The sequence below is a fragment of the Prinia subflava genome, chromosome 16, assembly GCF_021018805.1.
Source record: "Prinia subflava isolate CZ2003 ecotype Zambia chromosome 16, Cam_Psub_1.2, whole genome shotgun sequence".
Taxonomy (NCBI): domain Eukaryota; kingdom Metazoa; phylum Chordata; class Aves; order Passeriformes; family Cisticolidae; genus Prinia; species Prinia subflava.
Window position 1 is genome coordinate 8,940,150 of NC_086262.1, and position 141,179 is coordinate 9,081,328.

General features: G+C 42.7%; 7 protein-coding genes across 10 annotated transcripts; 6 read left to right on the top strand and 1 right to left on the bottom strand.

Annotated features, from left to right (window-relative positions):
* Positions 1-3,166: 3,166 nt before the first annotated feature.
* Positions 3,167-17,643, bottom strand: SAR1B (secretion associated Ras related GTPase 1B). 2 transcript variants are annotated; one of them, XM_063413774.1, is made up of 7 exons: positions 17,417-17,643; positions 12,961-13,031; positions 9,997-10,116; positions 9,136-9,201; positions 8,489-8,592; positions 8,208-8,339; positions 3,167-6,665 (listed from the first exon to the last, which is right to left on the bottom strand). In XM_063413774.1, the coding sequence occupies exons 2-7, from the start codon at positions 13,013-13,015 to the stop codon at positions 6,549-6,551; spliced, it is 594 nt and encodes a 197-aa protein (XP_063269844.1). In that variant the 5' UTR covers positions 13,016-13,031; positions 17,417-17,643; the 3' UTR covers positions 3,167-6,548. The 2 variants fall into 2 exon arrangements, with proteins under 2 accessions (XP_063269844.1, XP_063269845.1); XM_063413775.1 differs by having other exon boundaries at positions 17,299-17,432.
* A 63-nt stretch (positions 17,644-17,706) lies between these two features.
* On the top strand, positions 17,707-38,733 carry SEC24A (SEC24 homolog A, COPII coat complex component). The gene is made up of 23 exons (XM_063413773.1): positions 17,707-17,860; positions 22,569-23,090; positions 24,490-24,645; positions 26,356-26,433; positions 26,743-26,909; positions 27,509-27,681; positions 28,644-28,746; positions 29,514-29,640; positions 29,964-30,073; positions 30,448-30,560; positions 31,214-31,332; positions 31,974-32,029; positions 32,352-32,558; positions 32,865-32,985; positions 33,526-33,684; positions 34,188-34,361; positions 34,445-34,555; positions 34,946-35,121; positions 36,107-36,244; positions 36,911-37,015; positions 37,158-37,250; positions 37,768-37,871; positions 38,271-38,733. The coding sequence occupies exons 1-23, from the start codon at positions 17,812-17,814 to the stop codon at positions 38,383-38,385; spliced, it is 3,276 nt and encodes a 1,091-aa protein (XP_063269843.1). The 5' UTR covers positions 17,707-17,811; the 3' UTR covers positions 38,386-38,733.
* A 3,592-nt stretch (positions 38,734-42,325) lies between these two features.
* On the top strand, positions 42,326-48,792 carry CAMLG (calcium modulating ligand). 2 transcript variants are annotated; one of them, XM_063413105.1, is made up of 4 exons: positions 42,328-42,540; positions 43,658-44,112; positions 45,029-45,094; positions 46,833-48,792. In XM_063413105.1, the coding sequence occupies exons 1-4, from the start codon at positions 42,378-42,380 to the stop codon at positions 47,022-47,024; spliced, it is 876 nt and encodes a 291-aa protein (XP_063269175.1). In that variant the 5' UTR covers positions 42,328-42,377; the 3' UTR covers positions 47,025-48,792. The 2 variants fall into 2 exon arrangements, with proteins under 2 accessions (XP_063269176.1, XP_063269175.1); XM_063413106.1 differs by lacking the exon at positions 45,029-45,094 and having other exon boundaries at positions 42,326-42,540.
* Positions 48,793-48,861: 69 nt separating this feature from the next.
* Positions 48,862-66,749, top strand: DDX46 (DEAD-box helicase 46). Its single transcript, XM_063413104.1, has 23 exons — positions 48,862-48,979; positions 50,947-51,129; positions 51,399-51,539; positions 52,394-52,511; positions 52,680-52,845; positions 53,147-53,298; positions 53,625-53,738; positions 54,351-54,516; positions 54,887-55,007; positions 55,358-55,533; positions 55,967-56,088; positions 56,904-56,982; positions 58,780-58,862; positions 59,711-59,875; positions 60,225-60,387; positions 61,233-61,426; positions 61,961-62,098; positions 62,315-62,464; positions 63,072-63,269; positions 63,839-64,057; positions 64,573-64,717; positions 65,349-65,422; positions 65,892-66,749. The coding sequence occupies exons 1-23, from the start codon at positions 48,963-48,965 to the stop codon at positions 65,937-65,939; spliced, it is 3,132 nt and encodes a 1,043-aa protein (XP_063269174.1). The 5' UTR covers positions 48,862-48,962; the 3' UTR covers positions 65,940-66,749.
* Positions 66,750-72,331: 5,582 nt separating this feature from the next.
* C16H5orf24 (chromosome 16 C5orf24 homolog) lies at positions 72,332-84,538 on the top strand. 2 transcript variants are annotated; one of them, XM_063413399.1, is made up of 4 exons: positions 72,335-72,505; positions 79,866-80,295; positions 82,188-82,266; positions 83,843-84,538. In XM_063413399.1, the coding sequence occupies exons 2-3, from the start codon at positions 79,869-79,871 to the stop codon at positions 82,226-82,228; spliced, it is 468 nt and encodes a 155-aa protein (XP_063269469.1). In that variant the 5' UTR covers positions 72,335-72,505; positions 79,866-79,868; the 3' UTR covers positions 82,229-82,266; positions 83,843-84,538. The 2 variants fall into 2 exon arrangements, with proteins under 2 accessions (XP_063269468.1, XP_063269469.1); XM_063413398.1 differs by having other exon boundaries at positions 72,332-72,505; positions 79,866-84,538.
* A 3,044-nt stretch (positions 84,539-87,582) lies between these two features.
* Positions 87,583-90,714, top strand: TXNDC15 (thioredoxin domain containing 15). Its single transcript, XM_063413643.1, has 5 exons — positions 87,583-87,709; positions 87,795-88,165; positions 88,694-88,857; positions 89,053-89,183; positions 89,865-90,714. Exons 1-5 carry the CDS (start codon positions 87,658-87,660, stop codon positions 90,059-90,061), a joined length of 915 nt encoding a protein of 304 aa, XP_063269713.1. The 5' UTR covers positions 87,583-87,657; the 3' UTR covers positions 90,062-90,714.
* A 1,195-nt stretch (positions 90,715-91,909) lies between these two features.
* On the top strand, positions 91,910-117,100 carry PCBD2 (pterin-4 alpha-carbinolamine dehydratase 2). The gene is made up of 4 exons (XM_063413522.1): positions 91,910-92,066; positions 94,952-95,083; positions 113,563-113,643; positions 115,102-117,100. The coding sequence occupies exons 1-4, from the start codon at positions 91,983-91,985 to the stop codon at positions 115,195-115,197; spliced, it is 393 nt and encodes a 130-aa protein (XP_063269592.1). The 5' UTR covers positions 91,910-91,982; the 3' UTR covers positions 115,198-117,100.
* The last annotated feature ends 24,079 nt before the right edge of the window (positions 117,101-141,179 follow it).

Below are 141,179 nucleotides of genomic sequence, written 5' to 3' on the forward strand. Positions count from 1 at the left end.
GATAGGAGGGCTAGAGGGGAAATGCAAAAATTAAAAAATACTATAAATCAATAAGAAGGACTCTTTACGAACAGATCTTCAGGTCCAAGTGTCAAATCATCATAACCTTCTTTTGGAGATGTTCAGCAGAGCTCCCCAGAGACAGCTGTCACTGACAGGGCAGTGAGTTGGAGCAAGTGGATTGGATACACTTCCAAAAACATGCTCAAATAAATATCTTATTTTGAAGGAACACCCATCCTTCTTTAAACCAATGCCAAAAGCTTCTCTAACGCCAGCAACAAAACATAAGCTCAAAAAAGGGAAAACTACATAACTAGCTCTGCCTAACCACTGTTTCTCCAGACAGCACCCAGAGCTCCAGCTGCTGTCCCTACCACAGCTGCACATCTCAATTTTTCCCCCACTATCTCCTGTAATTATTTATTTGCAAGTAAAGCAAAAGCTCTTAATTTTCTCTCCTGCAGACTTCTGGTTTTTTTATCCTTTAAAATGAGTGCATACTTGTAGTAAATGTCTTCTGCAACTTCATGCTAATGCATCTCAGTAACAATATTTTGCACATTTATATTAAACCTCTTATGTGTGTATATACATGTATACATATACACAAACATAGATATATTACATAGAAAGCAAGGAATAGAAGAGTTAAGTGGCATGTACAGGAGTTTTCCTTTTACAGTTTCAATGTACTTGAACCTAAAGCAAAGTCCTGTTCTAAGAGAGCAGCATTTGGTTCCTGGGGCTGGAACCCAGAGCCTGGGCTGAACTCAGAACCCATCTCTGAGTGCCAATGGGCCATGAGAGGGCTTTAAGTATGGTTTAAGTTTTGCTGCTCGTGCTTTTATCTGGTCACAAGTTAAGTGCATTAAACAAGTGACCTCAGCTTTATTTTTGGGGAAAGTGGCCCAAGAAGCAGCAGTTTTCAGCGACTTAGTGAATCCCAGCTTACTTACGGGATAGATTTTGAAATAACCTGGCAAACGCTGGCATCACCACAGCGTGCACAGACTGACTGAAATTCAGCTCCTCTCACTCCCTAGGTTCTGTCTCCCTTTTGCTTCACAAGTGCCAGAGTTCCCAAACACCCGCCCTGCGGTCAGCCCACACACGAGCTGCAGCAGGGCAGCATTAGGAGCCCTGTCCATAATTGCTCTCCCTTTTACCTCACTGGCAAAAGGACATCTTTCAACCCAGCTAATTCTTCCCTTCCTCCATTACACAGGGGGAACTTGGTCAAGTATTTCCTAGAGATGCTCACAACGACCTGCAGGGCAGGTCCCATGCCCCCAGCACTGACCCATCCTCCAGCCTCCTTAATGCCCACTAGCAACGCTTTTAGCTTTCACCAAAATTTGAGTTTGTTCAAACTTAAGTTCTGCCCTCTTTCAAGAGCCACATTCACACTGAGAACCAAATCCCTCTGCTCAGAACCCCTGTGTGCTACAAAAGCTGAGCTACTCCAGACCTCTCAGCTCAGCTTCTCCCAACCCTTGTCACACCTGAGCCCTTGTCCCCAAAGCTGCTGCACCTCCCCTGGGTTGGATACTCAAATATCACCAAGTAGCCAATATCAGGTCTCCAACACCTCATCCCTCCCCCAAGCTACTGCCAAGGGTTTGCTCCAGCAAGTGCTGCTCCTGGGAGTTCATCAAACCTCTCTTAAAGGACCACTTTGTGGGGGGAAAACCTAACCAAACAATATAAATTCTTACTTGCCTGTGCCAAAACCAGGCATTTGGACCCAATAGTAAAAGTATGCCTTTACATTCTCCTTTTATGAAAATGTTTGTTTAGATTTAGGAAGGAGAATTAGAAATTTTAAGTAGATCCAAGCTTTGTAGAGTACACATTGCAAGTTTTTCTGCTGTTCTTTTACCTTGTATTCTACAGAACCTTGCCATGGTTGGTGCAACAGGAACTGTGTGGCTGCTGTGCTGTGAGCACCGAGGACAGGACCCAAGGCGCCCCTAATTTACACAAGGTTTGTGCAGTATCTCCAGTAGCTTCCATGTGAGGGAGGCTTCTCTCATCCTGTCACAGACATGGGCAAATGGTGCCTATGTTAAGGAGGCACCACTTCCTTCGAAGCTGCTGTGAGAGCTCTTCTTGTTCAGGCAGAGACCAAGCATGACCCAATCCCTGCAGCCAGCAGAGGTAAAACAAGGACAAGAGTCCTTCCACCCACAGGGATGATGAGGCAGCATTAGCAGACTGAAAGCTCTGAGGCCCTGAAATAAAAGGCATCAAAGGCTCCAAAATATGTAAGAATTCTTACTATGATGCAGCGTGCAGTAAGAAACGGTCATAAGAAAAATAAATTATATCTTTTTAAAATTATTATTTTACCATACTTGCTCATCAAATTTTTAATTATAATTCAAAAGCAGACAAAAATAATTTGAAAATGTAAACTAAGGAGAATGTATGCCTAGGGTTGGAAAATAGTTCTCTAACACATTCCCCTGTGGGCTACACTCAATTTGATAAATTTGAACTCAGAGGCAATACCCATTCCACTGTCCCACCCACAGGGCCAATCCTAGAGTGCAGCTGGATTCTGAGGAAGCATCAGTCACCTCTAAGATCGTCTTTCCATTGTATTTTAGAACTGCAACAAAGGAAATGCAATTTTTTCCATGTTCAAAGAGTTTTCAAGATAGAGGATTTTTTCCATACACCCATGAACAGAAGTTGAGCAAAAATGAGACAGAGCTACTACTACATCCACCCAAGAAAACCCAAACTCACTCCTAGACCATGTACTGAGCCCTTTTTTCCTGATTTTGATAATGTGACAAGAACTATCTGTTTAAAACTTCTTCAAATTTCAAGCAAAATTTTATTTTCTTGTATTTCCAGCATAGGATAGGACAATATAATAACAAACGCATTGACAACATGTTAAAGAACACTTCCATCTTTAGCTTTTCTTCTGCAGTTTATTATATAAATTACGCTATTCAACATTTAGAGCACTCACACTTCAGAACAGAAACACCAGTGCAAGGAGTGGTTTGTCCAAGTGCAAGGAAGTTACACGTCGCCACTGACACCAGTGGATGAGGCTCAAATGTAACTCCTAAGTCCACAATTAACAATAGTGTGACCTAAATGTGAGCACACTGCAGTCAACAGAAACTCTGAGCTTTGGTTGGTAACAACCAAATACTTGGACAGGACAAACAAGAGAAGAACAATTTGACCTCCAGCTGACCTGTGAATTCACTGGGATTGGAGACCACCTCCATCATTTTTCTGAACTGACATTATTATAAATAAGTGAATGCCAAATATTCCATTTGATGCTCAAAACCAATTATCAAAACACAGTAATACTCCCATGCATGCAGGTATTGCAATCCAGTGAATGCCACAGGTCACCTTTGGCACATCATAGTCAGGACCTGAACACAGAAATAATCCTGATCTGGCAGAGGACAAATGAAAAGCTTGGAGAGCTCTCCCATCTCCAATGCCAATAATTGTTGCTAAAAAATGTATTAAACCACGACTGAAATACAGCAATCACCTCTCAGTTATACAATACGTACCAGACCCCAATTTTAATTACATCCAAGCAAAAGAAATCTTATTCAACCCAGAGATGCTCGCAACTGGGGTCACTGCTGTGAAATACAGGCCACTGTCAGAAGTTGTTATTAGGACTTTAGAAATCTGCATTCATTTCTCTTAAGGAACTGTTGCAATGTAACAACAAAATGAGACAATTCATAAATAACATCTTTATTAATGAGTTTTCTTTTTCACATTCTTTAAAGTGATGTTCAATTAAAATCTGCATAGTCAAGAGTGCAAAAAAAAATCATGTAAGTCAGACCCAAATGTGAACACTACTTTTTTTGAAGCAAGACTGGTCACAGTCATAAGAATAAAATAGAAATAACTGGCTAGGGAGATATGGAGGGGGTGGGGATGAGAATCACCAAGAAAATTCTCATCAGTATATTTGTCTATTAATGAACTCTTCACACAAAGACACACAACACATTCATGTGCACAACAGAATGTAAACTACAGAAGAAAGGTCCTTTCTCTGCTGGATGAAATGAAACAGAGCAAGATTATTTATGTATTTCACTGAGCATTGATCACCTATTCCAACAACATACCCAGGTGGATAACACAAGGTCCAGGTTTCTTCATGCCCTTTTTACATTCACATTTCAGCCACCGTCCCACAGCAGGAACCAGGAGATCCAGAGTTTCCGTAACACTGGGAATTATTCTTAACACACACTTTTAAGCACCATCACCTCCCTTCCTTTTTAATTTTTAATAGGATTACCCCTTTCTTGAGTGCTGTTGTTCACGGTTGGTTGGAAGAGCAGGTGAAGAGGACCCCTCCAAGCCTATGCAATGGCTCAGCCTGTGGAAGTGCAGCAGAACATCTCCACCTCCAGCTTCATTTCCATAAGCATAGGCAACACCACAGTCCCAAATCTCTCACATCAACACCACAATGTGACTCTGCAAGTAGTACTTTTAATATTTACACCATCTAGTGATTTAGCTGTGGTTCTCTGCATTATAACCACCATCAGAAAAAGCTAGAGGAAAAAAACCAAAAGGCATATCCCCTACATAATGGCTGTAGGTAGTAAAGACACACACTGTCCACACAGTGGTGAGAGGCCACTTTTTGCCTCCAGTTTGGATTTATGCAGCAGAGACAGCACTCTACAGCTGAGCACAAGTTTAAATGCAGAATTCTCTATGTTGGTCATTTGGAAAAGCCATCCACGCCCTCACTCTGAACTGCACCACACACAAACTGGGCTTAATGTTTTGCATGTGATTCTACAGTAATAAACTTCATTTACAATTTATATTAGTTATGTTCTGAATTATTCAGATGCACAATTTAGGACTGTGGGGAACTGATCATCAATATTCAATCATACCAGTTCAGGTTTGGGCAAGGAATAAGTCTCATTTATCTTCTTTGTGCCTACAGCCTTTAAATCTGAGATTCAAGCCCAGAGGTCAAGAGAAAGTTATTTGTGAAATCAAACCAGTCTGAAATACATTTGCTGCCATAGTTATTGGAAACATAAGGCCTAAAGTATTTTGGAGAAGATGTACAACGGGAAGTAAAAGGGATTCAGTACAACTTGCAGCATTTTGTATTTGTACAAGGACAAAACAAACTACACAGTGAAACTCAAACCCATCCTAGTGAAATGGTGACTCCAGGACTAAAACCCCACCTTCATTTGGCAAATTAGGAGTAAAACATGCCCAGCACAAGAAAGCAGCAACCACAGCTCCCAGCCAGCATCATTAAAACATGCTGCAACACACTTTCTTCAAATACAACCTGCTTTCTCCTTGGGGAACAAACACTCAAAAGCAGGGAAAAGCCGTCAGAAACTGGAAAGAGCGACTGAATTTTACCCCAGAAATAAGTGTCCTGGGCAGGCAGCAGCTGCCACACTGGCCAGGTTTCAGGGCAAAACCACGTAAAAGAATAATTCTCGTCCCAGTTCAAAATACCAAAAGTAAAACTGGCCACTAGGTGTGAGCTGGTAAATTTTCAAAAGCAGCAATGGCAATCCATTTTTTTCCTGCAAATTTCATGGGCAAGTCTTCTGGCAGACCCAAAAATGAATGAAATTGGAAACAGGATATTTAGTGCAGTGGTAGTCTTAATTTCTTCAGAAAGAAACTGTATTTCTTGTGTCACATCAGGGGTTTAGTTCAGAGATCAGTAGATTAAGACCATTTTTGTCATTAGTTCAAGATTTACTTTGGCATGGCTAATTTACACTGTTTGTATTTGTGGTAATTTTAAGGGCATCACAGTAGATTTTTCCTTTATTATGGAAAATCCTAAAATAAATACAATTTAGTAGTCTGAAAAAACCCACCTTACTTTAACCTGCAACGAAACTACTTTGTGGCCTGCTTGTGTTTCAGGAAAATATCCCACTTATTAGATCAGCCTCACTAGTTAAGACACATTAAAATGAAACATTTCCCATTAAAGATGCCAAAAACTGGATTTAAATTTATTGCATGACGTTGCATAAGAAAGTGTATTATTGAAAACTGTAAGGCATCATGCAATTATCCATCAGCTAATTATTTATTATTCCTTGAAAGATGGTTATATACTCTAAAGTTATAAAACCAGTTTCAAAAAAGTACATAAAAAATTTAACATAAGCATTAAATATTTTTCACATGTTCATCATTTTCAGCTGTTAAAAAGTGCATTCAAACATACTGTACTGGAAAGTTGCTCTGACCAAAAATGGTGCTGGAGACTCATTAAATTAAAAGCTGCAAAAGGATGTTGCACGGGATTAGAAAGCTCACAGGTTGTGGTATTTAAACTTACAAACTTGCTTGAAATAATTTTGCAATCCTCACACTGACAATTTAGCATCAATGATATAATTAGCTAAAAATGTGTATTTTTAAAATTGAACAGTCAGATGAATTCAAGTTACGTACACTGAGTGATCAAATAAGGAGCAGCCAGCGCTGAGGCCGGGCAGGGCGTGCTGCTGTGGCAGGGGTCAGTTGATGTACTGGGCCATCCAGCGGAAGCCCTCCCCATAGCCTTGTCTCTTCAGCACGCTGCACATGAACACCTCCAGGGGCCTGGCATTCAGGTCTTTCAGTGGTGTGCTGCCCTGCAGAAAAACACAAACATTCCCTTACAGTTCACTTAGAAACATCTAGTCCACGGGGACATTTGCTTCTATGGAGTGCCCGTATTTAACTTGTGTTTGACACTGGAATTTTGGAAAATAAATTGATCTGAAATCATAGAATGGGTTGGGTTGGAAGGGACCTTAAAGCTCATCTCATTCCAAACCCCTGCCATGGGCAGGGATACCTTCCACTAGACCAGGCTGCTCCAAGGCCTGTCCAAAGTGGCATAACACTCTCAGGAATGGGGCATTCCCAGCTTCTCTGGGCCTGACACCTCCACAGAGAAACCAGAACACAGGACCTGAACCTCAGTAACTGTGTACAAGAAATACATCATGTGTGTTCTCATGTGCATCCACACTGGAGAGGGGGAAGTATGTGAAACCACAATGGAACAGCAAACATGTAAAGAGAACTTTAGAGCTTATATCTGGTGTTCAGTCACAGTTCCCTGCTCTGTTTGCAACAGTTTTCCAAACAGATAAAAAAAAAATTGCTACAAATCTTAGGACTGAACAAAGCAAGAGTGCAAGGTGCTTGCTTGCCAAGATCAGCACAGAACAATAAAGCTGTTCAACTGGAGATTCACAGTGGTGTCCATGCTTCATCATATCCATGCAGTGTAAAGGCCAGAAAACAAGAGGGCAAAATGCAGCAAACAAGAAAGTAAACATTTGTTCCTGCCTGACCTAAACTCTGACTGGCACTGAACTTTAAGGGAGGCACCTAAGAGTGAATAAGCAAAGAAGAATTGAAAGGCAGGTGCCCTCAGCAGAGCTGCTCAGCCAATGAAAGCTGTGACTGGAAGCCACTGTGGAATGACTCTGTCAGCTGCAGGGAGGTTTCTTTCCAAGGGCCAAGGACATCGAGCATCATTTCTAATTCTCACAAGCAGAGCACTGCATTAACTTTACATTAGGAGGAGTTGAAGGATCACAAAGATCCTTACTGAAAACCTGCCTTGTTGCTACGGATGCCAGTAAGAACTTTTTCCTTCCCACAACCTACAAACTTAAGACTTCTACAATGGTGTAAATCTATCTCTAAGCTTTAGGCAAATATGTCAGGTGGAAAATTATTAAACCTTGCACTTGAAATGAGGAAAGTCACTTACTGAAAGATTCTATTCAGTTTTCTCTTATAATTCACTCTGTAACTATAGCCTTTGAAAACTGTTTAAAACTAGTGCATAAGAAAGTTGAAGTACTAAAAATTATTCTAGATACAAATAATTTTTCTCTAAAAAACCATAGCATTAAATAGGATGTAAAAAGTTGTAGCAGACATACATCTAACACTCACACACAAAGAGACTCTGGGATTCATTCTATATACTGTTATTATGTACTAAATACTTTATAAATTAGAAAAACATTTATTTTGTATAGCTGGAGAAAACCAGAGTCACCATACAAATAAGGCAAACGAACTCCCTAAGTAAAAACGTCACCTAACAAACAAACCCAAAACAAAACAACAACAAAAACCCCAAACCAAAACAACAACAAAAGGATCAGTACCTTTCCTGTTGTCTGGCCATACAGACCAAATGTTTCTCGTAACCTCTCTTCACTGATGGCTTCAGGTCTGTCAATCTTGTTACCAAGAATTAGGATAGGCACATTAGCAATAGTTTCATCTGTCATTAGTGACTGCAAAGGAATGGAGAAATGAGGACTGATTAATTAGAACACAGAAGGTCAAATCACTACTACTCATTTGCAGGTGACAGCAGAGGTCTGTTGAGTATTTGAGCTTAGTTCTTAGAAGTTGAAACTTTCAAAAGCTTATTTAAACTTACATCAAGTTCTTCTTTTGATTCAAGCAATCTTTCATGATCTGCACAGTCCACCAAGAACACAACACCATTAATTGCAGGCAAGTAGTTTTTCCAAACTCTGCGAGCTACAGGGAAAATAAGAAATAAAGATTAAAAAAAAATTATCCTCAAATACAGAGTGATGTGCACTGGTAATTAAGAAGCAACAGGTGTGTGTGGGTTGACTGATTTGATTTTTTTTTTAATTCTTAGCTTATGCTGCCAGTCTTTGGGATGCAATTTCATATTTTACAAAGCTTGAAATAACAGAGCAAAATTATCATTCTCTCTAATGTTATCACTGTTCTATCCCACATGAATGCTGATGTATGGAAATGGTTTTTGTTTCCCCAAGACTTATGTCAACAACGGCAGGTTTGAAGGTAAAGAATTCAAAGTACAGAACTCCTCACAGTATTAGTCAGACGTTTCTCCTCTACTACAGCTCTTGCCAAATCACATTTGTGATTTATGATAAATGGTGGAGATGGGCAAAAGAGCAGCCAATGTCTTTTATGCTGTCATGGAAGAGTGTGGGAGGTCAGTCTCTGCAGCACGGCTGTGTTTCTGATTGGAAGCAAACTCCAGCCCAGTTCAGTGAGCTTAAGTGAGTCAGTAGACACTCTTACCTTGAGCATGTCCACCCAGATCGAAGGTAGTGAAAGTCATGCCAGCAATTGTCAGCTCTTCTGAAGCTGGAAATACACAGAATTATGTTCTAGGTGAAGATTATGCAGTGCTTTGGAAAAGTCTAGCCTTCTAGCATGTAGATTTTACTTTCTTTTGGTTCTTTCCAGTATTTTGTAATTCAAGAAGAAAATGAGAGTAATACATTCTCTCACATGCACATTCGTGTATCACCAAAATGTTATTAACCATTAAAGCATGTGTGAAATATCTACAATGCTAAGAACAGCAGAGTATTCCTACATTATTTATCCCTACATATTACACAAACAACAGTTGGCTCTGGCATCTGGTTTGCAAAAAAGATTCTGCATTTGGCATTTTGTTTTCAATACTGTTCAAGGCTTTTCCTCTTCACATCCTTTCCCAATTTCTCACCTCCTTACTGGACTTCCCCAGTCCACATTTTCAACCTGTGTTGAATTTTTTTTCTCCTGCAAGGTTACCAGGATAACAACTGCACAGCAACCTCTGAGACACAAACACTGATTTTCCAATTATACAAGGAAGTTGTTCCCAAAAATTGCAAGTCCCTATTTCTTGCAGCTTCTATAGTACAAACTCTCTGCTTTGGTTATCAATGTTCTGGTTGTCATTCACCTCTTAATTTTAAATATAACACACTGAACTATCCTACACACAAAGTTGTCTTAAGATTATTTGAGCCATCCATGGATTGCCATCCCAAAAATTCCTTTCTGTCTTCCCAGTTACACTGGTGGTCTTATGATGTATGATTGGATCTTGCTTTTCTTGCAATCCTTCAAATGCTTTCTAGCCAAGGAACAGCACTATTAACTTACTGGGGTGTAACGTGGGGACGTGCTGTCCCAGTCTGTCATCTTTGAGCATGTGCAGCAGCGTAGTTTTTCCAGCATTGTCCAGTCCAAGAAACACTAGTTTGCCTGATTTCTTGTACAGTCCTAGAACAAAAAAGGACCCAGTGATTAATCAGTTCAACCAGCATGAGTTAGTTTCCAGCACTCGAGATTATTTTACTCCTAGGAACAAAGTGTTACAGTCACGGTACAAAATACAGACCAGGCAAACTCTGCCACACCTTTATCAGTGTCCTTTATCCACGTCATACAAATGACATTCCCACTTAGCACAAGCCTGCTGGACCAGGTTAACATGCAGCTTACAGGATGCTTGGCAGGAGCAGGAGAGGCACACAATTAGTGTGAATGCGTCAATCATTGCATCCTCTTGGGAAAAGCATGGCAGAACAGGACTAAATGCTAAGTGTGGTTTACTCTGCCCCAGCAAAAGGACAGTTCTGCTCACAGGTGGTGGAGAGGTGAGCACAGCCCACAGCACTAACAGCAAGCTCTGGACCATGGACCATCCTGAACTTGAACTCTGTTCAGCTACCTCCAATTACACCAAAACACTCATCCGAGACAAAAAGAAAATTCAGACCTCAATCAGGGTAATACCAAGAAATTGGATTCAACATCAATAATCATAACTTGTGTATGAATTCTTTAATATTGGTTAACACATTATTTGGATAAAAAGTAACTTTCACCCATACCCCCAGGAAAAACTGTTGGCTACATCCTGAATGGCATTTTCAGGGCACTTCTGACATACTTTGTCTCATATGACAATGCTTTCCTAATGGGAATAAGAAATTTTATTTCTATTGGTTGTCATCTTTATAAAAATGCCTTCTGCCCTTCTTCTCTCCCTCCACTTGTAACCCCCATGCAACAGTTGCTGTGAAGGAGAGGAAAGATGTTTAAAACACAAACACCATATTTTCTTAAATTGGAGATTATCAAAGGGCAATTCTCTTCCAACTTGTCAACACTGTATCCTCTGCCAGAATTAGTTTGCATTGCTTCAAACTCATTGATATTCAAAGTAAAACATTAAGATAAATTAAATTTAAAAACAAAAAATCAATCCTGTTCTGTACTGAAAACCCCCCTATCTTCTGTAACGTGCTATTCTCATGTGTTGGGATGTTCAGCCAGCCCCGCTGATGCTGCGGCATTCCAGGGGCAGAGGTTCCTCTGCCCAGCAGACCTTTACACCACTGCTGTTTGCTCACCTCTCCCTCTCCCTTAAGCTAATCTCAGGGATCACATTCCAGCTGCACATGGTTTGTAACCTGCAGGAATGAATATTCTCTCCTATTCCTCATCTTATTTCATTAATGATCTTTATTACTCCAGGTCCTGTAGAGTGTCTTCACTGTTCTTTCAAATACAACAACTCTTACTTCCTGAACTCACCTTCTCACACGCCCATATATATAAAAACTATTAAAGTACAGAGTGGAGGAGAAAGTATTAATGTTTACAGAGAAAAATGTGGACAAATACTTTCATATAGTAACTTACATCACAGGAGAAACTGCAGTTCACACTCATCTTGTGAGTTAAACAAAACTCTACTAACCTATAGGAAAACAATAATATTTTGCCACTCCCAGCCTGCACATCCCAGTGCCTTTGCTTCCCAGACAGATGTTGCTGGTTTCACCAAAACATTTCAAGCTTCCCAAGTATCTTTCAGAGAAACACAAGACTAACAAGCAGCCATACTTCAGCCATTGGCTACACCAAGACTCAAGATTTTATATATACATATAAATTAAAAAATGGTTTTGTGGATTCCAGAAGTATCCTTGTGCAAAGATTTTCTTCATGAAGTGATCCCATTAGCCTTCTAACAGGACAGTACAGGGAACTGTGGGGAGTTTTCCAAATGTTATGCTCTGCCTTGTTTGAGAATGCAAAGAGAAAGTGTTTCTTTTGGAAAAAGAGGGACATAAAAGAGGGAGTTACTTCCAGCTCCTCTATCTTTCAGCAGAATTAGCTTTGCTTACACAGGAATGGAAGAGCAGGCCAGTGTGCAGTAACCACTGTGCAGCTAAGGAAGAGGAGATAAGAAAGATTAGTCAACTTAGTTAAAATTTCACTGGCTAACATTTTGATAGCAGGCCAAGGGTCTGACATTCAGTGCAAAACTTTAAACTTTCAACTGATAAAAGGTAGGTGGCACAGCTTGCTCTGACTTAGCAAGCTTGCTACGTCTCAGCCTCAAATGCTTTTTGACCACTTCAATAAAATCCTTTGAACTTGGAAATTGCCTTTTACCCATGTGATCTGCAACTTCTGATCCTTTTTTTAGTATCTTAACATTAATTTTCCTCATGGTTGTGGGTTTTTTTTCACCTTGAACTGATATGGATTGCAGACTTTTTAGCCAGGGAGTAATTTTCTGAAGCTCTTGAGTGGATGTCAATGAAGCTTCACACTAATTTCTGTGGCACAGAACAAAAAATCACAGAATAATGCACTGCTGAATGTGAGAAAGGGCTTCAATATCTGACACTAATTTTTTTTAGACAGTCCCTCCTATTTGGATTCATAAATTATATCCTCATGTGCCAAAGAACTGAATTAAAATAACTGAGTTCAGTTCTTTACAGCAGAGAAAAATTAGAAGAAGACCCATGAAAGCAAACTGAATCACACCAGCTTAAATGTAGTATGATTAAAGAAGTCCAACCTATTATGATCATGAAATAAAATCTAATTTTTTCCCAAGAAGGATTAATGTAAGACAGAGTGGAGAGCACACTATGGAAATGCTCAGTATTGATAAGTGAAACTTTTGTTTGAGTGTTACTGAATGTACACCAAACCAAATATTATTATTTACCCAGCAGTCTTATTTGAAGATAACAGAGCTGAGCAGATATTTTACACAAGAACAGCAGAAAGGAAAAGCCCCAAACAATAATGACTTACCTAAAAACTGCAATACGCTACTGAAACCACTGTAAATCCAATCAAATAGGAACATATCTGAATCTTATAGTCTGAAATAAAGAGGAAACATAATGCATTAAAGTTCTGTCAGCACAGCACATTAAGCATTGTAAAATATTTATAGGTAACAAAAGTAATTTAAAATCCTGTCTTGAAAATAAAAAAAACATTTTAGTTTTGGTAAACTGTATCATAGACCAGTTAAGTGACAACAGCAAAGATTCTGCCTCTCTTGGGAAAACACTGAAGATTTTAAACAGGATTTTCACTTTTCAACTGGGAAAAGGTGGCACTTCAGAGAGGGCACGAGAGGGATATCAGTGCACTTAGGGATATCAGGGACTTAGTGCTCCAGCCACCCCTGGGAGCTGCTGGGGTTCAAAGTGGAGGCAGTAAGAGGTGAAGAAGTTTTGCAGAGTTGAATCTAGAGAAGTTTGATGCCAAATAAATCCTTGTCCATACAGAACCTGTGTGTTTACCCTCCAAAGACAGTGACCTCCTGTATTGTCCTGCACAGGCTGCCACAATTCAAACCCTAAATCCAAAAGCTTTGTTTAAAAAAACCCACCAGACCCCCATATTTTCCCACTGAGTTCCTTCAGCTTAGATTCAAGAACAGAAGAATAAGCTCAGAGCCAGTACTCAGTTCACTGTGTAGCCATGAGCGATTAATTTCCTAGCTTTCATCCTAATTTCCTCATTATCTAAAGTGAGGATAATCGTAGAATCATTGAGGTTGAAAAAGACCTCTAAGATCATTGAATCCAACTGTTAGCCCACCACCACCATGTTCAGCACTTAAACTAAGTCCCCAAGGGCCACATCCACGGGACTGCTGAACGCTTCCAGAGCTGGTGAATCCACCACTGCCTGGGGCAGCCTGTGCCAGGGCTTGGCCACCCTTTCAGTGAAGAATTTTTTCCTAATATCTAATCTGAATCTTCGCTGGCATGACTTGAAGCTGTTTCCTCTTGTCTTGTCGCTTGTCAGCTGAGAGAAAACACCAAGCCTGACCTGGCTACAACCTGTCAGGGAGCTGTAGAGAGCGATGAGGTTTCCCCCGAGCCTCCTGTCTCCAGGCTGAGCCTGCCCAGCTCTTTCAGCTGCTCCTCATCAAACTTGTGCTCTAAATCACACTGAAAGCCCCAGTTTGACACAGTGAACTGTACTTTAGTTTTCTTGGAGACTAAAGGGCAGCATCCTGAGAAGCCTTTAGCCAGCTAATTCCTACTGGAATGCACGACCCTGTGGACACTGGAGTCTGACTGCCCTGGGAACACTGGACTGCACTGGTACACAACTGAACACAGCTGGTAGAGGCAGCCACGCTGCTACAGAGTCTCACCACACATGTTTGGAAGCTGCAGGGCTGCCTTGGGGCATCACAAAAGGCCTTCAGGGCAGCTCTGAGCCTGGAGTACAGCACACAGGAGTCAAAACACACTTGTGAACCAGCCCAAAATCCAGGCATCTGTCATAGCAACTACACTCATGACAAGGAGTTTCTTTGCTATGCAACAACAGGTACATCATACAGAGATAATGTGGAAAGAGGAGTGAATATTTAAATGACCTTTGCTTGCACTGGAACAAAATCTGTTCAGATGACTAAGCACCAGGTGTCTTGGTTTCGCCACAACTAACCCTTAAACCTTGAACCACATCTACATTACTCTGAACAACACAGCAGCTGCAACAGGCACAATTTTTAAGAATACAAATCAAATATGCTTGTCCATGCATAAACACCCAGTTACACAATGTCATGACTGAAACTGTCCCTTGCATGGCTAAAAATCAAAGGTCAAGAATAAGCAAACATGGCAGAACACACACGTCAGCAGATTTATTTATTGCTTGAGCAAAATACCAATCGAGAAAAGCCTCTGTGGGGCTTAGGGAAACGATCGACTCAAATAACCTGCAAATCAGGGCAAATAGTGTGATGTAAGAGAAGTGCTCAGATTACTGAGGTGAGAATAACTTCAGTGTTCAGTTGTATTAACCTGTTCCATCTACTACACTTAGGTTTACAAAAAACATCGACCAAAACAGTCTTCATGCATTACAGGAAGAACTTTAAGGGGTGAGAGATTCTAGCAATTAACCTGAGAACAGGATTACTCTACAAACACAGCTGGAGTGGCATTAATATTGGTTCAATTTCCACCACTGTAAGAAAAGTGCTGCTGGAAACAGAGCTACACAAATCCTCCCACAACAACCTCCATATCAGCTGGCAGCGGTTAAAGGAAAACACTTTCAAAATGGGAAAAAAATGCACAGCTAATTGTAAAGGTACACAGGTAATATTTGAATAGAGATATTAAATCTACTCTTATCACACAGGAAAAGTAACTATATAATTTAGAGCTGTGTCAAATCAAAGCATTACAAAACCTGAGTGGCTCTGCTCTGGTTTTGAGAGTTGTTACGCTGAGAGCAAACTCAGGGAAGAGCTGAGCCTGTTGAATATATACAGACTCAAACTCTCAGGCTCACATAAACACCATAAAAGCAGAACAACAACAAATTCAGCAGTGTTCACAAGCCATGATGGAGACAAAGATACTATTTTTATGTTATTTCAAGGGTTGATTTGAAAATAATCCACTGGAAGCAGACAAAAGCTTTGAGTGAAAAGCTGTGCTGGACCACGACAGTCTTGATACCAACTACTTTTATAGATATCATCATACTTTTAGAGACATCACTATGTCTCTACTACAAAGATACCAAACCTAACTTTCTAGTAACACTTCTGTGACACATGTCTACTACTGAAAAACATCCCCATCAGCCCTGGTCGATGTTATTTCATCAGCACAGCATCACCCAGTAACTCCTGTGGAGCCAGGTCACCATTCCATAGACCAAGGATGTGGGTTCACTTACTGAAGACTGTGGAGAATGAGGAATTCCCACACAGTGCCTCTGGTAACCAAGCCAGCCTCCTGAAGGGAAAGCTGCTGACAGCATGGACTAGCAAACAAACTCACTCACACCTCTTTCATCTTCTGAAAACTAGGAAATTTTTTCCTCCTACATTCAACTTGCGACTTTTCTAGCTAGAAAGTCATCATTTCACTTCCAAACCTTAGGGCAGTGCTTACTTCTGAAGCCTCTGGAAGTTAAGGTAAGAGGCAGTATCTGGCTTTTAAAGAGAGTTTTAAATGCCTTTATGGAACAATGAGGAAACAGAAACCAGTGACACCCAAGTGAACAGCACTTGCAGGAACTGGGAACACACTGTGCAACATCTGTGTGGGGACTGTCAGCAAGAGACGGAAGAAATCTCAGTCCAGCCTGAGAGCACCAAACCTGCACCTCAGCCACAGCTCAGTCTGAAACCACAAGCAGCTTAAAGCCTATTGCTAAGGGTAGGCTTTTCAAGTAGGATATAAACATGATCACTTAAAAGTTATAATTTCACACATGATCACCATAACATTATAAAACATTACCACAGGCAACAAAAGTCAAAATCCCTAGGAAACTCAGTGGATAACTGAGATTCTATAACACAGTTTATTCTTTGATTTGGAACTGCTCTTGGATGTTTTATTTTAAAAGCTGAGGAAAGGCACAGTTAGAAAATGAGGTAACAGCACAGACTTTAAGTATTTTAGTAATTTTTAGACAGCAACTCATTTTTGAGACAGCAGAGTACCTGTGAAGACAGCTCTACAACACACGAGTTCCTAAGGGCCCCTGACGCAGAGGTTTAGCCAGCCCTGGTTCACAAAGCCCAGCTGTCAGAGCACATCCTCACTGCAAGGCTGCTGCACCATTCTCTGACTTATGAGCAAAACCCTTAAAAGTAGTAACTTCTGAAGATATAACAATACTTCAGACAAATATCGCCAGGTCGGTACAACGCGGCAGACGGGTGCCCAGGGAGGCTGCAGGGCATCTGTGGCTTATGGGGTCACTTAGCGCACCTCACCATCGCAGACCCACTGAGGCAGCGCTGCTCGGCACCTGCGAGCAACCGTGACAGCCCCACCGACCGGCCGGTGGCCCTGGCGGCCCGAGCAGCCCCAGGGCTGTGCCGGGGGGATAAAAAGACGGAGACTGTAGAGGGGATAGGAGGGAAGGGAGGGGAGCGCCCGCCCCCAACCCCTCGCGGCGCGCTGCCCGCGGCCCCGCGCAGGCCGCAGCTTGTCGGGGCGCGCAGGGACCCCCGGCCAGGCCCGGCCGCGGCCCGGAGGCGGCTGCCAGCAGGACACGGGAACGGCCCAGAGCCCTGCGGGGCTCGCCCGGCTTCCCCGCAGGCCAGTGAGAACAGACCCCTCACCGCCCGCCCCGCTCACCCACCGCCGAGCCTGAGGCACTCCGAGACTCGGGCAGCACCGACACCAACACCGATACCGACACCAACACCGATACCGACACCAACACCGATACCGACACCAACACCGATACCGACACTCACCCGGGGCTGCGCCCGCTCCGCCCCCCGCCGCTCCTTCCGGCACCGGCGCCAGCGGCGCACGCACTCGGGTGGGCTCGGCTGTGTTCGGATAGACTCGACTGTGTTCGGATGAGCGGGCGCCGTCTCGGCTGGGTTGCCTCCGGCTAGGCTCGGCTGGGTTCGGCTGTGTTCGGCGTCGCTCGGTTGGGTTCGGTTCAGCTTCGCTCGTCTCCGCCCCTCCGCGTGCCCGCTCAGCCCCGCCCCCGGCCCCGCCCCTTAAGCCGCAGCGCCGCTCCCGGAAGTGCCACGTGTCCGCAGTGCGGCTGCGCGCGCCGCCCGGCAGTTCCGGTGGGTCCGTCCCCCCCGCCCGGGCCGGCGCCGCCACACGGGCGGCTCCGAGCGCAGCCGGCCGAGCCATGGCCCAGCCCGCCGGGGCCCCCGCCGGCCAGCACCCCTACAGCAACGGTGAGTGCGGGCCAGGCCCGCGGGGCTTGGCGCGGGATGGGGCCCGGCGAGGACGGCTCTCGCCCCGCGGCGCTTCCCCCGGACCCAGGCCTCCCTTCGCTCCGGGGCAGCGGGGGCAGGGGCCGGTGCCCGCGGGGAGGGGTTCCGGGGACCCCCGCTCGCTGGCCGGGTCCCTGGGTTACACCCGGCTGAGCTCGGCGGTGCTCTGCCGGCAGCCCGGACAGCCGCGGCCCGGGGCGAAGCGCAGCTGAAGTGGGGAGGAAAGCGGGAGAGCAGCGGCAGCAGAGCGGGCCCTGGTGGGACCCGGGAGCGGCGGGCGGCGGTGGGAGCGGGGCTGAGGGGCTGTCGGACTGGTCCCTGCCCCAAGTGTAGCTGAGGAAAACACAGAGCGCCTCATTAGGCAAAATAAATCTTCATTCTGATTTATTTTCATGGCAGAAGTACCCCAGAGTACATTTGTCTGTCGGTATGAGCGACAGCCTCTTTCAGAGAGTCCGTGTCTGTGCTGCCGGGGTAACGCGCACGGTTCGAGCTGCCCAGACCGCCCCTTAGCCCGGGTGGGTCCCTGTCGGTGACACGGGTGACACAGCCGAGTTTGACCCTTTGGAACAGAGCTGTACATGTGGCACTGTGGTTATCGCTGAGCTCAGCCTGCGGCGCTGCGGGGCTTTCTTATCTTGTCGTTCTCGTAAAGCCGACGTTATCTGGTTCTGTGTGCTGCAAACTGTGAAAATCTTGATTATTCCCCTCAAAATGTAATCGAAACGAGATATTAAAGGTGAAACTGAGCTTACTAGCTAGTGTTTTAATATAGGAATAAGAAATTCAAGGCCAGTCTTGTCTCTGCGTCTGTTTTTGTTGCATGTGTGCAAATCTGTGCTGATGGAAGTGTCTCTTGATTTCACATACACATCCTCTGCACTTGCTTCCTTAATTATACACTTGTGTGTTTCAGTAGCTGTGCTGCATCATAAGCAGTTCAGTTATAATGAGATCTTTTGATTTTTCTTCCCCCTCCTCCTGCACAGTGTGTTTATTGCAGTTCTTCAAAGTCATCAGCAAAACGACAATTTGCAATTAACTGTGTAGCTGCTTCTAGGGTCAAGAGAGTGGGAAGAGTATGAATATAGTGTGGAGAGACAGGCTGTGTCCTGGAGAACTTGTGGTCTGAGCAGAGACTGTACAAAGAGATTGTTAGCTAATGGAGTAACTGAGTGGGATGATTTACAGACTGGCATTGCTTTATGTTTGCTGATTTCCCTAGTGTCAGATTAAGCACATAATGGAAGTTATAGAGAGGCAGTTGAGAAAGAGGAATTTCAGGCTACTCAGCTGTCAGGTGTATGAAAAATAAAGAACTGAAATGTATAGTTATGCAAATACTAGGTAATAAGGTTTAACAGTTTTTACAGTATATTAGAGATAAGGTTTGGGTTGCTGGCCTTTGAAATAAATCAAATTGTTCAAGCATGGACTGTTCAAGGCATTGTTTAAAATAGATTTTGAGAGGGTGCTGTGATCCTTGACCTTTATACTAACACCAAAGCTTTATAAAACAGTTTTGGGGGTACTTAGTATGTAGTGGTGCTTGCAGTGGTCTGTGAGGAAAGAAAACTGTCAGTAGGATGATAAATTGTTCTGTAGCTGTTAGCCCTTCCTTGCAACTTGTTGCTTGCTGAAGTGTTTGCAGGTAACTCCCTGAGTTTGCATGTCCACTAAGGCAGTAAATTGTCACAGCAGCACCGTGTGCTGCCTGGCAAATTGTTTAGCACAGAGCTTTGGGTTGCTTAGCAACAACCTTCCTTTCCTTCATTTCTGTTTGTCTTTTAATAGGACCAGTATTCTGTACTCATTTAATTCCAGGTGTCTAATTTGTTTTCCAGTTGATAGAACTGAAGTGCAAATAAAGAGGAGAAACATTCTTTTAGAAACATTTTGCTCTTCTCAGGTGATACCTTAGCATGGATGACATGAGGTGCTTTAGGAGCTGTTGGGTTTGGAATCCAGAGGGTCAGAGTCAGATGAAGTGGGCACTGGTGGTGACTGATTCCACAGCATCTGTTAGGATGTAACTTTTCAGAGTGTTTATCTTTGCATCTCCCTGGAGCTTGGAGAGCTTGTGGCTGGCAAAAGCAATGGGCTGAGTAGCTGGCTTCAAGTAGGGGACAGTGAAATTCTGTGTGGTGGAAAGTATTACTTGGATCCTGGCTGTCCACATTAGTACTTTGATCATTTTATAAAACCATCAAGTGGCCTTCATATATATTCTGGTGCTGTTCCTGATCTCTTAGAAACATTAAATGACTTTGTGTTGTTTAGAGGAGACTTTTGCTCTTAAATAGGTAGCCATTTTTCTATTACTAATTCATTTCTGTGGTCTCTGAGTGTTGGCTGATCTGCTGCTGTGCAGGTGAAGTAGTTCTTCAGTCCACACAGGATTCCTTGTTTGTTTCTGGCTTCAGAGAAAACCAGCAGCATTTGGGGAAAGCTGGACAGCCTAAATACTCTTTGATGGGCCTCGTAAAGAGGTCAGGTCAGGATGGGTATCTGGCAACAACCAAACAGTGAGTCCTGAAAAGTTTTTGTGCACTGTGAAACTCTGGGTAAAGGAGTTTTGTCCCTTAGAGCTATTTCTATAGCTTTTTTGGCAGCTTTGTGCAGACTTGTCTTGGAAACATGAACTGTTTGTTACATGAGGGTGACAAGACTTTTCATTGTACTTCCGACTTTAAAAATAGAAACTGAAATTGGAACAGTGTTCTGTGATGAACTTGATTTATATTTTTGCATAAAGTGCCATAGAAAATATCAAGTAGATCAGTTTCTGATATCACCTCACTTCCACTGTTTTATCCTCAGGCAGGGAAAACAGTGCATAAGAGAGCAATCCAAATACTCTGATTTCTGTCTGGGATAGAGAGACATGCCCTAAGGTGAAAAATTAAGTTATCAAATCAATTTGTATTTGTTCTGTAATTTTTCCTAGTTTATGGTGATGTTGTTATATCAATGTTTGTGTGGATGCAGTCAGAAGGTTTGATAAGAACTCATGATTTTTAAAGTTAGCAAGTTTAATTGCCAGTGGGGTTTGTAAAGTGATTGTTGAAAACCCACCTGATACCCTGCAGGGTAGTTTTTGAAGGTTACACGTAACTGTAAGCATTTTTGTCTTTGTGAGCTTTTTCTTTAAACACCCTTGATTTTAGAGAATTATTAATTGCAAATATCTAAGAGTAGCATTGTAAGGACTGTAGGGTATAACTGGATTTCCTAACTGAATGATAAATTGCATATTGACATTAATGGTTGGAGGATAATGTTGTGTGTACCTTTTATGCACAAATAAGAGACAGTGAGGATGAGATCACTGGCACTATAGTAGTTATATGGACCTGTGCAGTATTCATTGAATTAACAGCTGAGTATGACCCACAGCCTAAGGTTTTCTAGGGAATGAGGAGCTGAGTGATCAGTGCAGTATTTGTCCTAACTAATAATTTCAATGTATTCTGCATTTAGCTTAATTTATTGTCAGAAATGTGCGAGTTACTCTAACTTGGAAATGTGAACTTCCTCTTCGTTCAGAATTTAGCCATTACTTTTCAATAGGAAACCAGCCATTTTTTTTAATGTGTAACTGTGTGTGGAATCTTTCCAGTATCTTAGCTGTGTTTTTAGGGACAGTGTGACTGGCTGAACTGAATGATACAACACTGGAAAGTGTTTTGGTAGTTGTGAAGGAGTCATAGCTGCCTGCAGTATCTAGTGTATTCTGCTCAGAAGGATTTCACTTGAAAACTGATGGTCTCTCTTCAGCATGTCCATTTTGTGGCAATGGTATGAACAATCTGTAGTAGTACCCTTCTGGGTGGAGCTCTTATTAAGCTGGAAATCCCATGGGATTGTCAACCTGTTCCTCTGTAAAGCAGGAATCTGATGCTGCTCTTGCCCGTGTTGTTTACTCTTTGGAGAGTTCCTAACCTTTTTTTCAACTTTTTTCTTCAAATGAGTAAAACTCAGTTCATGTCTACCAACCAACAAATGCATAATGAGCATCAACCTGTCAAGTTTCTTTTTCCTGACTGGTGAGTTATTTTACAATAAACTTACCCTTCATTCTGTGTTGGTGACCAGTTGGCCACTCATATGAGCAGTATGTGTATGAATAGTTCTCTTACTAAAATTAACTGCAGAAACTTGACTAGATTAACTCAGTCACTTGAGAAGTGGCGTGGTGACCTATGCTGGCACTTGGCTGGCGCTGTCGTGGTAAGCTGACGTGTAGGTTGGTGTCAGCCATCATGTGAAATGGAGTTCTTACGCAATGGATATTCTGCTTTCAGTCTGCTCGTGTGTGCTACTGCCAGTGCCGTGGGACAGTGCTCGTCTGGGCAGCTTGCTTTTGTGTGTTTCTGAAGATTGGGTGGGATGCTGTGTGAGTTTCAATCCAGGAGCATTGATGGTACTGGAATGCTTAGTGGTTTCAAGGTTACTGTAAAACAAAACAAAGATGTAAGTGTCGATAGTGAACTACTGCCAAATTCATGTCCCTTGCAGTAGTACTTCTGTCACACCTAATGGTTTAAATTAAAAATGGCTTGGGGACTAATAAAATCCTCAGGAAAGACATTCACAGGAACATCTTTTATTTTCAGAAGTGATACACAACACTGACTTCCTAAAGAGTGTAGTTTTTTTGTCTTTCCAGGCCCTGTTCAAAATCAGCTGATGCATTCTCCAGATGGCCAGGGGTACAGCCCTGCAGTTCCAGGATCGTACTCCCATCAGATGCCGGCAAAGGTTCCTCCACACCAGTCTCCTGGACAGTATAGCTATAGTGGCTCTCAGAATGTTTCTCAATTAAACAATTACCAAGGACCTGGCCAGACTCTCAACAGACCACCAGTGGCAGCTTTCTCTGGGTCACCAGTACAACAGCCAGGTCCTGTTCCACAAGTGCTGCCGCCTGCATTACTGAACTCAGCTGCTGTATCATCTGCTGGGAGTTTTGCTCCCGGAGCCAGCCCAGCGGTGCTCTCAAACTGGCAGTACAGCCAGACTCCTGTGAGTCAGCCTCTTGGGGCTCAACCAAGCCATTTGGCTCCTGTGCCTGGGACAGGGTCAGCTCAGCCGCCGTCGTCGCTATCAGGAAGTACAAATCCTGCAGGGAGTTATCAGTATGCTGCTTCTCCGGGGGGTCCTCCACTGCAGAACAGCTACATGAAGCCAGGTAACCAGAACTTCTTGATATTTTACCACTGTCCATTTTTCAATGACCCTTTAAAATAATGAGTATAGAGTTGACTCTGCAGTGACATTTTGCTTGTGGAAGATTGTTAAAGCAGATACACCCATAAGAAGTACCCCGATGCTTTCTTTGGGTTAGAAATGGAAGTTCTGTGCCCAGGTGGGTGTTTCAGGTGGCTGAAGCAGGTAACTCCTGAATGGTGCCCTGTTGTTTTGGGACGCTGTGTGGGATGATGCTGTTTCTGTAACCTTCACCATTTCCTGGGGTAACTGCTGGAGCATTACCATGTTTCAATCCAGGACTTCACCATTGAAAACTAGTTCTATTAAGTGAGCATGATCAGTAACCACTTGCTTCAGGTGATTTTCTGAATAGCCTGTCAGCTTGATGCAAATAACTGGAGCACAGCCTGAAAAGAAAACTGAAAAGCATTCTGTGCTGTTGAAATAGAGGTCAGTTCAATGGAAAGCTTCCTTTCCCCAAATTTGTAATTTTCACATTTAATGGTAATTGTCAGTCTTCAGAAAGTACTCTAAAAGTAGGAGACTTTGCTCCTGCTGCTTTTTTTTGCTGGTATATGCAGTGGTAAAAGCTTCTCTAACATGAAATAGTTCTATTGTACAACTTGTGATTATTATGGAAGCACAGTTAATACTCAAGTTTCTCTTTGCCAAACTTCTGTATGTTATTAGTTTTTTCTCACTAAGCATGTGAACAGGACTTGTGTACAGAAATATTTTCCATGTAAAAGCAAATAATTTTTCTTGTTAAGTGCTTTTAGCCTCATTAGAGATTCTTATGATGCCAATTTTTTTGTTATATGCCTACCTAATTTTCTTATGCTGTTCAAAATGTCTTAAGCTCGCAGAATTTATGAAACTATTTCTGGCACTTAATTGGAATAAACAGTTAGTACTTTGGAATTAGTGAGAAAAATGCAGAGAAATTTTGGAAAGTGGCATATGAAATGAGTGTAAGTGTTTGGAATAAGTAATTTTTATATCCATTCAATCCTCCTGAGCCATTTCCCTGGTATTTTTTTGTATAACAGTGATCACTTTTAAAATTAATTAAACTTGTTTGGTGATCACTCCAAACTTGGTTATAGAGTTGGGATATTTTCTGTACATCTTGAAATTCTTGCCAACAATAGCAACAAAAAGCTGAAAGAGATCAGTAGCTAAAGGAACCCAGAATCAGAAAAGCATGACTGAAACCTTAAGTTGAGACCTTCTACCCACATTTTAGGATTTATGCTAACATGCTCTTCATCTCTGAATAACAGGAGTATTTAGAATTCAATCTGTGTGTTTCTGTAACAAAACTTTAGTGACTTTTTTCAGCTGGGTTAACCTCCTCCTAACAGTTAATCTCTTTATAGGATCTGCACCTCCACCAGTGACTCAGCCTTTAACTCCACTCCACCCTCCAAGGCCACCTTTAGGACCTCCACCTGTTGGTGGGCCTAGGCCACCACCAGCAGTAGCAGGACCCCCTAGTGCACAGTCTCTGCTACAATCACCTGCAAACCAGGAAGGTAAGAAACAATTTGCTCTTTATGTTGAATTCAAACATTGCAACTTGTTGTAATATGCAACCTTTAAAGTCAAGCCCATAGTTCTATTAGAGACTCAAATTGTAAAATTGTTACTAATACAGCTAAAAATTTAATCTGAAAAGAACTGGTAAGGACCTGGAAAGAAGAAGAATTCTTGTAAACAGACATTAATAAAATCTTAAGAAATTAACAGTTGAAAATAGATTTTAATTAGATATAGATTTTAATAGAAATTAATAGTTAAAGATTTCTAAGTGCTATTTTACATGGCCATCTCTCCTGTAGTTGGCATCGCTTTTTTCTTTTTTGTGTTAAAAAGTGATAGGGAAATTCTCATTTCTCTGCATCCCTGACTACTGTGAGGTCAGAAATCCATGCATGACTCCCTGTATTGTTCATTCTACAGGGAGAGACAAAATGTAGACCTTGCAATTCCTTGCTGTTTATGTAGCTGTACCTTATTCTTTGTGTAAAATCACTGAAACACGCATCTTGCATTTGTTAGTTTTCTAAAGAAAGTTACCAGAGGCTGTGAAGTGTCAGCTGTTGAGGACAGATACCTGGCTTTGTGTCTCCTGTGGGCCCTGCACAAGTATGCCATTGTTTAAGAACTCCTCAGGGCTCTGTATCAGACAGACTCCAGTTGTTTGGCATTTAGTGCCCATGCTAGATAGGGCCATGTGCGAGTCAGCAGCTTTATTTTTACATACTTAGTTCTGTCAAAGCTGTTGGGTCCTTGCATGTTCAGATTGACAATTTCTCATGTGTGATAGCTCTGTGAGCACAAGAATAAATATATTCAGATTTAGCTTAGTTTGTAATATATTAAATGTGTTAGAAACAGCTTTTGGTTAGAAAATATTTTCTTCATCATGAAGAAGAACATTTTCAGAGCCCTGGAGATAAAATAAATGTTTAGTCTCTGAAGCAGGTTGACTGTTGCTAACAAGATTCAGTGTGTAATATAATTCCTTTTATTGGGTCATCTTTGAAGATTTTAATAAAAAATGGTAATAAAAATAGAGTACCTACTTGTCCTTAGCAATATATAGTTGTGTTAGTATATTTAGACATAGTTGGCTTACCAAAAACTGTCCTTTGGGAACACTCTCTGAGATTCAAGGTTTTTCCTATCTTAGATTGAATTTCTATCTTGACTGGTATGTGACTTTTTCAGAGCTATTGCTGTTTTGTGAGCAGTAGTGGACAAAGTGTGTAAGTGTAGGAAATTTGGTGTTTCTGTGAATTATCAGTGGAAAAAATTCTTGAGGGAACTCTAAGGTACAGGTTACTTGGAAGACTGCAGCCAGCCTAAAGAGACCTCCTCTGCTGAGGAGGGAGTGTCTGCTGACCCTTTAGTGCATGTTGGCTTGGAAGCTATGGCAAATCCCTAATCTGAAGGAGTCATAAAAGATTATTCAACCAGAAGTGTAGGGACTTTTGTTTTCCTTAAAAAAAAATGATTGGGATGTTTTATCAATGTCTTTTGTTGAGGTCACATCTGCAGGGGACATGTGTGTGAGAAAGAGGACAAAGTGTATATTTAATTCAGTTTCGTCGTGGGTCTAAACCAAAGTAGATTCAAACTATGCTTGTCTTATAAGCAATGGGATATTTTTTGCAGTTACCTCATTAAAACTTCCTCATAACTTGTGCATTTTTTTTTCCTGTGGTTGTTTTTCTTTGAAGGTGATGCCAGATCTGCTGCCAGTGATGTGTCTGTAGTGCAGAACAGCTATGACACAATTGAAGGTGGTGGCCTCATGGGTAAGGCTTTGGGAGTAAAAATGGTTGTTATTGTTATGGAACTTTTAAGAGTCTGGGAAAGATAGAAGTTTAAGCATTTGTGTACAAACATGTGCCTGATTCAATGCCTATCTTGAAGCTAAATGCAAAATTTGAAGCATTGACAATTAGCATGTCTGCCTGTGATACGTAAAGTAGGTGAGAGCTCTTTGCAAAGTTGACAGCAGCTGTATTTTTCACACTTAAAACTAAACAGGCAGATCTCCTGTTGTACTAATGCCTCAAGATAGAGCTCTTCAGCAATTAAATATCTGTCTACTCTGCTTCCAGCAACTCCACATCAGTCTCCTGCAGCCCCGAATCTTAAGATGAACAGAAGTGTTGGGTATTCTTACCCTGCCTTACCTCCAGGCTACCAACATACTTCTCCACCTGGAGCACCAGGGATGAATGCATCTGCTTTGCAATATCCAGATGGATCAAAACATTTCCACCAGGTGAAGATTGTCTGGTTTCTATCTCAGTACTGTCTCCAGTGGGGGTGTGTAGGTAAAGAAAAATTGTGGTTGGTAGGTGTTGTGCATCCTTAGGATGATGCTTCATTTCTTCCCTGTTTGGGCACCATTTGTTCAAGAGGACAGACATAGCCCCCAGTTAATGCTTTTGCCTGTGCCTTGTACCAGTTTGGAAAAGCTGTGTGCCAGCTCTTTGTGAAATGTTCCACCCTCAAATTTCAGGATGTTTTTTGGAAACTTTCAGCTGCTTTTGGCATGCTTCTCTTCTGTGGCATTGTTATTGTTAGCTGAAGTATTTGGTTATTCTTTCCCTGAACTTTCAAAGTGAACTGACCAATACTTTCACCAGCTGAGCCTCTGTATTTCAAGAGCTTTATAGGCAATTTATGCTACTTTTTCCTCTGTTATGGTAGATGCATAAGTCAAGTTAATGTGACAGCCACTATTTCTAAATATATTGATACCATGGCAGTTTGTACATGAGCAAAACAAACTGAAAGGGATAAATATGTGTTTTTAAATGGACTGTGGGTTTGATCCAAGTAATTGGTGCTAATTTGAGAAATTTTATTTGACTCTAGCCTGTCCTAGGCACTAATCACTTAACTGCATCAATGGGTGGCCTGAGTCTACAGCAGGAAGGGTTGAGACCTGTGAATCTTCTTCAAGAAAGAAATATTCTTCCTACCACCCTTTTGAAGGCTCCTGTCCCCAACTTGCATGAAGACATCCAAAAGCTCAACTGCAATCCTGAGTAAGATTATTCATTTGCTATAATACGTCAAAATGGATAGAAGTATTAATTCCTACTCATAACTTCACAAAATATTTTCTTAATTTTATGAGTAGAAAATACTGAAAATGGGCTTCACTGTGTTACGATAAAGGCAGTAAATGGGCTTAACTGAAGAGGGGAAATCATCTTTGTAGAAAGTATGAGGAAAAACTTGTTAACAAGGCAGCTATAGATAGGTAAAGTACAAAAATTTGACACCTGGCAGTGAGTATGGATGAGAAGATATAGGAGTTAATTCAGTAACGTGAGGTACCCCAAAGAGATTGTGCATGAGGAAACATAGATGACCTCTGTATTGAAAAGTAACCATTTAAAACAATGGAGTAAATGAAATTTCAGACAAGAGGCTGGCAGTTGGCTAATCGATTATTCTCTCTGAGGAGACCAATCAAACTGTGTATAGCCAGGGGCTCCTGCTTTGCAAATATTTTTATGGTAGATAAAGGAAATAACAATGCCTTTGTGACGTTGTTCATGCAAACAAGCTGGACAGGATTTGCAGAACTGCCACGTACATCTGCACTTTGTGGAAGGGGCTGAGTGCTCAAGACTCAGAAAATGATTGTGGGATTGTTTATAGTTACTAAGTTTTTAAAACTGCCTTTTAAACATTACTGGTTCTGATTTATTCCAAAATAACATTTGGTATACAAAGATTTGGTGCAACTTCGAATATTGTTAGGCTTAACTTTGACTTGAGTGACTAAAATGACACTCAGTTCTGTGTAAAGAGCATTTGTATAAAATAAGAACTCGTGTGTCAAGCTCAGACAGAAACAAAATGATTTGAACAGAGATGGAGATGATGTTTCATCTGGAAATGGAAATTCACCATTAAGAGCTCTAGAAAAATATGCTGTACTACTGAAATCATAATTTATTTGAAAGCCTCTGAAAATAACCCTTTGTCCTTCATGTAGGTTGTTCCGCTGTACCCTGACTAACATTCCTCAAACTCAGGCCTTATTGAATAAAGCCAAACTTCCTTTGGGGCTCCTGCTTCATCCTTTCAAAGACTTATCGGTATGAGAAATATTCAAAACTTTACATGCTGAAATATCAACTATGCCTTTACTAGAGTCCAGAGAATGGACAATGAATTATAAAACAAGGGCATGTACCTTGGCCCAGAAAAACTACCGTAGTAACTGACATTTCCTTGTTCCATACAGATTGTTGTAATTTTTCTCAATTATTTCTCCCTATCATTTTTGAACTTTCAGGCCTCAGTTCTTAATAAAAAAGAGAGCCTCTCAAACCTCAAAAAACCAAAATCCTAAAGGCAGTGTGGAATTCGGACTGTGATAGAAGGCAACATCTAAATTGCAGGTTGTCACATACCAGTTGTAGCTATTCATTTCAAACCTAGTACTAATTCTAAACTCAAGACTTGACAAAGTTGAAGGGATTTGGATGTCATGAGATAACCAGAAGACTTTGGATTTAGCAATGTCTCTCTAAAGCTTTTTTTTTCTCAGTTTAATTGATTTTTCAAAGATTTGGGCATTTTTTCCCTGCTTTTTGATCTGTATTGGGTGCAGGACTTGATCTTAAACCATCAGTGTAAAATTCAAGAATTTAGAGGCTTGGAAAGAGAATCCACACAGTGAAATATGTCAGAGCTCAGTTCCTACCTGTCATATCAAGGAGTTGCAGGGATGCTGTGAGTGTGCAGAAGTACTCCTTGCAACAAGGATGCTTTGCCTCACTAGCCAGCACAGTGTAGGTGGTGTTTTTACCACGGATGAACAGATGAGGATGCTTTAAAGCAGTCAGCTTTTCCTTTCCAGCAACTGCCAGTGGTCACTTCCAGTATTATTGTGAGATGCCGTTCCTGCCGGACGTACATCAACCCTTTTGTCAGCTTCCTAGACCAAAGGAGATGGAAATGCAATTTGTGCTATAGAGTCAATGATGGTAAGTTTTAAATGTGCTTTAAAGTGTTGCAATTAACCCTTCCCACCTTGGCCTTTGAGACTGGAGTGTTGTTGGCCGCATCAGAGGGGGGATTTTTGTCAGTCACACTGGGAGTCATGAGAAATGTTTCCCAGTGACACTGGTGTCCCTAAAAGCCCAAGCAGCCCCTCAGGGTACCCTTGCACAAGTGTAAGTGAGCTCCACCGACTAATGTAGTTCTCCATGTGTTGCCCAACAGCCACAAAAGAGTTAATATATTTGTTGTAAAAGGCAGCACAGCCAATACTAGTGTGAAATACTAATATATAAACTTATTTGCATAGTTCCTGAAGAATTCCTGTATAATCCTGTGACAAGAGTTTATGGAGAACCTCATAAAAGACCTGAAGTCCAGAATGCTACTATTGAGTTTATGGCTCCATCTGAATACATGGTAAGGCTTTATTTACTTATTCTCTCCCTTAGTTTTATTTTCAGAGGCAAGTCAGAGAAAGCTTTGTTTCAAAGGATGCTTTCCAGTTCAGCAGAACAGCTGTTGCCTTAAGGAATGTATATGAGAACTCATGAAGAGAACTTCAGAGTTCACTTCTAAACATTTATGATGTCAAAGTTCTTCTGTATTTAGAATATATAGGTATCTTTGGACGAAAACTAGAATTCTGATATTACCAAATAAGAGGCAAATGCACTCAAAAATTTTAGCTATCATCTACATGCTGTTTTAACAGCTTAAACTTGCAGTGGAATGAATAAACTAAATCTAACAAATACTGTTTGAAAATTAAAGGTAATCTTTTCTTTGCTCAGCTGCGTCCACCTCAGCCACCTGTGTACCTCTTTGTGTTTGATGTCTCTCACAATGCAATAGAGACAGGATACTTGAATACAGTCTGCCAGACCTTGTTAGACAATCTTGACTCGTAAGTACTTTTTTATTAAAATATCCGATTTTCATTCCTCTTAAGAAACTTGTGACAGACCTGCCAGTCCTTTCTGTTTGGAAGACAAGTTTCCTAGTGTGGGCAAACAATGGCCACTGTTGTATCAAAATGTACCACAAAGCTGTAGTCTTTTTCCCATCACAGCTTCACCAGTATAACAGGTAATTGTGAGGCTTGATTTTCAGTCTGACTCTTTCCTGTATGTTTCATCAATCCCCAGAAGAATATAAGCATCATGTTTATGATATCTTTTGAACAGTATTTTTTAAAAGCTGAAATTTAGATAAGTATTTGCTGAAAGAGTGATACATCTAGCAAACTTCTCATAAAATGCATACTGTTTGAACTTACATAAACACTGCTTGGTATTTTGCAGTGTATTTCTTCCTTTTCTTCCACTTCTGATTACCCTCTTAAAAGGTTTTCACCTGCCTGCCAGGTGACTCTACCATGAGCTCCTTTTTTGTTGGGGTTTTTGTTCTTTTCAAAATAACTTAGTGAAGCTCTTGTAGTCTAGCTGTTAAACTAACTGCTTGGTAACAACCATGGAGAGATGCAGTGAATGTTAAAAAAAAAAAAAGCCTGCAGAAATGAAATTTCATCTCATTGAACACCATATGTCTCATTTTCAGGCTTCCTGGGAACACTAGAACAAAAATAGGCTTCATAACATTTGACAGCACAATCCATTTCTACAGTCTTCAGGAAGGTCTTTCTCAGCCTCAGATGCTTATAGTTTCAGATATTGAAGGTATGCAAAAATAATTGTTGTGATCAGTACCTATTAATGACTTCTGGTTGTGACAGCCTGTAAAAATGTGTCTGGTGGGAGTTTCTAGATCGCACCATTAGTCTCTCTCGTAAGGACTTTGGAAGTGCCATATGTGTGAGTTTGTTTATGAAGATCTCCCTGATGTCTGAGCAATGCTGTGGCTGCTCATGACTTCAGACATGAAGACAGCCTTCCTAACATCTAGTTTAATTTGTACAGTTCTCTAGATTCCTCTTGAAATCCTAAATACTGATGCTGGATACCTTTTTGTAGATTTTCTTGTGGTTGGTGCTTAGTGCTTGTCCTTCTGCCTTTGGTTTCAAATCACCTTTCACTGGATGTTATTGGGCGGAGTAGAATGAACACTGGAAATATTTGCTATGTGATTTTATTTCATAGTCTTGATTATCCTCCAGCCCTGTTGATTGCTACTCTAACATGGGATTCTAGCCAAAGGAATGCGTATGAAAAAAAAAGAAGTCCATATAATTATGTTTGCATGGGTTAATACACTGATACTGTGTATTGTTTTCCAATACGTATGATGGTTGGCAAATAAAGTCAGGGAAAGCTTGATGTGTTTTTAAAAGATAACTCAAATATTTTTTTTTCCCTTTCAGATGTATTTATACCAATGCCAGAAAATTTATTAGTAAATTTAAATGAAAATAAAGAGGTAAGAAGCAAGGACTTTCTTACATAACTAGTGTCATTTACATAATTGAGGATATGTTTGGTAATTTTTTTATTAATTAATGCTCATTAACATCTGCTGTTCAGATGCCAGGTTTGAGGCAAAAAAATAAAGAAGTCTCTTATCTGTGTCACTGTAAATTCTTGCCAACCTGAAGGAAGGCAGTACTTGAATTTTTCTAGGACTTCCTGTTTACTACCTTAATATTGGAAGTGTTAATACTTGATTATGTTCAGCAATCAGCTCTACATAAAGTAGAAAACCATGAAGACTCATAGGGCTAATTCTGTTTTCTCACTTGTAGCTAATCCAAGATCTGCTGAAGACGTTGCCACAGATGTTCACCAAGTCCCTGGAAACTCACAGTGCTCTGGGGCCTGCGTTGCAGGCTGCCTTCAAGCTGATGTCCCCCACTGGAGGTAGAATCACTGTCTTCCAGACACAGCTCCCGTCTCTGGGAATGGGAGCGCTGAAGTCACGAGAAGAGCCAAACCAAAGAGCAACAGCAAAGGTCAGGAAAGCAAAGGGGTTGAGAGCACTGACAACTCTGTTCTGTGCATGTGGGTGATTCTGAGATTTCCTCTTCTGGGTTAATTTTGTGCTTGTTCCTCCTTTGTTAAAGTAGCAGAAAAAAACCAAAAGAAAACCAAGCAATATAAACATAAATTAATTACCTTTTTAAATAAATAAAATATTTTTTAAAATAAAATATTTTTAATCAATGATGGAGAATTGAAGTGTCCCTGAAAGTAGGCAATAAATGTATGAACAAATTTGAATTCTCTTTGTATTTTGTAATACTCCACTGTATTCACAGGATATACATCTGACACCATCGACAGATTTTTACAAGAAGTTGGCCTTGGACTGCTCAGGGCAACAGGTTGCAGTGGATTTATTTCTTCTTAGTGGGCAATATTCTGACTTGGCTTCTCTAGGTAAGACATATAAAGCTGTTTTGGGGCACGTAACTCTTGTATTTTTAGGAAATCTATGTTAATACTTTGTAGATTAACCTGATTTGAATTAATCTAGTGTGTCAAGATACAAACTTGTCCTTGCTGAGCAGTGACAGTGAATAGAATGTAATCTTTCAGTCCTGATTTAACCTACTTACTTTCATGCTTCCCTTAATGAGTCAGGATTCTTGTGCTACTGATATTAGTGGAAATACTTTCTTCCTTTTAATGCTTTTTAACCATCAGTGTCATTGCCTTTAGAGCAAGTTTTATTAGCATTTTAATTTTTTTTTTCGTATTTAACCAAACTTTCAAGTGACAGGAATTTCAGGCCAATGCAAAATTATTTCACACCTGAAACTTATCAAATACTAGAACATACAATTGACTACATTTCTGTCTCTGTAGGCAGCTCTGTAACTGTGTATCTGAGTGATTTGCAGGTGTGAACAATTTAATAGTTTAAAGACTCCAGCAGCAACTGTCTGCACTCTCCAATGTATCCTGGTTTTGTTTCAGGTTGTATATCAAGGTATTCTGCAGGTAGTGTCTACTACTACCAGTCTTACCATCATAAACACAACCCTGTCCAGGTGGAGAAATTGCAAAAGGAACTGAAGCGATATTTAACTAGAAAAATTGGATTTGAGGCTGTCATGAGGATAAGATGCACCAAAGGTCTGAATTCACCTTCTTAGATTTTTGGGAGGTGGAGGAGAGGGAAGTGGGTGTTTGCTGGTCTTTGGGAATGTTTTCGTTGGTATTCTAGCTGGTTTGAAACCAAAAGGCAAAGATTAGAAAAGTAAAATTCAGGACCAGGGATGAGACAATTTTTTAAAGACTGTATTTGCAATGTGTTTTCACACATTGCCATCCAAGTTCCACTTTATAATGATCAAAACTGGAAATTTTCCTGGACTATTTCAACCAGGGATTGTTTTTGTAATCTAGATACTTTCTACTACTCTGCATTGATTTCCCTTGCTAATTATCACTTTCTGTTAGGCTTTGTGGATTGTTTGGATGAGTTGTCAGTTTGCAATATTTACCTTTTCTGAAGACAATGTCATTGAGAGGGAACATTCCAGTACAGTCATATATATTGATGGAAGATCTGTATATGGTGTCGTGTCTGTACTTCACAGCTATAAAACCCAAACTGATTCATTATTATCTTTTAGGTCTTTCCATTCATACTTTCCACGGGAACTTCTTCGTACGATCCACAGACTTGTTGTCATTACCCAACGTAAACCCAGATGCGGGATACGCTGTGCAAATGTCAGTGGAAGAGAGTCTTACAGACATGCAGGTTGTTTCTTTTCAGTCAGCTCTCCTGTACACCTCCAGCAAAGGTAAGGTTAGATTGAGCCAACAGTGGCATTTGTACTGTTGCTTCATAAAACAAGTTGGAGGTTACAGTTTTCTTTTCTTGCAGGTGAAAGACGAATTCGTGTCCACACAATGTGCTTACCTGTTGTCACAACACTGAGTGATGTGTACCTAGGGGCAGATGTGCAGGCCATCACAGGGCTCTTAGCCAATATGGGTGAGTGTGCTAAGAGTTTGTTTGGATATGTGTGGATCGTATCCTTAAAGATCTGAGCAATAATCCTCTGGGAGGTGACATTAGAAGAAAACGTTCTCCCTTGTTCTAAGAGTGCTTTCAAAGTTGCAAACCTAAGAAAGCTTTGGTTTTAATGCTTGGCTTAGGTGAAGGATCAGTTGAGCTGTGTGTAATCACCTGGGCTTAGACTAGTGCATCATCGTGGGCCCCAGCTTTTTTCTGAAGCACTTGACTTCCCCTAGCATGTAGTAAAAGCTTAAACTGCATCGACATATATGATCAAGTGAGAGAAGTTAATGTATGTGACTGTGTTCCTGCCGAGGGAGGGAGGGAGGGAACCCCTCTCAGCTGAACCCTGTGCTCTGTGTGCAGCTGTGGACCGCTCGGTCTCCGCCACGCTGAGCGATGCCCGCGATGCCCTGGTGAATGCAGTGATCGATTCCCTGGCTGCTTATCGCTCCTCCGTGCTCAGCATCCAGCAGCCCGGGCTCACAGCTCCCCACTCCCTGCGCCTCTTCCCACTCTACATACTGGCACTCTTAAAGCAGGTAAGAGGGCAAGGGAAGCCAGGCAAGACGATGATTGTTTGGCAGGTCAGCCTGAAGTAAAAGGACAATTCTTGATGGAGAATGATTTAGTTCAAAAACAGGAATTTAGAAGTGTGTGCGTGAAACCAAAAGTATAAATGTTTTAAGCAATGGAAGGGAAAAATAATAAAGACCCTGACTGTTGAAGAGCATGTGTCAGGGTACTGATAGTGTTTTCTCAGGAATCTCAATTTTGTGCGTTTCTGGAAATGTAGACCCACACAGCAGTACAGTGTGGATTAGAAGAGAGCTGTGTGCATGGCAGAGAGGGAGTTGGCTCGCTGTTCTTGCAAGAGCTTTAAAGCATTTCACTGTATTTGCTCAATGTAAGTATTTTTAATTGAATTTCCCTGAACTGATACTAGAGATCATTTAAGTGTTGGACGAACTGGTTTCTTGGTTCAAAAAGAAGTTTTGGATTCATACATCTTGATTAGGAATTAACCAGCATGTTCATATTGAGCTTTCTTATATGAAAGGCTTGATAAGCATTTGGTGCAGTCAGGTGGGAGGAGTGAGCCATACTTCGATTTATAGCTTTTTTTTGGTCCCAACAAGCCAGGACTACCTCTTCTTGTAAATACAGACCTAAGATTTTGTATATTGAAGCCAATTGTAAATTGCTCCAATATTCTTTTAAATGTCATTAAGTAGCATTTTTGAGGTGTAGGTTAGAGAGTATTTCAGGGTGCTTTCACTCAGCTGTAGTGCTCACTAGAAAGAATTGGTGGTGCTAGGTTGAGCTTAATTCTGAAATCCAGAAATGGGAACGAGATTTGTATGGTTAATTGGTGAAACACTGTAGAGAGCTATGGAAAAGTAACATACAATGAGAAAAGACTTCGGGTACATTTCTAAAACTCAAGTTAGTAATAAGCAGTAGGTGATGTGTGAAATTCAGTTTATCTTGCTTTAATGGCTAAACTAAATGCTTGATTGTTTGCAGAAAGCATTTCAAACTGGGACAAACACACGTCTGGATGAACGCATCTTTACCATGTGTCAGGTGAAAAACCAGCCCCTTGTTTACCTCATGCTCATGACACATCCCAGTCTGTACAGAGTCGATAACCTCACAGATGAGGTGAGTCTGCCTTGCTACATAATCTATTTGATCCCAAAGATCTGTGTGTGATATGAAAGTAAATGTGTTAAAAATCTCCCAAGTTTTCCATATTAAAGTGCCACAGCTAAAATGTAATGTTTCATATTCTCCCACTTGTTGCATTTATGCATTTGTTATTTGGAACTGGTTTGATGAATTCTGCAGAGAAGCTGTGCTTTGCTGTGGATGGATGGGGGAATGTTTTTTCCTAACTTTTTCACCTTTGCCTTGTGTCATTATCTTGTGCTATAAATCACATATACATAAAGACATAATTTTTTTGTCCCTTTGTAGCTTCCTTTATTTTAAAATATCAAGCAGTTTTGAGAACAGGGAATGTTTATGTAAAACCCTGAATAATTTTAGAAATCACATCTTTGGTACATAACAAATCAGATATTCCAGTTCTAGAACTAATTAACTAAGATACATTTGATGAAATTCACTCTCTCTAAATAAAACATTAAGATTTATTAGTAAATTATTAATGAATAAATTAAATTATCACTTGAGGTATGACTTGAGCTGAACTGAGAAAAACAGTCCAGCTCCAGTGTTCAGTGTAATAGATCCTACTCTTATTTAACGTTCTGTTCTGGTTTTTTGCACTGAGATGTGAACCACTGTTTTTCATCCTTCTTTTAGGGGGCTCTTAACATAAATGACAGAACTATACCTCAGCCACCCCTTCTCCAGCTGTCAGTGGAGAAGCTGAGTAGGGATGGTGCTTATCTTATGGATGCTGGCTCTGTAAGTTGTGTGGTGAGGGGGGGAGATTTTAAAAATTATCCAAGTTTACTTGATGTGTTCTTTCTAAGAACCCAAAATATGTACGAGTCTGCTGAGGTGTGTTTTGGGTTGGATTAATGATGTTATGATGGGTGTCTTTCAGGTGATGTTTCTGTGGGTCGGGAAGAACTGTGGCCAGGGCTTCATCAACCAAGTCCTTGGAGTTCCAAATTATGGCTCAGTACCACAGAATATGGTATGTGCTTGCTCTGCACAGCAGTCTTACACACAGTGCTGCCAGAATATCATTTGCATGAGAATTAAAATGCACTACTCAGATATTAGCCCTCTAGTGGTATAGATCCAGATCCAAGGAAAGAAATCATTTCTGTTACCTCTTGGAGTTTCTTCCCATGAAGACACAGTAGGAAGAGGCTGACAATGATCGAGTTTCTCAGACCTGTGGGAGCAGACTAAGAACACTTGCAAATAGTGAGCACAGTGGGTTTGTGGGAACTCCTTTAGTTTCTGCAGCAAAACAGGAGTCAGTCACAGCTCAGTCATCACCGTTCTGATAGCTAATTGCTGGTAGCAGTTAAGTCCTATTGACTGTTTCAAGCCCCTTCAAAGAAGACAAGACTGAAACTATACATCACAAAACATTCCTGTCTGAGTTTTCTTTATACCTAATGAGTTGGGCTAATTTAAATGTTCCTTTTACTGTTTTTCTTGAGAATACCCTGTTTGTCTTAATGAAACCCTTTGGCTTTCAGACACATCTCCCAGAACTTGAAACGGCAGAATCCATCAGAACACGAGCGTTCGTTTCTTGGCTGAGAGAACAGAGACCTTTCTTTCCTATACTATATATAATAAAGTAAGTGATTTTTAGGAATCTTTTTGCTTCTTCAGCAACCTGTTAACAATACATACTTGGATATCATATACTGAATTTTCTTAATGGAATTCTTAGCAATAGTGTGTGCTGTGCCCGACAGATTTGACTACAGATATGAGTTGTCTCCAATTAGAATTTCAAAAGACTAAAAAAAGACTAAATGTCACAGAAGAATCTTTAGGTAATGTCAGATAAATGAAGTAAGTACTGGTAAGAGCACTTACTAGGATTAATCACTACTAAGGCTATCTGAGATCCTCTTTTCATATGTCCTTAAGCTCTTGAAGCGTCTTGCCACTTGACCTATAACTTTATTAATGCACTGTAGCCCATAGCAAATGTTTATTCCACTCAAACACTTATATTTTTGTTTTTAAGGGATGAGAGTCCATTGAAATCAAGTTTTCTGCAAAATATGATTGAAGACAGAACAGAATCAGCCTTATCATACTATGAATTCCTCCTTCATATACAACAGCAAGTGAATAAATGAAATGCTGGCCTTTGGCTTACTTCTTTAAGGAAAGATTTTGCAGTAAAGAATGATTGTGCTTGTAATACCTTCATTAAATCTGTGGCCTGAGGCAGTTGATGAGAAGTTCTCACTGTGATTTCAACGAACTAAAGCAAATAAAGGACCACATCTGAGAATCAAATGTGCAACTACGTAATATTGTACCTTAAAAAAATCAAACTGTTGGAACCGGTTGAGCACCTTTAATTTGCTGCAAATCGTGTTTTTACTGTAAGTAGTTGCAGCATGAACTACATTTACAAGGGCAATACTGAGAAGGTGAAATACATTTTGTAAAATAAAGAGTTCTTTGTTGTTCAAAATGTATATTTCTGTAACTTTTTTCTTTTTTTTTCCTTTTTTTCTTTTTTTTTTTCTTTTTTTGCTGCTAGATATAAAACCTCACAATACTGATCATGATTTGCAGGGAAATTCTTTATAAGTGCATCCAGTGATTACAGAAGGAGCATCTCAATGTTCAACTTAATGCTTAAAGTAGCAATGAAAGGAGTGTTCATTGTGAAATGAACAAATGCTTATGAAGTGTAGAATCCAGTGCTTGGATTGGATTATGGCTAATAGGACTAAAGGTAAGATTAACCTGGATAAGGTGGCTGCATTTGTTGAAGCTTTTAATAAGTCATTATTCTAATTTTAAAAGCAGTGGGGAAGAGTGGGCCCTACATGAGACAGATTTTAAAAAGTCATTGGTTAAGTTGGCAGCAAAAATAGACTTAGGGAGATGGTAAACTTTGCTTTTATTCAGTAAAAGGAATTGTTTTAATTTCAATTTATGAATGGTGTGGGAGGGGAAGAGCAAGAAAGGTTATCTCAGATTTTGTTTGGTTTATGTTCAGTAGACTTCTGGCTCTTGTTTACATTAAGTGAATGTTGGACCCCTCAGATCTGAAGCAAGTTTGTTGGCAGCTTTTCAGACCAAATGTTGGTCTGCAACACTGAATATTCTGACGTTAAAATTGGAAATTATTTTTCCAAGAACAAAATTATTATATTGCATTTGAAGATTTGTATATGGTTGCAGACATGTCTGAAGTTTTTAAAAACAAGGGTTTTTTTGCTGCAGTTGTGTAATGAGCCCAGGTCCAAGGGCAGTGTGCACCAAATAAAAGCTTTAAATACACTCTCAAATCCTGCCAGAGATACAGATCAAAGCTGACATCGGACTTGAAGTAAAAACTTATATACAAAAAAATATTTAAATAATTTAATAGCAGTGTATTGATGATTCTTCTGTTTTCAAGATTAAGCTATCATTGATAGCTACCAGTGTAAAGAGTATATAAGTTACTGTATTCCAATGCCCATGGAAATGTTGCATATGGAAAAATCTTGGTTTGCTTTTTTTATTTAATAGTGGTAAACTTAAAGGTCTTGCAGAACCTACTTTCTGGGGCAAGTAACTTGAAGAGGTAAAATACTTGTGACTGGTCAAATGTACTGTGCTTAGGACATTTGGAGATACAAATGTCAGTAGGGTCAACATTTGGGTAAACATTTGCTCCCATTTCAGGCTGTAGCTGCTCATGATTGTCAGGAGTTGCCTTAATTTAGGGGAGGAGTTCCTTGGGAGAAATTGTTCTTCTTGCTGAGCACAAGAAACTAAAGTTCAGAACAATGGCTAAAACAGCATGAAAAGATTATTACAGAACAAATTTAAGCTTCCCTGTCTGCTGCCTCTGTAGCAAACAGGAATATATTTACTTGAACTGCTTTTCAGAGAATTGCACAGTTTCTAGTAATAGTGAAGAGGTGTCTTTTAAGTTTTAACAGTCTGATTTTTTTCCCAGGGAGGGGAAAGGGGTCTCTTCATCTAAATCATAAATGGAACCTCTGCACTTGCATAGGTTCTGCCCTAAACCTTGTGGGTTTGGGTATGTTATCACTCAGATGTTGGATTGAAAACCATCCTTGCATCAAATAGCCCACCCAAAGTCTGTTTCTTACTGTGACTGTATTTTGCTACTATATCCCTTTTTTAAAGAAACATAAATATTGGAGGTGGCCTCGTTGCTTTATGTACACCAGACTAATGGCTGAAGATGTCAGTCTTCGTGGCAGTTAACAAGTTTGAATTTGAGTCCCTAAGTTTTACAGAACAAAACATGATAAATGAGTCAGATGAAGCCTCTTGGAGTTCTCTTCACTTTGGAAGAAATTCTTGTTGAACTTTGTTAGTTTATTCCCTCGCAGTGGGGAAGGCCTGCTGGTTACTTGTACCGCTGTAATGGCAGTACAGGGAACGTGAACACACACACTACCTGTGATTGCATTTTTACATACAATTAAAACATGAGGACACTGAAGATGGACTGCAAAAGTAGGCAAGAGTGGCTCTGGTACTTAGATCTCAGCATGACAACTCTACCACTGTAAATGTGTGGTAGAGGTGTGTCTCTAGTAGAACCCTTTTTTTAAAACTGTTTCTGTATTTGACACATTAGTGTTCAGCTGACATTGTTACCATCCATTTTACTTTGCTTTCATTATTGTTTTTAAATTAATATATTTGAGTCTAAGTTCACATAGACTGTGTTGCAATAACTAGAATGATTCACTTTTATTTAGAATTAATTTCTTAACAGAATTTAATCAAAGATACAGAATGGCTGTTAAGTTAAGGGACCATTAAATGTGATTTTAAGGTTCTGTTTACTATTATGGATGTAATCCTTATAGTAAATTTAATTTTGTAAAGTAGTGTATAATATTGTAATATTAAATCTTTGTTCTCTGAACTCAAAGATTTGATCTTCATTATGAAGTTATAACTCTTCCCCCTTCTGAATTTGAGACAGGATTTACTTGTCCTCCTTTTTACAGTTTGTAATTTTCACTGTTTTATTCCTGTAAAAAGTCATTTATAACACATGCAAATGCTTATTTTATCTGTGCTAATTTATCAGATTTGGCTACTCAATAAAATTAATTGAAAGAACTCATGCCAGTCCATCACTCCTTTCTTATAAATAAAAGTAGAATAACATATTTAATCCAGTGAGATAAATACCATGTTGGTCACAGGAGCCAGCTGACAGTGATGGTTGGAATTTAGCCTTCAGCAGCATTCCAAGATGGTGATCAATTTTATTTTAGGTAATCTTGTATTTTCATTTAACATCCCATTATTTCAGCAGCTTTTTTTGTAAAACCCATTCCATCTTAATGCTTGCAAATTTTTTTGAGATGTTTTCACTGCTGCCTCTGGCCCATCATAGACTAGTTAATACATGAGCTTGGTAGTCTGACTTCTGTATTTAACTGGTTTTAAATACAGAATTATTTCATTCAATAGGGTAGAAATATTAACTGAACTTTGTCAGCTGTTTTTTCCCAATGCATATATTACATGTCCTGCTGCTGCTGGCCTGCAGCACTGCTGTTGTGTCCTGGGGCTCAGCCGGCGCTGACGGAACCTCTGTGCCATTGGGTTGGGTTGGGCTTTGCCATGGGGCTCTTCAGGTAAGGGAAGAGTAATGTAGTAGTTTATCATGGCACACAGGGAGACGTGTAACGGACTTTTAGCGTACATAAAGATGAATATTATGCCAACTGTATCTTATTGGAAAGAAGCCAATATGCTCCCTGTTCTACAACGGTGGTCGCTTTGGCGTCCTCGAGAGGTGCTTGTCTGCTGGTGTTTCCTCAGTGGAGCGGTGCCAGGGTCGGAGGCTGTCCTGTGTGTGCTGCGGGGACAGCCCCTGCCCTGGCTCGGGGTGTCACTGTCACCCAGGTGCCCTCAGCGCCACCATCGCCCCTTGCCGGCCTTATTATGACGTCACTTCCGAGGGCGGGGCGGCCATCTTGAGTGCGGGCTCCGCGCCGTCAGAGAGGGACGTCCTTCTGCCCCTAAGCAAAATGGCGGCGCCCGCTTCAGCGGCCGGAGGCGGGCGGTGCCGGCGCCTGCGCGCTGGGCGGGGCGGGCCCGTGGTGCCGGGCCTGCGGTGCCGGGGATGGCGGACGGCGGCGCGGGAGCGGCGCCCACACCGCCGGGGCCCCCCGCGGGGCTCTCGGCGTCCCAGCGCCGCGCCGAGCTGCGCCGCAGGAAGCTGCTCATGAACTCGGAGGAGCGGATCAACCGCATCATGGGCTTCCACCGGCCCGCGGCGGGCAAGGGTGAGCCCCGTGACGGGTGCGGCGGGGCTGTGTGAGGGCTCCGGGGCTGCGGTGACGCCTCGGCCTCTCCGGCCGTGACCGCTGCCCGCGATCCCTGGTGAGCAGGAGCGGCTGGTTCCCCGCAGGGGCAGGGCCGGCTGCCTCCCCGCTCCTTCAGTGCCGCCCTTCGTTCGTAGGGATGCTTCAAGCAGCACGACCTGCCCTGCTCCGTGAGGGACCCGCCCATAAAATCCCTGTACCGTCAGAACGCCGCCACTTGGGCCCGGCACTGTCCCTAGATAGCGAGCATACAAGCTGTCATTTCACTGCAAGTAGTTTTTTTTAGTTGGAGAAACGATGAGCTTCCCCCATGTTTTTAGTCAGTAGCTGCTGGTTTTCATAGCTGGCTTTTTATAGCAAAGTTATCTCACATTTGGATAGTGACATAGATGTTTCTGGTTGGCATGCAGAATTTTCTTGCAGAACCATATCCTAGGTGGCACTCAGTTATATCTCTGTACATTCTTTAAGTGGGCTTTCTTGTCAGTAAGGAGTTCTCAGATTTCGGTTTACAGTGATGCCCAGAAGCCATGAATCAGTCTGATGTAACACTGAGAAGTACTCCTGAAGTGTTAGTTCTTGCTCTCTGGTAGGATCAGGCACATTCTTGATTTGGCTTTTGTTCTCTGCCATCACCTCCCTCTCTGTAAGATGGGTCTTTGGGCTTGATAAAGAACAGGTTAACACTGCCCTGTCTCTGACAGCAGACAGCAAGCTAAAGTGCACTTCTGTTGTCTGCTTATTTGTCAAGAATTAGTGTTCTTCTAGTTGATTCACTTTCTGCAAATCTTTGTCTTTTTTTAATGTTGGTCCATATATTTCCATCTTTCTGCTTGTGCGTGCAGTGCTGTTGCTTAAGGAAGTTCTGTATTTTCATTTCTCCATTGCAGACTGACAGCTTCAACTTCTGACCTGCATTGCACAGTTTTATGCCTTGTGTCTGCTCTGTGAAGAGTGCCCTCTTTAATCACAAATCTGTCTTTTCTCTTGGGAAACAGAGACCCAGGATTCTGATCCAGTATAGCTGAAGTGTTCCACATACCCAGCATAACTCTGTGTTTTTATTTTTCTTCCTTAGATGACGAAAGTCACCCAGAATTAAAGCTTCAGCACGAGCAAGATAAATCAAACTCCCTTCCCATTCCTTCAGTGTCTAAGCGGATTGTGCTTGGTGATTCTGTGTGTAACGTGACAGGCTCGGCTGACCACGCAGGCAGCGTGGCAGAGCTCAGGGGGGACAAGGACTTGTTTGGGAAAGGCCCAGAGCTGGTCAGCGAGGGGACAGGAGAGCTCCGTCACCGCCAGAGGGGAGAGCTGCCCGCTGAGGCTGCGGCACGGCCACCGAGACACGGCCTGGAGCAGTACCTGTCCAGGTTTGATGAGGCTCTGAAGCTGAGGAACCAGCTGATGAGCGAGAAGCCAAGCCAGGAGAACGGGAATGCTGCGGAGGAGTTTGACTCTTTCCGCATTTTCCGACTGGTGGGATGTGCTCTGCTCGCCATCGGGGTCAGGGCTTTTGTGTGCAAGTACCTGGTGAGTTCAGGGACACAGTCCTGCTGGGCTTGGCTGGTTGGTGCAAATTACTGGGGAATATCTGGGGCTGAATTCTATTGTAATGACCAAGCTAGGAACTTCAGGTGCTCTTTACATTTCCAAAAATTGTATAAAACCTAAAAAAAATTGCTGAATTGTATGAGATTAATCTGCTGCCAACACACAGCCACTGTGTAACCACTGAGAGCAGCACGTTTGGTCTGTTATATTTCAGGAGCAGATGCACTGGAATAGTTGTTGCACCTTAAGTCTCCTGCAAGCTTATCCCCATCTTGGTGAGCATATAAGTCAGCTGCTCCTCTAGTTTGGGGTCTAGAAAAGAATAATAGAGTAGAAATAGAGTTCCCATCTGCGGAAGTGTCCAAGGCCAGGTTAGATGGAGCTTGAAGCAACCTGGTCTTGTGGAAAGTATCCCTACCCATGGAAGGGGTTTGGAATGAGGTGGCTTTTTAGGTCACTTTCAGTCCAAACCATTCTGTGATTCTAGGAATAATAGTTGTACCAAGATAAGTAGATCCTACTCATTTATCAGCCTGGGAAAAGGAGTTCCTCAACTTTCCTAGTGCCTGTCAGAACAACGGCACAGAGATGTGAGGCGGGTACAGCCGTCCAGCTCCTGGATCCCTGGGTTTAGTTTTCCACACTGGGCTCAGTTTTACACTCTGCTGCTCTCTTCTGCCATTTCAGGTCTTTATGCTCAAAGAATATAGGGCAGAACCTTATTTTTGACATGTAACTTGTCTGCTTAGATTTGTAGTGTTCAAGAACAACGTTGCTCTGTTCCACAAATTAATTTTTACCTACTAATTTAATTTTATTACTTAGGAAGCATTAAATCTTTGTGTTTCTTTGGTATTCCAAGTTAATTTTTATATCTTCTTTTCTGCTCCTTCAGTCAATATTTGCACCATTTCTTACTCTACAACTTGCTTACATGGGACTGTCCAAGTACTTTCCAAAGGTAATTTTTTTTCAGAATTAGATTATTTGAAGTGTTTTCAATTTAAACTTGTGTTTAGATTATATTGTTTTAGGACCAGTGCATGTGAAGTATTCGTCCCTTGTTTTAAACGGTAGAGTTGAATGACCAATGCTGATAGTTTATACTAGTTTTTAATCTTTCCAGATATAGTCTAGAATCTTTTTTAAAGTTGCAGTGAAAACATGGACTAGCAGCTTGTGTAGCTTTAGCCTAATTAAAAGCATCTGACCAGGAAATCCAGGTAGTTCTTTCATGTCTTCAGGGAACTTGCTTTTCTTCTAGACCATGCTCTTCCCTGGTTATACTTGTTTTGCTGAGTAGCTGTTTTGCATGTAATATCTGGATGAAATTTGGGAGAGTGTTTGCTAAAAAATGAGGCAGAACATTGAGTTTTAAGGGCTCTGCATTCCACTGAGAATTGGTTTGAAAGGCAGCTTGGAACGAGACATTTATTTGTGTGTGCAACTTGCTGCTTACTAGCAAGATTTGCTGTACCACTTGCTTTCTGTATTTACAACAGGTAATTGTGCTGAAGCATTTGTTAGGCTGATGATTTTGTCAGGTCTGTGGTGCAGAGTGGGATTGAATGATGTTCAATCCATAGTTAAAAGGGGAAATTTGCATTTTAAAAGGAATAGTAGATTTCTTGTAGAAAATCGGACTAAATCAGTAGTTGTTTTGTAGTTAAGTATATCATAATAGTCATTCTAAACTGATGTGTCACAACACAAAACAGTAAAATTAGCCTTGGATTTGCATCAGCTCATCTGCTACATCATCTTGATCTTGTTTGTGGTCTACTTATAATCAGCTCTTCAGTTTCAGAATTCAAAGAGGTGGTTCCTTTACACAACTTGCTTTTACTGCAGTTAGACCTGGGTAAGGTCAGTCCCTTTGTTAACCTTCATTTTTCTCCCATGAAACACAGAAATATTTTTGAAATCTTAATTTAGAATGGATTAAATTAAAATATCCAGCAAAGTATGATCAAATTATTAGAATTTTCAGCCACTGTCACCTTTTCTTGCCTGTCAGAATTGCATCCTTGGGATTCCTTATCTTAAGGATGGAACAGCTTTCAAAAGGTTTTGGAGCATTTCAGAGTTCAGAGGATAAAAGTGCCGAATTAAGTTGTTCTAAACCAGAAACAGTTGGTTTTCAACTCTAAATAATTTTTCTATTAGAAAACTTAACAGTATTTATGGGGGTTTGAGTGACCTGGTCTGGTGGAAGGTGTCTCTGCCCATAGCAGGGGGTTGGAATGAGATGAGCATTAAGATCCTTTCCAACTCAAACCGTTCTGGGATCCTGTTTTTTTGCTGAATAGTGTGATGAGATTAATCCAGATCTTACCGTGGAGATGCCAGACTTGGCTTCTTACACCTAGATTTCCCTAGATTTCCCTGGGAATGTTGCCCCTCATGAAGGAGCAGCTGCCCAGCATCACGTCCTAGCCTGCTGGGAGCAGCAGTGTGAAGGAGGCAGAATATCCAGGGTGTGTTTTGTCTGCTGTTAACCAGCCTCTCACTGGCTCTGCTGGATCCAGCACAGCAGGGAAAGTGCTGTGACTCCTGGAGCCTATCTGGACACAATCAATCCAAACCTGCTACTCCTGCCAAAGAATTTGGAAAGTGTAACATTGGCACAACATTGGTGACATGTAAAGCAGAACTGGATTAGAAGAAGTAACATGATACTGGTTTTTCTTCCCTTTTAGTGTGAGAAGAAGGTGAAAACAACAGTATTGACTGCTGCCCTTCTCCTGTCTGGAATCCCTGCAGAAGTGATCAGTCGCTCCATGGACACCTACAGCAAAATGGGAGATGTTTTCACAGACCTTTGTGTCTATTTCTTTACTTTTATCTTTTGCCATGAACTTACTTTAGTTTTTGGCTCTGAAGTGCCATGATGGCTGTAGAATTCCACACAGTAGCTACACTAAAACTTTCTGGACTGTGTTCCTTTACCATCTGACTGTACAGGCAGGTCTAAATATTCATTAAATTTGTTACCTGTTGGAATGCTTGAAAGGGGCCTTAAATCCAGTAATTTTGGGAAAGGGAGAGCAGGGTCCCTGACTGCCAGTTGTGTTGGTTCTGTTTATTTAAATTCTGTGTCTATGTATTACAAATGTGAAGGCTAGGATGCAAGTGTCAGTGGATGATTTATTTGCTTTAGTTAGATGATGCCCTTCTCAGCCTCCTTCCTAAACATTTACAAAGCTGCCTTTGTTCTTTTCAGTGAGAACAAGAAGAGAATTCCCTTCAGCAGAGGCGTATATATGTGTATATCCTGTATAACTAACAAGACCTGCTCATTTTTTGGTGTTTCCATTTTTTAAAGAAAAATCCCTGTATTCTCTTCAAATGTTCAAGTTCAGAATGTTGAACCAAGTAGCTGCTTCTGGAGAATGTTGGTGAAACTTGCCACTTCGATGTCCTTATCCTTGGCTTGCTATACATTACTTGTGATTGTAATTAATTTAATTTGATGATTATTGTGGAAAAGAGCTAAGCAAAACCAACAAGAAGAAGGTTCTGGTGCTTATAAAGGTCAATAATCAAAACGTAAGAAGAAAGAACTAATTGCATCTGTTTATGAGTTTCCAGCAACCTAATCCTAGTGCAGCTCACACCTGTGCTTTCTGATACCTTTTTTTTTTTATGTTAACAGTTCATCTCATGAGAAATTTTATATATAGGTACCCCACCTGCAGTATCAAATCTTTGCTCTAGTGTTAGTAAAACTTACAAGGGAAATGGTTTTGTTTTCAATCTCTTAGGAATTTTGCACAGTGAGAGGGAGGGTCATTCCAAATAGCCAATTTAAATGCTGATAATCTCTGAAAATCTCTATTGAAGCTAAATTTGGTAATGTTTTCTGCTTGTTTTCTGTTTAAAATGTGGGCTTTCAGGTAGTATAGGCTGATGCCTATTTTTAGCATGATAAACCACATATTTAACATGGTATTTGACTGCAGAGGTTTTTTTAGGGAGCAGATGTGTTTGACTGTACCTCTCTAAATGGCCCAGCTTTCAGCTGATTATTCTCTGTTAAAGCTTCCTCCTGTAATTTTAGTGATGCATTTCTGACTTTTAAATTAGATACATTTGTGCCCTGAATACAAGAACCTTATGTTTTGATTTGACCATTTTCACGGAGTTTTTTTAACTGGTTCTGTTACAGTGAATGTTACATTACAGATGTACAGGGCTGAGCTGCACAAAATTCTTAGGTCTGTTAGCACAGATATTAATTCAGCAGCTTTAAATTTATTTATTATGATAGTAATTTCAGAAAATTGAAATTACAGTAATTTAAGTTTGAGATATGTAAATAATGAATTTGCTCAAAAATTTCTTGTTCTGATTATTTATATGCCCAAATGCAATACAAATACATTGGAAAAATCCCTATACCAGTACCTGCAAAAAGCAGCGGATTTTTAATCCTCACCGTAAAAACTTTAATCAGGTAAATACTTGTGCATGGGAAGAGCAAGGAGGGGCTTGTGCTTAATTAAGAAATCCCGATGAAGAAACGGCGATCAAGAAACGACCTTTGACCAAGAAACCAATCTCCTTTATTCCGTTTTTACCTTACCTCTGTTGGTGTACATGATTCTATTTAATGTTTATTGCCAGACCGATTGTTTTCTATTAAAAGCCTATTTGTTACCCGCCTCCTTGGCGCTGCGTGCGGCCGGCGCGGGGCGGGCTGGGGTTCGTGTGCCGGGGCTGCGCTGCGCCCTCCGCCCGCCGGGGGCGCTGGCGGGCCGGCGCTGCCGGCGGGCTCTGGCCGTGCGGGCGCGGAATGGCCGCCGCCGTGTAGCGGGAGCGCCGCCGCCATGGGCCGCGAGTCCAGGTGAGGGAGCGGCGCCGCCGCCCGCCCGGGGGCCGCGGCGCGCTCGGGGATGGCGGCTCGCTCGGGGGTGGTGGCGCGGTGAGGCGGCCGTGACGGGACAAAGGGTGGCGCGGGCTCTCCCGGCCGGCGGGTGCGTTGAGGCCGCCGCGGCAGGGCCTGGGCCTGGAGCCGGCCCTGAGGGGCAGGGCCGGGGCCTCGGGGCTCCGGGCGGGGGCTGAGGGGCCGCAGGTGGGTCGGAGTTGTCGGGGTTCACCGGCACCGACCTCGCGGCTCCCGGAGCACCTCCGGCCTTCGCGGGTTGTTCCAAAATGCCATCATTAGCCACGTAGGGGGGTTAACTTGGTTTAGACGTTTTTGCTTGTGCCTTTTGTGTTTATGCAGGATTACGTATCTTTTGCCCTCTCCCAGCTGATATAAAGACCTGATTAGGGTTGTGAGCAGCTCGGCAGTAGTGTGCTCCTGTGCTGCGTGTGTCGGGCCAAGCCTGTGTTCCAGATGATGGGGAACTGCTCACACCTACCAGGCTTTAAACCGATTCCACAATTTGCAAGTGCTGCCGGGCATACGCCTCTGTCTCGTAGCTTTATCAGATTTTAACACTAAAACTGACGCGACAGTCCCCACGTGCAGTTGTACTACAATGTAACAGCTCCCAGGTCCATAACCGAGTTTTACACCGAGAGAGTCAGATGACTTGAAATTTTAACAACCACCTTAGGCTCAAATTAGTGATCTAGTCCGGGGCTGGGGACTCCCACAGATCTATCTAAATCAGCTGCAGATGAGCTGGGACAGCAGTGGGCAGTACGGGGCACCGTTAGTACCTCCTGCATTGAAAGCCAAGCTCTGGCACTCCAGCCAGCACGACTCCATTGCTTGTTACAGTATAGCTTTTCAGTATACCTGAAAAGACAAGATTCTTCTATTTGGGCTAAAAATAATGTTAAAAGTGGGTTTAAACTTGTATTATTTTTCTCTTTTAATATACGAAAAGTTTTAAAACTGAACAAATGGTAAGAGGGGGAGAGTGAATGGTGGGTGGAGAGGGATGGGGGACTCTTATGTGCTGGGGTTGGTGTGAATAAATGTTCCTCATTCTGGGGCTTCTGCAACCTGAAATCATCTTATTGGCTTTATTGCACAGTATAGAGGGAAAAAAATAATAATGAAAATAGTTCTCTAAAACAAATTTATTAGAAAGAGAGAAGTGTAGAGCAGATCCCATGGCATTTTGTGATGGAGATGGAAAAGAAATTAGAAATCTCAATGCTGATGGATGTTCTTTCCACTCATCCGTTAAATATTCACAGTCAAGGTCCCTCTGTGACTTCTACACTCAGCTGAAGAGTTTCCTAGATAATTCCTAGCCCTGCTCTGCCCCACAGTGTGGTTGGGATAAGAGCATTAATGAGGGGAGGAAAGGAGTCACCCATCCCATCACACACCCCTCAAGCGTTGCTGACTTCTGACAGTTTCTGGTGTGATGTTTGATATTACAGAATGTCCACTGATGTCAGCTTTAAAGGCATTGACCACAGCTGAGTGACATCCTCAGGGGTTTATATTCCTTTAATTCCAGTCTGACAGCTTTCCCACTGAGCAGGGGTATAGTTTACCTACCTTATGTGGGTAAACATTTATTGTATAAAAAGCAACCAAGAGCAGTTTTGTTCGCTTGATAGATTTTGGGATAGCTTCAAAGAGCCTTCAGCTTTTCCTTTATATAAAATGGAAATCAGTGGATTCTGAAACCAAAGTTGTTCTTGATGTTCTGGTGTTTTCTCATGATGTGCTTATAATAGTACTCTAAAACTAAAAGAAAATCATGACCAAATAATCCTTCTAATTTCAGCATCATTAAGAGACATTTAAAAAGTCCAAGGAATTCAGATAATTTTTTGCTTGCTTGACCCCCTGACAAACACCCTTTCATTGGTTGTGGTGCTCACGCTGGCTGTGTCACGCAGGCATTACCGGAAGCGCTCGGCGTCCCGGGGCCGCTCCGGGAGCCGCTCCCGCAGCCGCTCCCCGTCGGACAAGAGGAAGCGCGAGGACCGGCGCTCCCGGAGCCGGGACCGCGACCGCCGGCGCGAGAGGTCGCGCAGCAGGGACAAGAGACGGTCTCGCTCGCGGGACAGAAAGCGTCAAAGGTGAGACAGCAGCTCCGGTCAAAGTATCTAAAAGGGCCTGTCTGCTGAATATTGATGTTCTCCCTCCCCAGCTGGTTCCTTTGCTGATGTCTGTGATGGATTTCTCTATGCTTAAGGCTTTTTGTTTATTAAATGCGTTCTGGCTTGCTGGTGCTGGAGTTTAAGTTCTTAGTGGTCTTGATTGATTCCTTTTACACCTGTTCCTTAATGGAAAACTAAAGTCATACTATGAGCATGTCCTAAGTAAAGATGATTTTGTTGCACGTCAGGCGTTCAAGGAGTAGAGAAAGGGAACGGAGCCGAGAGAGAAGACGATCCCGGAGCCGAGAGAGGAGGCGCTCAAGAAGCAGGAGTAGAGGGAGGCGCTCTCGATCCTCCAGTCCAAGCAAGAACAGGAAAACAGAAAACAGGTATTCTTGTGTTCTTGGCTTTAGAAATGTGTAAAAGCTTACTGCAGGTCATTGTCTTTTGAATATATCTTGATGAGGTTTTCAGATATAATTGCAAACGGCGTATGTTAAGGCTCTGCTGTAAAATGAGTGGGAAGTCTGTAAATGGTAACAACAGTCTATATACAGCATAAGTAGTGATGGCACTCTAGAAATCATGACAAGCTGGAATCACAAAGGCTTTGCGAATAAGTGTATGTTTTGTAAATTAGCTAAAGGCAATTTTATATTTATTGTCATAAGCTAGCACAAATTTGGTTTAGATGCTTTCTTTTAAATTGGAAGCAAGTAAGGATAATAAAACCTGTGATAAATGGGTTTTGTATTCAGTGCAGTTCTGCCTCTTACATTTGCATTACATGAGTAGCTTTTCCCAGGGAGAAGGATTTTTGTCTGTCAGCCAGGACATTGTGTTTGGGGGGTGCTCACATTTCCATGGCAAGATGCTACATCACTTTACCTTTCTCTAGAAATTCCGCAAACAGGAAATTTGTTCTCTTTTTTCTAAATGCTGACTTCAAGGAGGTGTAAAACAAAGCACAGAACAACTGGAGTATCAATTGTAAGAGCTCTCAAAATGAAGTCTGCAAAGAAATGAGAAAAGCATGTGAATTGGTGGATTGGGTTAGAGTCTACATTACTAGTAGTTAGAGGAAGTAATTCCATGACATGGAAAGATTGTCTGGGAAGCAGTGTGTTTTGTGAGGTGTTTGAAAACATAGTAGGGTGATGATAGCTCTGTTTCTGTCCAGAATATATGTATCCTTCCCCTGAGAAAATCTGTAATCTAAGAAACCTTTGATATTACCTTTCAGATCAAGGTCTAAAGAAAAGACAGAAGGTGTGGAAGTTTCCAAAGAAAAGAAAAAAGACAAAGATGACAAAGAGGAAGAGAAGGATAAAGATGCTACCACAAATGCTGTGGCCACTGAGGTAGAGACTTCTAACATTTGTAAATTTAAAAGATAAAGAATTTAAACCAGGTTGTTTGTGGACGTCTAGTCTTCTACAGCTTGCTCACTCAATAGTTACATTTGTTTAAAGAAGTATAGGCTAAAGCCAGTGGCCATTATTTTTCACTTTTTGGTTGTTTTTTGTCAGAATTTTGATCAGAACAAACTAGAAGAAGAAATGAGAAAACGAAAAGAAAGAGTGGAGAAATGGAGGGAAGAACAACGCAAGAAGGCAATGGAAAACATTGGAGAGCTAAAAAAAGAAATTGAAGAGATGAAACAGGGGAAAAAATGGAGTTTAGAAGATGATGATGGTATTTAACCGCTTCGTATATAACAGAATACGTTCATGCCTAGTAATATTTTTATTACAATATCTTTAAAGTATCTAGTTACTCTTGAGAATGTGAACCTTAAAATAACAGAGCCTAAATCTGGTCATGGTGTCAAATGTTTAAGATACATTTTTGATAAACCAACTGGAGAGATTTGTATGAGGAAAAATTATATAGTAATAACACCGGGCTGTAATTATTTGGGTGGACAATAATTTGACACATGCAAGGACTTCTGTCTTTACCTGTCTTTTATCCCCATCTTTTTCACTCTTATTAGATGATGAAGAGGAAACTGCAGAAGGAGAAAAAGAAGGCAATGAGGTTGAAGATGAGGAGTTAGATCCTTTAGATGCTTATATGGAAGAAGTAAAAGAAGAGGTCAAGAAGTTCAATATGAGAAGTGTGAAAGGTGGAGGTGGGAGTGAAAAGGTAAAATCACTTGGTAAAGATTACTTGCTTTTAAAAGACAAAGATTACTTTGTGTTTTAGTAGCAAAATGGCTTGGGAAGAAACGGGAGCAAGTGCAAAAAAGTGAGAAGGTATATGCACTCAGTGCATGTGTGCTTTAACCTTCATTTCCTGGTGTTTTTATGAAAATGTTTATGTGCATTTTTCTGATAAAATTTCACTGAGGGAAGTGGGAAATAAAAACGCTTAGCATAATGTATCCAGAAGTACAAATACTCTGTATGTTTTTTACAGGGTGGGTTTTGTTTAATACAGTAGTCCATTATTTCTTTAAACATTTTTTACAGAAAACTGGACCAACTGTTACCAAGGTGGTAACTGTGGTAACAACCAAAAAGGCAGCTGCTGAGTCAGAAAAGAAGAAAGGGGAACTCATGGAGAATGACCAAGATGCAATGGAGGTAATGGAAATGCTTTGTATTTCTCTTGTGAACAGTCCAAGTGCCTGTCCTTGCTTGCTGTGTTTGTGTGTGGTGTTGGCCTGAAGGGCTGTGAAGGGTGTGGGGTTTTTGCTGCTTGGGAGGCTGTGGAGGGACAGCCTTGTCTGAGCCACAGCCTCAACACCCTACAGGCCCTGGAGCTCAGCCACTTCAGGTCACACTCTACCAGCATTAGTGGTGCTCCTTCAAAGCTGAGGTGGGCACATCTGTCAGAGCTGTGACTGCAGTGCAACACCAGTCTGCTGGCTGATTGCTTTCTCTTAAGCTCCTCTTACTGTTTCTTTTGTATGGCAGTGATTATTTCTAAATGACAGGGCTGGTAGTTGGCATTGGTGAAGGTGAAAGTGACACAGAACATGGTGAGAGTTAAGGTTTGGGAGAAACATGGAAGAATTAGGGGTAGGAACAATTGGGACTCTTTTGTCCTTGAACAATTGAGAGCACATCTTCATTTTCATGTCAAATACAGTAAGAAGTACCTGTTGCTTCTGAATAGTTTTGGTATAAATGAAAAAGCCAAAGATCTTCATAATTCATTAATTCTAATGTACACAAAAATTGTGATCTCTACAGTATTCCTCAGAAGAGGAGGAAGTTGATCTTCAGACTGCCTTGACTGGCTATCAGACCAAGCAGAGAAAGCTGCTAGAACCAGTGGATCATGGAAAGATAGAATATGAACCTTTCAGGAAAAACTTCTATGTTGAAGTACCAGAACTGGCTAAAATGACTCAAGAAGGTAAAGATAAATATAACCAGAACACCTTGGGTGCTATTCAAGAAAAGAATGGTGGATTTCAGTGTGCTAAGGAACAGCAAATGCTTTGGAATATAAAAAGCATTTGGAGCAACTTGCTGTAGAAAAGTGTTAAATCAGGTGCATCCCTATTGTTGCTAACTTACTATAATTATATATGAGGCTTTGATTGGAAAATTAACCTGAGTCCTTTCAACCTAAATCCTCTCTTTATGTGTAACAAGCAAAAGCTGTTTTTCTGGTAATGATAAAATGAGTCTTTCCTGTTAAGGGACAAAGCAAGAATTTTCTGATCAGGGTATGATAGAGATATGTCAAGTTTGACTCTGTTAAAAGGTAATCTCTATTTCAGAGGTAAATGTGTACAGGCTGGAGCTGGAGGGAATTACAGTCAAGGGAAAAGGCTGTCCCAAACCAATAAAAACCTGGGTACAATGTGGTATTTCCATGAAGATTCTCACTGCCCTCAAAAAGTAAGTAAGCACTCTATGAACTGTATTATCCTTGATTTTTCTCACTGTGTTCTGTCCTATGTCCATGAGAAGGACCTTTTACTCTGCTGCAGAATGCCACATGTCCATGTCTGTAAATGTTACACGTATCAGAGTCATCAGAGTATTTATCACTCAGTGTTGAATTATTGTTATTAACTATTCTCTGCCATTTGTATCATGCTTTTGCTGCTCATTTTGATCTGGATTTTTTGAATGGCACCGATATGTATATGTAAATGTGAATATATAAAAAAAAAATTAGCAAAACCTTGTGATTCACATCTGTCAAGTTCTATTTTGTTTTTTAAATATTTTTTTCCTTCTTTAAGGCATGGCTATGAAAAGCCCACTCCGATTCAAACCCAGGCTATCCCAGCAATTATGAACGGACGAGATTTGATTGGCATTGCTAAAACAGGAAGTGGAAAAACTATTGCATTTCTGTTGCCTATGTTCAGACACATTATGGATCAGAGAGCATTAGAAGAAGGAGAAGGTCCCATAGGTAAAAAGATTTTATTTTCAAGGTTACTATTTCAATAAATATAACCTTAAGTATTTGCTTTAGATGGGATTTAAGTTCTTCACTTGGTTATAGGGAGAAGTGCTTACTAATGTCCATTGATAAATAGCTTCTTCTTTTAGTTAAAGATCACTGTGCTCTCTAATGTTGTTTTGTGATCACTGTGCTGTTTCAGGTTGTTTCAGTAGCACTCCCATGTCCACGTATCTGGCAGAGCTTACTCCTTTGATTTTCACTCTTGGACAAGATTTTTCTCTCCTTCCTCATAATGTCTCAATTACCTTTTCCTTGAAATTACATTCATAAAAATAGGAAGTAAATTGCTGTAAACATCATTACAAAAGATTAATTTCTATTGTGGAAATTACAACATATCTTATATTGCATTGTGTGATGAGAATGTTTTGCTTTTCAGCTGTCATTATGACACCTACACGTGAGTTGGCTTTGCAGATTACCAAGGAGTGCAAGAAATTCTCAAAGACACTTGGGCTTCGAGTTGTTTGTGTTTATGGAGGAACAGGAATCAGTGAACAGGTACACAAAACACATGCCTGCCTTGTCAAAGAATGCTTGGGCATTTTTAGTCAGTGTTTCTTTTGTAGCAAAATTAGTTGCTTTTTCCTTTTCCATTAATTCAGTACATTTGAAGTCTTCATTATGGATTTTCTCTGTGGGAATGGTAGTAATGCAAAAAGCTTTACATGTCATTTAGCCTTAAAAAGTAATGATCCTGTAAAGTCTCAGATACGATTTTTAAAAATTTCAGACTGTTTCTCTTTATGTATGTACTGAGCATTAAATTAAAACTGAATTATTAGTGGGATATAATATTTTGAAAGTTACTAAGAAACTGCATTTTTCTGAGAGTTGTCCTTAAGATAACTGAAGCCAGAAAACTATAACATTGGTTTATTGCATTATCAAATGTTGCATCTTGAAGTAACTTAGAGATTGATTTCAGCAATTTTCCACATCTCCACCCCACCCATTTATGGAAACATCAGGAGTAACCATCTGTGGTGGAACATGGTGTGTCTACTATCACTCATTCCTGATGTAATGCTGACATTTCTTACAGGCTCTTAATTGTATTGAAGTCTCATCCTCATTAAAACTACTTCAGTCAGGGTAGTAACCCTGACTGTCAGGGGTTACTCTTTTTGGAAGCAAAGTTTTCCAAAGACTTGAAGAAATTGCTAATTAAAATCTTTATATAATTCACATCAGTAGAACAGCAGTATTACAGTGTAGCTGGTTTTCTTTTTTGGAAGGTGATACATGTTTTAAAAAAACCTGAAAGAAATCACAAAGCAAAAGCTAATAGATTGTTTACTGTGTTTTGAAATCAGATAGCTGAACTCAAAAGAGGTGCTGAAATTATTGTTTGCACACCTGGACGTATGATTGACATGTTAGCAGCTAACAATGGTGAGTAGAAAACCTTTTCCTTTGGAGAATTTTTTTACATTTGTTGTGTAATTCTAACAAATTCAAAAGATCATGTATTTTGATAAATGGTCTTATGGAATTTTCTTATATCTCTTCAGGCTGCACTATATAGCTGTTGAGAATATATAGCACTAATAATAGGTTTAAGCATATACTGATTTGACTGTTTCTGGGGAGGACAGGAAATACAACATTCTTAAAGAGCTTTTGAGAATGTTTATCGTCGCTAAACTTGAAATGTGCTGCTTCAAATTTTGTGACTTGGAGTCATTTAGATAAAGGTTATGTAACAGTTGCTTATTTCATCTGCCCCTTGGTCTGTTATCCATGTTAGAGTAGCTCAGCAGTTCCCTACTTTACAAGAGCACCTGAGTCTGCCTTTATCTGCTGGCTTTAAAAACCAGTCAAAGAAGCCCTCCCTAAATACCTGCTCAGAAGTAAAAGAACTGACCTTGTATCAGATATTCAGATTGATTAAACTGAGCCACTGCAGCTTTAAGAGGTTTTGTCCTAGTGTAACCATTGCATGCTTATTAGATAAAGTTTTATTATTAAATTATTCCACATCAAAACCTCTACTAAACTGTTGACATTATTTAACTTCTGTGAAAAAAGTACCTTCAAGACATATAGAACTGGGCTTCCAAGACTTAAATCGTCAAAGGTAGGTACATTAATGCTGTTCCCAAGTAATTTTACAAAGTTACTATTTGGGGATGAAAGTGTTAAGATGTTAAATAGATACGTAGATATAAGGAATACTTGCTTTGTTCCTTAAGTATGAATTCCATATCTCTAAAAATGCAGCGCGTAATGTCTTAAATAATTTGAGGATTCAGCTACAATTTGCTGAAGATGAAAGGACCAAATTCTTCTGTAGTTTGGTAGGCACGAGTCTGAGTGATAGTTGTAGCAAATGTGAGAATCTGTTCCATTCAGAGAGCATTTGGCAGTGTCACTCCACAGTTGTGTGGAACTGAAAGCATTTATATTGTTAGAGAGTATGATTCAAAAATCCTTGAGTTAAATCCTTCTCATGAAAGGGAATCTCTTCACTGTTTGGGAAGGGTGCTAGTTATCCTGTCCATGATAATTTCAGAGTGTTCACGGAAACACAACTTGCTTATTTTATTTCAACCTGTCCCAGAGTTTGGGGTGGTTCTTGATTTTAAATTCAGTAGTGTTACTGGGTAGGTTTTAATCTTTATGTAGTCATTTTGAAAAGACTGCTTACTCTGTTTTATGCCTATTATTAGCAGTGATCTAGAACTAGTATGGTTATCCTCAAATAGTTATTCTTAGTTCCAAGGAAGAGTTACAGATTGTGTATAAAGGAAATTTCTGAGGCTGCAGCAGTTAGCACTGGGCTTTGCCTTCCACACATGCGCTGTAATCTCTAATATGTTCTTTTCTAGGTGCCGCTGTCAGATACTGGCTGATGTGGCTCCTTGCTTCAGCTCAGTCTTAGTTTTATGATGTGTTTTGGCGAGGGCAGTTTTCTGAATTTTACAGGTTCTTCTGGCCCTATGATGGTATGCAAGAGAAGAGTTTGACAAACTAAAAGGGCCTTGTGCATACTTACACATTTCCCAGAATGTATGTGTGATTAAAGTGTGAACATTAAAATTCACATTTAGTGAATTTTTAAAAAAATTAATTAATGTTTTTGTTAGATGATAGTGAGATTATATAACATTTTTAAAAAATATATTCCTAAGGGAATCTAGATTTCCATTTGATTTTGTTTCCCATGTGTTTTCTCCTCTCCTTTCACAGGTCGGGTGACAAACCTCCGTAGAGTCACGTATGTTGTACTTGATGAAGCTGACAGAATGTTTGACATGGGGTTTGAGCCTCAGGTAATTCATGACATCAGGGATGGTGCCAGAAGATGCTGTTTTTCAGTCATGGATTTTGCAATGTTACCTTATTACTGCACTGCCAGTGGGTGTTCAAGAGGATGTGCTGCCTATGGACAGCAGTTCAAACTGACTAGCATTTCTGTTACTCTCAGATCTATTATCACATTATTGTAACATCACATTATCCTCACATCTAGTGGACAGTATCCCTGCCCATGGCAAGGGGTTGGAACTGGATGATCTTTATGGTCCCTTCCAACCCAAACGATTCTGAGATTCTATGTTTTGTTTTCAATAAATTCATATGTAGCTTAGATTTTTCTTAATATGTGGGGTGTTATACACACTCATTTTGAATACTTGTGGCCATGTTGTATCCCTCTGTAATTCCTTGATACAGTTGTAGTCTATTTATAAAGTCTTTGATGTCTCTTGATGGCAAGATGACAAGAGATAAGAACAAAATGTTGGGAATACTGCTGACTAATTACTTGCTGAGTGCTTTGGACATCCAGGGCTCTTTCAGTTGTCGAGGGCTATACTGCTCTCCAAAACTAGGAAAATTCCTTTTATTTCTCTTTTGAGCTGTAGAGTTTCTGCTACATTTCCCAGGATTTTTGCTGAGCTGCTGCCAGATTGCATATTGCCATGCCACTTCCTTCTGAATCCAGCAAGTTTTGCCTGTCTCCTAATGCCAGCAGCTTGGTGCCAAGAGGAAATCTGTAAAGAATGTTTTGTAGTATCTGAGGTGCAGCCACCGCCTGACCTTCAAGATGCCAGCTTTGCGGAGTGTGGGATTGAGTTCCAGCACTTGGATACTAACAGGGAGTGTTCTCTCACCACAGGTCATGCGCATTGTAGACAACGTCAGGCCTGACCGTCAGACTGTCATGTTCTCTGCTACTTTTCCCAGAGCTATGGAGGCCCTGGCTCGCAGGATCCTCAGTAAACCCATCGAGGTGCAGGTTGGAGGCAGAAGTGTTGTCTGTTCTGATGTGGAGCAACACGTGGTGAGCATGATACATCTGCCTCGCTTAGCTTCTCATTTGTGTGCAAAAGATTGTTCTCAGCAATGTTGAATATAGACCAGTATACCCACAGAGCTTTTATTTTAGAAGTTTAGTGGCCTTATTAAAAATGAACTTAGGATAAATCAACACCCTGATCTGCAAATGAGTGTGATTTTCCAAAGTTGGTTTGTAGCACTAAGCTGAACAGCTGTTTTACCACTAGCTGTGGGAACAGCCTGGAAAAGTAATCTCGTGTTTCTGATTTTACTTTTGTACATTCTGGATTTCTTTAATGACTCAAGATACAAATTCTATTCTTTCTACTTGGCTTTCATATGTCTTTTTCCAGATTGTCATAGAAGAGGAGAACAAGTTTCTGAAGTTACTGGAGCTACTGGGACATTATCAGGAGAAAGGATCCGTTATCATATTTGTAGATAAGCAAGAACATGCTGATGGGTTGTTGAAAGATTTAATGAGGGCTTCTTATCCTTGCTTGTCTCTTCATGGAGGTAATCTGCAAATTTAAGGATTTGTATCAACTATTCCCAGCTAGGATGTTGGTATCCAGTAGTTAAAAATCACTTAGTTCCTGTATAGTACCAGGCATTACTCATTCATAAGCACATTTTGCTTTGTTATTGGGGAGGATAATTGTCTCTTAAATAGACATGATAGTTTTGTGTAATTACTCTGCATTGTTCTCTGTGAGATGTCATCAGGTGCCAAATCTTGTGTCTGTGCAAGAGGACTGTTACTGAGAGTTAACCCCTCTCAGGGAATATTGCAAACTGCTTGTTACTGCAGAGTTGTGAGTGCCATTGGGGAGTATCGCATGATATTTTCATTTGAGATTCCACAGTAACAGCAGTTGTCACTTTGCTTTTCTTCTATCAAGTAGTAATAGAATGGAAGTGGCAAGAGGAGAAAAATCTCTTTACAATTCTGTCCACCCCAGTGTATTTTAAAACTTACAATATTTTTTAGGGTATTTTATATAAAACCACTAAGTACAAAATCAGTGTTCAGCAGGAATGCAGCAATGGAAGAGGGAAAAATATTCTTCTTCTGAGATTTCGGTTGCCTTTACAGAACTGACAAAGTCTCAGCTCAAGTTCAAAATAGAAAATAATATTAAAAATGTTTTGAGGGTCTTGGTATGGGGAAAATATCTTCTAATAGTGGAAAAAGTAAGTTCATCTCAATAATAGAAGTTAGTTTGGCTAATGTATTTTGCCTTCAAAAATGTGAAAGTATTGAAGGTTTTTTTGCTTGTTTGAAGTTGAGGGCTGTTTTGGCCTGTGTACAAATTCTCGTGACTTAATGCAGTTTTACAATTAACTGATGTGTCTTGCAGGTATTGATCAGTATGACAGGGACAGCATCATTAATGACTTCAAGAATGGAACCTGCAAACTTCTGGTGGCCACGTCTGTTGCAGCGAGGGGCCTGGATGTGAAGCAGCTGATGCTGGTGGTGAATTACAGCTGTCCCAACCACTACGAGGACTACGTGCACCGAGCAGGCCGCACTGGGCGAGCTGGCAATAAAGTATGTACACTCACTGTCTGCATTGGTTAGTACTGGCATTTTTCCCTTCTTTATTGGTTGTTCCAAGGGATAGCTACAGAGGGAGTAGTTTGTGTTGTTGTTGGGAAGAGTGGTTTTAATATGTTCTGAACTTTAGCAATCTGAAATTTGGAACTTACATGTTCTGCTGTCTGAGTGTTCTTTTAAATCCCATTTGTGGCTGAAAGTTTGGGTGTTCTTCACTGTTGGAAATGTGCCCTACTAAATTGATAAGATTTTTATTTTTCAAACTTTTAATCATGACAACACTGGTTGGAAGGAGAGATTTCGGTGTTTACTCTCTTACCCCTGTGTATCACCTTCCTGGGAAATCACATTATTCATTCTACACTTCCACTAAAAAAGAATTATTGCATGACTGTCATGGTTACTTTCATTGACCAGAAATCAGCATCTGTGCAAGGGTGCTGCAATAAATTTAGAGATAGTGTCTTTATTTAAAGATGGTGTCTTTAGAGCTTTTTCCTAATTGTCTCTTAATTTAATTTTGACCAGGGGTATGCATATACATTCATTACTGAGGATCAGGCACGTTATGCTGGTGATATCATTAAGGCTTTGGAATTGTCTGGGAATCCAATTCCTGCTGATTTGGAGAAGCTCTGGGCTGATTTCAAAGACCAGCAGAAGGCTGTAAGTAGTTCTTTCTTCTGTAGGGGGCATTTCATTGTGAAATGCAGCTTTTAAATTTGAAGCATTTTATGAATGTGTTAGGATTTGCTTTTTAAAGAACTTCTAAGTTATTTGTCTAATCCTACAATAATTTGTATAATCTTACAATAATTTTATGCCTGTCAGAACTAGGATTTGAAACTCCTAATGTATGATCATACATGTTTTTGTTTTCAGGAAGGAAAGTTGATTAAAAAAAGTAGTGGATTCTCTGGCAAAGGTTTTAAATTTGATGAAACAGAACAGGCTTTGGCTAACGAAAGAAAGAAGCTACAAAAAGCAGCTCTTGGCTTGCAAGATTCAGATGATGAAGATACAGCTGTTGATGTAAGCACTTGGGAACAGGATTTAAGTTGCTTATGGATTTTCTCAATTTTCTTCCCCAGAAGGTTATATAATACATTGCAGAGTGCATGGATTTCTGTAACTCTGTGACTTTTGTTACTGACTGCATGTATTCTTCCAATATAGCGATATAGCTATGAAGATCAAGATATACAAAGATCTTCAGTGTCTCTTTTTTACTTACTGGTATTTTACACTTAATGTGTGTGGTTATGTAAATGTCACATAAATTATTTGGGATACTAATCTTGCATAAATGAAATAGAACGATGGTCCTCAATTGTGACTATGTTTTAATTTGTTTTAAAGACATATAGTAGCATTTTCTATTTCTAAATCTTACTAGATTCCTTTCTTAATGTTGGATAGATTCCTTTTTGTGATCTTGCAAGTAAACACTGTGTTCAGACTTTTTCCTGATTAGATCATCCTTTTGTTCAACTATAGTTTTGGGCAGGCTTCTACCATTTATACAATATTAATTTCTTTAAGAACATGTAAACTAAATGCCCCTTAGTGTTTCTTTCCTTTTGATGACAAGATTATATAGTGGTAAATGCAGTGATCATATAATTGTTATTTTCTTCAGATTGATGAACAAATTGAAAGCATGTTCAATTCAAAGAAAAGGGTAAAAGACATGGCAGCACCAGGAACATCAAATGCTCCTACACCATCAGCTGGAAATGCAGAAAAATTGGAAATTGCTAAAAGATTGGCTTTGAGAATCAATGCCCAGAAGAATCTTGGAGCAGAGGCACAAGTCATGGTTCCCTTCCACTTTAAGGTCAGGCTCTTTACAGACCAATTTTATTCTTTTTTAATACAGGTTGTTCAGTTCTTTGTTCTGTGGCTGCCATTTGATTTAGTGTTTCTGCACACTAGTAACATACAGAATTGTTTACCTCATTTAGGCTGGGCTAACTCACTTATATAGGATTTGTAAGTGAGCTGATATAAGACTTACTACAGACCATAAATGCTTTGTCTGCCCTGGCAAAGAGTTAATTCATTACTGATAACATTACACAATTAGTTTTGTCAGCTTTGGCAGAGTTGCACAACATCTTTCTCTGCTGAAGCATGAGATGGACATGTGATGTGCAATGTGTTTACACTGAGCTTAATTGTTCTGGAATATCCAAAAATATTTAAGGTGAAAATACAACAGAGCACTAAGATCTTTTCTTTACAGGTGTGAAGGGAGTTGTTGAGAGGAAGGAAGAGCAAAAATCTGGAGAATGTATTTGTTATGTAGACAATTACCTTACATAGAGAGCTTTAATGAAACCCTTACTGGTTTATATAGGACTTTTTTTGGCTACCTTGTTCTCAAATGGACCTGTGCTTTTACAGGATGTGATGCAGCAGGCTACAAATGCTATACTGAGGGGAGGCACAATTCAAGCTCCTACTGTGTCTGCCAAGACCATTGCAGAGCAACTGGCTGAAAAAATCAATGCCAAGCTCAATTATGTACCTATAGAGAAGCAGGAGGAAGAGAAGCAGGATGGAGGACAGAATGAATCTTTCAAGAGATATGAAGAAGAATTAGAGATCAATGACTTCCCACAGGCAAGTAACCATTTTGCTATAATCAAGTTTAAATTACCATTATTTAACAAAACCTCTCTTCATACTTACACCAGTAAAATACTATGTCTCTATTTCTGATCATACCTAATTGACATTACTACATTAACTGTGATTACTTCTCAGGTTATATAAATGCAATGCTTTGGACTTACTCCAGAGAGTATCAGAAAAACAAGTATTCGTTATCAGACAAAAATCTCTTCATCCTCTACCCAGTTCTCCAATACCCAAATCTCTGACCCTGGTGTTTTTTGGAAGGGCTTTACTGCCATGACTGATGCAGCACTTTGTCCTTTTTTAGTACCTGAGTATTTCTGCCATTCAGAATATTGCTGCTCTGATCTACCTCATGTGTTACTTTGAGGATTTATGTATCAAGTCCAAAGTCCCTGTATTTATCTGTGCGGTTCTGTGCACGCTGGCAGAACTAATGGATTGCCATTCTGTGTGATGCCATTCTCCTTGTTGATCCTCTCATACCCTTCACCTTGCAGACTGCCAGGTGGAAGGTCACCTCCAAAGAAGCGCTGCAGAGAATCAGTGAATATTCTGAAGCTGCCATTACAATCAGAGGAACTTACTTCCCTCCAGGCAAAGAACCCAAGGAAGGAGAACGAAAGATTTATTTGGCTATAGAAAGTAAGTATTCTTTTTATGAATGTTTCTATTAAAGCTGTGAGTCTAGTTTTGTAATTAGACATGGAACTTCTGTAGTCGGTGTTTGGACACTCGGGTTACACACTCACTGCAGTTACTTTGCAATTACTGAAAACACTTGTTAATCTTTATATACTTACCAAATGATCCACTGAGATCACAGAGAGGCTTCTCTTCACCTGCCACAGAACTGCAGCTAATGTATGAAATCAGTCTGGAGGAGAGGAAAAGAACAGAGGAAAAGAATTAGCACAAAGAGGTCTGTGCCAGTGAAATAAGGAAGAAAATAGGATTCTGTTTAGGCTGTTAAAGGTATAAGAAATTACATCAACTACTACAACAAAAAACTTGGCAAATGTCATGATGGTTGAGTTTTTCTCAAGAAACCTTTAATCCTCCATATTTCTGAACAATATCATTTATGACTGAAGTATCTTCCTTAGAAGAGAACACAGTCAAGCTTTGGCATTCAGTGCAATAGAGTGTTCTTCACCAAATAGCTGAGGATATTCAACGAATTTTATTGTGCTACTGAAAGTAGACAGCAGTGTTTATTCTGTAGGCTTCATATACAGAAAGTGTTTAGGATTATAATACATATTTTTATCTTCAGGTGCCAATGAACTGGCTGTACAGAAAGCAAAGGCAGAAATCACACGACTTATAAAAGAGGAGCTCATCAGATTGGTGAGTGCAATATCCAGAATGCAGAGGGAAAAGTGCCTTAATAAATGCTGTGTGAGATTGACTTCTGCAAATGTTAATGCTCTGGCATAAGGTTTTAGGAATATCAGGGACTGGGACCTACAGATCTCAAAAACACTGTTTTACTGAACAGCCTAAAAATCCATGGCACTGGTTAATCAGCCAGAACAGGGCTGCTATCAGCCAGCAGATGGAGATGACACATTGACAGAGCTTTTTGAACTAAGACCCCTCAAAGAGTTGGGTCCCAATGAATTTCCTAATTTCAACACCATCAGCTAGGGGAGAGGAGAATTATTCCCCCTCATTTTGATACTTTATATGTATTGAGAGATCTGGTTTGCTGTAGCTTTACAACATACCCAGCTAATAACCTAGTGGGGTTTTATTGCATTTTATTCATTTATCCATCTTCACTTTTAACTGTGATTATCCTGTTCTTTATTTGCAGCAAAATTCTTACCAACCAACCAACAAAGGAAGATACAAAGTTCTATGAGCATTTGGAGTTACCTGTCTGCTACCAGCTGGTGCGTGAAACTTTGTGGCTTCTGTTGTTTTTGCTGTTTACACTGCTTATTGTAAATTAAGAAATTTTTTTATTTCATCTTGCGGACATTTTTTAAACAGAAAATTGATACTTGCTGAAGCATCTTAATTCTCTCCACTGAAGTTATCAGTCTTAAAGCAGACCAGTTTTGGCAGAACATGATTTAATTTAAAAGTGCAGTTTATATACTTTTCATCATAAAGAATATGAAATAAACATTTTGATTTTTTTGACAGTATACTGTTAAGTAAATGAAAGTGTTGGGATTTGTGTTGGAAATTGCTAGAATGTACCTGCTTCATATTGTTGAAATGGTTCACACATAAGTTTATACTGGAAAAATTATAAAACACCCAAATAAAGGCAGGATTTTTCTCCTGATCCATAGCATCTCTCTGGCTGGTTCCACACACATTTATTTCCTGTACAAAAGTCCCCCTAAGGTCAGAGAGTCTTGCATTGATCAGAGTAGAGAATTTTATCCAAAAATACTCAAGGTCTCATTTTAAGATTTTACCTTCATGTCCCGATTTTTCTTTATCATCCAGGTAATAGATAATTCTTCGGGGTCGTTGTAAAGTGAAATGTTTTGTAGCATGACAATAGTTTTCGTTTTTTTCTAAACATCAGAATTTTAGGATTTGATTTTTTTCTTCATTTGGTGACATAAGAATGAAACTCTGTTTTAGTTTAAAAAGGAATTCACAGAAAAAAAAGGAGAAACCTCTTTTGTAATAAAATACAACTTTGTCACTCTTTTATAGTGTTCTTATATATACATTTAATGTGATTATTCCCCCAGGATTGTCATCTTTATTACTGTTGGGCCATGACTTTAAGTAAAAATGTACAGTGATATTTATGAAAGAATTCCACAAATACTATCATTGCAGTCAATAAACTACTGGGACAGGCAAGACCAGTGTTTCTGAGGTCTTACCCCATAACCAGTAGGATTCACCATGGACTCTACTAAGCATTTAACTCCTCTGCTTGTCTGGAGCTGAGGCAGTAGCAATTTGAATTGTCTCATTCTAGCAGCTGCAAGACTTTCAAGATGATGACTTTCAAAAGGACTTTCATAGAAAGCTTTTCTTACCTGACACATTGAGAAAGAAATGTGTCATTTTAAACCAGCTGTGTATATACTGCTTTAACCCTGGTGGAGACAAATCATACAATCTGCATCATGGCTGTATAAATTCACGGCTTTTATTTCCAAACTTCAGGTATTTTAAGTGACTCTTTGTGTTTGCATCCCACTGTGTGTTACCCTGTCAGTGTACCTTATTTGCAGTACAGGGAAGAATCAAAGGAATGACAATGCCAGCTTAACAGTCTCCTTTTGGGGTAAGAACACTCCTGAATACTTGCCAGTATTAATACACGGGGCTGAGAGAAGCAGCACACTAACACTTCTCAAAACAGAAATCCTAAACGAAAGCTCTGTGATTACATTTAAATACATTGGTTTTCCTTCCCTTAAGAACTGGGAACTTGATGTCTTTCCTAGGAATTCTTTGTTGAAATGTCTAACTTCTGGACAGTGTCCCTTCCCAGAAGAGTGACACATTTTGTGTATTTAATGAAGAGCACTGTGGAGTTTGGACAGCCTGACATGTCTTTAAAAATCTTCGTTCAAAATATTTATACATTGATAGATCCTAAAAAAGGCATGATGGAGATACTTTTATTGGATTTCAGAGATGCAAAAATGTATAATCTTGAACTTCCTGGGGGTTTTAAATGCATTGTCAATATTCTTATGTTTTTTTAATTCCAGCAAAAATAAAATCAATTTCAATGTATATTTTTCAGAAACTGTCTTTCTGAACAGCTCCTCTGTTTTCTGCATTTGCACTGCTTCTATGTTCTTTCCTATGACAGTTAACCTCACGCTCTTTGGACAAGGGTGATGTGAACAACAGTTTGTACTTTTGTTTTTGTGCTGGAATTCAATGCAACACAGCTCAGACTCAGTTAAGAAAGTCACAGTGAAGGTGTTTGGATATGCGATAACAGGAGCAAAATGCATAAAAGCTGGGGAAAAGAAGCTCCCAAATTAACAAATACACAGGGAAATAAACACTAGAAACAAGATGAGAATAAAAGTGTGGAGAAGATACAATTCAATAATGAAAACTGCTATATGTAGTTCTTCACAAGTGTGTCCATGGCTGTAGACAAGATCTTTATAAATGTGATTTGGCTGCTTTCCAGGCAATCTGCCCTGGTCAGATTCATGTTGCCAGTTGTGGGAAGAGCGCAGGGATGCTGTGGTTTTATTTTTTTTTTTAATACACATAAGCAGAGCTTGTTCTGTTACCTGCCCAGGTGATAATGCTACCAGCTTCAAGGTTGCCTTTATGCTCTCAGTACTTAAATGAACAGTGATGTTTTGGGTGGATAAGTGATAAAGTATTTGGCACTGGATATGAATGAGCTTTTTCTTGCATGTTACATAATGTGGTAGCAAGCAGGCTCACAGCAGGGAGGGGAGGCAGAATGAGACCCCTGCTCCCAGCCCAGCTCCCTCACTCTCTGTGCAAGTGACCCACCAGAGATTCAAACAGCAATAACCCCCCACCACCACCACGAGGGATTAATGCCCTATGCAAGAAAACAGGAGAGACTAAATCCAGTATTTTGTGTGGGGGAAAAAAATTCACAGCAAGATAAAAGACGTGTGCTCTCACAGTTCAGAATGGTATACCCCTGAACTATATGGTACATGGTTGCCACCTTTTGTTTCAAACAGGCAGCTGAAGGCCTATTTTGCATGGTGACTTTATGCTATAAACATAAACCCAGACAATTACTGTAGATCACAGCCAGCATGTTCTGTAGCTGTTCCTTGTGCTGGCTGCTTGAGATTTTACTTGTACAATTAAAGCAATTTAACTAACTGCAATTTAGTTAATGTGCATTTGGCTGCTAATTAAATAAAATATTCAGAGGCTCAAAGTACCATCTGTAGGGGCTTTTCCTACTCAAGTCTTCCAAGTGGAAGAAAAAAAATTTTGTTAAGCAAAGTTTTCCTGAAATTCTGCAGTTGTGGCACTGAATATAAAACAAACACCAAAGGCTGGATTTGGGATCTTCCTAAAATAAGAAAAAGAATGCTGGAATTTCAGGAAATGAGAGAATCCTTTGGTGTTTCAGTCCTCCAGGCATGTTTACAGTTGTAAGAAATAGTGGTTCCTTAGCCAGAATAGTGGCAGAGTTACACAGAGGTACCTGTGGCTGTGAGGCTGGAGCCTGTGGAGCTGGCCTGGATTAGTTTTTAGCTTTCTGCCATGGTCATGATACTGTTGAAGGTGTGCTGCTCATTTACAGGGGCCTGGCTTTGCCTCAGTTTGCTGCTGAGGTGGTTCTCGGGGTGAACATCAGTGGCAGGGAGGTACTGAGGGTCATCCCTGAGCATTAGTGCCAGGCCCTGTGTGCACACTCTGCCTCCTCACGTGATGCTCCAGGAATGCACTTTCCTTTGATTATTTTCCTTGACCCAGATCTCTTCCAAATATGGTCTCAGCTTAAACAAGTTTGTGTTCTTAGAGCTTGGGCATTTGCAGAATAAATTCTGGCTTCCAGCTAACTGTGACTGGCTGTATGAGAGAGTGAAGGCAGAGAGAACCTAAAAATGCAAAAATAAAAGGGGCACAGCTGGACTCAAATTTGTCCCAAAATGTACATTTTGTACAGTGTTTATACAATGCTAGGCAGGAACATTTGTTTTCATAGTTCTAGCTACAGTGGAAACAATTGTTTTTAAATAAATGACCATTAGTTTGAGTGATTGCCACCCAAACATTACTTCTCTGAGACTTTTCATCTGAAACAGATTTAAATATTTCTCTTTAGTCAAACTGAGAGATACAAGATTGTTAAGATGACCAGCATAAGCAGAGGTAAATTAATTAACATCTCAGATCTAAGTTTTTCTAGTGAGCTAAGAAATTATTAATAACTTACTGCAGCATGAGCATTTGCTTAAGTTATTTTGTACTTTGGCCATTCTAAGTATGAAGTTCATCATCACAAACATTTCTCAAAATAATAAATACCCCGTGACAACTCGTCTGAAATGAATGGCCAAGCAAGGAAAATGTTACACTCAGAGTTAAGATTAAGGATTTTTGTTAAAACCTAAATTTCCTCTGCTTGTGCATGTTAGCAAGGAAGTGACTTTGTAGGAATTATCAGTTCAGATAATTCACAATTAAATAGACAGGAGGTCGTGACAGTTCCCATACTGAATTCTCCTTGTTTGCTCAGCATGCTCTGGAGCTCAGGACAGGCGAGAAGCTCCTGTAATGGCAGAGGAAGGAACTTGTGCTTTGAGGCCCTTCCTCTCTGTTAAACTGTGGATCTTTGGTGAGATCTCCAGTCAGAGAGGAGGAGAACGACACTTTGTGGTTTGGATGTGGGAAGGGTCAATATTTCATCATTTATCTTACAGATATCACTTACAGCATCACTTATCTTACAGATAATTAATATAATTATTTAGTATTGCTAATGAGTCAGTTCTTTAGAGGGACAAAAGGAGGAAACAGATTCACAACTGGATGAACACCTGTGCTTCAGGCTCTGGGAGCTGTGACAAAAGAAGACAGTGGCAGAGCAGATTATCAGTGTTTGGTCCCTGTTTTTATTAGCACAGTTTCACATGAGGGGACTGGGCCCTGTTGCTCCCAGATGACAATTTGAGCTGTGTGGGTTTGCCTGGAGTTTGGTGCAGGGCAGTGACACCAGCCTGGCCATCACAGAGCCATGGCCAGTTCCAGGTCAGACATTTAGATCTTGCTCTGCTCTGCCAGCAACAGCCTCAGCAACAGCTGGGTTCCAGCCTCACAGCTCGGGATGGAGCCTTTCACTGCTCCACACTGCACTTCCACTCCTCTAGGGGCTGATGGCTTCTGTGTTCTGTTGAGACCACAATTTCTGCAGAAATCAGGAGACTGAGCCCAGCCTGACTTCATCACCTTCCAGATTAAAATACTGAAAATAACAGGACACTGAAAAGGTATTGAACCATTTTTCATTGGCATTTCCAACAGACGTTTGAACAGCAGAAAGATGAGCTTTGTAAATAAACTGAATCATTTGGTAAATTAAGTTAAATAAATGCTGCTTTTCCCTGCTGCTTTCTTGTATTACAAGTGAGGATTCCTGCATGAATTAGGAAGAAATGGCAAGAATATGAATCATCATCTTGGCAGGATGTTTCACAGCCATTTTCGGCCTCAAGAGCTCCAAGTATTGTAGAAATGGAATATTTTAGTGTTGGAGTACAGCAGTCTGCTCCTCAAACAACAGCAGGAGAGGAAAATATTTTTAAAAGTAGAATTAACCATTTGTGAAAGCTGCAGGTTCTCGCTTCCTGGTCTTTTTTGCTTTTGTTTTCTAAAATCTCATCTGAATAGTACACCATGTTTTTCAGGCTCTTCTGTGCGTCAGCCATTTAAGGACCAATATGGTCATTCAGACCCCAGACCAAGGGTGCTAATGAAGGGCAGGAATCTTATTAACAAATGTGGATTAAAAAATATGTTGGTCACAGCCCTCCACCAAGTGGGCAAAAGGTTGGATAATGAAATTTGCTCAAAATTTATCTCATGTATAGGATGTTTTTGGAAACAGTTGGAAGTTGCAATTCCTGCAGTTGCTGTTCTTGCTTGCAGGTATGAAGTTGTGTTTATAAGGAAGTGCTACTGCAATACTGAACTCTTCAGAACACAGATGGATGAAACAAAGCAAAATATTTAATAACCAGCAGTCCCACACTGGTGCTACAAGACACCGATGGTCCATGCCCGGACGCAACCCTGTGTGAGCTGCACTGGAAATGGCAGCTGTTGCCACTGCAGAGTCAGCAGGGAGAGAGAACTACCATAATACATCATTCTAATAGCCCCGAAGCGGGACTGTTCCCTAATGGACTGCAGCGTATGGTGCAGTGGAGGTGATGGAGTCACCGCCCTGGAGGTGTTTGAGTAAAGACTGGATGTGGCACTCAGTGCCACGGTCTGTTTGACAGGGTGGCGTTGGTCACACGTTGGGCTCGGTGAGCCCAGAGGTCTTTTCCAACCTATGTGAGCCTGTGACTCTGTGTGTACTTTTGACACAGAAGATACCCCACTCCTCCATCCGAACGGCAGTGCTGGAAGCACCAGTAACGATACCCGCTCCCCGGGATGTGCGCGGCCATGCCCAGTCCCTCACGAGTTCGGGACGTGTCTCCCCTCCCGAGCGTCCCCACTTCTCGCCCGCCCCACAAAATGGCGCCGGCCGCGCGGCCCCGACCCTCGGCGGCAGGAGGGGCCTCACGCGCCCCGCCCCGCGCGCGCCCCCGCGGCGCGGCCCCGCTCGGGAGCGCGCCCCGCTCGCCCCGCCGCCCGCGCCCGCCGCAGCGCCGCTCCCTCCCCTGCGCCCGTCCCCTCCCTGCAGCCGCCCGGCGCGGTGTGGGGAGGCGGCCGCTCCACCCGCCGCCGCCGCCGCCCCGAGCTGCTTAGGTAGGTGCGGGTCGGGCCCGCGGGCCCCGGCCCCTGCTCCGCGCGGTGGGAGGCGGCGGGCGGGCAAGATGGAGCCGCGGCCGACGGGGGAGGGGAGCGGAGCAGGGCTCTCCTCTCCTCCCTCCGCTCCCTCCCCGCCGCTGAGGGCGATCCCGCGGTCTCCTCGCCCCGGGGTGCGGTGCCTGGCCCCGCGGGGCCGCGCCAGGGGAGCTGCGCCATCGCCGCCTGCCCCGCTGCCCCCGCCCGGCCGGGCCGAGGGCCGGGCCCCGGCCGTGCCCCCCGCACGGGACACGCGAGGCCGCTCCCGGCGCGCTGTCCCCGGCTGCGGCCGAGCCGGGGGGAGCCGTGCCGCCCCTTTGTCCCCTCAGCCGGCCCTTGGCCGCTCCAGGTGGGGCTGGGCCCTCCTGCTGTCCAGCTTGCGGCCGGGAATTGTTCCTTCCCTTCAGCACCCGCAGCTCCGTGCGTGGGGCTGGTGCGTGTGCAGGGCTGTTTACTTAGAGCGTATTCCCATTGGCGTGGGGCATCTGGATGTGTGCGTACAGCCCATGGATGTATTTCCCCACACACCTGAGCAGTGGATGCCTTCGCTCACCTGCACATCGGGGTACCTGGAGAGCCTTACTGTGTCCCTGCTGTGCCCCTTTGCGCTCTGACATAACGCGGGTCGCTGCTGTGTATTCTCGTGGACAGTTATGGATAGTTTTGTGCATAGCCCTTCTGGGGTAATTAATTAGTGAATAGTTGCACCTTAAATTAGTGTGCTGTTCTCCCTGGATTAATAGTTATTTTGATCCATGTGGTTTTTATTTGTGTAAAATGAAAGGGTAGGAGGGGCACTCTGTTAAAATATTTCTTAAATTATGGTTTATTTCTATTTCAGTCTTCAGATGCCACAGTTTCTCTTAGAATTTTGTGTGTGTGTGTGTCTGTACCTGTATCCCCCATATTTTAGATGCAGCCTTAAATTTAAAAAGTCCAGCGTGTTTTTCCATTGGCCATTGTTGAACAGATTCAACAAGTGGACTTTGTCTTTCTGCTGTCTCACACAAGGACGCTGCTGTGGCTGGGGTTGGGTGTGTGGACAGGTGTCCAGAGCCTTCTGCATGGTCCTGTCACAGACAAACACTGTGATGCTTCATCCATCTCTTCGGCTTGAAAGTCCTTTTGTGGTAGCAGGCTAGGGAAAGGAGAGGGTAGGTGAGAACACCCACTGAGATAAATGAGCACCTCTTACCTCTTGAGCTATTGTTCGAGACTGCAGCCCTGGGGAGAAGAGCGGGTGGGCGAGAACACCCACAGAGATGAATAAGAATCTCCAGCTCCTCAAAGACCTTGTTCTAGGCTATGGCAAGGACTGCACCTTTTTTTTGTTGGTAATAGCCCCTTGAGGTGAATGGACAATTCACAAACTCTAATAATCCTTTCTTTATAGAGTTCCACCTCTACCTGCTCCATCATTCGTATGCATATTTTATTTGCCTTGAAGTTTGGTAATTGCAGAACCACAGAATAATGAGGCTGCAGTTTCAGGGTATTCTCCTAAGCCAGTCTGTCTGGCTTGATGGCTGCTCGATTCTGTGCCGCTCCATCCCCAGCTCGGGTTTTTCTCCAACCTCCGTTCCCCGTGCTGTGTTTGGGACTTGTCATGCCTTTCATCCAGATCTTTGAAGTCCAGTAAGACCATCTTTTTGGGATCTTGTTATGTTTTTATGTAACGTTACCAGGGAGTGGGATCAGTGGCAGCCAGTGGGTAATGTGGCTTAGACTGACCTGGGAGTGTCTCTGTGCTAATGGAAATGCGGGTTTCTGTTACTTTCTTGTCCCCCATGCCTACTCACTGTTGCTTTTGCTTTCTTGTTGGATTAGTTTTCACCTGGATCAGATCCCTGGTGTTAATTTGTCCCGCTCTTTCACAATAGTTAGTGTTGGCAGAAGGAGTGGGAATGTGGGAGAAGAGGAAAAGGCAAGATTGTCCCGTTCAGAAAAAGGGTGGATTCAGAGTGGTTTCTGTGATTATGAAACCAAACTGTCAGTTGTGTCAGTGTGACTGGGGGTGCACAGGTAATTAAATCATTGATGCCATCTTCCTTAATTTCTGTGAAGCTGTCTTAAGCCTTTCAAGGTGTCTTGTTCATCATCATCGTCATAATCATATATGATCTTAATTTTGGGGTGGGAAGAAGTCAGCTGACATCCTTGCAGATGTTAGCATCTAGTGAAACTCTGCCTTTGAATGTGGCTTTTTTGGTTTTTAGGGTTAGAAAGTGTAACAATAGCTTGTTTGCCTAGTTTCGCAATCAAATAATGAGTGAACCCTAAAAGTTCAGTTTACTTGACACTTAGCCTAGTGTGCTTGCCAACATCAACTCTTTGTGAGAGCAGCTGAGCTTTGTCTGTAATACAAAGCTGGTGCTTGGACTTTGGAGAGCTTTGTTTCTCCCAGGGTGTCTGAGTCAAAAGACTTGAACTTCCGAGGGCACAGAGACCCAGCCCAGGTTGCAGTTCTCTACTTAGGAGCAGGAGGCACAGATACTGGGGAGGGAAAGCTCCTGCTCTGCCTGGCACATCTGGGGAAGGGGAATTTGAAGGGATTGGGTGTTTCAGCTCCAAATAACTCTTAACTTCTGTCATAGAAGAAAATTATTCTGGGTCACCAGGGGAAGGATCATACTTGTAAATTGTATTGCTTGGGGAACTCTTAATTTCTAAGAATAATTGAGAAAGAAACTGTTTCCAAAATTATGTTGTCTCTTGATTTGCAGCCTTATGTTGTCATGTAGTAACTCTAGCAAGTCACTGCTGTAAAGAAATTATTTCTTATATTTTGGCAGTTTTTGATATGTTTTACCTGGTGTCAATTGGTGAGAAAAATCATACTGTGCACCAACTGCAAAAAAGGCTTCATAGGCACAGTTTGGAAAAGTTGGTTATCGAGCTTCACAGGTAGATATGGTTTCAATTGTAGGTTCAGGTGTTACAGCGTATGTTGTGCCATTGATAGAATTTCATACTTAGTATTTTTAGAATATTTACATTTATGTGAATACTCCAGGTAAGGTGCATCTTTGTGAAAGCAAGCAGTTACAGGGTTTTAAAAACCGGGTAAGGCCCTACTTCAGCAAGAGTTAATGTGTAGAAAAAAGAGCTGACAGTAAAAGGGACATGTGAAAAACATTTAAATTGATAGAATTAATTCTTCTCAGTGAGTGATGAAAGGATTTCTCACACATGCTGTCCTAAGAGAGAAGAACAGAACTGACACCATATTTCTGTTGTGATCTTGAAAGGGAAAATATTCCTTCTGCTGCTGTTGCTGCTCAACCCCCCTGCAAAGCACAGGAGCCCTGTGGTGCTCCCCAGAGCCGTGGAAGTCAGCACAGAGGGTCCTTTATGAGGGATCCTGAACAGAGCCCAGCCTGTGCTGCGCTCCTGGCGTTCACTGCCAGCACTGACCTTCAGAGAGCTGTGCACAAATGATGCTTGTGGGCTGCTGGTGTTGTTAAGTCACATACTTTGTATGTGTTGGGTGATGATGAGAATGTGCTGCTACAGCCTCCCACAGCCCCATCGATACTGTGGAAACTATTGCAAGCTCAGCGGTGAAAAACCTCAGAAAAATGAGTGGGTGTTGTATACTAACCCTCATTAAAGCAAAACTGTCCCTGTGGCTGTGAGGAGTTTACCCTTCATCATTAGAAAAGCTGTAATATAGATAGACTTCGAGTTTTGTGCAGTTCTGCTATGATTCAGGAGTGTTTTAGCAGAAGTCAGAGGCACTTGCTGAGTCAGGTCTGTCCTGGTGCTCGCCAGGCCACAGAAGGCAGGCTGGGGTGGGTGGGAGCAGAGCAGTTGCCTGCTGCTTGTGCTAGGACTGATAATTCTGCTCAGTGCAGATAATGGGTTTCAGGTCCAGCATTCAGTATAAAATAACTACTGCAAGTGCCTGTTTTGGGGCGTCTTGTGAACTTCTCTGGTTATCAAAGGTTTCACCTTGTCTACACTAGCAGCTAAATCATGCCCATGAACAAGGCAAGGTGTGATGTTTGAAAGACGAAGATGGCATCACATCGCAGGCCAAGAGGATGTTTTTATGTAATGTAATTTGAGTAGCTTTAACATTACAGTTTTGTGTAGTGAACAGGTCTTGAATGGGAATTTCCTGCAGGAGGAAAGCCTGGACAGAGAGATAGACCATAACAATACCAGGAGCCTTAGCTGCTGAGAGTTAGAGCTGTATGTTAAGCTGTATTTTAGGGATACAAGGAGGGGTCATGACCATGTCCAGACATTCCCCTGTAGCAAAGCTTTGTGGGTCCCAGCTGGACTGTCCTGCTTCTTTCTAGCAGTGGTGGAACTTCTGTGCTTTGTTGCATGAGAAGCTGCCTCTCTTTTCTCAGAGCCAGCTTATCCAGTGCCTCCTCCCTTCCTCAGCATTTGAATAGATATAAATTACCAGGCACTAAAAGATCCATAGAGAAATTCGTCCACAGTTACTTTCCAGCGATTCTTTTTGAAATACAACTAAATTTCCTTGTTGCAGTGCCCTATCTTAATTGTTTGATGATACAGAAATATTCAGCCAGACAGTTCAATCAGTTTAAAAACTGATTTAAGTAAACTGTCTCAAATATTTTTACATGTCTATTTACAGGTTTAAAACGAGAAAGTTCTATCTTGTTGGAAACTTTTTGGAGGGTTTTACTGAAGAATGATTGCACACAAACTTCTATGTGTTTAGCTATACAGTTTAGCTAGAGTGTAATTTTTAAATTGGCATAGCTTTGCATTTTATACCAATTCTCTTTTATACTGTGTATCTCCCTGCCAAGAAACCTGCTTCCACTCTACAGATAGACTCTCTACATTCTTTTATTCCCCACTGTAATGTGAATGAAGGAAAATTATGCTGGAGATTCCATGTTAGGGTAATTAAGCTTGATTACAGATTTCCTTTTAAAAACTTTTCAAAAAAAAGTCTTAAATCAAAGAAGATAGAAGAGGAACCTTGGCTACTACTTGAAATTTGCATGGTTTGATGAAAAATGGTGTGTGTGTGGGGAAATGCATTAAAAAAAACCCTGTTGGCAGTCTTCCACTGAGATTGGGGGTTTTGTAAAGCTTCCTCTAGAAAGAAATTTTAAACAGTTACTGATTTGTACTGTCTTTCTTCATTCATCCATTCCAGTGGTGCTGGCTGTTGCCAGATGGAAGATAAAGGTGCCATCAGCCAGGGCTTGTGTTTGAAGTCAGCGTTTGTCGGTGCTGTTGCAGTAGACACAAAGCACATGCAGATGGTGATGAAGTTCCAGCACTGTCAGCTGCAGCAGAATATATTCTCTGTCTAGGAGTACTTATGATGGTTCTCCCTCAGAAAGATGGATGGAAAAATCCCCCCAGGTGTAATGAGGAGAAGAAGCAGAGATAATGTAACACAGGAGTGAGTGTGAGCCTGGTTGGTCTCATGAGAAATACCAGGGGCCCCTGCTTTTATTCAGTGCCTTCTCCCAGCTCTGGTGTGTTCCTTGGATACTGGGCAGCTCAACTGATCCTTCTTTGTGGCAGCTGAGCTTGGAGCAGTTTTTTGGGGCCAAAGCCAGTACTGCTGTGTTTAAAAGAGTACCGAGACAAGAATGCTGCTCACCCCTCCAAGTGTCTCTAGTGGATCAACAAACAGCTGAACAGCCTTTCAGAGCTGCTGGGCATTACTTTCTCCACAGCAAGAGGAGACTATAGAACCCTCATGTTTGCAGTTACATATCATGAAAAATCTCAGGTATTTTTGTGATATTGCAGGCACTTCTCTAGTGGGGTTAAAGAAAGGTACCATTTTTTGACTGCTAATTGTAGAAAACCTTAAGCTTCCTTCTGTATGGCTGCACAGAAAAGTCTGTCTGGTCTCTTGACCTGAGCTTATTTCCTTTGTCCTTTGCTAAGTGCAGGCTTGCAGACTATTCTTAGTTGTTTTGTTTGGATGTTAACAGCTGCAATGACAGTGGTTTCACTTTTGTTCTACTGTACCCCATGCAGTGCATCAGGATTGTAGCACTTGGATTATCTCTGCTAGAATATCTATTATTTAAATTATATTACTATCATCATTTCACTATTTGACATTAACCCATATTCATATATTTGCACAAGAGTAATGTACACTGTAATGCCTTTGACAAGCCAGAGTAGATTGAGTGTTCCAACAGGGAATGTATCCTTTGTAATCAGGAGAAAAGAGCACGGGGATTTACTCCAGGGTAAATAGACGGTGCTGTGTGCTTTCTCTCTGGCTGGCAGGAAGCATTCATAACTGCCAAATAAATTCAGTAATCAATGGTAGAGTTTAAATTGTGTTGCTGTAGGTGATATTCCAGAGCTATTGTAAGGAAAAGATAATAAATCTTTCAGACCTTACTTACTTGTGAAGTTTTACCATGGGAAGACATTTTAGGTGTCTGAAGTGTGGCTGTAAGACACAGAAGTACTCTGAAGGGCCAGATATTTATTGGCTTAATTTTGTCTTCAGCATGGCTAAATATTACTATCTTAGACTTTGAATATTTGCCGCTTATTTAAGTTGTAGAACCAGTATAGTTGAATGGAAGATGTAATTGCTTTATTTCCCAGAGCTGTTGGCAATGCCAACAATATCAGTATATCTCAGTGCTGGCATTGCTAGCAGTTTGTACATGCTCTCCTAACTAGGACAGCAGTGGCATTTCTGCAATCCAGCATCTTGTACTTTGGTACAAATTCATTTCATCCCTCTGCTTTCCCAACTATGGCACTGTTGTGTTGCCAAATGCCTTATGTGTTTCTTTCTTTGACATTAATTGCAACATGAAATAAGAAAACTGATTAGCACTTTGTTCTTTTGCTGCAGTTAAGCAAACCAAAAATCTTTAGGATCCTATATCTACTATACCAGGAGAGTTATAACATACCTTTTTTTGGCTTACAGCCGAGTCAGACATTAATCTCAGAGCTAGAACAACTAAAATTTAGATTAGATATGGTTAGAAATATTTTGAAATCATAGATGAGCAAATATTGTAGGTCTTGGTTGCTGAAATGCTGTTGTTCAGTTTTTAAACTTACTTCTTCCCTAATTATACCTATGTGAATAATATGTGGTTTAAACTGTCCTTTTTAAACTATGTGTAGAGGTTACTGTGCAGAACCTCAAGTGAAGGCTTAATAAAACTAATTTTAAAAGTAATTTACTGACATCAATACTGTTCACTAAAAATAGACAAAGTAGTTTGGAGTAATTTTATGAAACAGAAGTAGCTTTTGAAAGATTCTCTTTTGTGGAACGCTGCAGTATTATGATGTATTGATACATATTTCCCTCTCCTGTTTTTGGTAGAAAATGATGCACCCTGTTGCCAGCGGTAATCCAGCTTTCTGTGGGACCGGCAAGAGCTCTTGCCTGAACGAAGACAATGTGAGGGCTGCGGATCAGTTTGACCTCTACGCCACACAGCAGAGCAAGTACGGCCACGCAGTCAGCCACAAACCCATTGCCTGCCAGAGACAAGATGCCTTGAACGACTCCCACTTGCAGACCACAAGTGGCAGGAATATAGAGACAAAAGATGAACTGAAGAAAAAGAAAAACCTCAACCGCTCCGGGAAACGTGGGAGGCCGTCAGGGACCACGAAATCAGCAGGGTACCGAACCAGCACAGGTCGACCCCTGGGGACCACCAAAGCAGCTGGATTTAAGACAAGTCCAGGCAGACCCTTGGGTACAACTAAAGCAGCAGGATACAAAGTCAGCCCAGGCAGACCTCCAGGTAGCATTAAAGCTCTATCACGGCTTGCAAATCTAAATTATACTTGTGCCAGTGCAGCTTTTCCTTACCCTATGGTGCATAACAGAGGAGTCCATGCTGCTGGTGAAACTAGCGGCAAAATCAAACAGCCTAATGAATGAGGGGAGGGAATCAGTAACTCCTTACTAATCTGCTTTATGCTGATTTTGGGCATGTTTCTTGAGTTTTCTTGTAATGTTTGCTTAAGTCTGAGCTTCTAGATTTTATTCCAATAATGCCATAACCTAGGGGTGCAATTAATAACTTTTACGGAATGTTGAGAAGACTTTGATTTAAAGAGGCTTCTGTTGGTTTTTAAATCATCATTTATAAGGAAGTCTAAAATTATAAATTATGCCTTGGTGTCGATACTTAAGTAATGTCCATGTCCCTAGTTATAAGTTCAGTTTCTCATAAATCTAGATGTGTGGCTGTGCATTAAATAATTGAAATAAGGAGGACAGAAATTAGCTGGCTGATGGTTCATGATGTGGCCTTTCCCACAATAAGCAATTTAGCCAGTTAAGTTCTTACTTGGTAAGAAAAATTGATAAACGAAGAGGCAAGCCACATTTTCCACTTCTGCAGAACCTTCTATAGACCTCAGATAGACTTAAAATAGACTTAAAAAATAAAACAAAAAACAACAACAGCTTTTTTTCTAAAGTGATTTCCAGTGGCTTTTATTTCTGGAGTTTGTAGCATTAAGTGAATTTCAAGTAAGACTCCAAAAATATTTTGGAAGATACTAAAGAAACCTGAGCATTTGTGCAGTGAGTTACAGCTTCACAGCGCCTTACAAAGACAAATTACTTTGCCTTTAGGTGAGAGCTGTTCTGTTAGTTACACTGTTACAAGATTCTGCTAGGTAATTTTGAAATGCCTGATAGTACATATACCAAACCACAAATAATTCTTTGAAATTTGAAATATTTTATAAGAAATTAAGTACTGTTCATTCTAGTTAGGCACTTGATTAATAATAAACAGTATGTTCTTAAATCTGTAAATAGCTATTTACGCTGGCTTTTGCCTTTCAGATCTGTGCTTAGATGGCGACAGTTTAATAGCTTTTAAAGTAATAACTTACAATGTTTACAAATTAAACTTTTTAAAATAAACACTGTTGCCAAATTTTTAGACTCAGTTTTGCCAGATATTCCTGGAAATAGTTATTTCATTGTTAGACATTTATACTATATTTAAGTTATGGAAGCTTATATATCTACCAAAGGACACCATTTTCATGATTTATAAAAGCAAACTGTATAGCTGATGCAAACAGGATGCAGTTTACTGCACTGCTAGATCCCAGATACAGAGTAATTCATCTATGCATGCAAGCCGGAAAGAAATGTTGTTGGTTAACTATAAATACCTTTCTTGACTCAAACTAAAACCTCCTCTCCTCCCAAAAGAAATGTTCCATTTTTCAACTGTGTGTGTGTAATTTTTTTTAAGTGTGGGAGAATGTGTGAGTGTGAGTGTGTAAAGTACTTTCATCCAGACTTAAAAAGAAAAAAAATCAGTCCTTAGTGTTGCATATTGTTTGTTCTAAATTAATTTTACTAAAACTAAACCTTTTTTTTTTTTTTAATCTGGAAGAAAGTTTACATTTAAGTCATTTCACATGTAAAATGACTTTATGATAAATCTGTAGCGTGAAATACGTGGGGAGGGGGAATATGTAGAGTTTGCAGATTAGGGGGAGAATAAAATTTGGGTTAATTGAGCCTGTACTGAATGAGTAATGATGATGGTAATTTTTGTTAACATTAATGCTATTCTGGCCTGCTGTCATTTTGACTAGACCTCTTGATTTCAGTGATGACAACTTAAGAAACAGATGTCATGTTTCATACCTTTTTTATCAGGAAAAAAGCAGCAAGCCTTCAGGTGTTCCAGTGATGCCTAACACATACTGAGCTGGACTTTTGCTGTACTTTACAATAGGTGTGTTGAATTGTTTTGGGGGAACTGTGTATGCACTGGCAACTCAATGAACCTCAACTTATACTGGATGGCTCCTTAGTCGATAGATGAACTGATGGCAGCTAAATTGCTACTAAGGAATAGTTTCCTCATGCTGAAGCTCTGAAATCCAGTGGTATGTTCTGTTCCTCAAACTCGCAAGTCTGAAATTTAGCAGTCTCTCTCAGAAGATGTAACTTCTGACACATGCAAAATGCTAACGTGAGTTCGTTCACCCTCAGGATCTGTGTTGTATTGGCTGTTTTTAATCAGATAATTTTTCAACAAAAGACTGCTTTAAGTTCTTTCCTGAACTCAGCTGGGCAAGCAGTCCTCTTCAGCTGAATGTATAACTGCAGGAGTGTCCCACCTCGCTGGCAAGGAACGTGTTGCATGTCACCACTGTACCTTGGAGAAGCTCCACTCCTTACCTCTCCTGTTGATCCTGTTTGCTCCTGTCCGTTCCTCACTTGTGCATCCTCTCAATGGTGCTGTGCTGTGTCAGGAGATAATGCAGATGTATTGCTGTTCTGCTAGTATAATTTGTATTCAAGTATGCTGATGGAATAATGGAATCACCTAAGCAATTTCTGTTCATTACACTGTTTATTAATTATATCAGATGAAATATAATCCCAGTAAAAACTAATTAATGTTGTCAGTTGTGAAGTGATGAGCATCAAATAGAAAAGTGTTCAGAGAGCCTGCAGTGTGCTGCTTGGCACTCTGGATTTCAGAAGGAGACCAGAAGTGCACTGCTGGTGTTTCCTAATTCTGCTTTATTTTGTATCTGACTAGAGTTTACTGGTGCCGTGCAGTGAGGGAAAAAAAAAAAAGAGGAGATTCAAAGTGACTAGAAATGGAATTTTCAAATACTTCTGTTCTTCCTATGTATACTCTGCAGAATACATTGTGCTTTTTTCAACACTTTTCTTTCCATGAGAAACACTGAAACAGCATGTTAATGCCTAAACCTTATTAGTACCAATGGGAAAACTGGCATTTTCCCCCCATAGTATGAAAACATTACTTGTAAGGTAAATTGCTTATTTTATATTATATATCATAATTCAGCTATTCATAAGCTAGGATCACTGTTGTGTGTTAACACTGTTCAGAAGACCGACATGTCAAGTTTAGGTTTTAATAATTTCTTTTAATTATCAAGTTTCTAATGTCTTATTTATACATAAATGAAATGTATTAGCTTGCTATTATTCCTTAATGATGCTATAAAGTTCACTGTTTAAGATACATATAGTAACTACTATTCATTTTCTGATTAAATTTACTTAAACTTTAAAACCAAATAATTTTGCTACTATAAAGTCTTGCACTGGACAGATTCAAGATGCTAGCACCATATTTTGGCAGAAAAAAAATCAGATACCGTCAGAAGCAGCTGACTGATATCAAAGATGGTATTTTAAAAATCAGCACTTAGCTTTGTCATTAAAGCAATGTTCTTTATATCTTGGATTTAGTTTAAAGTAATCAAATTAACTAGAGCCATTAAAGATCTCTCTTCTGAATGAATATATTTTCATTTTGTCTGAAGGATCTTAATGTTCAGTCAGGACAAAATGAAGCCTTGTCAGTGATGTATCTGTGAAGAGAATTACCTGGAACTCCAATACACCGAGTCATTCAGATGAGAATTTAACTCCCTCCCCCATTTTGAAGAGCTTTAAAAGGCAGAGCAATGTGAAGTCATTTGTGCAATGGTTTCATTAGCTGTGACTCTGCTGTTCTTTGTTATATGTAGTATAATATTTCATGCTACCCTTAGAGTTGACAGTTAAAACAGCTGATAACAATCATAAATACTTGGAACTGCAGACTTCATTTCTGATTACAAAAAGTTTATTCTTCTCTATTTTATTGCATATATTTTACCACCACTAAATATATTTATGACTTTATTAGAGACTAGACCTTTCTCCTCGTGACTTTTTTTCGAAATAGAAGAGTCTGTATCCTGAAATTTGAACCACTTTCTGTTCCTTCAATCTTTCATCATTTGCTTTTCCACAGGTTTACTTTGGGGGTAACAGTAGTCTGTTAAATAACTAGTATCAGCACCCTGTCCTCTGCTGTAAAAAGCCTGATTAGATACTGTGTATGGTTTTATGTCCATGAACTTGAGCTACTCGTGTGCAATTATGTGTATGGGAATGGAGTAGTGTTCATGATCTGTATTTACATCATCATATGGATGTATATTTATTAATAAAGTTAATACTTTAAAACCTAACCATTTTCCCTGTTTTCTTTTTAATATCTTTTAAATTCTGACTGAAGATGCCAGTTGACAGCACTACCTGCTTGTTACAGGCACGTTACGGATATTTGCATTAAGGCAGAAAGACTCCATGAGTTGCAAGGTGTCAGGAGATAGAGGAATGTTGCTTATTTTTTATGAATTGAAAACAGTGTGACAGTAACTTAATTGTTCTTGTCCTTTCACTCAAACAGGAAAAAAGGGGAGGAAAGGAGCTATAACCCTGCATGGATAAATAGTCAACTGCTAACTTTTTCCTCTGTTGCACATGGAAATCAATTTGAAAGCACTCATAAATAAGGTTTTCATGGAATGTTGGTCATAATTCATTATTCTGTGATTAATAAGACATGTTTATCCCTGTATTCTAGGAATGTTCCAATTTATCTGTGTTGGTAAATGTACTCTGCCACTCAACACTTTATTTTTTTCTCTCTACTGAAGTTTTTCAGCAATTTTGGGGAAGAGCAGGCAGTCCTACCCACCAGAAGCTGCAGTCCAGACTCCCAGGCCTGCTTGCTCTCCAGCACCCTTTGTTTTCTTTTTTGTGAACTTTCAAAGGCTTTGAGTACATCTGGAGTTGGAACATTCCAAATGTCAGTTGCCATTATTTTGCAGACTTTGAATTTTCCTGAAAAGGACATTTGATGTGTTGCTTGGTTTGTTTGTTTTTTTTGATTGGCCATTCTGATAGTTCTAAATACTTGGCTTTCAAGATGACTGGATATGTTCAGAACAGAATCTGCTACATACTGCTCTAAAAATCCCAGTTCCTGGACATGACTGCATGAGCAACATGCATTATTTTATTTGTTGTGAGGAAACCTTAAGTATTAGATATTATATCAGTCACAAATTGTATCAAACAAAAGTACAGCCTTTTCAGGTGTGTTGGAAGTTCTTTGAGTGCTTCCATGGCTGCTGTGTTCTCTGCCATGGGATGGATGGAAGCATGGAAGCTGCAGGGATAAATACTGTTAAATACTGATAAATACTGATAAATACACTGTTCCTCAGTGCACAGCTGGTGTGTGAGGCCAGCTGTGGTTTCTGATCCCAGGACCAGCTCAGGATTTATTCATGCTGGCAGACCAGCTCTGCTGGGGTATCACCTACACAAGCTGCACATCTTCAAGGAGTCTAAAATGGTTCTGTCTTTTCATAACCTCAGTTATGTGCATGGTGAGATACCAGGGCTTGTTTAGGGGCTGGACTGGCACTTCTGTGCTTCTGCACCTCCTTGGTGTGAGCTCTTTAAGTAGCACAGAGAGTACCACATGAATTAGTCATGTTGTACTTGTTAAACGTGCATTACTTACAATCACCTTAAAAAATCTGTACCACTTTGATTTATGTTATGGCAGGAAGGATATTATATTAGGATTAAATTCACAGTAAGAAACTGTTTTCAAGTTGAAAATGCTGTTTTGACTAAAACATAAGGACAGGGGGGAATGGAGCAGCTTGTTCTTTGCTAGGCTGCACCAGTTCGGAATTCCCTCTGTGCTTTTGCTTTCAGGCTTGCTCTGTATCAGCTGGTCTAATTAAAGGTTTTCCCTCTATGTGCAAACCTCATGTTTTCTATTTTTAGACTATTATGTCCTCATTATTAGTGCATATGCAAATTGGACTTTGAAAGAAAAGGCTTCAAGCAAGAAAATGTGTGCTGTAAGGAATGATACAGTTGAAGTACACCTAAGTAAAAACAAACCCAAAAATCCCATTTCTGTAATAAATTGCCCCCCATCTTCATTTATACACATGTACTTGATTTTCCCTGTCCTTTTCCAGTGTGCACAGTTCATGCTCCCCTAGGTCATAACTATCAGTTTTTGACAGATGCAGAGTTTTGGCAAAATCTCATTGTGCACTGCTGGCAGTTTTAAGGAAGTGTGTTAAAAAAAGATACCAGCACTTGAAGTAACATGTTCATTTTCAAAATGCCCCAAATAGTCTTCAGGCTTCACTATTAAACTGAAATAAAGTGAAAACTAATTCTGCAACAGGAAAAATATAATATCCTAAAACGAATATGGGTACTTATCTTGCCTTTCTGCTTGGGAGCTTTGGCTGATAAGCTGCTGGACACAAACTCCTCTTTTTACTTTTAAAACTGCGCCTTGAGTTTGGCCACGTTTTACCCTTAGCCCAGCCTGGTGGGGGTTGAGGCACGGTTTGTGTGCAAACAGCTCCCGAGCGGGGCCGTGCTTCCCTAACGAGGGCGGGAGCGGGCAAATCCTCCGCCAGGCACCTGCGGCTGAGGAGGCGCTGGGGCTGCCACACCGCCTTGTAACCCGGCTTTGGATGAGTTACAGGGTGCGCCCTCAGTCACTGCAGCCTGCCGAAGCCACGGGATGGCCTCGTTCCAAGAATTTCCAAACAGAACTAATTTAAATCCACAGTGAAATGCCTCCAGCAGCATCAGCAGCCCGACACCCGGCCCGGGCAGCGGCTTCGGTCACACCGTCCGGGCTCAGCCCTGCAAGGCGGGGTCACAACCATAGGATGGTTTGAGTTGGAAGGGACCCTAAAGAACATCTTGTTCCACCCCCTGCCATGGACAGGGACACCTTCACTATCCCGGGTTGCTCCAAGCCCCGTCCAAACTGGCCATGAACACTTCCAGGGATGGGGCAGCCACAGCTTCTCTGGACAACCTGTGCCAGGGCCTCACCATCCCCACAGTTACTTTTTTCTTAAAATAACTGTAGTAAAGAATTATTTTTTTACTACTAGCTGATCTAAACCATTCTCCCTTGTCCTGTCACAACCTGAGCTTGTAAACAGTCTTGTCCCATCCTTCCTGTAAATTCCCTTCCCGTACTGGGAGGCCGTAGTTAGGTTACTTAGGTCACCCGAAGCCTTCTCCAGGCTCAACACTCCCAATCCGGGGTTCAGCGGGGCCGCGAGAAGACTCGGTTAAACCCACCCGCTTTGTATCTAACCGGAGCCGGGCTCTGTCCCAGCCCCGCCACGCCCAGAGGCGCTTCCCACGGAAATACGAACGGCGGCGGAACGGGAAGCGTGCCGGGGATCCGGCGGAAGCGCTCGTTGTCCGGGGAGACGCGCGGCGCTGCCGGGCCGGGCTGAGGATGTGGCGGCTGCTGCTGGCGCTGGCCTGGCTGGGCGCGACCCTTCCCGCAGGTGCGGCCGGGGGGCTCCGGGTGCGCGGTGCCGGGGCGGGCGGGGCGCCGAGCTGACACCCCCTCCGTGCCTCTGTCTCCCGCAGGGGCGGCGGCGGAGCGGAGCGCGGGCGGCGCCGAGCCGGTGCGGTACCGCACGGCCGAGATGGCGGACGCGATGCTGGGCAGCGGGGCGCTGGCCGAGCAGCCCGTGCTGCTGTCGGCCGTGCCGGCCGAGGCGAGCGGCGGCCCGGCGGGGGCCTGCGATGGGGCGGCCGCGGGCGATGCGTGCGGGCCGGCGGGGAGCGGCCCCGCGGGCGCCCAGGCCCGGGAGCAGCCCGTGCTGGAGCCCGTGCTGCCCGCGCCCGCGGAGGAGCAGAACGGCACCGACAGCGCCAGGGCTCCCAAGGTGAACTGCGAGGAGAGGAACACGACGGGCATGGAGCGCTTCACGCTGCAGATCCTGAACGTGTCGCAGGTACGCGGGTGGCCCGCTCACTGCCGGGGTGAACCGTGAGGGTGGTGGAAGGTGCCCCTCAGCCTGTTGCTTTCAGTGCTTGACTTGGTGAATTTGTTCACGTCGTGTAACGTCCTCGGTTCTACCGAAGACAATGTATGACTGGGCAAGGAGGCTTTTTGGGCCATTCTGAGCAGGAAAAAAATGGAGTTACAGCTCCTTCATGTACCAGCGTGTGTTATCTCTGTGCCTGCAAGGTACTGCTCACGTTCGTGCTCTGTGGAATGGTGGCTCTCTTGGAAATCGTTAATGGCAGATAGTGCCAGCTCATTGTTTGTAACAGTTACATGTATGTGTATTTTTAAGTAATAAACTTTTAAAACAACCTTTAAAAAATACTATATACAGTTCTCCACCTGTTATAAAAGGTGTGGCTGCTTGATCAGTATTGCCAAGTATCTAATCAATTACTAAATGCTGCATCCCTACACAGAATTTAACTCTGCTAAATATGTAATTGCCCATGTTTGTTCCTGTACTTTCTCCAAGGACCTGATGGAGTTCCTGAACCCAAACAGCAGTGACTGTACATTGGTCCTGTTCTACACACCGTGGTGCCGCTTTTCTGCCAGCTTGGCACCTCATTTTAACTCTTTGCCCCGAGCATTTCCAACTCTTCGCTTCCTGGCACTGGATGCATCCCAGCACAGCAGGTAATTCACACTCCCTGTGCTCTAGCTGCAGTTTATTTCTGGTAGCTGTGAGTTTTAAAAAACAGGAGTGACTTTTTTTTCTACATTAAGCGACAATTTTATTTAGTGAAACTGACACTTTCTGTATTGTGACTGTCTTTATTTCTTCCTCCAGAAGATTTAATTCCCTTCATGCTTTGTTTTTTCTTTTTGTAGTTTATCAACTAGATTTGGAACTGTGGCTGTACCAAATATCCTCCTTTTCCAAGGTGCTAAACCTATGGCTAGATTTAATCATACAGACAGAACGCTGGAAACCCTGAAAGACTTCATCTTTAACCAGACAGGTGTGTAAATGAGCCCTGGTTTGTCAGCAGGAAGAACAGGCTGGCTTTAAGGTCCAAATTGGGCTTTCCTGTTCCTGTGTGTGTTCTTTAAAATGAATGTCATAAAGACCCTGAGAGGACCCAGCAGAGGTTCACTTAATCAATTGTTGCTGTGAGCTGGATTTCAGCCTGTGCTGAGAGCAGAAACTCAGCTCCTTGGGCTGCTGTCACAGAGCAGGGGGAACAGTGTAAAGAGGCTGCCAGAAGGACGGAGCACATCTTCCTGCCCAAAGATTAACTGAGAATGAAATAAATGAAACTCTCTTTGCCACCCAGCTAGTTCTCTTCTAATCCACACTGAAGTTCTGTGTGGATCTGCATTTCTAGAAATGCACAAAAATGAAATTCCTGAAAAAACACTCTAAATTAAATTCCATGTGCTGAAAAAATCCCACAACTTATCCAAGATTGTACTGTGGAGGACAGAACAAGCCTTACCCTGTTATGCAAATACACATAAAAATCACTAAGTTTTTATATAAGTAAATCATATCCTGGGTATATGTTTCTGTACAAGGGTCAACTCACCAGAATTTTAAGTCTACCTGTGTTTGAGCCTTAGCCAGAGAGCAAGAACAAGAGAGAGAACCAGCTTCTCTGAATTTAGCAATTCCAATGTTGACCAAGTGCTTTGTCTTTTAGGGATAGAAGCTAAAGGCGATGTGGCTGTGACAGAGGAAGACTGGGAGGGGCCCCTGCCGAGTGTTCTGACCAAGGGCATAGACTGGCTGCTGCTGTTCTCTGTGCTCTTCCTGGCTGGCTTTGTCATGTACGCCACCATCCGCACCGAGAGCATCCGCTGGCTCATCCCGGGACAAGAGCACGAACACCAGGAATAACCTCACGTGTTCAAACAGGGACAGAACTCTCCACTTATTGGTAAAGTGGGAATTTCTACGGACTAGAAGTACCTAAGAATGAACTGTTGGATTTGTTGGTTGTAATTGATAATAATGACGAAAAATTTGCTTTATTTATCAACTGTTGAATCTGTAACAAGCATATTTGTGGCGATTACATTGGTAAGTGAACAAGTATGAAAAAACATGAACTAAAGTATTTATTAAGCTGCTCCGATTGACTTCTTTTCAATGGACTTTGATGTAATTAGTGGTACAGTTCTAATATGTTGATCAGGGAAGATTTTTACAGCACATTGGTCTGTGCATGGCACTGCAAGGAAAACACTGGTAAAGGTAGGTGTTGGTACATTAGTTTGACTGTCCATAAAATGAACTGTGAGGATGTTTTAAATTATTTTTCACTCCCATGGAGGTGACTGTTCCCACCTCTGGCACTGGGGTTTCAGTGCTGGTTTTCTCATTTGCTTTGCTCTGAGTTTTGATTTAGTAGCAGTTCTTAATGAGATTTAGAGTCACTTTCCAAGCTCATCTCACTATTTCTCTGTGTGTGTATACAACTTATTTACCACATTACTGTTGGATGAAATTGTATTGTTCTTTTTAAAAAATAAATCAGGTTTTTAGTGGAACCTTTTAAGTTGCTTTCTTTCAGAAGTGAAAACATGCAATTTCTGAACTGCAGCTCACCTGCCTAAATTAGCAAAATCAGTCTTGATGTTTATTTAAATTGCTAATACCATGATTGCTAGTTCCACACTCTCCACTTTACGCTACATAAAGAATTTATGGGTTTCTTTGGTCATGATCCAAAGCCCTCCATTGTATGGAGGGCTTTGGATAAGGTATGGACTGGTATGTTGTGTGGGGTTTGGATTATGTGATTGCACAGCATTTATCATGGTGGAGGCTTGCCAGAGTACCCTGATGGGGTGCTTCAGAGAGCAAATTAAACTAAGATAAAACAGTCTTAAGGCTTATTGATTGACAGACAGCTAATATCCCTGCAACGTTATTCTTCATGTATTTCTCTGCTGCCTCTATTTTTCCTCTGGAAACCAGAGATTGTGTATATCTGTGTCCAAAAACGAAATGCCACTGGTAAAACTGGTGTGACTGAAGATAAAGCTAGGATGGCTGTTACTAATAAAGGTTGTGAACGATAAATTAGAGCATTCTTGCCTTTGCCATCTGGTTCGTTTGAGAGGCCCAGGGCTGGACTGTCCCCAGTGCTCATGTCCGCACCGTTAAAGAAACGGGGATGTTTAGAAGCAGAACGGGGCTGTCCCAGTAGTGTCCCACGGGTGGAAATGACACCTGCCTGCTCACTGCGCGACAGAATCCACCCGGCCGTTCTCCTCCGGGTAGATGTCACAAATCACGGAATCATCCCGGTTAAAGAGACCTTTTAGACCATGCAGTCCAACCCTCCGCCAGCACCGCCACTGTAACCCCTAAACCGCATCCCCCAGCGCCAGATCCCGGCGCCTCCTAAACCCCTCCGGGGCGGTGACTCCACCACCGCCCTGGGCACCCGGGGCAGTGCCCGAGCACCCCGACAGTGGAAAGGTTTTTGCTAATATCTGATCTGAACCCTCCCATCTCAGCTTTAGGCCGGTTCCGATCCTCGCACTGCAGGCACGGCAGCAGAGATCGGTCTCCCCCGCTCTGCTCTCCAGCCTCCTTGCAGGGAGCTGCACACAGCGATGCGGTGCCTGAGCCTCCTCGTTCTGGCCGGCCGCCGCTTTGCCGGTACCGCCCGCCGCCCCGGGCGGCTGTGGCGGCGCAGGCAGCTCCTTTCCTCTCTGGCTCCGTCTCCCCGCGCTGCTCGGAGCTCCCGGTTCCGCCGCGGGCTGCGGCTCCTCCCGCGGGGCGCGGCGGGGGCGGGCGCGGCGGGGCCATGCCGGGCGGCGGGGCCGGGCTGCGGCGGGCGCTGCTGGCGGCGCGGCGGGCGGCGGGCGGCGCCGGGAGCCCCGCGGCCATGGTGAGGCGGAGCGGGGAGCGGGCCGGGGCGCGGCGCGGAGGGGCCGCACACGGACAGGCCGCGGGCCCGCGGGCTCCGATCAGTCCCCGGCCCTGTTCCCTCGGAACTGGGGGAGTTGGGATTGCTCAGCCTGGAGGAGCCTCCGCGGGGACCTGGTTGCCACCGTTCAGTATGTGAAAGGCATGGGGACAGCTGGACAGGTTTTGGATTAGGGCGTGGAGGGAAAGGATAAGGGGGAATGGCTTCACACTAATGGAAGGTTAGATGGGATATCGGGAGGAAATTCTTCCCCGTGGTACTGGTGAGGCCCTGGCACTGGCTGCCCCGGGGAGCCGTGGCTGCCCCGGGGAGCCGTGGCTGCCCCGGGGAGCCGTGGCTGCCCCGGGGAGCCGTGGCTGCCCCGGGGAGCCGTGGCTGCCCCGGGGAGCCGTGGCTGCCCCGGGGAGCCGTGGCTGCCCCGGGGAGCCGTGGCTGCCCCGGGGAGCCGTGGCTGCCCCGGGGAGCCGTGGCTGCCCCGGGGAGCCGTGGCTGCCCCATCCCGGGCATGGATGGGCCATGGAGCAGCCTGGTCTAGAGGAATATGCCCCTGCCCTTAGCAGGGGGTGGAACAAGATGGGCTTTAAGATCCCTCCCAATCCAAATCATTCTATATTCTGTGTCCCCCTGCCATCCCACCTCACAGCTGATTATTTTATTTTACACAAAGCTAATAATGAACCGCACGTGCAGGGTTCAACCCTTGCGCCTGAGGCATGAGAGTTAGTTCTGATTTTTTTGGTGCTTAGTGACTGTTTTGCCTGAGCTTCCTCTGAACAAACATTACCCATCACTCGGTCAACCCCACCGCCCCTGGGCCCTGCTGTGGGTCAGGTGCCCACTCCTCGGATGCTCGGCCAGCATTGGCACCCGCTGCCCGTCCCTGCTTCTCTGGGGGTCTGGCCGTGCCTGTGATGAGCTGCTGAGGGCTGCGAGTGTGGAAACAAAATTGGCATCTCCCACTTTCATCTTTTTCCTTGCTGCTTTCTGCTACGTTTCCGAACATCGTGATGTGTCAAGGGCAGGCTCAGGACGTGGCGTCCACAATGCAAAACGTGCTCAGTGTTCAGCAGGGCCTGCGTCAGACGTGGTCTCTGTTTTCCTCTTAAAAACCCTGTGATCGAATTTCTGGTCACATTGTCTTGTTCATGGCCGTGTGTCAGGAGGGCACCGCAGTGTCCCCAGAGCTGGCACAGGACAGCTGGAGGAGTGGACTTTGTGTTGTGTCCTGGTTGCAGTCCTGGACTTTGCCATCTCAAAAAAAACCACCCATCCTCATGATTTTTTGTGCATTTGCACACTAATTTCATCTCGTGCCAGATAAAACAGTACATTTCAAGATAGCCTTTAGCTCTGGTGATTTTTGTATGTGCTTGAAAAAAAAAAAGTAGAATGTAAGAAATGTATGCCTATGAGTGCAGTTATAGCAATGACAAATGTGAAACTTGTGTTATTGCAAGCCCAACATTGTGTTTGAAGTGTAAAGATCCTAAATTAGTTTGCACCTGTAAAACCCATCTCATTTCTTCTCTGTATACCCCTAAACACAAACAGCAGCAGTGTTGCTGTTAGATTGATTTACTCCATTTGGGGCTTTTTTTCTTATGTTATTGGTGAAAATGTTGCTCCTTGGCCCTCGTGTATCCTGAGGCCTTGCTCGGGTCGCATTAATTGCGTTAATTCCTGCTCTGCTCAGACTCACAGCCCCATCTGGTGGCACCGGGGCTCCCGCTGGAGCAGCCGCTGGCAAAGGTGAGAACTCCTGAGCTGCTGAGCTGGCAGCAGGTCCCCACTGGCCTCCCACGTCTGAGTGACCCTCTGAAGCAGAACTGCCTTTCTGGAGCATCTCACAAAGCTGGGCCAGCTGCTGAAATAAAGACTAAACCTATCTGAATGTAGCTGAACTGGGGAGAAAGGTTCTTCCCAGTAACGCATTGCATTTATCATGAGTCTGAGACGCTCCTCTCAGAACATGTCATCTGAGGAAGGGCTCATGCTCTTAGTCCCTGCTTTTAGAAAAGGTATCAAACCTCTTGCAAAGGCCCCACAGAATGTTCCTCTGTGTCTGTCCCCGGCCTTGTGTGTTTGGTTCAGCCCAGGATTCAGATATTTAAGCAGGGTGTTAATCTGTCAGGTCTGTGCTCCCAGTGGCATCAGGACTCCTGTCACTTCAAGTAAGCCATACTTAAACACTGGTGTCTTGTAGAATCTAGTGCTTTTACCAGTAGCTTCAATCTTTTTGTAATTGTGTCTGTATTGCCATTTTTTTTCTTTTAATTTAGTTACAAAGCTCTTTGTTCCTTGCAGAACTCCACAGCATATGCTATCTTGAAAGTCCGTTCCCACTTTTTTAAAATATAAAATACAAAGTAGGTAGAGTGCAATCTCCTGGTTTCATTCTCTCTTTTGTAATAGGTATTTCCTGATCTCTTTTAGCCTTATATTTGTACATTTAGCAAATAATGCAAATCATCCTTTACTTACTAGACAGAATGGAACATTTGAAAATTAGATGTGCTGTTACAGCATCTGGATAATTCAGATGACCTAGGGTACAGGTATGCTGATGTCCATCTTATTCCTGGGGAAGAGTATGTTGTTTTTCACTACTTTTGTACAAAAAGTACTTGGCTGAACTTACCTGCCCAAACAGAAATGGCAGGGTTTGGCTGGTTTAGATTAAACTGGTCTGTGAAATTTCAAGCAGTAAGAAACTGCACAGTGAATTTTCCACATCCTCACCTTTGCACAATACATAACCACAATTTCATTGTGTGGTTTTCTTATTGTTGTACAAAAGACAACCTCAGCCTCACTTGTGCCATGCCTTTATTTTTTTCCCTCAACAGTCCTCCCAGTCTCACTGGTTGACAGCAGAGGAAAGGAACCAAGTTTTACTGGATCTCAAAGCTTCAGGCTGGTCTGAGCTGGGAGAAAGAGATGCCATCTACAAGGAGTTCAATTTCAAAAATTTTAATCAGGTAATGATTGTTATATGCCACTTTTAATATGAAGGAAATGTAATTGCTTTGATTTCCATACGATCCTGATGGGAAAATATTTATATTCAGAAGTTTGGGAGTATCCTGGTGGGGCCAAATCCTCTTGGATTTGCCCTGATGAATTGCTCTCAGATTCTGATCTCATTAGGTGGAGTAAATTAATTCCATTTTGTAGTTGATAAGCAGATTTGTTCTAATATTACAGTTTCTTGATTATAATATTCAGGTCAGGGTCAAGGTTGGTATTATGGAATCAGACAAAGCAGTATTTGATCCTGATTTTTTTTTTTTTCATTACTAGCACTTGTAAATAAATGCTGGAAATACATACCTGATGGGCAGTGGGGATAATTTTTGTCAGGGAAAAACATAAGAAAAATAGGTAAATATAAGAATAGAAACTTTGGGCAAGCAAGGTGAGGAAAATAGGAACGTTTCACGTTCTAAACAGGAAGACAAAGTTCTAGTATATCCTTGATTGAGTTGTAATAGCTGATCTTGCAGTGTCTTTGGCACACAGAGTGCACAGAGTGCTGGTTTTTATTTACCTCCCTGGGTTTTTGTTTGGAGACAGGATCCTGAGCCACATCTCACACTCACAAGAACTCGTCTCAGACATCAATTACAGACTTGCTTGAGAAATACTGAATTTGTCTTGTGATCCCTGTTCAGCTACATTTCCTGAAAATTCCCTTCTAAGGAATCATGACATTGCTTAGAAAAAGTCACGTTCCCAGAGCATGCATTTCCTTTCTGTTTTATTTCTGAGCGAGGGGTGAGCTCTTTCTTGGGAGGGAAAGAATTTGCAGGGGTTTGTTGGGATGATGGGTCTCACCGAGCTGGTTCTTCCCCTCACTACAGAGGGACACGGCAAGCTCCAGTTTGGGGATGCTGTGGGTTTGTTGGTGTGTGTAGGCACCAGGAGCTGTGCTGTGAGCTGTTTATTTACATGGCTGTGCCTAAACCCAGAACAAGATGTTTTAGGAAACCACAGTGAGCTGGATAAACAACAATTTGTAATGCTGGCCCTTTTTTTTTTTTCGTTGTTTCAGTAGTTGTTATAGTAAGGAAGCCCAGGAAGTAGAGAGAAGGTGGGTGAGGTGAGCTGGGAGAAAGCAAAAGAGAAAACAACTGCAGAAGAATCCAGCTCATTAGCAGGACAGTGCTGGTCCAGGGAGCACGTCCAGAGCCCTGAGTATGTTTTTAACCTGAATGTTAATACAGAGCAAATAGAACCAAATGAGTTCATTGAGAGGGCAGTGAAGAGGAGAAGCCCATGAGAGGGAGCTCACAGGAAGCCTTGGTGAGATGTGCAGGCAGCTGGGATTGGAGCAGCCAGGAATGAGGCTGGGTAAAAGTGACCCTTGGAAGAGTTGAGATTTTCTGACTTTGAATATTCATGAAATGGCATCTCTGCCTGGTTACGGTCAAAGTCTTTGTTGGTTTGGCACAACTAGAAATGAAGTTCCCCCAAAAGTTAACTAAAAAGCAGTTTTGCCCACTGTAAATGAGTAACTCAGTTTGATCAGATGGTTTTAGACAGTCCCTGTCTGCCAACAGACAGGTGAGGAGACAAATCAGTGTCCTGCACCAGCAGGTATCTGAAAAATGCATTGCTTTGACAAAAATTTACAATGCTGTATTTTTTTTACAGTGTAGATTTATCTTACAGCAGATAGATATCCATATGTCTTCCTAATCTGAGGGTGGATGGAGCACATTCCAATATAGGAAGTTGGGTATATTTAAAGTAGTTTACTGGTAAATAATGAACTATGTGTTTATGCTTCTAGTACCTATGGTCATGGGAAGAGTACTTTAAAAAATTGTCACATGAATTGTTTTGGAAATATTAGAACAGTGTCATGCATTCTTAGCTGCTCTCCTGGATGTAAGGCAGAAATGAGAGCAGAGGCTGGGAGTTGGCTTCAAAAAGGAATTTCTGCCCCCAGTTGGGAGAAAAAGCCATGCAGGTGGGTGCTGTGGGCAGCTCTGGTTGGATCAAGCATAGATGTGAATGTCTAAGGGCAGAATTTGACCTGTTGATTTTTATGGATTTACTGCAGTGTCCCCTTTGCAGTTGCAGAGTGCAGAAATCATTCCTGTTCTCGAAGTCTAGGAGCAGGCTCAACATGCAGATCCCAAGGGCATTAGATCCTTAGCTGGTATTAGAGAGCAGGTATTTGCCTTTCGATAAGTTGAAGTGGAAAATAAATTTAAATTATGCATGTATGCTTAATTTTATTAAATTATGCACATATGCTTGTATTATAATGGCTGTTAGTAAATACTGTGTTTACTACAACCTAGGAAACAAATGACAAAAGTGGAGCTATACCTGCCTTGTACTTTGGGAGAATTTAGTCCTGCAATGAGTAAATGGAACTTGTAGGTACAACTGCTTTCATTTAATGTAGTAAATATTCTATTTACAAGACATAAATGTTTAGTAAAAGTCAAAGGATGGACAAATGTCATTTCCTCAGTGATCTTCTTGCTGCCATTTTACAGATGGTGCAAAATCAGGTGTGGAAAAAAAATCACCCTCCCCAAAAAAAAGAAAAAAAAAGGGAAAAAAGGGAAAAAAGTAGTTGAGCTGACATGAAAGGTATTTCAGATTTATGTTTTGCAGATGATATTGGTATGATTAATGTATTCATTGCTTTTTTTTTTATTGCTTCTTGCAGATAATGTTCATGATGCATGGAAAATTCTGTGGCTTCAAAATCTATGCCAGGTTTACAAAGTCTGTGTATGTCAACAGATGTTAAGAATATAAACACAACTTTTATTATAAAGTTGTGCAAATGTGTAGACATGAGCTTGGTTTATGTATATTATTTTCAGCATGAGAATGAAATGAAACTTCTGTGAAACAAGAAGAGTTATTTAGATTCCTGAAGCTTTCAGGCTGAGATTAGCTCAGTTAAAAGCGATCAGCAGTGAGCTGCCTTTGTAAGGCTGACAAGCTAATGACACTTCTGGCTCAGGGAATTAGTTTGTAACCCAGAATTTGAAAACACTGATGGTGTTTGTTAGTCTGAAGATACATTTTCATGAAAATGGACTTTGGTGGTAAATTTCTCTGAAATAAGCTGGAAACCAGCCCGGGGTTTCTGCTGAAAGCCCTTGGTCGGTTTTGTTGCTGTGGATGCCCACCAGGCACCAGTCCTGGGGGACTGGATGGCACTGGCTGTATGTTCCCATTGTGTGAGGCAGGCTCCTGGTGGGTTGGTGTTCTGCATCTTGTATAAAATCAAATACACGAGTGGCATGGGAAAAATGCAGTTCAGCTGTAGAGGAGAGTGCTGTGTCCAGAAGAGCTGTGCTGATGGCACCAGTGCCTCCATCCCTCCTTATGCCTTGCAGTTGCCCTGAGGTATTGCCACTGTGGAGGGCAGGTAGGCAGTGATGAGTTGGGACTGGAGTCTTTTTTACCTCCAGGATCTTCCCTGGGTGCAATCAAAGCCCCTGGCTGAGTCACTTTTCCAAAGGAACATGGACTTGGCAGAAACTCTGGCTGTGAGCGAGGTTCTGGAGAGGAGGGGGGCTTGGAGCACTCCATGGCAAGTCCCAGTCCCTGCTGTGCATCTGGGTGCTTGTGAGCCTCTACAAACCTCACAGCCACCTCAGGAAGTTTCCCTGGGGCCTCTCCCCCAGGCTGCAGAGAAGAGTGGCTGGAGAGGCTTTCAGGCCATGGTGTAGCATCATGAGGGGATGCTCTCATCCATTCACACCTTCGTGCTACTGAAACAAAACAATTTTCTTCCAGTGGAGCAAGCCCTCTGCTTCCAGTCTGCTCAAACAAAACTGAGAACTGAGATAGAAAGTTAATTTATGCCTCCAGATCATGCTGGTAACTTCTCCCAGCATTTCAAATCAGTTCACCTTGGGAGCAGTGATCTGGAAGAGGGGACAGGCCTGGTTTAAAGATTTATTTCAAGCCCAGTCCTGGGCTGTGAAAGGCTGTGAGTGCAGGATGCCAAGTGCTCAGTTTGGGTCCTGTATCCAGCTGCTCACTTTCCCTGAATTTGCAGGAACATCTTAGCTCTGAGACTTTCATGTCTCTTGTCAAACTTGGTTGGATTTGACCAGAGGGTTTAAGGGGCAACTGCCTGTGTGATTGCGTTTCCGTAGGTAATCACACCAAGGCAGCAAATGCAGTTAGGAAATTACAAAGGTGGGCAAGTTTGCTGATGGTCAGGTTCAGAATTTACAGCTGCTTTCTTTTATAGGGTAAGTTTTTAATTAAGTTTGTTTAAAAAAAAAAAAGGATCGTGTAGGAAGTCTCCATAAGACCTCTAACGTCATTTTCTAAAATGACAGGAAATCAAATGCTCTAAGAGTTTTAAACATATTTCAGATACATTTTTTGTCTTTTGGGGCAAGAGGGTGGAGGTGGAAGATGAGCCTGGGTAGAGGGGGCTGTATGGAAATGTTGTGCACTAAGAGTAGAGGCACATGTGTCTCACTGCAATTTGTGTCTTGGGTTTTGAGAACATATTTAAAGATGTGCAAAAAGTCTAGGAGTATTAAATAAGTTATTATTCTCACTTTGCATTTCCTTTCCAGATTTGCTATCTCTCTTGGTTGGAATCTGGGAGAAAAAAATCACACAGAGCATGTTATGGTACATGCCTTTTTTTCTCCCTCCTGGTGAGGCCAATGTTTTTTTCATTTTGCTGTAGGGAAACATGCTCAGATTTGTCCCTTTAAATTGATGGTCCTTGTTGTATGGCCCCAGTTACACATCCAAACGAGTTTGGTAGGATATGCAATGCATACTCTTGATTTCTTTCAATGGCAGTACTTGGTGCCAGTGCCTTAAATATAATCTGGGTCTGTCCTTCCTTTTTCTACTCCTGGCACATTGCTTCGTTTTTTACATTCATCAAGGGTTGGAAAATTTGGTTTTATACATATAGGCAGTGCATTTTTGCCACTTTATGTACTTAGTCTTTTGGCTGTTTGTCTGAAATACATCCATGCCTTTTATGTATTGAAAACATTATATCTTTTAACTTACAATCTGCAGAGTTAAAATGAATTTTATGGTAAATATTCAGTTGTGGATCACATCTCCAGCTTTTTATATGCCACAGTGGTCTTGTGGGTTTTTTCTTCTCCATTGTCTGATAGTGAGGTCATTTTCAGTCCTCTTGAGATATTTTATTCCCAGCCAGATGCAGGCCATATATTAAAAGTAGCACCTGTGGCTAATATCACAGCAGCTTACCATAAATTTACATGGTAACTAGGATTATATCTGTCAAGACTGTTAAAAAATGTCTAGTTTTAATTTGATTTCCAGTATTGAAGGAGCTCTCCAACATTTTGTTTCATAACTATATTTTAAAAGTTAAAGTCACTCCATTGTTAAGTTTTATAGCACTCACAGTGCCCATTAAGTTGATTTGTTAAATGGGGGTCAGAATAAAGCAAGTTGGCTACAGGAGGATCGGAAACCAACCCATTTGTGACAAATTTAGTCCTCGCGTGTGAATCTTCTTGGAGCCCGGGGAGTGATTGGATTCAGGTGCAGCCTGTGTCAGTTGTGTTTAACCTCAAAGCCTGAGCAGCCTCAGCCCGACTGTCACTGCTGCTAATCGAAAGTTGGACCCATTTTCATACATTTTGGGGGGAATTGCTATTTTTAATGTACTATTGCTCTGCCAGCTCCTTCTGCTAGAGTTTTGCATTTGATTGCCTGTCGACTAAAAAGAAATTATTTTTTTATCCAGCTAGGTAGGTGCTGGTTTTCATATAGGCTTTCTGAAACTGCTTCATTTTCCATTATCCTTTGAGTCCTCTCCTATATGCTGTGATTTGTGCACCTGCAAAGTTATGAAAGTATTTCTGTTGGTAGTTATGTTACTCACTAACTTCCCAGCGTTTATGAATACAATAACCGATTTATAATAAATCAGAATTATTTATGAGTGGGTTTACAGAGCTGGGAATATCTTTGTATTGAAAATAATGAATTTTGGGTGTATTTGCCTGTTGACATTTTGTTTTATTAGAAATTGATAGTGAAGTTTCTGGGACTGGCAGGGGTCCTGCAGGTTCAACCTGCAGGCTGAAATACAGTCAACGAACTGCATCAAGTGTCTCAGAACAAAGCACAGTAAAAATATATGATTCCTGGATGGTCACACCTTCCTTGAGTTTATTCTTGGGATTGACTGAGTAAATAAGAGTCTCACATCTGAGTCGGCAGGTCAGGGTACAGCTGTGGGACCTGGACATGATCCACCTGCCCACACTGCTGCCTGCCACTGCCTGTGGGACAAAGGTAGTGCAGGGCCTGGGACAAGGAAATGAGAGGTTCCAGGGAGGTGGCTTGTTTGGAAGCTTATGACACTCCTTCCTTGGCCTTGGAGAGGGAGGAGATGACGCTGGAGCTCTGCTCAGCGTGTCCTGTGTCCAGTGATGCTTCCAGTTAACTGGCAGTCAGCAGTGAGAAGTTCTGCAAGACTTGGAGATCTGTAGTGGTGGAAATGTGTAACCTGATTGTGTCTAGGAAGAAGTAAAATCCTTGGAGCTGGGAAATAAGATAACTATTTTCTTCTCACAGCTGTCATGGCCTGCTGTGTACAAACCCACAGAATCCTAGAATGGTTTGGGTTGGAAGGGATCTCAAAGCTCATCATATTCTGAACCCCTGCCATGAGAAGGACACCTTCCACTATCTCAGTTTGCTCCAAGCCCCATCCGGTGTGGCCTTGGACACTTCCAGGGATGGGGCAGCCACAGCTTCTCTGGGCAGCCTGTGCCAGGGCCTCCCCACCCTCACAGGGAGGAATTTTATTCCATTATCCAGTCTAACTCTGCCCTCTGTCAGTTTGAAGGCATTCCCCCTTGTTCTGTCACTCCATGCCCTTGTAAGAAGTCCCTCCTCATCCCTCTGTAGCTCCTTCAGGTGATGGTTCCTCTTTGTGCTGTTGAGTATCCTGTCTCCTGTTTGCTGGGGTCTGTGTGTGTGCAGATGCCACCACCCTTGTGTGTCACCTGCCTGTGACAAACGCTGTTACAGTACCCATGTCACCATTACCATTTCATCATGGCACTGCCAGTGGTGTCAGACCACCAGGATTATTTAAAATGTCACAATATTAATCTTATTTAAATAAAAATAATGGTCTTGCAATAAAGATTCATGAGTCATCATATGTCCTTCATTTCCTTCATCACGCAAAATGTGCCATCCTGGTTGTGGTAGAGTTTGCATCCGTGGGGTTTTTTTTTGCATACTCATTTTCTTGATGAGCTAAGTCATAGTTCTCCCTAGAATAAACCATTATTTTATTGTTTATAATTATTGGGGTGTGGTGTTTCTAATTGCTGAGTTTCTCCCCTCAGTAGACCTGTTGTATCTCCTTTTATGCACTCCACTGCTTAAAATCTGCCCAGTTGACCTTTGGGCTGCTCTCCAGTTGACTCCAATACAAATGCTTTTCTTAACAGATGGATTTATTATCACTCAAGTAAAAATTATTACAGCATTTGTCTTATGCTTGTTGCATGCATCAATCTGAAAATGCAAAAGAAATTATTTGTCAAAATGCCTATTGGATCTCACAAGTAGATCCTTGATGTCTTGTAGATGCGTAGCAAAAGAAAAGTTTATCTTTTTTTTTTTCATTTGCACAGATTGATTGTTTCAGTTAAACAGAACAAATAATGTTCTATCAGTCATATGAACAGTGCTCAAAGAGATAAATGGGAGCAAGTCAATCTAATTTTAGCTACAGTTTGGGCACTTTCCATGATAAAACACCTTCGGAAAATGAATGGAAAATTCAGTGGGTTTAAATACAGTTGGAAAGCTTCATTTGGGAAAATGCAAGTATTACTGCCTCTTTTGAAGAAGATGGTCACTCAGATGAATGTTTTTATCTTTTCAGTTAAGGAAAACTGGTCTCTTGAAACTCCTTTGTGCAATAAAATTTATTTTTATGGGGGCACTGGAATGATGCTGATTAAATGCAATCCTGGTTGTTTAACCTCTTGCATCCCCTTGCTTTTGGAGCAACGCCTGCCTACGGTTTCAAACTGTAAATTGCCTTTAGCACCAGCAGCTCTCACTTTCTCATACTCCCACAACGGAGCAACGCGCTTTGGGATATTACTCTCTGCAGCTGTAATTAAAAATGGACTCCGGCTGGCAGAATAAACTAAAATAAAACTACAACGCCCCTATTTCAAAATTAACCATTACTCACCAAAAGCACATCAAACCCACTTAGCGGACATCCGTTAATCCCGCCGCGAGCCGGTTCAGGCTTTAATGCACACTGTTTTACACGTTAAGGGGTTTGAAGTCGCGGGCCAGCGCTGACCTTTCGCATCTGCTCCTCTCGCAGTAGGAATCTCCGCTCGCCGCTCCCCGTCAGGGCGGATTAGCGTGACGAAGTGCAGCTCTTCTGCTGGCTGCAATTTCGGGTTTTGATCAGAATTATTTCTTTCACAAACAATCACGTTTGGCTAAAACGTTACATCTGCTCTGAAAAGCCACTGGCAGGGCCGTCGTTTATTGGGGCGAGGCGAGTGGAGGTTTTTTAGCCCTCTTTTATAAAGCTGCAAACCCGTGTGGCTTTTTTGGGGGAGAGCTTCACTTCTTGCTCTTCCCCTTGCCCTTTATTCCTTTAGTTTTGTTTAGCTGAGATGAAAAGTCATTTTGGACAAACACGAAGCTGGTTGTGATGTCCTGGAGGGGTTTGGTGGGAGCACAGTGATGAGTGGGGAGCCCTGTGCTGAGTCAGCACTGCATTGTTGGGTTTATCTATTGCTAAGGATGCTTTGAAGGAAAATGTTATTTATTCCTAGGATCAGAGGAAAAAGTCCTTATTACGTGATCTACTGTGATTTTCCTTGGACTGGGTGAGAATAACAACAGACAGTTAAATATGTGTCTGTGTATGTCCAAGGTGTCTATGGTTGAGGGAATATTTACTTTGTCTTACAATGGGTGGGTGCTTGTAGAGAGCAAAAATACTGTTAACTGTACAAGCCCAGAATGTTGGGTTTATGCACTCATCTTGTAATGCCCAATCTAACAAAAAACCCAAGCGTTATACAAAGGGTTTCCCTTTGTGGTGTGCTCACATGAATTTCTAAAAGAGATTTGGTGTTCACTGGAGGACTCAGAATTACTATTTACCTCCCCTCCTGAGCCTGTGTCTCTGTTTCCAGATGGACCAATGTACAAGCAGTGTGGGTTGCCCAGAGAAACCTGTTTTGTGGTAAAAAAACAACCAACAAAAATCCCATAGAACTTCTCAAAATACTGCTCACTGCACATACTCTGTCACTTCCAGGCATGTGCTTGGGGCATAGGAAGGGATCAGAAGACAGTGGATAATGTTAAGTGCAGGTTGAGTACCTGAATTGTTGGCAGTTAGGTGAGCCTTGTCCTAATAACACAGCTTAATGTGGCTGCTTTTATCCTTTTCTCTCCAGCCATTCTTCCAAAGAGCAGAGACAGGAGATGAGCTCAGGTCAAGGTGACCTATAGATCCCAGAGGGAACAGTGGGCATGGCAAACCAGGCAAGGGACCCGAGAATGCAGAGCCTGAAGGATGCCCCATCTTGCCTGGGAAAATTCTTGGTCTGTCCTACTCTTTTTTCCCAAATGATCTGTTGTTTCTAGACTTGAAATGTCTTGTTTGCAAAATAACATTTGAATTTTTTGGTGCAATATAAATTAGCAGCCCCCCAGTGCTGGCCCAAGTCCCCTCCTGAGTTCACTGCCCCTCTGTATCATCTAAACTGTTCTACTACAAAAGGTGTTCAAACATTAAAATTTGTTCTGACAGTACAATAGGACATCTTCACCACTGAAACGATTCCCTGACTGGATCTGCAGTAAATGGTCCTTAGTTTGCTTTATTGCAAATCTCTAGATCTTTCTAGCTTCTGGCTTGGCCAAGAGAATGATAGGAAGACCTGTCCAAATTCTTCACATCTCCATTGTGTTTTCTCTGTTGCATGTTTGAATTGCCGAACTTGTCTTTAAGCAAACAAACTAAAGCAAAAATGCTGACAGGATAGTGGAAGATGAAATGGTCATGAGACCAACATCTTCTCTTAATCCATCATAGGGCAAAGCCTTTCTTACCACTCTTTGATGTGTTCTTAGGATCATAAATGGCAGAGATTTAGAGGATTATCAGAGGCAGGATATGATTGCCCTTGGATGCTCAGCAGAGGAGATGTTGGATATTAAGCTGATACTGTATGTAATCTTGGCCAAAAGACCAAGGAGAATTTTGTCTGAGCATCCCTGTGTTATCAACAGCATAGATGGCATGTGAACTTCACTTTCATGTCTACAGAATGAAATCATTCCTTTGCATATGAGTGAAAAAAAACATTGGGGAAAATTGCAGAATATTTTCTTCTGCTGCAGTCAAATCTGTTTCATCCAAAATGTGGCGTGATGAGATAATGAACTTCTCTGTTCTTCTACACCATACCTGCACTCTGTAAAAGTCAGAGGGTTTGAGAAACTTTTAGAAGTGGAACATTCACTTAAATTAATTCTGATTTGCTCTGGTTTACGATACCTTCATGTCATGGGCTGGCACTGTGCTGTTGAGGATGATTCATTGCCCTTTGCCTTAGCAGGGGTGCCTGAATTCAGAAGGTTGGAACTGGGGACTCCTTGCACCTTGTTACTACTTTATTTTTATTGTGGTTTGTGTGATGGCTTTATTACAGTACAGCCAGGGGTTTAATTTACTGGACTAAACATTAGTTTTAACAAGTCAAATTATCATTGTTCTTTCAGTTGTGCAGCCAAGAGAGTTTATTATTTTAAGTGCCTGATTACTTTAGCAGGTGCTCAGTTAATGGGGACTTCACTGTGTTATTTCATGTTTTTAGGTAGGGTGCAAAAAGCTCATTTTAAAAAGTCATGTTTCTTGAAAGAGCTATTTTATTTGGTGCAAACGTCCTAAGGGCAACCTTTATATTCCATTTTTTAACACAAAGCACACAAAAATGGCTTGGGAGGTGGAGAGCTGCATTGAGATTATGACGTGACTGAAGAATTTCTTCCATGTTCTGTTTCAGTCTTGAAACTTGGGATTATTTCCCTCTTTTTTTCCTGGAATATGTAATTTAGATATTTACAATTTTTAATAAATAAAATTATATTTATTAGTCTATGTTTATAAGTGCTGAGGGACCTGGGAAAGTAAAAGGAAAAATAAAAGCATTTATTTTCTATATTTTGATATGAAATGATGCATCATAAATACCACCTGACCTAGTTCCATGTGTGGTTGGGGCTTAGGATATCTACTTATTTTGCAGAAGTTGTTATCGGTAGCTACCATTGTATTTATCTACCTATAAACAAATGAATATATTTTGTAATATGGTTGTATTGGCATTGAAACCTTATCACTTCCAGAACGTTTTTATGCCGCCTTAAGACATCTCCATGTTCTCTCACTTCTACTCCATCAGGTCCATAAATCTTTCTGGTGGAATAGGTGATTAGTTTTGGTGTGAAGTCTGTTTATTGAATCACCAAGAATATTATCTGTGTTCATTTCATGAAAGCCAGTCATGGCAAGTGGAATCACTTACCATGCCCTCAGCATGGAGGCTGCTGGAAAAGTAAAGATGTGATGAAGAAGAAGGTAATACGTGTAACATTTAGTGTTTTATTATTATCAGTAAGAGAAGGAAAGCCCAAATTCAGCAGTTGTTAAAATCCTGATATAAACAGGGTTAGAAAAGATCAGGTTGAAGTTTGTTGTGCAGATTGTACACAAGGGTTTTTACATGTGTAATGAGCTTGAGAGGAGGAGGAGAGTAGAGCAAGGAGCAAGGAGCAGGATTTAAGTGCAGCAGCTGAGTGCTCTCTACCTTCTTCAAAGCCCTTTCCTTGCACTTGATCCGTGTCCATTTGACCATAGCAAAAGAATTGAATTTGCTTTTCGAACTGGTTGAATCTCAGATGGGGTATATTACACTTGCATCTGCTTTATGACTGTTAATGGTTTTAAGGTGAATGAGGGTAGATTTAGACTGGATATGGAAAGAAGTTTTTCCCTGTGAGGGTGGTGAGGCCCTGGCACAGGTTGCCCAGAAAAGCTGTGAATGCCCCATCCTGGGAGTGTTCAAGACCAGGTTGCATGGGGCTTGGAGCAGCCTGGGATGGTGAAAGATGTTCCTGTCTGTGGCAAGGGATTAGATTAGAACATCCTTAGGCTGGTGTTTAAAGTGCCTTGCAGCCCAAACCGTTCTGTCCTTCTGATTCTGTGATGTCCCAGGTTAGGTCACTGCTGAGCTGGGCAGATGAAGCCTTGAATTCCGACCCCTTTGGAGAGCTGCATCTCAGGCACTGTCAGGAGTGTGTTGTGTCTAGTGCTGCACTGGCTCTAGAGGGTAGAGTGAGTGCTATCTTCCCTTTCCCACAAGTGGCTGGGCTTTTCCTGGGACAGCATTCCTGAAATTGCCTTCTGCCATCTGCTGTGGCTCTGGACACTGTACCGGTACCTGTGTGAGAAACGTCCCCATGGAGCCCAGGCTGTGCCTCCCAGCTCCACTCCTCTCTGCCTCCAGTTATTCTCCATGTTCTTCAAATTGGTAAATCATATGACAATAAACAGAAATACTCTCAGTGAAGAGAGAAGGGGAAACTGTTGTTTATCTGGTCAGGTGGTTTAGATTAGCAGTGATGCTGGTCTGTATTATGTTACTTTAAATCATAGTGTCCCAACAGGACATAAATTATGAAGATTGTTACAGTATGTTTCATCCAATGTAAGATCAACAAATTGGAATAATTTTTTTAATAGGAAAATCAGTGCTTTGGCAAGGTTATTGTTGAAGAATTTAATTTAACTTGAGCTTTGCTTGCATTATTTCTTAATATATAAAAACTATTTGCATAATGTACGAAGTATAAACATTTTCAGAATCAAAGGCAAGAATGCCTTTTCCAAGATTACATAGAGTGGCAAACTACTTAGAATAGATCAGTGTTTGTGCTTTTGCTGTCAAAAATGTTTGATATAGAGCTGGCAAGCTGGTTTCTTCACTGACATAATTGTAAACAAGTGTTGGGAGACAGAAACAGCGTTCTTTGGAGAACATGGTGTAAAGGTTTGCACGTTCTCTGCTGCACATCTAACACAGCAATGTTTACAGCTGCAACAGGAATATAAATAGGTAACCTTTTTTAGAGTGTAAAGCAGCATTGCACTTTTGTGTAAATGATGTATGCAGATAAGTATGGGGAATGCGAGTGGTCAGCTCTGGATTTTCAAAGAACGTTGTAAATGCAGAAAAGCATTGACAATTCAGCTGGAAATTGGAGTTGTGTTTTTTTACAGTTTCAGATATGGCTATGAAGACAGAAATGGCATCTCAGTCCATGGCGGAGTGTCTTTAGTATTATTCTTCCATCCTTTCCCCTCATTAGTATCCTTCAGAGTTAAGAGCACTGCTCTCCCCAGTCACAAGTGATGCTGTGGAATGGGAGGATTGCCTCCGTTCACAATATTTTGTTCCTTGAGCTATTAAGGGGAGAAAACCAAATTTCTACCATGGTTCATCAGGTGTTGTTCACCTTCAGACCCTGTTGGCTATCTATGTGAGGATGGGGTGGAATGGAGAGAGTAGGGAATGGTAGGCACAATGCCTGACTTGCCTTGTCCATGCCTTGAAGCCTCAGCGGAGAGATGTGGGCCTTGAGTAACCTGAGTTTAGCTCTATTTTGGTGCATAATTATTTGCATTCCTAATTATTGTCCTGCTGTTCATGGATTAATGTTAAAAAGGAGGGCAGCAATGAGATGTTTACTTAATTTATGTTGTGTATAAATCCAGGCACAGCCAAAAAGTAGGAGGAAAGTATCTAATGCCACATGGATCCAAGTGTCCCTGAGGATGGTTCAGGCAGATTGATGATGCCAACAGGGAAGAATCCCAATATGTGCATGTGGTTTTGGGAATGAATATGTGTCCTTCTGTGCTGCCATCACCTTCCTAAATACTAGTTAATTACTCTTTTTTTGTGTTTTATCTATGTTGTCATTTTCAGATAAAGAGTGTAGCTTTGTGACATGATTTATGCCTCTTTATATGATAAAAGTATTTAGTGATGGAGTAAATAGAATCAAAATAAATCCATTTTTTTCCTGAGAACACAAGAGAAAATGTCGTGAGAGCCCTCATGACTAGCCACTAATCCTGACTTACAGTATCTTGACTTTGAAGAGTTTTTTCCTTTTATCTGCTGGCCTGTAGCTCAGTTAGGTAGTAATGTCATCTGGCTATGTGAGAGCTTCTGGAGTTTGGGAGTGAACCTTAATGGTTGATTTTATTGTTACAAGTGTCAAACTGCTAAGGAGAATACATGCTGTACCCTGGGTACTTTTTATTCAGGTGAGTGGAGAGAGCAAATGTGTGAGGTGTAGTCATCTCCAGTGTGACAGTGTCACTGTAACCTGAGTAATTTATTAATTTCCCTCTGATGAATGGTACAGATGCAGCCTGGGTGGCGGGGGAAGGGAAGACAGGTAGCCTTCACACTGCAGAAGGTCAGGGTTAATGCTGCCTCCAGCGTTATAATGACAGATGGGAGGCAGAAACCTTAATGTACTTGTGATTAGCACATGCTTTCCTTGGCTGGGCATCCAGAGGATTTAAGAAGCCCGAGTGCACACTTCATTTTAAAACAAACAAATAAAAAGTGTGCATGGTTATATTGTTGAGCCTTTCAGCTGTTTTGCTTAAATATCTCCACTTTGAGTCAAGTACTGTCAGCTGCTTTCTGGTGGAGATGCACGGGGGTGATCCATCACGGGGGACTTGCGCTGGGTGATGTATGAGCGCAACGCAACGACCTGTGAGCCTTTGATGTATAACTCATCAAGATAATGTTGGCAAGCATTGTACAAAAGCAGCGTGTTTAAAAAGTATTAAGATGAATGGATTCCTTGCTTAAGAAGTGTGAAAGGAAGAAAAATAGCAGATTAGCTCCAGGATCCCGCGGTTCTCCCAGAGCGCTGTGTGGAGCAGAGGGGTGGATGGAATTTCATCTTTCCACCCACTTCTGACAGCAAAGTGTCTGGCCCTGGTTTTCCCATTCTCAGGCAACAAAAGTAGCATTAAGTCTTATTTTGTGATAGTGGATTATATCAGTTTCAAGAGCAGCTTGACCAGTCACAAAACATTATGAGCTGGCTGAATTATTTTAAAGTTTACCCTGGGGTTTTTTTCACTTTTTTAGGTTAGCTTGTTTTTCTTAGTGTAGCTCTGATTTTTATCTCACGGAGACATATTGGGGCTGCTAGTACTTAAGAAACTTAAGAAATTTTAGATGTGATGTTATGACTGAAACACCATGAGTTTTTCAGTTCCTTCTTTCATGATCTTAAAAGACATGAAGGGAAGAGACCAGTGCACCCAAGGCATCTTGTCCATGCAGGGTTGCTTCACTACCTACTTATATTGCTCTTCATGGTTCGTTGCAGGGACTCTGCACTCTGCCACCCCTTGGGTGGTGTGATCTACTTATGTGGAGTTCCCTGAATGTCTGGATACTATTTTAGCCCAAATGTCCTAAAAGGGTTAGGTTAAAAATGTGTCTAATATGCCTGTTACTGAAAAACCAGGATACTTCATAATATTTACTTCATAGAAGTATCTTTTAATACTTCTTTATGGATTCTAGAAAACGCACAAAACCTTTCTTTCTCATGTCTTTTTATTTTTGAGGGAAAAATCAGAAAAAGTTCTCTTCTGGGGCCAAGGGACTGCAGATCCCTGTTATTAACAGAGTGAAAGTCAAGATTGTGTTGGGTCTCACTGTCATGAGTGAAGTGGTTTTCCCATTTTCATCAAGAAATGTGTGATGGTCTGATAAACTCTGCCCATCAGTGCAGTCTTGACAATGATCTTGCACTGCAGACTGCATAATAATTTTCATTATTTTTAATTAAAGTTGAAGAAGTGCAGACTCCTGCTCAAATTAAGGTTGGTTGTGTTGCCGGAATGCGGTAATTACTTTAATTGATCACAAGATAGTTTCCTTGATCACCAATTAGACCAAATTACCGATCAAGTTTCAAGACGTGAAGAAATGTCCAAACTGATTTTGTGTAATAGTGTTTTCATATCTAATCAAACCTAAAGATCTTTTCCTTCCAGAGCCAGTTGTATTTTCCCAAAGAAAGGTTAAGGCTCTACAAATATAAAGGTGATTAATAAACAATAGCGTTCCCATTCATTTAATTAGCAAAGGAAGTATTTAAGACCTTAATAGAGATTGTGTTGGTGAAATTGCTCAGTAGAACCATAGCTCTTTTTTTTAGTGAGGGATACATTTTGTGTGTAATTAAAGTAAACTAAAATGCAAGGGGTGAGTTGCTGTGGGTAATGTGCAATGAGGGAGAACATCTCTAAGCAGAGCAGGGCATGCACGAAGGCGGGCAGGCTTCATCCTTCACTGTGACACTGGGTTGCCCTGGTTGGGACAGTTGCAGACAGCTGGAGCAACCACCAGCAGGACATGTCCTGGGAAGACTCCTCTGAGCTGGAATTTATCCCTTTTTGTGAGTTGGACAGCCTCAAGTTGAGCAGTCTCTGGTAGGATGAACAGTTTTGTGACCGATATCCATTTTATCCAGCTGGGGACAATACTCTCTGTGGGGAAGGGGCACTGGGTTGTGTTGGTACACTGACTGGGGGGATTTGGTGGTCTGCTGAGGAGGAGGATTTGTCTGAAATGTGGAAGAAAGTATACAGAGCAAATTAATTTTTTAGAGTAATTTGCTTGTGTAATTCTCTCTGTGTGCTTTTGTTGGAGCAATGATTATTGTCTCACCATCAGTGACTATTTGCAGTGTGACCTGGGTCTGTACGTGCGTGGGTGAGTTCCTGGGATGAACAGACACCAATAGAGCATACACAAACCTGCTAGGGGGTTTTAAAAATTTATTTTTATCTTTTGCCTTGCTGTTTGTTTCTGTACAGGCAGTTTGGTTGCAAACACATCACTGTTTTAAACTTTGGAGGATATAGCTGTGTATAAATTGCTGTGTTGGGAATAGCATTCTTATTAAGTCCACGGACACTCTAAAAACATTTAAATCAACACTATTAATGGAGAAGTTTTTCCAAATCATTGCTAACATCTGATGCACAACTTGCAGCTTTCTACTTCAAAGCATGCTGCTGAAACAAGGGCAAATTTTTAAAAGTAATTGTTCACTCAAAGTAAAACTAAACCCAGCGAGAGCTTCAAGGGAAGTTAGATTCTTCTGAATTTTGGAAAGCTCTCGGGTCAAAGAAAAAAAGCTTTTTAATTGCTGACAGTTTGGTGATTTCCAAATGACAAACCTCATTGGAATGATTTTCTCTGATTATAACGTTTGCATTCATTTGACTGGCAAAACGACCAACAAAGTCATTCTTCATCCAGGCACCAATTCTTTTTTTTCCTTAAAGGTTTTTGCAATTTGTGAGAGGGAAAAAGACTTGAAACTATTATCAACCATTATATGTTATTCGTTGACCACATGTTTGTTTGAAATGGCCATCGCTTGGTGGAATGTGGGCTATATACATTCTCTTCCATAAATTAGCACTAAAAACCCACCTAAATCAGGTATGGTTTTGTGTAGCTTGTATTATAATCTGAACCAGACTGTAATGTGGATGTTCCTCCAGGTTTGCATATTAATTCAGGTCCTGAACCGATGGATGGAGCTTGGTATGAGCAAAGCCTGCTGCCTGCGTCCTGCTCACGCTCCCAGGCCCCACCGCATAATCACAGCCTTGATTTGCATGGGCATTCTCATTTTCTTTATTATGCAGTGATTTGCTTCTAAGTATTTTGGCAAGGGCCTACTATTATTTTCCTTTTGAGCCTATGATAAAACGTGCGTCCTGGGGGAGCTTGTGGGGACAGAGGATTGGAAAACCTATTTTAGCTTGTTTAAAGGGAAAATATGTCTCATAAAGCAAAGGGCAGGCCCACCTGCTGCCTTTTTCTCCCCAGTGAAGTAAATAGCAAAATGGTTAAATGGAGGGGTGTGTTTCTGGAAACAGTGTTGGTCATACTGTGGCATGGTGCTTAAACAGAAATGGAACGTTTCTAAGATGCAGTAGGGAATGGGGGACTTGGGATGGATATTTTAAATCCCTGCTGATGCCAGAGGTAAGATCATTGCTGTTGTGCAATAGCTTTGAGTCCTGGGCTAAGTCACATCGAGCAGGGTGATTTTCCAGGGTCTGCAAGGGATCATTTCAGCCATGCTGGGAAATGCACCAGTGGCATGAGAAGTTCAAATGCCTCTTTAGCAAAGACACAAACCCAAGGTGTAGCCATCTGGGACATCTTGTGGAGATTTTGAGATTTTGGAGTGAATCTTGCCAATCCACTGCCAATCCTGGCAGGTAGAGTATTTTCCTCTTTGCTCTCTCTTTCCCTAGGCTTTTGGATTTATGACACGTGTTGCTCTACAAGCAGAGAAGATGAATCACCACCCAGAATGGTTTAATGTCTACAGTAAGGTAAAGTGTTCACCAGCCCTAGTTATTCACACAGCATGGAGTTAAAGAGACCAAACCACCAGCCCATTCCCTCTGCCTTTGTTTGTAGCTTGTCTACAAGGTAGGGGAATGGGTAGTGTCTCTATAAAGAGATGCTGAGATTTTAAAGAGATGCTGAGATTTGCAGTGGTGAGGAATCAAGAATGAAGCTCTTTGCGCCTGCTGCCAGCTGTATGGTTGGAGACTGTGGCTTCACCTCTCTGGCTGAGATCTAAAAATAAAACAGAAGCCTTTAAACTCTTATTTAGCCAACCTGAATAAATTACTGTTTCAAAACTACTCACCAGCTCTCATTCCTGTCTGTGCAGCAAGTCAGGAACTCAGCGGTGTAGGGTAGCACACTGTTGGTACCTAAATGGGAGCCTGGCAGTCTCAATTTAGATTTGATTTGTTAAAAATTGTAGGCTCCTATGTCTCAACATAGCAGCTTATAAAATTTGTTTATAATATTACCTAACTGATGGTGGTCTCGTATTTATAAGGGTTACAAGGATTACTGCAACCCTCGAATGAAAGGTGCTGTGTGAAGGGAGAAATTATTGCTCTCCCTTCAGTTTTATTTTCTAATACTTCTCATTGCATTGTATCACACTGTTTGTTGTAGCATTTAGTGAATATATGGAAATCTCACTAAAAATATACCAAAAGAAATGACATGTGGACAAGCAGCCTGTAGCTCACACCACCACCACGAGAGCAGGACACCCCACCTCTCCCTGCAGCTGAAGCTCCCAGCAGAGACTTCCTCATCAGCCCTTCGTGTCACCCTGTTCAAGGGACATTAAATGATCCCTGGGAAAAAAACCTGATCACTCACTCTTCTGATTTTCTTGGGTTTCTAGAATATTCAGAATTGGTCTTTTTTTCCCTTTTGAGTCTTCCCAAAATCTCAGTCAAAGGCAAGACAAAATAATGCCCAACTTGCCATCTGGCTCAGTCTAAATAGACCTGTGATGCAGCTGAGAAAAACCAAGACTTTTTTTTTTTAATAAATCTGGATCAAGCTTAAGAATTTTTTCACCTTTGGGATGCTGGTTTTTAACAAAATGTGAGTCCCTGACCCAGCTCTTGGCAGCTTGGTCACTAGCCTGGGTTCTCCATGAAACTGATCCATGGAATTTAAATGTAAAGAGTGAATGATTTAATCAGACACCTCTTCTTGGATGAAGCCCAAGAATGCAAAGCCTGTGTTATTCTGCAGAGGGGCTCATCTGGTGAGATTCCAGGCTCTGTAAAGCCTCCTCACCTACAGCTCTTGTGGTTTACATGAGCAGGGAAGGTCCAGCTTGGTGCTTGCCAGGAGCACCGAGTAAAACCAGCTCACTATGGAGACACATGGCATTTCCAGTGAACTGCTGTTCAGCCTAGGTGTCAGAGATCTAAATGCCTTTGTAACCTCTTTCTTTTCCTTTGTGACAGGTTCAGATAACTCTGATTTCCCACGACTGCGGTGGGCTGACCAAGAGAGACGTGAAGCTGGCTCAGTTTATTGACAAAGCTGCTGCCTCAGTTTAACCAGGATGTAAATAGCTTTAGTACAGTGTCCACCTATATTTTGTGTTTAAATGAGATCCCTCTTTCCTTGTAATCCTGATTTCCAAAAGCCATAGAGGGAAAATATTTTGTAAAAGGAGTGGCTGAGCCTTTCTGGCCTTCAATACCTTAATCTTGAGACCCCTTTGGATGTGTGTGCTTGTCCTTTCCCATTGCTGGCTCTGCAAGAGGATGCAGTGGATAAACCAGCAATAAATACGTTTTGAACAATCCTTTTTTAAGAACTAAACTGAGCCTAGAATAAAACCAGGAACCCACCCATGTTCCCCAAGCCCACAGGAACTGGTGGCAGCTACCATTTGAGTTTCCCCCATGCCTGGCCACTTCCCTCATGTAGATTTGTACATCTCTGCACTTCAAACAGTGTAAGAGCAGCCTGGCCAGGTCAGTCCCCCCTGCCTTGGTACCATCATCTCTGCCAGTCACCAGTGACTAGTGCAAGGACACTGGGGAGAGCACTGCAAGCTGCTGCTGATGTGTCCTCGGAGCTGCAGCTCAACTGGCAGGAACAGCTGTATCCAGAGTTGCTGCTTGAGAGCCTTTCCCTGTCTGAGAGTATAGAATCACATAACCACGGACTGGTCTGGTTGGAAGGAACCTTGACGCTCATCTCATTTCAACCCCCTGCTGTGGGCAGGGTCACCTTCCACTAGACCAGTGTGCTCCAGGCCCCATCCAGGCTGCCTTGGACACTCCCAGGTGCAGGACTGGATCCTGGAGTTCCTGAAAACTTCAGCGCTGGTACTGCAAATACAAAAACGTCCTGGTGAGCTCCCAGCTCCCACACCTTTAAATGAAGCATGTGTTTAAGTGCTTGGGCAGGTTAGTGCTCAGCACCCTGCAGGATTGAGCCACTGTTGGTGTTGTAATGCTCCAGTACCTGCTGGATCAGGTGGGGGGTGGCTTGGCCAAGTGCCCGGAGCCCTGGCCAGGGCTGCTGGGGGTGAAGAAAGCAGCATTAGCAGGATTCTTGCTAAGCTGGGCTTGACTGAAGCTATGCTCACCCACTTTCTTTTCATAGCTAGAATTACTCGTTGCAAACGTTGTTGCAGGAGCTGTAGATCCCACCGACAACGTTTAAAATAATTTCTTACGTGGTTTGAATGTCTTTGTTTTTATCCTGTGATCCTCCCCGAGACAGATTTCCAGTGCCGGCAGGGAGATTTCAGCCTGCTCAAAGCCTGCAGGAGGGCCTCTCCCCCTGCAGTCCCCTGAGGAGTGTCCCCAGCGTGCCCTGTCATGCCCTGCCAGCAGCTCGGGGTGCGGCGCTCCGGGAGATTGACACTCCGAAATGCCGAGTGCATTGCTCGGATGACACCGGCGGCACAGCCACCAGCTACCGAGAAGGCAGATCCAGTGCCAAAATCTATATCGGGGCTACGTGTGAGGTGTGTGGTCTTGCAGATATTTTGGGATGCAAAATGCCATGAGCTGCCACCCAAGTGACTGTGTCGATAAAATGAGAAAGATATTTTTTGTAAATCCTTAGCAAACACACCATCATGTGCTAATTGGTCACACACAGGAAGCAAGATGTTGGGGTTTATTGTCAGTAACCCTGCTTGGGATATCAAGTTAATACCTAAAAAACACAAATTCAGACTACGTGCTCAGTTGTTCTTTTCTCACAAGTGCCTTTCCCCAGTGAAGTGGAGGATTTCCCTGATGTGGTTTGAAAATTGTCACTCTTGTGAAGAGCTAATAAAACTAAAACGACCAGGCTGTGATGTCTCCTCTTACTGGTGGGGAAGTGAAATGAGCTTCACCCAAAGTTTTGACAACATCTCTGATGAACTGTGAAAAGTCTGTTGTTCAGAACTGATATATAATGTGTGGGCTTTGAATAAAACCAATAAAATCAAATTCCTCCTTTGTAATTTGTTTCTTTATTATTGTACATATGTGACAAAGCTGTTTAGTTTGAAGATAAATTTAAGATAAATAATATTTAGTTACTGGGAGGTCTTTGGTTTAGAATATTGATATTTATTTACATACTCTGAGGAAAAAAATCCCCATCAACTAATTCAGCTCAGAGAGCTGCACTGTCTGGCTATGGCACAAAGCTGTGCTGGGGATGTTGAGACTCCTGATCAGCCAAGAGGCAAAAATACTCAGGAATGAGAAGGACGGCTTTGAAATGCTTCAAGTTTTATGGTCAGTGCTTGTTTAGCCATAATTTTAGTCATTTAGCCGTACTGTAGTCATTTCTTGATAACTTCTGGGGCATCCCACAGACCTGTAAGCATTGCTGTGAAATGTAAATAATAATAGAAAAGTAGGACAATGGAGAAGGAATGCACAGTTTCTCTGAGCTGGAACTTCACAGCAAACTTGGACAGCAAGGATTTAGTGGTAGGCGCTGGTGTGGGGCCAGAAAACTCAGCCTAAGGCTCCTTTTGAGAAGAGCATAATGTGCTCTGCTCTGAGCAAAAGTAGCCAGTGTACAAGGTTTGAGCCTTTCCCAGGTAGTGCCATCACTGGAGCTGTGCTGCTCTGTGAAGACAGGGCTCAAGCAGCTGCCCAAAACGCAGCTTCCTCTGCTGTGCTGGCTTCTCCTCCAGGGCAGCTTGAGACCTGCTCCTCAAGAGCCCACAAAGTTGCACCCCAAGGCAGAGTATTGCTGCTCCTGCAGTCACCTTTCCCTGTTTGCTTCCAGGTTCAGATCACCAGCCACCAGGTTAAATATTCTCTTGGAGTGTTAGGGGTTTTTTTGCTTTAAGGCTGATTGTGGCTTGAAATATTTGGATAATCCATCAGAAGCAGCCTTCTTGCTGGCAACTCTCCTGTGCTGAGACTGATATAACTAATGTGTCACCCCTAGACCACGATGTATGGGAAACACTGTCCCTGGGAGACCCTCCAGTGGTGCTCTGTGGCCACAGGAAATTAAAAAGCAAAAACTCGAGGCTGAGAGAGCAGAGTAGGAGAGATGCCTGCAGTGTGCTGTGTGTTGGGATCACTGCTCGGCTCCTGCAAGGCTGGAGATCAGACCTTCACAGCACCAGCTCTGAAACAGGGCCAGAGAATAATCCTTTTCTTTCCCCACAGTGGGAGCTCAGGTCCAGTAAACTGGAAAAATCATATTGAAATGAGAGGCAGTGGCATCAGATGTTCTATGGGGCTCTGGGAATGGGGTCCCACAGCTCTGCAGGAACACATTAGAAAGCAAAAGTTTGTAAGTTATGGCTCAGTCTGGATGCAGCAGCATTCCTCCTGCCCTTCCTCCTCCTCCTGGCTGCTCAGACTGGTGCTGCAGTGGCTGAAGAGGTGGGTTTTCTTTTAATTAACCTCTCTCACCTCGGACAGTTTGGACATGAGAAGGCTGAGGAGGACATGTCCTCAGCCAGCCAGCTCTCCAGGCTGGAAGGACAGATTGATGTGGTACTATTAACATGTCCTTGGCACATCCCTGGCTCCAGGGTGGGGCTGGAGGGATCACAGCATCCCTTGGGACACGTCTGGGCTGCTGTGCTGGTCATCACTGCCTCTTCATTGGCCTTGTCTGGAGCCTTGGGGGTTCAGCAGAGTAAAACTACAGGGTAGATCCCACTGGAATTTTTGGTTGGTTTATGTGCACCAGATGGCTCAGTGCAAGGTCAGGGTGCAGCATCCGTGGATTTGGATGATGAGCATGATTCCTGCATTTGCCCCATCCCTGCTCCAGCACTGTCTTTGTACTGTCTTGTAACCTGCCAAGTCCTCAGCCCTGCTTTTCCTTTCCCTCCTCTGAGGGGCTTTTCAATTCTGCAAAAAACAACTTTGAAAGCTTTGCACTTTCCACAGTTTCTTCTAGGTATGTGCATTTCCTCTGGCCATTTCAGCCTCAGATTAATGAGGGGATTGTCAATTAAATGAAGTTAATGAGTTCTTCTGCATGAGCTAGTTTCAATTTTTCACCACTGTTTGCTCCAAGAAACAAATATTTGTGGCTTGCTCAAAGTTACACCTCAGGAAGCGTGTGTGTGTCCTGGAACAAGTGCTCACAGAGTGTGCAGACTCGCAGCACAGAGCTGCTGACTAACTGAAGTAAATTGGCAACTGTTAATGCTCTTTCTCCTAAAGATCTAAGGCAAGGAGCAATCATGGATGTGAACTGTCCCACTGGCGTGTTTACATAAAAGCTGAAGATCTCTCACAGAGCTGGACTCTTTGGTGAGGAACTGGCAACTCATTTGTGAGTGAACTGTGGAAAGAGCCCAGGAACAACTTCCAGAGGTTCTCTGGTCAGTCAGCTGGTGCACATAGACTGCAGGGATGCTGGACCTTGGGAAGGGTCCCAGGGAGAGCAAAGGTCTGTGCTTGGGCTCCTGCACTGCTTCCAGACATGATGGGTGCACAAAGAAGGGAGGACAATCCCCTAAAGCTCAAAGGCACAGCTCTTCAGGGGAGTGCTCAGCAGTTTGTGCTTTTACCCAGGTGACAGGATGGGGGGATGCTCTGCATCTCACTGCTGGCTGCTCCCACCTTGGCATGGAGGCAGGCTGTTCCCCTGGGATGCCAGGAGGGATGATCCCCATGTCCACACAGCATCACCATGGCTGATTTCCTGCTCCTGACTGGAGCAGGTGTGTGCCTGAACTGCTCAACAATGCAAACCCAGTAAATCAAGAATAATCAGTCTGTGCTAGTGCTGGAATTTTGTCTATCCAGGAATTTATCCCAGCATTTGCCGATGTGGTTTCTTCTGGAAGTGACCTCATAAGGTGGTGACATCAAACAGCAAGTTCCACTCTCCCAGCCATGCCAAGAGTCACTTGGGGAAGGTAAGAAGCACCCAGTTTTTTCATTCAGCCATTGTGGAAATGGCACATGGAGCATCCAATCCTTCCTATGATGGATATGTTGCTTCCAATTTTCTTACTAGATCCTTAAGGCATTTACTTGAGGCTGTTGCAAGGTGTGTACCTGTGTGCTATGGCCTGCAGGGTATGGATGGAGGGCATGGGGGTTTGGCCCCTGTGGGCACTTGGGGTGGCTGCCAGTTCACTGTCCTCCCCTTGCCATTGCCTGCACTGGCCCAGAGTCTGTATGAAATGCATTTCAGCTTCAGATCCCCTCACCTGTTTGCTACTTACCATCCTTAAAATGCAATTGTTTTCTCTTTTACTAGGCAGCCCTTTCCCCCTTGTGATTTTGGCTCTGCTGGCTTAGGATCCTTTTAATACTCAATTTTCACATTGAAAAATCCCTCTTGGTCACACTCCTTGACTTGCTTGTCTTACAAAAGCCAGCTACTGTATGCAAACCTCTGAGCCTTAATTGTATACGCCAGTAATATGTAGCCAGGTCTGGCTAATGTCAAGAAACTCAGTCACGAGCACTGGAGGTTTCTAAGAGCTCTGGCTGCAGGACCAGGGAAGGGAGTGGCACATGCTGGGCTCCGAGGGGCTGGTGGGGTGCAAGATATGTGCACAGGTGGGCAGGACCCTCCCACACTGGCCAGTGACCCATGATGATGACTGGCAGAGTGAGCTGCCTCACACTTGAAACGGTCCCTGTGGGCACAGAGATGTTGTTTGGGACATTTAATGTGAAAGTGTTGGCTCAGTTACAGGGTCTGCAGCCACAGGCAGCTGTCTGGGCTCATCTTCCCCTCTCTCCAGGTGACAGACCTTTCTCATTGTTTACCTCAACCAAAGCATGCTCAAGCTCCTCTGGTACAGCAGAGAGGTGTGTGGAGCTCTGCTTAATGGTTAAGCCACACCAGAGAGGGGGATCCAAACCCAGGGGCCGGGTGAGCCTCTCCTGTACCCAGCTGTCAGGGGCCACCTGGTCCAAGAGGGGCTGATGCTTGTATTAGCTTTTGAGAAAAGGTGAAAATTAATAATTCCTGAATTTTTGAGAAGACCACGGCTTGGCCATTGTATTCTTGCAGTTTCTTTTTCCCTAAAGGAGGGGGCTTTTTCTTTTTTTACTACAGCAGAGTAGACACAGAAAAACCCCTATAAAACATAGGCCATGTCTATTCATATTTTTCTCTCCAGCACACCATCTCCTACTTTGTTTTCTCCTGACGACTCTGGAGGTTTATTTTTCAGCAAGGAGCTTATGTGGGCAATGAATGCTCAGCCAGAATTTCTGCCTGTAATTAATTGGCTGGGTAGCCCACCAGAAGTGGGATGTTTATGGGCACAGGGCTCTTATAATGTTCACTTCTGAGCCCTCATTCCTCTAGTTTGGATCGTAAACTTCACTTATCACCAGACTTTTATATGTTAATTATTCTGTGTCGCTGGGAGAAGGGAGGACATGCAGAAGTGCATGAAATAATGAATGATTTAGGCACGGGGGATTAGATGCTCCAGTTTGGGCTGACTGTCTATGAGAGAGAAAATTGATGCAAGGCAAAGTGGGAAGAAATTTAAATCAGGGTAAATGTGTGTTTGTTGGTGGAGCCTCACACTTTGAACTTGTGGAACCCAGTGCCAGGAGATGCCTCACCTGGGGACCATGAGGAAGAAAACCTGTAGGATAAGATTTGGCACCATTCCCCCCTGAGACATTTAAAATGTTGAGGTGCTTTGAAAAAAATCCCACTCAGCACAAATCTGCAAGTTTAAGAGCCTAAATGCCTTTGAAAATCTGGGCCGTGCAGGATTAGGTTTTGATGGAAGTCAGTGAGACTTAACACCTAAGGGACTAGGACCACTGGGAAATTGCATCCTGGCTTTTGGTGAGAATGCCTAGAATGGCATTACTGTGGGAAAAAAATGCCAAACAGAAAAATTCTTTAGTGTCTCACGGTCCCTTCCTGTTCCAGGGACGCTATAAATATCCTGCCAAGCCCTACCACACTGCTGTTCTCCAGCTCCATGGGCATTTGCTACTTGGCTTTGTGTCCTGACCTGAGGAGACAAGTGCCCTGAGCTACTTGGCACCCCAAGAGACAACATCTCTTTGCCTAAAATTTGTTTAAAATGTGATAGAGCCATCGAAATGCATTTTGCTGAAGGTGCAGGAAGCTGTTTGTGCCTCTGTGTGTATTGTTATTTATTAATTGAAGCCTAAATTAGCCCTCAAAAGGTTAGCAGTATTTAATGCAGAGAGCTCAAACATGCAACACATTCTTGGCACGTTTCCCTTTATTAATTAAAAACCTCTTTAAAACACTCTGCCTTCCACCTTGGAGCAATAAATTTCCACCTTGAGGAAATAGTTTCCTTGTTGTATTCCATACAGAGACGTTCTGTTAGCTGCAATCCCCATTTCAGTATAGGCCCCAGTCAGCCTTATTTCAATTTCAAAATAAACTTTCAAAAAGCCAGGTTTTTCTGTGAAAAAAGAAAGCGGGCGGGGGGAAGAAAACCTAAAAGAATTAACTTTTTTCCTTTTTAAAAATATATTTGGGATTAATTCCAATGTCGTTTACTGCTTGTGCAGACTGTGAACCACAAAGCTCCTTCTTAATAAGAGCTCACAGGACTCTGCAGAAGGTCCTGAAGCAGGCGAAGAATCCTTGGCAGCCCTAAATGAGCTGATGGCCCTGCATGGGAGGCACTAGCCTGCCTGCAGTTGCTGGGAGAGTTTTATGGCCCCCCTGTCACCCCCAGCTCTGGATGGCTGGTTTTCTTTATGACCGTGTGCCCAAGCCCAACTTGGCCAATGTCATGACATAACCTGGCAAAAACCTCACCTGATTTTGGGGAGTGAATGGCTTTTGTTCCCCTGTTGGTTCCAGCCTGTGCCTGCCAGAGACCTTGGTGTACAGGGAGGCAGGAAAGCTCTCTGCTGGCTCCTCCAGGAGTTCGTACCAAACTCAGGAGGTTTAGAGGAGAGATGATTGCAGACTCCTCTCTCTCGTCCTGACCCATCCTGCATGGCTGGGGAGGAACAGCCAGGCACTGAGGGCAGCAGAGATATTCTATCTCCAGTCTGTGCTCAGAACATGAGCAACCAACCCTGTCACACTGGAGCACCATCTGCAAATGTCAGATGTTGTTTAGCAGGGAAAGATGTGGATAAACTACTTTCAGTGGAGGAAAAACTTCTTTCCTTGCTTACTTTTATAATTATCCAGGCTGTAGATCCTATACATCTCCTTGGTAGGTTCATCACATGTGCAGCTAAAGGTATTCAAACAGCACACAGACCTTAAAGCATCCTAAAAGTGGGGGAAAGCTCTTAAGTTTTGTTGTGATTTGTTTGAGTTTGTTTAATTTCAAAGGGAAGTTTAGAAAGAAACTCTTTTAGGTCATGTCAAACCAAGAACTCTGTCCAGAATGGCTTGGACTCACTTTCTGTGAGCGCTCACAGGAGGTCGTGCTCCTTCCTGCACTCTCACAGCCCAGGGATGTGACATATCCAAAATGCACCTATGGACTTGAAACACATTCTGCAGGAGAGCTCGCCACTGCTTGATAAAGGGCTTTTGCAAAGCTGACTTGAAATAAATGCAGTAAAGCTGTCACTGAAATATAAATGATTAGAGCAACGTGACTCCCTGCTTCCCCCATCTTTTCTGCTCATTCTTGCTTTTAGCAAATATAATTTAAAAATAACCAGTTCAAGATGACTTGCTTGAGGGTGTTCTTGCCTTTGGGCCAGAAAGTCACTGGTTCAGTACTGGACTAAGTGGGTCCATGGTTTGGGTCCCACACAAGGGCAGGGGTCCCTGCAGAGCTGCAGGTCCTCCTGCCTGGGTGGGCACTGGGGGGACGCCAGGCTTCTCCCCTGGGATGAGCATCTCCATGCCATCAGCACCCAGGAGCTCCTGCCTTGCCTGGCACATCTGCCTTCTCCAAAAGTGCACTGGGGATGGGGATCACAGAAAATCCCCTTTCCAGGCAGCAGCGGGTGTGAAGCAAATGGAGGGTTCTATTGGGTGACAACCCCAAGTGCCACCTCCTTCTTGCAGAAGGTGCTTTCTTCCTGAGATTGTTCTTTCTCACAGCACAAATCACTACAGATTTCAGTGAGCTGCTGGATGACATCAAAACACTTAGTGACACTCTGATATTATCACTGGATGGGTTTTGTTTCACCATGCCATTTATTGACCTGTATTTGCCCTTCCTGGACCTCCAGGATGATACATTGAACAGTAATGGTAGAGCAGTTCTCACAAAAGAGACTCCAAATCACAGAACAAGACACTCTTCAAAGGTACTGAATTATTTTCTTGGAACAAATAGATATTTTGAGTCTGTTTTCCCCAGGGAAAATGTGTCTGTTCTCAGCATGAGCAGTGCTGAAGAGTCTAGGATGGCACCATCATATGGCACATGCTGGAAATAGACTGGTTTTGTTCCCATCAGGAGGACTAATGTAATTTCCCAGCACCATGCAGTATTGGTGTGTGATCAAGGTTCATCCCAAATGTGATCAATTTCCTGCTGGAAAATTCACTGGTTTTTCCTGTTTTCATTGTGCCTGGCCCTGGCATATCCTGGGATTCTCAGAGTCCTGGGTCTCCCCTGAGTGCAGAGCCCTGAGCAGGTCTCCATCCCTGTGGTCTGTCTCTCCCCTCAGCACACCTGGGAGAGAGATGAGAGCTCATTCCAGGTTTATGGGGACAGCAGGGTTGGAGAATGTGCTTGCTTTAAAGTTTGGGAAGTGAGGAGGACTTGCCTTCTTCTTACAGCACTAATCTGGGTTGTGCTGGGCTTTCCCTCAGCAATGGACTTCTCTGGATCTTGTGTGGGCAACAACTAACCCCAGGCATCAAGCCTAAACCGTGTGATGAGAAAAACTTCCCACAAATCCCCCAAATGGAGACTGTGAGGAACGATGCTCACTTTTTAAATTTCAAAGGCTTATTAAACCTTAACAAATACAACAAAGGACTGACTAAGGAAAAAGGACAGCGTGCTGGGAGCGCGTGACCATCTCCCACACGCTCACTCACAAAATGGCTGCTCTGCCTTTTATACCCCTGGTGTTGCATCGGGCAGCCCTGGCCCCTCCCAGGGTCTGTCAATCAACTCTTTCTCACCATCCATTGGTGGAGACTGCTCTCTTGCAATGTGATTGGCAGTGAGGTGTTGCCATGCCCCGCCTCCCTGCCCCACGCAAGGCGCTCACCTACAGGGCTCCCTCAGCGTGCCTGGGCCGGCCCAGGCTGGCCAGTGGCAACAATACGGGGGAAGGGGACTGTGGGGAGAACAGAGGACATCTAAACAACAAACCACAATAACCATACATCGATAAAACTTCTCTTAACATACACACAGTATTCATCCCCTAATTGTGAGAGCCAATCATCCCATTATTCATCTATAACAGAGACTGCTGAGTTTTACATATCTTGGGTTAACATTAATGTGATGTAAACCTATGATCACTGCTTGATACTCATTGTTTAAAAAACCCACAGTCTGGCCTGGAGTCCAGAAAAAATTCCGTGGATATAAAAAAAAATTCCTTTTACCCAAAACTCCAGGTGACTGTGGTTATTGTCAGGAGTCTCTGTGTTATTTCCTCCCTATCACTTATCAGGACTGGGGCTTCTACAAATGTTTTGTGTGCACATGGCACATGTTGTGAAACCATTCCTGGGTTGCCTCCTTTGATCTTTCGGGAGAAAATTATTTTGAAAGATGTTAAAGAAAGTAAAGATATTAATGACTCTGGAGGCTCATCGCTCAAAATACCTGGGTTGTCTCCACTGCTCCTTGCTCTGCTGGGTGGATGGAGGGGTGTTTGCCAAGGGTGCAGTTCTCCATGTGCCTTAGATATGGCACTTTCCCATTTTGCACAGCATTTGGAGATCTTTCTACCATGTTCTTCTTTCCCTGCAGGTTGCAACATCACCATTGTTAACATACTGGCATATTGGGAGAGATTGTGGAAGTCATCAAAGCAAAATCTTCTCCAGATCATGAGAGGATGAAAAAAACCTCCTTTTAGGCAGAATGTGATCCTTGGTGGTGAGCTCTGCCTGCAACCTGTGCTTCAAACCTTCATTGAAATAAGCCAGAATGATCAATGAATAAGCCTTTATGATTGAAAAGAATTCTGAAAATATCTTCTTTTTTTTTCTGTGAGCTGAATGGGTGGAAGTACAGCCATCAGCTCTGGGCCTGTGCTGAGGGCAGCTGCTGATGGAGGGAGGAACGTCGCCATTGAGAGCTGGAGCAGCTGTGGGCTGGGAAGGGATCACAGCCCGGGTCCTTTTCCTGGAAACCTTGTGGCAAGGCTGGGACTAGAGCCCAGGCCTCCAGTGCTCTCCCTGCCAGCTCCCTCTTTCTAAGATCCAGCAGCCTCGGCACAGCAAAAGAGCTGCTCTGAGCCAGCAAACCAACCCGTGCTAAGGAAACGGGCTGTGATACCTCAGAACAAAGCGGCTTGTTCCTGTGCTCTGATGCTGATTAGCACCTTGGAACAATCTGCTTGGCCTCCTCTGGCAGTTCTAGTGCAAACACACCCACGCAGCTCGGGGTAATCAGAGAAGGAAAGAGGAGACCTGTGAGCAGCCGCTGTTCCTGTGTGCAGCACAGGGTGTGCCAGCACAGAGCTGCACCCCCAGGGCTGGGCACGGTGACTTGCATGGCACAGCTGATGTGCCAGAGATGGTGAAGGCTGAGGCACCCTGACAGTGGGGATTAACAGAGCAGGACTGGCTGCACAACTTCACTTTGCCCCAACTCTGTCTCCTGTTCTTGTGCTATGGCAGGGACCAAGAAATGACTGTGGGGGCAACCAAAGGGAGCAAAGTGCCAGGGGGCAATGTACATTTGGGGCTTTGGTCTCTCTTGGGTGGGGTAGAGAGGGGTGTGTGCCTTGCAGGAGGGATGCTGGGGGCTCAGGGATGCTCCTCTGCCCCTGTGCAAACAGGCTCACATCTTTGATGACCTGACCATCAGGCAGCCACAAGTTGTGCCTCTGATGATATTGCTGGTATAACATCAGGTGAGTTTTTCTTAGTTTTGTATGACCATTCTTATGATTCTGCACAATCAGTGGGAGTTCAGCATTGCTAGAGGAACACAGAATCTCAGAATGGTTTGGGTTGGAAGGAACCTTAAAGAACCTCTAGTTTCAGCTCTGCTGCCATGGGCAGGGACACCTTCCACCTGACCAGGCTGCTCTAAGTCCTGTCCAACCTGCCCTTGAACACTTCCAAGCTGGGACATCAACAGCTACTCTGGGCAACCCGTGCCAGTGTCTTACCACCCTCACAGGGCAGAATTTCTAGAAAATATCCTCTTTTTCACTATATTATGGCTTCCAGCTGTAAAATAAATGAGACCCCCAACATGAGCAGTATCAAAGCAAAATTATTGATGCACCCCTACAGAGCAGACTGGGTTGATCTTGCAGAGCTCTTCCTGCCACTGTTGAAGCTGTGCCTGCCCCTCACCAACCCCAGAGAACTCATCTGCATTGCTCTCCAAATTCTCCCTTTCTGATCCCAGCCCTGGGTTGCCATTTGTAGTGTTTGTGCCCCAGAGCCTTCCCCAGGCCAGCTGGGAGCTGAGACCAGGAGCTACTCGTAAAAGGGTGAGCGAGAAACCAGTGACACAAGCTCCTGCTGAATTTGTTTTTCATGTTCTCATTTGTAATCATTTTGTGTTTTATGAGGGATACTTCCTAAAACTTTGCCAACATGATGGAAACATATGTGGTGCTCTTATTCATGATGTGACCCTTTTGGTGGAGAGATGAGATGAAAACCTGCTTTTCTCTGACATCTCCACAGCATATGGTCCAGTGAGATGGAAATTCAGTGGGGTGTGGGGTACCTGATCTTCCCCCAGCCATGCTGGCTCTGTTCACTCCTCCAGAAACACAGCCCACATAACTCTGCATGTACAAACTCCAGGTAGATTTTCTTGCCAATTATTTATTTAAACCTTTTGTCCTCCTTTTAAAATTTTGTTTTACTAGGGGTAGCCCAGCTCTGTGGCCTGTAGGTGACACAAAAAGTATTGTTTGGAATTTTCTCTGAATTGCAGCTTTGCTCCTGTGCTGGCCTCAAGGATAAATACAGGGGCCAGGTATCCCAAGTAGCTACCTAAAAGGCAGAGAGTGGTAAAATCCTCTAAGCTGACAGTGCACTGAGAGAGGTGGGGTTGTTCAGCCTGGAGAAAAGAAGGCTCCAGGGACACCTTAGATCCTCTTCCAGTGCCTAAAATGGCTACAAGAGAGATGGAGAGAGACAGCTTACAAGGGCACGAAGTGACAGGACAAGAAGGAATGGCTTTAAGTTTAAGGAGGGTAGATTTACATTAGATATTAGAAGGAAATTCTTCCCTGTGAAAATGGGGAGGCACTGGCACAGATTGCTTGGGGAAGTGATGTGTTGGGATGTTGCTTGGCTCCTTTCTTTAGGCAGGCAGGGCAGTGAGAAGCAGCCCTCTGAACATCTTTGGTCTTGGGAGGAGCCAGCTGCCATCCTGGGGCCTGTGTGACAGTGAGATGCTGGCCCTCAGCTTTGTCCTGGGACACTCCCTAAGCAGACAAATGAGAAATGGGGGTTCTCAGCAAGGAGACCCCCACTTATTAATGAGGGAAATTAATGCACTTTATGAGTTGAAGTCTCCTGCAATCTGGGCTGGTGAAAATTATAGACCAGGCCAAAAAAGTCAAGGAGGTTCACACCAGTGTGAACCAGACTTCATAAAATAGAAAGGAGAGGCCCCTTTTGTCAGGCGATGGCTTTTCCTCAGCAGCTAAATGATACATAATGTTTATATAGTGTTTTGCCTCTCCTAAAGGCGGGCTAGACATTAATTGATTCCAGGTTTGCTCTGTGAAGTAGGTCAGCTCTTTCCATTTTGCAGATAAAGGAGTGGTGGGGACCGCTGAGAGGTGCACGGGGGGTCAGCGCCGGCGCCGGGGCACCCACACGGATGGCTGCCCTCCCCTTGGGACCACGCTGCCACCCTAAATATACACCACTCCTGATGTATGTGGAAATCAGCTGGGACTCTGTAAACCCAGGTACATTAAGCCCGGTTCAAATGAAATCTGTTTATGTCTCCATTGCTTGCCACTGGTCAAAGCAGGACTTAACTAACCTAATGCTGTTTGTGTTCAAAGCCTCTTAAACCCTTGCTCTGTCTGTCTTGAAGTGAGATATAAAGTACTTGCTGGGGCCTGGCTGGAGGCCAGGGAACTGTTTCAGACCCCACTCTCTCTTCTGCTCATGGGGCAGTTTAGAAAAAGCATCGCACATTTCAAACAGTGATGGAAAAAAATAATTTTAATTCACTTCTATTTACATAACGTTGGAAGCATGGGAGGGTTTGGGCAGACAATTATTAATGGTTTAAATTGGCTTGATAAAAATGTTGCCTTGGTCTGGGAACATGAGCTGGCTCCCCAGGCCCTGGTGCCGGGTCAGCTGAACGCTGGCTGTGGGATTCAGGGAGCGAGGACCCAATGGCTTGGTGGGTCCCACTGCTGTGTTTCCTTTTGGCATCTTGGAAAGAGCCCCCTGCCCATTCTGCTGAGGCTGAACTGCTAAAATCCAAAGCCTGGATCTGGGGAAACCCCCATCTCTTCCCAGGGACCTCCATCTCTGGATGCCCAGCCTGGAGGTATTTGATATAAATATATCCCTCTGATCAGATCAGAGGGACACAGGGCATGCCCACCCTGGGAAACGCTGCTCCTTCACTGTGGCCTCAAAGCTTAACTGCTTAAAGATTTTGGTCCAGCCTTTTGGCCCTTTGTTTTTGGTTAGTACCTTGTGTGAATCAGCTCCAAAGCAGGTGGAGCCAGTCCCAAATGTGCAGCATGGGAGTGAGAGGGTGATTGGGTCCCGTGTAAAGGGCCCTGAGCTCTCCAGGTGTCAGAGGAGGTGGGCATGGGCAGGCAGTGTCACACCTGCAGTGAGAGCCTGGCCTGTGTGTTCCATCCTCACATCCATCCCTCAGAAGACTCAGACACAGTTTTACTGGTCTATTGCTCAGCAGGATCTAGCACCTATAAAACTGCTCTTAATTACTTCCCAAGTTACTCACCAGGGTGATGTTGATTTTCTCCTATAACCCAATAGGACTTTGCCTATTTAGCATAGAGCACTGCCCACCATAACTCTGTTGTCTGATTTATTGGGGTGTGATCATTCTCTGTGTGCATGTGGCTGGATTTTGGACACCACTGGACTGCTCACAGAAGCTGCCCAAGCTGTTTTTGCTTTCCAGCCTGTGCTTACCCCACAGCAGCACTGCACACACAGAGCTGTGGTGCTGCTGTGAGGCTCCAGCAGCTTCCTAAGTGCCTGCTCAAGGGGTAACAGCATGAAAAGCACCTGTGAGCCTGGCTTGGAGGGTGACAAATTCCAGGTCCTCCCTCTCAGTGTGTCCAGCTCACAGATGTGTAGGAAGCAGGGATGGTCCCCTCTAGCCATGGCGCTGACTGCCTCTGATCCACTTTGCCCTGCTTTGACACTTGAGATTAAAACAAGGGCTGTAGTAGCTAGGAAAATAGTAGAGAAAATGATGGTTGGGAAATAAATCCATGCCAGCATCAATTCCTGCAGCATCTAGACACTGCTTTGAAGTTCTGCCGTCAAAATATTCCCTCCATGATCCCTGGGATTACCCTGCACCATGGCATCTGAGTGCCAGCATTATGAAATTCATAAGTACTTTATCTGCCTACTTTGCAAGTCATCCTTGCACAGCAGACAACAGGACTCTGCTCAAAGACATGTTGGTGTTGGAGGCTGCATCTCTTACTGCTGCCACTTTGGCTTTGGCTGAAACCAGGGTAGAACTAATCTGAGCCCATTCTGCAATGCGTGAAATATTGTATTCAAAAGAGAAAAATTAATTTATGAGGATAAAGTTTGGAGGTTTTATATGTAGCCCAGTGACTGGTCTTCTCCAGAGGACTTCTTGAGGTGTCATGACTTATTTCTCCAAGGCTGCAGAGCCTGAGCAATGTAGTTACATGACAATGAGACATGGACAGAGAGGAGGTTTCCCTCTTAGATCATTAGGTTGCAGTATGGTTTTTTTCCTGTGCTGGCAGAAGGTGTTGGATGAAAGATCTGTGAATAACACATGGGCTGAGGAATGCTTCCTAACCTTAGTCATCACCTGGGTGAATCAGACAGGGAAAACAGTCTTTATTCTGCAACATAACCACATTCCACAGAGATTTTATTTGAGAAAGGGCTCAAAGTTTGTTCCAAAATTGTGCTACTGAGTGGAGTCCAGCCTCACTCTGCACAAGAGGTAACCTTCAGATGGATGCTGCATTTGATATGACACTCATAGGTAACATCATGCATAAAGTCATGTTACCTGGAGCCTTCTCAAGGAATATTGTAGGGAGTGTTTGAACTCAGTGGGAACTTCCTTAGTTCAAAAAGTGGAGAGTCCAGTTAAAAAAAGATTAGGAAAAGTCCTGAAAATTGAGGTTTCTGTTATAAAAGGGATCAGTACCTGAATCCTGGCATTCATGCTCCTCTTGCACGCCCAAGCACCAGGGCTTGTTCCAACTGATGAAGTTGTCCTGGACTGATGCTAACATGGGCAGAGGATCAGTCTCAGCACTTTGGGGCCTGTCATTAGAATACTCACGAGTGTGAAAGAGCATGTGGGGAAAATGCAGCTGGGGACAATGGTGAGAGGAACAGCACAACATCTCAGACCAGCACAGAAGCAACTGCAGTGAATATTTGATGGCTTACCACCCTCAGCATGGGATGTGCTCCAGAGGCTTCTTTTCTGTCCAATTTTCCATTTTGCACTGGAACTGGGCACTTCTGAGCAGACGCCTGTGGATTTCTGCTGGCCTGAGGAGCTGCTGCCTTACGTGGCACGCTCTCCTCTGGGATACCCCCCCAGCAGGCTGAGCCCTGCCAGGCCCTGCTTCTCCGTGGGGTTACTGCCTGCGGGTGCAGGTTGGTGATCTGGATAGAGACTTGCTGGAGTCAGGTCCTCAGCCCCCAGGCTTAGATGCTACAAAGAAAAAGATGGTAAATCAAAACATTTGGAAATCTGTTTCTTATTTACTGTACTGCCAAGCTGCTGTAAGGCTTGCTGGAATCACAGTCCCAGAAAAGCAGAGTGGAAAGGATTTTCCTACTGATGTTGTTGGCAGCGGGAGAGACCTCGCTGCTGCTGTGGGCTGGGACAGGTGGGGTTAGGATCAGGGATGGACTTTCTGTTTGCTTGTGAGGGTAAGGTAAACATTGCAAACATTCCTTGTCTCCCCTCAGCCCTTTTCAAGAGGGACATTTATTAAATAATGGGAAGAAACGAAGGCAGACTGGAATATTTGGGGAAGGGATACTTAGGGACTCGTTTTAGTGGTGACAAAGGGTAAATGTGTCAGGTCATAGTGGCAGGACAAAAGAAGTCAGATGCTCAGGCCACAGAAAGTTTTGTTGGATGTTTTCATGCTCACAGCATCACTTGAAAGGATCTCCCAGCACTAATTACCATCAGGCATGGGGAGAGATGCCAAGAAGATGGTTTATGGAACCAGGGAGCTCTTCCCAATGCATCAAGGTCTCACATCTTCCGTTTCCCCTGTCAACTGCCTGCATCTCTCCTGGGAATGTCACACATCATCTCACAAACTGCAACCAGGGTAAGCTGAGCAGGGAAAGTTTCCCAGAGACTTTTGTGCTGTGATGCCAGGAATCATAATTGCCTTGGCAGAAACAGCCACAGTTGTTCAAACCTGCCCTCTACCCATGAGTCAGAGTGGAAGTGCTGGAGTCATGGGATGGCTCGGAGCAAGGATGCAAAGTTGGGAGTTGCTTTCAGAGATTCTTATTTCCTTGAGGGAAAGTCTGAAAAAATATTAGTGAGGGAGCTAGAGAGAGTCCAGCAGCCTCAGAGCCTGCCTGCAGCCCACAAGGGCAGCACAGGCTCTGCCAGCTGGGATGGCAGGCAATAGCACCAGGAGCCTCCAGTGCCTGCAGGGGATGGGACCATCTCGGGGGTCCCCAGTAGCAGCAATGCCATGGCAGGGAGAGCAGCCATGCAGTTTGTGGGTGCCCGTGGGTGGGCTGTGGCACCAGTGATGTGTCCTGTGAGCTGTTCAGGGCATGTTTTGTAGAGGCAGCATTCACTGGGCAACAACCTTCCTTCTTGGAGCACAAAGAGACACAGCCCACAGTGGGACAGAGCCCTGAGTCCTGTGGAAAAGTCTTGTGGAGAACCAAGCTCCCATGTGGGGGGCTGCATTGGTGAGTGTGTCCTGTTTAGGTCAGAAAGCATGAGGAGATGGCTCAGCAGGGTTTCCTAAGGAGAAATGGCTTTGAGCATCTCAGGGGATCACTGGTAGTGAAAGCATTTCTGCTTAGGGGGTTGCCAGTCCCCCTCTGGCCCATGGAATGGAGGAAAGAGCAGAGCCAAGGGGAAATCATCCCTCAGCATCACCAGCGGGGGGACAAGGAATGTGAGCTGCTCTCTCTCCCAGCATCATGTCCTGCCCATGACACCTGGCTCCATCTGAGCACGGGGAGATGCAGCAAAAAGGACTGGGGATCGAGGAAGTGTGGGATGGGTGCTGGAGGAGCCCGTGCTTTGCAAAGCTTCTGTGGGGAGACCTTGGCATGAGAACTGCTTCCAACTCAAGGAAACTGTGATGGGATGCAGTCAGCCTGCCTCCACAGGATGGCTGGAGTGCTCAGAAGCTGGTGGTGGCAGGGATGTCCTGAGGCGGGCGTTGGACCAGTCTGAAGGCAGGTGGGAATGGAAACCCCAGTACCGAGCTCTCCCCAACCTTGGGGAGGTCCTGTCGCCTCCAGACTCCAAGTTCATGGCTCAGAGCCATCTCTCATTTAGTCCCAGTGAATTACTGAGCCCCAGGAAGCCAACCTTACTGAGGCTTTTGTAGAAGTCAAGGGCTCAAATTGAGCGGGAGCTTGGGGAAACCGTTTCCCTTGTTAAAATAAATGTATTAGTTTAATACGTACCAGGAGAGGATAGGGAGTTCTCCTTGTTAAATATTTACCAGTCAAACCCTGCTGAGGACTTACTTGGAGCAATTCAGCTTTAGTGATTTCCTTCTATTGTGGTCTAAGTCTCCAGCATTGCTGGGAAATCGCCTGGCAGGGCCAGGATGGCTGGTGACAGACCCGAGCCCCGGGCAGGGCAGTGGCAGCTGGGATGGCCACCCGCCTCCCTGGGGACCCTGCAGCGCCTCGGAGAGTCCCCAGACCTGCCCGGGGACCTGAATGAGATGTGGACACCTGCCCGGAGAAACAGAGGGAGCAGCCTTGTTCCCAAAGGGGAGCAGAGCACAGGACGGATGCCAAACAACCAGGCAAAAGAAAATGAACCTTAAAAAAAGGTGAGTAGAGACACAAAATGTTGCTCTGTGCCTTATCTGGTTCCTGAGAGCATCCCCACAGCCCAGACTCATTATAGTCCATTCTAACAAGGAGCATTATTTCTTTGGGGGCTTATCATCTTGGGAATGGGAGTAACTGTAAACAACACAAATTGTGAATTATTCTAATTTCCCTAAAATGTCCCTTCTGCTACCTGATGGTGGAGTTAAGCCATGGCCGATACCTCGAGATTTCCTGACACAGCTGTTTGATTTATCGGACCAATTTTATATTTATGTTGTTTACATGTATATATACTAATCTGACAAACATTTACATTAGCAATTTGTCATTTGCAAGTTTATAGTCCAGCAGTCTCTGTGGTTCTTAAAACTGGAAACACATTTTTTTGTAATCAAGTCAAATTCGGATCATTTCTATTGTTGATGGCTCCACATTGTTTTGTAACACTGTTGCTTTCCCTTAAACGCTCTAGAATAAAATGGAAAAATTAAGGGCATGAGGCATCTCAATGGAAAAGCTCCTGCTTTGTTGGTTCCCTGCTCTCCTGAAGGCAGCAATTGCAGATTGTCAAGTGTGTTTTTTAAAGAATGACTCTATTAATAATCTTAAGAGAAAACAGATGCGTGAGGTTTGCAACTAGAACTGTGGATACTCCAGGAGACATCAATTGTTGGAAGTAAACAACAGTCCTGATTCAACAAAGCTCTTAAGCAGACGCTTAACTTTGAGCATGCACTTAGCCCGGGCTTCAGCGAGGTGTTAACATATGTTCTGCTATATAAGGAGGGACTTAAGTACGTACTTACAGTTAAGCTTGTGCTTAAGTGCCTTGTTGAATTGGGGCCAACAATTCAGCTCTCCCTCTGTCTCCCTGACATTAACTGTGCCTGACATCCAGGAAATTCAAACAGGGGCTGCAGTAGTCACCTACCAGCAGAACTTTCCCTTCAGACCTGGGCTGCATCTATTTTGCAGCAGAGCCAAAGTGCTCTGGGTGGCAGGGTGAGGTCACCCCAAGCACCTCCCCATCCCTTGGGATCCCCACGGCACCATCTGTAGAGAGACAAAAACCCCATTATATTTGTAAAGACTTACAAATGAAGACCCAACCTCGAAATCTATCATATTTTTATTGGTTTTTTAATCAATAAATTTTTCCATAATGTTCAGCATGTTCATTAAAGACATCTGTTTTCTTTGTGCTCATTTTCAAGTGGTTGGGGTTTTTTTTGAGTAATGAGTAGCAAGAGTTGCACTGTGCAGTGATTTAGCCTCCATTGTCAACCTTTATGAATGAAAAGTTAATTTTTGCAATTTTTTGCCTTTGTAGATTTTTCTCCTGTTCCATCCTCCATCTGCTGAGTTGTGCACAGCAGGTGAATATGGATGGGAAGGGCCCCAGTGTCTTCACAGATTACTGATGGCCTCCAGGACCAGCCTGGATACTCTGGATGCCCTTCCTTGAAACTCTTCTCTTGGCTGTAGGTCACCTTCATTTCAGACCCAAATTACAGAGGATGAAGGTCTTTGCTCACTGCAATGATACTTTGAATCAGCATCACCAAAAAATCCAAGCCCTAGCTCACAGTTGTGCCTTGGGATCAATTCATCATCACTTGCTGGATTTATTTGCAGTAAACCAGATTTCTCTGAAAACTGAATGGATTTTGTTTCATGAGCCGGGGAGGACTCAGTGAAAGCAGCTAACAGAGTCAATACCTGCAGTTCCAAACCACACAAGGCAAATCCTGAACCAAACATCCCCAGAGGTTTCCTGATCTCCTGAGCTGAATTTCTGCCCTTTTTGTAATCAAAGGGAACTTTTGAACTTGCTTCAATGGTGCCAGAGCTGCTTTCTCTGGCAGGATTTTATTTCTGGGTGGTTTTTAAACTGTGGGTATAGCAGTTGTCTTTCCAGTCCCAGCTTTCTGTTTATCTATTTCCCAAAATTCACAGCTGGGGAGCCATGCTCATTGCCAAACAAAGGAGTTTGTTTTACCTGCCAAAGCCAGGTGTGAGGGACATGTAGCCCTCAGTTAAAAGGGTCTCAGGGAGTGTCATCCAGATGCAACACCAAGTTTTCTTGAATAAAAAAATACAATAAAGACCTCAAGGACCAGCTCTTCCCTGCTTATTTTTTTGCAGATGGCAGCATCCAACTTCCAGTTATTTCTGTCATGGAAAATAAAAAAGTCTACCAGAGGAAAAGGAATGTGAGTTTGCAGCAGAGTTTGGTACCTGAAAGGCTCCAGGCTGGAGTGCACACTCCTGATTTATGGTGTACTTGTTAAAACCACTTGTTCTTGTCATAACAAAGCAGATCCAAGTGAAGCTGGGTAGAAGGTCCCCTTCTAGCTGGCACTTCATCATGGCTTCTTACTCTGTCTTAGGTTCTGGGGGTTTACAGTTATATAAAACTTAATGAATCAGTATACTTTAGATTTCCTTCCTAATGCATATGGGTTCAATTAACTGCACTGTTTGCTTATTTAAGCGTTTTCATTAAATTGCTTTACTATATTTTCCCGCAATTGAAAGGGAACATGGTGGGGCTGATGCCATCTGCCACCATCAGTTTAGCAGAACTTTTTTCTTTGTTCAGGTCCATTCTTTTTTATTAGAAGAGACCCTCCTACCCCCAGTTCCCTGTGTGCCACGCTCTTATTGCATTCCCCTCTTCTGACTGCAGACTGATAAATAAAAAGCTTGAGCAAGGGCCTTCATGTATGGTATTTTTAAGGGTCTTTTTTACAAGATCAGTTTGCCCCCCACTCCCTTCTCTACCCCTGCTTGCAGATCCCTTTTTTGCTCCAGCTTGTGAATAAAGAATTGTTGCTATTGCAGTGGCTCTCAGCTCTTGCTGTGGCCAAAACACCCAGCCAGGCTGCAGGCTCAGCCCAGCACAGCAGGAACAAGGCAGGAGAAGCTTTTTCCTCATTTTTAAGGAATAGCTGATCCTAGGCATCTCACCAAACTTTCCTGAAGGTCTTTCTCATGGCAGGGAATGGTGTCCCTGCCTTCACCCATGGCTTATTTTCTGATCTGGTGCTCTTAGGGCTTCACACACTGTTGTCCCCCCTGCATGGAGGGGATGTTTTATTATTCCTCCTTGATGTTTTGCTCCATCCTTTTGAGCTGCATCTTGCAGTGTAAGTGCTCATTGTGAGTGGCCCTGTGTCCCAAAGGGCTGCTGGTCCCTCCAAAGCACCCCACACTGTCCAGGGGTGCCCTTCAGGGATGGACAGTGCCTTCCCCTGTTTTACAAACTAAACTGAATAAACTCACCCACCTGATTTGGAGTCTGCACCCTGTTACACAAAGCAAATGCCTTATACACATCACTATCAGGAAAAACCTCCTAGAGAATATAACAGAAGAAGGAAAAATATTCATCCTGAAGGACTCTTGTCCAAAGGTTGGATTATTTAATTTGGAAATGCAGCATTTGATATTGCATTATTTATCTGCCATCTCTGGGATGGCTCTTTAGGGAGCAGGGAAGGCACTCGTGCTCCTGGAGCAAAGTGATATTTTGCAATACAGTGTGAGGTGGAAAACGCCCCAGATTTATCATTTTCTGTTCTCTGCTGCAAGCATTTTATGTAAGAGAAGGTGCAACACAATAAATAACTTGCCCTAAAGGCACACAATGAATCTGTGGCAAGGCCAGCAAGAGAAAGGCTTTTAACCATTGCTTGCAAAAGCCCTTGTCCTCCCCAAAGTCTAAGGGAGCTGCTGTGTTTGTGGAGGACCAGAGGATGCTGTGAGACCCTCACCCAGCCTGTGCCCCCTTTTTGTAGAAGGGTTTCAATTTGTGAAGCAATTTACCAGATGAAACATCTCCAAGAATGAGACAGAGACTCAGAGAGAGAGAGAGAGAAAGAGAGAAAGAGAGAGAGAAAGAGAGAGAGAAAGAGAGAGAGAAAGAGAGAGAGAAAGAGAGAGAGAAAGAGAGAGAGAAAGAGAGAGAGAAAGAGAGAGAGAAAGAGGGAAAGAGGGAAAGAAAGAGAGAAAGAGAGAAAGAAAAAAGAAAAGAAAGAAAGAAAGAAAGAAAGAAAGAAAGAAAGAAAGAAAGAAAGAAAGAAAGAAAGAAAGAAAGAAAGAAAGAAAGAAAGAAAGAAAGAAAGAAAGAAAGAAAGAAAGAAAGAGAAAGAGAAAGAGAAAAGAAAGAGAAAAGAAAGAGAAAAGAAAGGAAAAGAAAAGAAAAGAAAAGAAAAGAAAAGAAAAGAAAAGAAAAGAAAAGAAAAGAAAAGAAAAGAAAAGAAAAGAAAAGAAAAGAAAAGAAAAGAAAAGAAAAGAAAAGAAAAGAAAAGAAAAGAAAAGAAAGAAAAGAAAAGAAAAGAAAAGAAAAGAAAAGAAAAGAAAGAAAGAAAACACCTTCATACTCTTTTGTTTGCAGTAAAGTGATTTTAAGAAAAAAAACAAAATGTGGAAAAATGCATTTAAACTGAAAGGAAAACCCTTACTCCCAAGTGGGGAGACTTTTTCTTCCTGTTCTTATTTTTGCGGTGTTCCGATTTCTGGTTTTTTCGATGAAAAATGCAACCAAGGCACCAAAGATGTTGCAAAACACCTCTGAATTATCAAATTAACCTTGGAGGGGGAGTGGGAGGTGGGGATTACCTGAAGAAAATCACCTTGTACCCTCGAATGTATCCCTGTTCCCCCCCTCCCCCCCCCGCCGCTCAACAGCTCCTGGGCACAGGGACCCCAACTTCAGCTGCTGGGATCTGCCAAAATCATAAGGAATCTCCCAAAAAACACCCAAACTGGGCTCTGGGAGACTTTTTGAGAGAGTGGTTTGACAGCCCTGCCAGCCCCAACCTCTTTCTCTGGTGCCTTTTCTTCTGTAAGTGAGGCATAAAATAAATGTAAGCTGCTGGCTGTGGTAAACATTCCCTCCAAACATGCCTGTTCTTGATGCCCCAAATGCAGATATTCAATTGTGGAAGAAAGTGGAGAAAGAAAAAAAAGAGAAAGAAAGAAAAGAAAAGAAATTAAAAGAAAAGGATAGAGAGAAAACTCCCGACGCTTCCAAGACACTAAAAATAGACTCTGATCACTTACCAAATGGTAAAATGAAAATGATTTGCTTTGAATAGTCTCCAGAAAGGCTCAGATACAATGTCTTGTGGAGAAAAATTGAATCAGTTGAAAGTGCAGACGCCAGCTCAGCCTAATCCCTCCCAGCTGCTTTGCTTTCCTTTTTTTCCAACAAGCAGCCCCTAAAAGTCATCTCCCTAATCCTGCAAACTGAAATTCAATCTTGTATTTTTTTTTTTAAATCAAGTTTCAAGCCTGGGGCTTGCAGGGTGGGGGAAGAGGAGGAGGGAGGGCTTTGGGGTTGCCTCCTTCCCCTCGCCCTGACTGCAGTAAACACAGCCTTGAATTCAAGGAAAAGCTTTAGACTACAATTCACTTGGCTTGAGCCAAACACACAAATCTGATGCCTTTAAAGCCCCTCCAGCAGACGGTAGATAGCTTTGAGATGTTCACTAAATGGCTGTCTGGTTGCTGCCTTTTTTGTTGCTGATTGGGGGCCCAAGGAGACCTTGTCTCTAGGTTGTTTTTTCTATTTTTCCCCCCCTTTTTTTTTTTTTTCTTCTGTTTTTGGTGTCTGCTGTTATCAGTGATTTTGGGTTGGGCATTTACCTAATGCAAAGACCAAGACAAACAATTTCTCACAGAGGCTGGTGATTGCATCCAGCAGTGCATGTACGGGCTCTGCTATCTCAGGGAATACCGAGAGGTATTTATGACACTTTCCCAAGAGTTTCCCGACTCCTGCCCTCCACTCCCCCAATTCCTGCCACGTGTGTGGCTTGCAAGGACTCAGGAAAGGCTCCTGGGGCATCCCAGTCCTCAGCTAGCTCCATGGCACTTGGAAGCATAGCTCCACGAGCTTCCAAATCTGCTTTGTCAGTCGTTGCCACCTGATGGTTCACTGATCCCAAATATTTTTGGCAACAAATAATACTGATTTGGTTTTGGAGAGTAACTGAGAATAGATAAAATAACAGGAAAATGTTCAAAACCAAATCCCATGGCTAAACATCCTGATAATTCAAATTCCTGGGTCTGAACTCTTTCAAACTTAGAGCTTCAGAGGTTTTCCCCCATTCAGCCATGCAGATTGGTCCTATGAGGTTTTTGTTTGAACCCAGGTCAGCGTCCAGAATCTGAGCAGGAAAAAAAAAATATATGTCTAAGAGTAAGAAGAGGACACCAGTTTTCCTGGATAGAAACTCCCCCACAACAGCTGCAGGCAGGTTTACACTCACCTGGTCAGGGAAAGATTCTGAGTGCCAAAGGAAAACAGGAAACAAAACTTACAAGAAAGAGTGGAGAGCTAAGGTGGGAGCCTTTGAGATGACTTGTCTTACCTGGTAGTATGATGACAAAATCCCACAAAATGGGAAAATCACAATAAAATCCCACTTTTCACCAATGCAGAGATGATTATTTTGTCTGTTCCCAACATGCACTTTTCTTCCTTTTGTTAGCATACTGGCCTCCACGCCCCCAACATATCAGAGACAAACTTCTCCTTGTTCACAACTGATTGTTATTTCTGCTCTGAGATTCCTGGGGTTACATGACATTTACTCAGAAAATATAAGTTCTTGCTCTCTGTACCCCTGTGCCCATCAGTGTGATACAAGGCTGGGTCACTGGGATTGCTGAAGTGATGTGGAACTGAATTACCTCTTGTCTAATGAGGGAGAGTGCATTG

Bases quoted from the DNA above. Each gene is read 5' to 3' on its own strand.
- DDX46 (XM_063413104.1), top strand. The intron at 55,534-55,966 runs GTAAAAAGATTT...TTTGCTTTTCAG, and splicing joins AGAAGGAGAAGGTCCCATAG to CTGTCATTATGACACCTACA. The intron at 56,089-56,903 runs GTACACAAAACA...TTTTGAAATCAG, and splicing joins GAACAGGAATCAGTGAACAG to ATAGCTGAACTCAAAAGAGG.
- CAMLG (XM_063413105.1), top strand. From the start codon at position 42,378: ATGGCGGACGGCGGCGCGGGAGCGGCGCCCACACCGCCGGGGCCCCCC. The intron at 42,541-43,657 runs GTGAGCCCCGTG...TTTCTTCCTTAG, and splicing joins CCGGCCCGCGGCGGGCAAGG to ATGACGAAAGTCACCCAGAA. The intron at 45,095-46,832 runs GTAATTTTTTTT...CTTCCCTTTTAG, and splicing joins TGTCCAAGTACTTTCCAAAG to TGTGAGAAGAAGGTGAAAAC.
- C16H5orf24 (XM_063413398.1), top strand. From the start codon at position 79,869: ATGATGCACCCTGTTGCCAGCGGTAATCCAGCTTTCTGTGGGACCGGC.
- SAR1B (XM_063413774.1), bottom strand. From the start codon at position 13,015: ATGTTCCTATTTGATTGGATTTACAGTGGTTTCAGTAGCGTATTGCAG. The intron at 9,202-9,996 runs GTAAGTTAATAG...GTGTATTTCCAG, and splicing joins CGTCCCCACGTTACACCCCA to CTTCAGAAGAGCTGACAATT. The intron at 8,340-8,488 runs GTAAGTTTAAAT...ATTCCTTTGCAG, and splicing joins AATCAAAAGAAGAACTTGAT to TCACTAATGACAGATGAAAC.
- SEC24A (XM_063413773.1), top strand. From the start codon at position 17,812: ATGGCCCAGCCCGCCGGGGCCCCCGCCGGCCAGCACCCCTACAGCAAC. The intron at 28,747-29,513 runs GTATGAGAAATA...TTTCCTTTCCAG, and splicing joins ATCCTTTCAAAGACTTATCG to CAACTGCCAGTGGTCACTTC. The intron at 32,559-32,864 runs GTCAGGAAAGCA...CTGTATTCACAG, and splicing joins ACCAAAGAGCAACAGCAAAG to GATATACATCTGACACCATC.
- PCBD2 (XM_063413522.1), top strand. From the start codon at position 91,983: ATGCCGGGCGGCGGGGCCGGGCTGCGGCGGGCGCTGCTGGCGGCGCGG. The intron at 95,084-113,562 runs GTAATGATTGTT...CTCTTTCCCTAG, and splicing joins ATTTCAAAAATTTTAATCAG to GCTTTTGGATTTATGACACG. The intron at 113,644-115,101 runs GTAAAGTGTTCA...CCTTTGTGACAG, and splicing joins GGTTTAATGTCTACAGTAAG to GTTCAGATAACTCTGATTTC.
- TXNDC15 (XM_063413643.1), top strand. From the start codon at position 87,658: ATGTGGCGGCTGCTGCTGGCGCTGGCCTGGCTGGGCGCGACCCTTCCC. The intron at 88,166-88,693 runs GTACGCGGGTGG...ACTTTCTCCAAG, and splicing joins AGATCCTGAACGTGTCGCAG to GACCTGATGGAGTTCCTGAA. The intron at 89,184-89,864 runs GTGTGTAAATGA...TTTGTCTTTTAG, and splicing joins CTTCATCTTTAACCAGACAG to GGATAGAAGCTAAAGGCGAT.